The sequence below is a fragment of the Salvia splendens genome, chromosome 5 (assembly GCF_004379255.2).
Source record: "Salvia splendens isolate huo1 chromosome 5, SspV2, whole genome shotgun sequence".
Classification (NCBI taxonomy): domain Eukaryota; kingdom Viridiplantae; phylum Streptophyta; class Magnoliopsida; order Lamiales; family Lamiaceae; genus Salvia; species Salvia splendens.
In genome coordinates, this window is record NC_056036.1 from 14,405,497 (window position 1) to 14,528,655 (window position 123,159).

Genomic DNA, 123,159 nt, shown 5'->3' on the forward strand with positions numbered 1-123,159 from the left:
GAGGAGGAGAAGTATATGAATTATTTTTATGAAATAGAAAAAAAAAAGAAAATTAAGTTTGTTTCTATAAAATGGAAGAAGCAATGAATAAACTTGCTTAAATTCATATAATAGACCATATTTAGTATTGTACGTTAACACACCACCAAATTTGCAAGTTTTCTTGGTTAGAGAAAATGACATTAATTTTGTAAACATTTTATTATATATCAAGAGACGACAACATAATAAACTATACGATTTTAGGTGTTAGAAGTTGAGTTGTTGCAACGGACAACATGATGCTAAATTTTGCGACAATGCAATTTAGTTTACTTCTTTCTTTTTCCTATTTTTGTTATTTGGGGTGTGCTAATAAGAGAAACAAAGTTGAAGGCATAATTATATGTAAATGACAGATTGCATAAACTTATTGACTAATGAGGACCATTCAGTATTGTTCAGTTTGGTGGGCCGTCGTTTACCAATTCACATGTGAGGTTGGTGGCAGGCATTATCAATTTATTATTACCTCTCATTTCTCACCATTTTCATATTAATTTTTTCTTCAATTCCTCCATCTAAAATCTTCTATTACAAATCATCTTCTCTTTTAAAATCTTTTGAATATTAAAAGTGTCTATTTTATGATTATAAAAATAAAAAGTGAGTATTTAAAAGTAGATTATCAATTTTTCATCCCCTTCTTTGGCATATGGCGAATGTTATGATTGGAAAAGCCCCCACCCTTCATTGGACAATTGTCATGGTTATCTTTTATGGTGTCAAATGTTGATATGGTCGTCATAATCACAATTTAAAAAGTGAATACATCATTACATAGTAAAATCTATGTTGTAAAGTTTTTTTGGGTCAGTATAGTGGTGTAAATAGTCCTGTTAAAGATTTTGGATTTGAGTTTTACGAGTATTTTCTTATAATTTTTTAAACTTTTTACGAAGTTCTAGTTTTAAATACTAGCTTTAAAATTTACTTGTAAATTATTGAATTATTGACTTGGTCTGATTTTACAATCAATTAAGATTTTGACAACGACAAGGCTTGATAACTAGTAAATTATGTGGCACAATCGATCACATGGCATTTTAACCAAATTACGTGACATTTGTATTTGCTTTTAAATCCTTTCACTTTCGTCAATCTCTAGTTTTTTTCTATCATCTTTTAAAAATTCACGTGAAAACTGTATAATCATTCATTTGATTTTGCAATCAATCAAGATTTTGACATTGATATAACTTGTGCACTGAATTACATGGCACAATGGACAACAATCAAAACAACGTCACATTAAAGTGAACCAAATGATGTCGCATTACACTGAACGTACTTCATTTGTTGAATTAAGTTAATTCCAAGAAAGAGACAATTGACAAGAGAATTAGCTAGATGGTTTAGAGAATTGATGTAAAAACCGAAAAAACAAAAGAGAAAAGAGAAAATTAGATATGTTTTGGCACGACGTACCAGGTCAGACGGTTGAGAAAGTGAGAAGAGTTTGGCTTTTCGATAGCAATGTCTTGAGGACGTTGATATCTTGAGGATGTCACATACTGAGAATATAACCAAAGAGATGATTCTACTGTTATAATCGTGGAATGAGATATTTATTGTTTATCTTGTTACTTTATTTGGTAGAACATTGTAGTAATGGTTTAATCAAACATCACCAAGTGGGATGATTGTTGAATATAGGAGTGGATTGATTTGGAGCATTCAACGTGCTACACAATTTGCTAGATAATAATGAAATATTTTCTCCATCCAAAGTTACCTACATCATATTTCATCTTGAGCTCTCTTATATTTTCTCCATTCAACGTGCTAATTTTTTTTTGCAAAAACTTTATTTTTCTACTATTGAACTCTCTTATTTTTTCTCATACTTTATTTTTTTCCGGTTAATCTTTTAAGTATCAACATTTAATATATTTACATATGTATTCTACTATTAATGAGGTGAGTTTGAAGAGAGAACTTATTGTAAATGGACTAAAAGTGGATTCATCATCGCACTTCCTAGCCATAGACTTGATACGCTTTTACGATAACATTGACAACACTCACATGCCACATTATACTATGTGCCTACTCATATTTGTATATATGAATCCAATTGATTTGCAGCCAAGAAATGTGCCTACACACTTATATGAAACATATTAGATGCAAGGGGTGAGACTTGAACAAAAGTAGACCCATGTCTTTATTAGCTTAATGAAACTATATGTGACAATAAATAATTATCAACATTAAAATAAAAAAGAGGAGAGAGAATAAAGATCCCTTACTAAGCGATTATATATCCTCTCCATTCCAATTATCTCATCTTCAACCTCACACACACACACACACATCCCACCAAAAAAAATAAAAAAGATAAAAAATCCTTCACTGTCAAGAATCATTTTCCATTTTTGTCCCATCGTTGTGATTTTGGTAAGTGAGGGAAATGGTGAGCAAGAAGCCAAGGGTGGTTATAATCGGCGCCGGAATGGCCGGACTCACCGCCGCCAACAAGCTTCACACATCTGCCGCCGCCTCCCTCGAGCTGGCGGTGGTGGAGGGCGGCACCCGGATCGGCGGCCGCATCAGCACTTCCGAATTCTCGGGCGACCGAATTGAGCAGGGCGCCACGTGGATCCACGGGATTGAAGGCAGCCCCGTTTACAAAATCGCCAGCGATACAAACTTGCTCGCCTCCGACCAGCCGTGGGAGTGCATGGACGGCACACTCGAAGATCCCGTCACGGCGGCGGAGGGCGGCCACGCTCTCTCCCCCGCCTTCGTCGACCCGATTTCGCGCCTCTTCAACAATCTCATGGACTTCATCCAGGGCAAGATAGCCAAAACCCCCGAGCATTGCGTCGTTAGCGGCGGAGAAATCAGCGTCGGCTCGTTCCTCCGCCGCGGCCTCGCCGTGTATCTGGACAAGGAGAAGAAGGGTGCATCGGTGGGGAGCTGGAGCAAGCGATCGCTGCAAGAGGCCGTTTTCGCGATGCACGAGAGCATACAGAGGACTTACACCTCCGCCGACGATCTCTGCAGCCTCGACTACAATGCCGAGAAGGATTACATCCTCTTCCCCGGCGAGGAGATCACCATCGCCGGGGGCTACTCCGGCGTCATCGACCACCTCGCCTCCGTCCTCCCCGCCGGCGTCATCCAATTAGGCAGGAAGGTCGAAAGGATCGAGTGGGCCCCGGCCGGCGTCCGTGGCGACGGCCGCCCCGTCACTCTGCATTTCAGCGATGGGACGACCTTGTCGACGGATCACGTCATCGTGACCGTGTCCCTTGGAGTGCTCAAGTCTGGGATGAGCAGCGGGGGATCGAGCCTGTTCGATCCCCCGCTGCCCAATTGCAAGGCGGGGGCCATTTCGAGGCTCGGCTACGGCGTTGTCAACAAGGTGTTTTTGCGACTTAGCCCTGATTACTTCCCTGCCGGCGGCTTCCCCTTCCTACAAATGGTTTTCCATCCTTCGGATTCTGAACTGAGGAATCCGAAGATTCCTCAGTGGATCCGAAGGACGTCGTTTCTATGCCCTATTTATAGCAGCTCGAGAGTCGTCCTGTCCTGGTTAACAGGGCAGGAGGCTCTCGAGCTGGAGAAGCTGAGCGATGACGAGATCATCGGCGGCTTCTCGAGGACGGTGTCGAATTTGTTGCCATCACAGCCATACAATGAGAAATTCGATCAAGTGTTGAGGACGCAATGGGGGAGTAATCCTCTGTTTTTGGGATCATACAGCTATGTGGCAGTTGGATCAAGTATCGATGACATGGACACATTGGCTGAGCCGCTGCCGAAATACGGCGCCGTGGATACAGCTCCGCCGCTGCAAATCCTGTTCGCCGGCGAAGCTACGCATAAGACGCATTACTCGACCACTCACGGAGCCTACTTCAGTGGCCTCAGGGAAGCCAATAGGCTGCTTAAACATTATAATTGTATTATTAATGGTGTATGAAAAGTCAAATATTTTGTTTGTTGCAGTATTAGAAATTTTAGTTACTATTTTGGAAAGTTTTTTTTACTTTTATTGGCTGGGATGTTATTATGCTTACTATTTATTTATTTTCACTACATTCAATTTTTTATTTAAAAAAAAGAGTATATTGTGAATCCCCCCCCTCTCTCTCTGCAAAAGACATAGGGGAGGGGGCAATGAAAGGGAGAGATGGGGGGACATGTTTCCTATGGTGATTGGAAATTAAAGAAGCTTCGTTTTCAGTATATTTGAATTGATTCTTTAATTGAGATTTGAATAGCAAATAGAACAAGCTAGTTCACTTGATACATGAAATTAATGGTGGAATTGGAAAGAGTAAAAAAAACAAGCTTTGGATCTCATTGTTTCAGAGATTCTCTATTTAAGATCTATGTGAGAGGACATGATCCGTGAAATTGGCTACCATTTTTCGTCTACATTCCATCATCCCTCCATTTTTTTTTTATTTTTTGTGGGGTATCATCTCCATTTATATTTCTGACTAATTTTATTATTGTTTTAATAAATACTATTGCATTGGAACATTTGCATAGTGTTACCATGAACTCGAGAGGTGTTTCGTATGAGTAATCATGTATTCATAATGTTAAAATAAAAGTTTAATTATAGGATGGGTAAAATAAATTATGTGAGATATTCATCATTTGAATTCACGTGTAACCCCCCTTTTATGTTGGACTTACATAAAAGTTGATCAAATAAGATTTGTTAGAAGCAATTATGTGGAATCTGGGACATCATTATTTGAGGAGGGGGATACCCTCCTTGGTATATGACGCATGTTATGATTAAATAGCTCATTCCACTATAATGCTTCGTGTGGCTATCATCAATTATTGTCATTGCTCTTATTAATGCATATAATATTTTTTAAAAAATCACTACCTATATATTTAAAAGAGAAGAATTTACATTTTAGACCTCACTTTTTATGACTTAGGTATGCATTATTGGAGGATTGTGCTCTTGAAATCAGAGAATGACTCCTTAGCCTAGTGGTGCGAATTGAAAATAGAAATCTTCCACTTATGCCTTTTAAGCGGATCCTCCACTTTAATTTGTAAGGCAAGGGAATAAAATTTATGGCCACTCTTTTATTATTTTAAAACTAGTAGAATCTCAATGCCACTATAAATTTGAAAAAGGATTGCATTATTCGCTCATATCGTCGTTTAATAAGTATAAATGTAATTCATGTAAATAATTTTTCTTATTACTATTATACCTTTCAATATTGGATTGAAATCAACATAATATTTCAGAATAAGTAAAAGTTATAATAATAAAAAACATTGGATGATTAGATTAAATCATTAATGTATTACTTTTATTAATAAAATATACAAGGACACATTTTTATTCTCAAGTTGGTGTTGTTTGCTTAGAATTAAAAATTGAAAGAAAAATAAAATTATTTCTCATTTGATTCAATCAATGTCATATCGAGCATCACCACAAGATAGTTGTTTAGTATATTGATCAGACAATTTTAAAATAGGGCAAATTGCTGGAAAGGTTATAAACTTTTTCACTTTTTCGGTATTTTTCACGAACTCCAAACGTAGCACAAAATGTCATGAACTTATGCGGACTAGGGAACTTTTCCATCTGACCCGATCCTGGACTTTTCAGGGAATATTTTGCAGAAAATGGAAGTTTTATGAGTTATATAGATGCTTGGAACCTATGGACTTTCTACAAAACAATGAAGGCAATTCAAGGCAACTTTCATCAAAGTAAAAACCTAATGGGTCCACTAAACTAGCAACACTAGACTAGAAAAACAAACCTTAACATTTAATCTTAGCCCGGTCGAGCATTGACTGGCAACCTAAACGCCCGGGGAAACTCCTGGACTAACTCATCCATTGCTCGAAACGCCCGATCGGTGGTTCCTGTGTTGCTAGAACGCCCGGGATAGGAAAATTCTCTGTCTCCCTTGGGACTTCGAGCATGACCTCGGCTTCCGCATTTCCACAACTCGAACTTCTTCCTCTATGCTTATCCGTCGTATGAGTGTTCTCAAAGCCTTGCATCTTCTTGCTCATAGACCTCATTTTTTGCCGATGTAGTTCCTTGATTGGGTTTGGCTCATGATGTAGGTTCGCATCATTTTATGCGAGGTCTTTGGTTCTTTAAAAGCTTTTGGGAATTAGATGTTAAATATTTGAAGGAGACTTTGGTATTAACATCTAATCTACGGATTTTTCAACTTGGAATGGGGTTCTAAATAAATGACCGACTTAGTGACTCTAGACACACTATAAAAGCAAGGTGATAGATTGGATAATAGCTTGTTGTTGTGCATTAGATCCTAGAATTCTGCATTCATTCCCTATAACCTTTCACATCATATTTCTTGTTATTCTTGTTTTATTTCATTTTATTTTGATTTTGTTTTAGTAGTTGAATTAGGAATAAAAATCCAATTTGATTGTCCAGACAGTAATTGAATTTGGTTTGTGATACTTAGGTTGACACTATAGTCTTTGTGGGACATGATACTCTTTTTTGTCATAGTTGCATTAGTCCCGTACACTTGTGAGATAATTTTAGTAGTAAAATAAAAGCGGGTCAAATGACAAAATTACATAACAACAACGCACCACCATTTAAAATGAAATATTTACTCTATTCTTACATTATCATCTATTCTTACATTATCAGTTATTCTATTAAATTTTATGTTACTCGTAATTTGACAGTTTTTTTTTAATGTAACGACTAACTAGAGAATAGAAATTTTCTAGGCTTCAATTAAAGTATCAACTGTTAAGTAGGATTTATTTTATAACAATATCTTCTTATTTCTATAATAAATTTAATCAAAATAGTGAGTTAATGTTCAGTTAATATGAGACATGCTATTTTGTTAGAATTTCGTTTAGGAAAATAAGTTGATTTCTTGATTTTTAATTATTCGAGTCTCCAGTAAAGTGGATGTAATGTTCCAATAAAAGTTGAATGGCTATGACCTCTCTATTATGATGAATGAACATGGCCAAAGTAAGGTCTCGTTTTGGTTGATATATTGGATTTGGTATATAGTAATAGGTTTCTAATAAAAAAATTATAATTCCACTGTTAAATAGTGGAGTTATAACTATGAAAGATCGAAATCCATAATGTTCGTATTTGGAATTAAAATGTGTATATAACTATATATGGCTACAATTTTTCCTTATTTTATTATGGACCAAAATTGCACATAGAAATGAACTAATATAGTAATTGTCAAAATATGAAAATAGGTGTATATATTAAATTACAGTAAAATATTGTACTAAATATATTAAATAAGTCTTATTACAACACGCAGAGCCTCGTGGAATAAATGAATTAAGCAGCCATGATGTCCAAGGCTTTCAATAGTGTATCCTGAAATCTAGCTAAATCAAGTTTGACATCTTGCCGTTGACAAGCTCGAGTTCCTATATTCTCACAATATTGTTTAGGGAATGTGTATATTAGACTGCTGTTGGGAACTTTCCCTAAAAGGGAGCTCTCATTCGGTGTGATTATATACTCCAAATATTTCAACTTCATCTCCTCCGGATTCGCCCCAAACATTCCCCTTGCGATATTTCTCATCCCCAACGGTATAATTTGGATCACAAGTGACCACAAAAATAAATCATTAATGTAAATCTATTTAAATTTAATTACAGATAGACTTACTGGCATTTTCAGGCAGAAAAACCATGTTTGTGAGACCAGCTCCGTGGACTCCCACCAGGACGTCGATGGAGTTGACGATTTTGGCAGCGGACTCGAGATGGTCTCTGATACGATTATTATTATTATTATTATTATTATTATTATTATTATTATTATTATTATTATTATTATTATTATTATTATTATTATTATTTAGTTAGTTAATTATAGATTTGCATATCTTTTTCATATCTTTTGTCATGCTCATTAAGTTAGTATCTCTATTATAAATAAGACTATTGTTAATCTCATTATTCAATCAATGTAATTATAATAATTTTCTTTTATCTTTATCTAGTTTTCCGTTTAGAATTTCTGATTGTTGACAGAGCACGGTTTCTCTGCGACTTTCTTTATCTTTTTCACTTGATAAGGGTTTTCCCTTATCAATTGGTGCTTTCATTGTGTTCTCATCCGCCAAACCCTAGCAGCGGCTGCTGAGTAACTGCCGTCGCCGCTGTCATCATGGGTCTCTCTCCCGCGGAATTCCCTCTGGCCAAATTCCAGTCGGTGTAGGGGGGGTCGGGGTCTGGCCAAGGCGGCGGCTGAGCAATTGAAGCACGTCGCTCCAACGCGTCCATTCGAGCCTCGAGGCGAGCCAACGAAGCTAGTATATGTTCAAAAGCCATCGCCGGCGTATCCAGAGCACTCGGCGATGATGGAAACGGCTCCAGCATGCTCGCGCCGTTGCCGCAAGTCACGACGATCGACTCCGTGCGACTCATCATACGATTCGCCATGAATGATTGAGATCGACAATGAAAGCACTAGTTGTTAAGGATGTACTCCTTAACCTCGCACAAATTCCTCCGTGAGGTCGCGGGAACGTTTGCCCGTCGATCGCATACGACAAGAACTAGGATCAATTCCTCCGTGAAGTCGCGGGAATCTTTGCCCGACGATTCCCGACGATCAACAACGATAAGAACTAGGGTTTTGGATTGTAGAAGATAGGAAAATAGTGTGAATTCTCTTATTTCATTGATTGAATAATATGATAGGTTCCACATATATTTATAATGTGAATTCTCTTATTTCATTGATTGAATAATATGATAGGTTCCACACATATTTATAATATGTGGGATACGATAATATCTCAACAATAAAGTGTATCAAATCTAATAATATCATACGCAACAAATATGGTAAATCAATACTAACTTAACAATAAGATATGGGGAAATTGTCTCGTATAGTCTCCCAAATCCTGTAAGACAGAGTCGAATCCCAGCTCCCGTGCAAGTTCAACCACCTGGAACTCATTGGCCAGCCTACGATATTTTTTTTCTTGAAACGACGAGCAACCGAGGCCGACTATGATCGCCCACTGAGTCTCTCTTCAAGGAGTAGGTGCTGCGTAGAAGCCTTGTGAGGTTTCGAGCGGAGAGCCTCGCAAATGGGGATGGATCGATGGATAGATCGGATGGGTGAGCTTTGAGTCCCACAATCATATTTGTGAAGCAAAGAGTTCGATTCTCTATATCGATATCGACCACTTCGTGTCTGGAGAGACTTTCTAGGGTTTTTCTGTGCTCGGTGGTGAAGTGAGAAGAGTTGTGGTTGATGACGAGGAAGATGACGTCGCGGTTGAAGCGTTGGGAGGTGGCGAAGAGCGGGACCATCACGTCGGTGATGCTGTGGAAGTAGTTATGCGTGTGTCCACCGGTGGAGAAGAGGATGCCCGGGACGTCCAGGGTTTTCGTACAAACCGGGAGTTTTTCGGGGGGTGCTGCCTTTATTTGGACAGAAGAGATGGCTACCATGCCCGGGGGATCGTATTTCCTCGCGTATGGTTTTATTTCGCGGGGAATGTTGTAGTCGATCGGTGATCCTATGAAAATGGTGGCCGGGCTTCCCTGCAGGCGTACGTCGCCCGTGAATTCGTACACCTCGGATCTATAGTTGGAGTAGTTCTTCATTCTGCTATGGCCTTTGTATTCTGTCATGCCCCATCATTTTACGCCCAGAAGGGTCGTGTTAGAATGATAACTAGCAACTTATAATTGTGATAACTCATTGATCAGTATATTAAAAATGATAGTAAATATTGACATTTTTAAATCACTGAATTGATGGGATTATCATAGTTATCAAATTAAAATAATTATCATTTGATAATGCTTGGGAGTAGAATATATAGATTATGTTATGGATACTTACTAATTTGACGACCCAAAAAGCAGAAGGACTTTGAAACCGTGCTATAGTTGAGTGCGATCATCATCATAAATATGAGTAATATATATGCCAATGTTATCTCTCGCCTGTAGCTCATTGCATTTATCTGTTTAGGCCTCATTTTTATCCTATATGTTTGTTAATTATTGTACAAAATTATGAGAGTTTACTAAAAATCAACTTAATGTATACATACCTGTATGTGATCAAGCAAAAGGGTGCATTCCAAACACTTTTTTTATGAAAAACTAAGAGAGTATTAAATATATAACGATGAATATGCTAATTTCCTTCCTCTTATGTGTGTAATAATTTATAATGTACATTTTGATTTAAAATGAAGCTGATACTAGTTTTAATTATCGTCCCAATATAGGAAACTGATTAATTAGATAAAATATAATAGGAGAACCAATGGCAGAAAGATAATTTTGTTGATGCTAGAATCAGATGCCGATAATAATACCATATTATATGATTGCAATGAAGCCGTTTTTTGATCATTTACTCATATTTATTTCGATATATATTTGACACGTTTTATTTTCATTAGCTATAACGTTGATTCTTTCTCGTTTCTTAAATTTTGTACAAGTGATCATTAAAATATTTTTCATGTGATCGCCTATTAAACTAGCTAAATTAGGTGATTTGAGCATATCTTCATACTACTTCATGCATTATTGAAAATAAGATTACGGTAGTGCATAGTTGTCGGACCTAATTTGAACGAAGGATAATTCTATAGGATATTGGCCCCTAAAACCATAAACTTTAGTCAAAATTTGGTATTTTCCACTAACTTCAAAATTAGTCTAATATCATAAACTTTGTATTATTGTATCCATAATCTTAGGCTATGTTTGGGAACATGGAATTGGAAGTATGGATTGGAGCCTTCAATTCTAAATCTAATGCTTAGTACCACAAAAATATTTGGATTTGGAATTGAATTGCAATTCTAAATATTTCAATTCTACAATTTGAATTCTATATCAAAAGTAGAAAATTGAAATTACAAATAGTTATAAAATAACGCATTTTCACTATATATCCAATACACACGCACTACACACATTTCACACACTTCACACACACTACGCACATTCACATATTTCACATGCACTGCACACACTCCACACACACTACACATAATATACACATTTCACACACACTACATGATTGGGTTTGGTGCCCTTGCACAGTGGAAGTCATGCATAAAAAAATAAGTCATACTTGCGGATCTCTTTGACCGATTATGAGATCAATTAACCACATGTTAAACAATCAATTGCATGCTAGAACACACATAAATTCATGCTTAAGGAAATTTAAACCCTAATACATGAATTCCTATGGTTTAGAATTACCGATCTGATTCTCCAAAGAATCGTCGATTGCTTGCGCCTTCTCCATGTGATGTTCTTCGTACTCAACCACGAACCTTCTAATATGTATCCCGAACTCAGATATTTGGGTGGGAAAAGCTTGTCAGAATCAAAAAGGGCTAAATTAGAAATAAGACATAACTTCAGATCTGTGAAGAATTGATTTTCAGTCACTCCCAGAGGGGTGCACGAAAATTTATGATTAATTCACTTTTAATCTCCTTTCTAATCTCCTTTTATATAAAGTTATGATGGGTCAAATTAGGGATCCATGGAGGTTGGACTTGGGCAAACCTGTTAGACTTTTACTAATTAAATTGAGCCTCAATTTAATTCAAATCCAAACAGAATATTAGTATCATCCACTATAGTATAATGATACTAATTGCACGTCCAATCTCAAATTACGAGTATTTCGGGCTTTACCTTTTTAATTTATTATTTCCCGTGTTTAAGATATAAATATCCATTTATTAATTTCAGTCTGCTATTTGACTTTAATTAATTAATACTCCCTCCGTCCCATAAAAATATGGGCAATAGGTATGGCACGAGAATTAAGACAAAATTGTTAAAGTAAGAGAGATGAGGAGAAATGTATGGTAAAGTAAGAGAGAGGAGGAAAATGATAGTTAAAGTAGTGTTAGTGGATAGTGAGACAAACATTATTAAATTAATATAACTTTCCAAAAATGGAATGCACATATTTTTGTGGGACGGACGAAAATGGAAAGTGCACATATTTTTATGAGACTGAGGGAGTATCTTTTTCCAAGAGTTGTCTAGTTCAAAATCTTTATTTATTATTCTGGAATAAATTTCAACCGGCCGGGTTTTTGAATAATAAAACCTTTTTTCGAACACCTCTTGAGGATATTATCAAACTGGACTCACCCAGCACACGATTCATTGCAATAACAATACTAGCACCTGTAGACATTGATCACCATTACCCAAGATATTATGATTCTTGGATTGCGAAAAATCCGCACCATTTGATAAATCAAAGTAGTACATAATCAATATCGCATGCTCAATGTTATGTCAACAATTATTAAGAAATAAAAATCACTAAGACCTCATCTTTCAGTAAATAGCAAGAAAGACTTATCTCAACTGTTAGATCATTCATTGCTATACCACACTAGTGTCAATTATTTCCTAAGGTAAGGAAAAATGTGAACTGACACTGCAACCATTCACGATAGGTAGCCAAAGCCTATCTAGGTTGTGAAATTCTATTTCTCTTCTACAAAGGACCGATCGCGTCACCTTCTGTGAACGTCGTTCACGACCCAGTCTACTATGCAGAAGAATTAGACTTGTTTGCTTCTTATACATTTAAATATTTGAGAAACATCTTATAAATACATAAGCAAACACCAGTACGATAAAATTACTTCTCTCGCCTTGGGTTAGAAGTGGATTATAGAGTTTATTGTATACAAGCAATTCTATCCGTGCAACCTGCTCGAAATATGCTTTTTAGTATACCAATCCTAACATTACACACTACACATATTTAACACACTACACGCATTTCACACACTACACACATTTCACACACTAAACAAATTTCACACGTTTGACACACTACATGCATTTCACACACTTCACACACTACAGATATGCACGCATTTCACACACTACACAAATTTCACACATTTCACTCACTACACACACTACACGCATACTACACACAACACACATTTCACATACTACACACAACACACATTTCACACATACGACACACATTTGATACACATTACACACTTCACACACACTACACACATTTCAAGCGCATCCGATTTTGGACTTTTTTTCAGTTTTTAGATTTTTTTCGATCCGAACTGAACCGCATTGAGAGTCTCATTTACATTATTCTCTTTTTTACTTTGTTTTTTCTCCACTTTAACTATTTATTATCATTTATTCTAAAATATGTGTGAAAAATCAAACGTTTAATATTTAATGGTACATAGGGAGTATTATTTAATTTAATCTAGTACTTAATGACATTTTCCGTACCATAATTAAGCATCTCCTAAATAGAGAGAAATAAAAATCATAGTACTATAATACCCCTAGGTCGAAGATTAAATTATCTATCAATGCTTGGTCGAAACGTGTCCATCCAACTTTATTTGCTTGGATCTGTTATAAGGGCATCAGCAGTGGGGCACCCTATGGCGCGCCACGTCATCAGTTTTATCCTCCTTCCCCCCCACCTGCAGTGGGGCGCCCTAAGGGGCGCCCTATAGCGCGCCACATCATCATTTTATTATTTTGTTTAATTAATTTAAATGTTTTCAAATAACAAGTAACGAGTAAATAAAAAACGTCTAAATAAAAAATAGCGACGCATTAATAAAAAAAAGTTACACCATTCAACTTACAAAAAAAACAACTAAGTCGGTGCAATTCTCAACTTTCGACGCAGCTCATCGATTAACGCCCGGAGATATTCGGCTTCGTCGGGGTCGGTACACTTCTTGAGGGCCTTGTGCGTCTGCAATAACATCATCGACGCTGTTGCCAACGACTCAAACGCGATGGCCGTCTGGGTCGGGAGCGTTTCCGGAAACGGAGATGGGTTTGCAGCGGTCGAGGATGAGGTCGCGGCCGCCTTCCCCTTGGCCTTCGCAGCCTTGACGCTGGGAGGATACCGGTGTGCCGGAACTCCCTTCATCCACGTACGTCCGGTTGAGGTCAACCGGGTGATTGCCGCTGCCGCTGCTCGTGTAATCACCAGCTTCGGTGGTCTTCGTCCTCTTCGGCGTACCAGTGTGCAGAATTCCACCTTGGAACTTCTGCTTGTCCCTCAAGAGCGCCCAGATGGCCTCGTGCTTGAAGTCGCCGTACATCGACCGGTACGACAACAGCGCTTTAGCACGCAAGTCGCTCAAGCTCTCGCCGCTCCCCTGTGCCCGCGTGAACTTCTCGAACTCCGCCGCGTACAAGTTCACTTGCTTCTTCACTTGATCCCAGTGCTTGCGGAGTTGCTCACGTTTGCACTTGTACGCGGTCGGCGGCTTGGCCTCATTGTAGAGGCCGGCGATGCGCTCCCAGTACGAGACCTGCCTCTGGTTGTTCGCGAAAATCGGGTCTTCCGATATATCTACCCAACACCGGGCCAAAATGAGGGTTTCATCGTCGATGTAGTTCGTACGGCCGGGGGCGTACTCATCGCAATTTCCGGGAGGCGGCAACTTCTGCGCCCGCTGCCGGTTCCGCTTCTTTTTGGCTGGGGCAGAAGCGGTCGCGGCGGGTTCGGGATCGGCCGTTGCGGCGTCACGGCGGCAGGGAGCGCTTGGTCGGTTTGGAGACGGTTCCATGTCAGACAACTCGTACGATTCCGTACTGAAATCGGGATCGTACTGGGTGTCAGCGTCGAACGAACGATATTCGCCGGGTTCTGTACCCGTGTCACGACCGCATTTTCTAAGGATAGAAAACACGGTTGATCGCGACTAGGGGAGGATTAAAGAAGCGGGGAAGAAAGGGGAAAATCAACACAACTCAACCACAACCCGAAACAAATGGAAATAGCTCGAAATAAATCAGAGTTTTGAACAAAATAGACTTGAGTCTTTTAAGATGCACAACGGAAGCAAATGAACGCGGTTCCATGTATGAAGACATGAACCTCCGAGAGTCAAAATCTGACTGAAGTAAGTGTCTTGTCTCAATAGCACTTCCTCCACCACTTCGCTGCTCAACCTGCACATTTAGAAATATATGCAGGGCTGAGTACAAAAAGTACTCAGTGAACACATTGCCGAAAATTACACATATACATTTGAAAATATTGTCAAGCCATCATCACAGTAACACTCGGGGGTGTTATTGAAAGTGCCCGAGCTTACTAAAAATATTCACATTGGACTGCAGTCCCTTTTTCCTGTACTTAGCCATATTTGATCACATTGTGCCGTTGAGATGGTGTTCTCACACGGTCACCTTCCCTGCCCATCATGTCAGAGGTTCCCATGTACCGGGAAGGTGGCCACCTTCCACGGTCATCTTCTCTGCCGTTCACGGTCAGAGGTTCCAAGTAGGGACACCACCCTACTAGGACTCAAAATCGAATCGATTCACATATATCATCTTTCATAATTCACTTGGCCTTAGCCAAACAGATAGGCATCATACACAAAACATTTATGGCAAGACAATATCTTTAAAAATCATGAACATGTGTTCGTGTTTTCACAATATACGATTTGTATTTGTCGTATAAGAAAGCTCACCTTGGTCGTTTAGATTCCTTAACTTGAATTTTCCTGACTCCACCCTTAACTCACGGAGATAGCCTTTTGAAAACAAACAACGTACTAATAAGACTCGAGAAATTCACATACTTATAGGAATGCATGCCCCTACTTTATTTCTTTTATCATTTGTCCACCGTTAGAAAAATTTTAGAAACTTGCATATTAATTAAATTGGAAAAATTTAATTAATAGCACTTCTTTATTAAACTTAATTATTTATGTGACTTGAGAATTTCGGCTCCCTCTTTCTTTCCATTTCCTTAGCGGCCGCCCTAGGCGTCGAGGGCGACGCCGGTCGGTCCTTCACATTTCCAACTTCAACATTTTCCGTTCAGAAACTTAGTAATTTATTCAGGGATTAATTTATTAAGCTCCAAGCTCAATTCATTAAATTAATTCCATCCCAACAATTAAAATCTCGGCCCAAACTAATATTTAATTTTCGGCCCAGTTGTTTAATTCATCACAACCCATTCAACAATTATAAGAATGCTTCCTGGCCTAATTAAATTAGAGAGTCTGCCAAATTCCTTAAATAAAAACAGCCCATTATACCAATTAATTATTAGGGCCCAACCTAAAAAAAATTGGCCCAAACCAAACAAAAAGCAACAATTTCCCTTACTCCCTCCATCTCGGTCAACTCCCTCTCTCTCTTTCTCACCATTCTAATTCATTTCTTCTCTTTCTTCGTTTTCCCCCAAATTCACAAAAGAAAGAACAGTCTCTCCCCCCCCCCTCTCCTCTTTCTCTCCCTCGGCTACACTCACGCCGCCACCGCCGTTGCCGTACGCGCGGCGGCTCACCGTCGCTGCCCTTCACCTCTCCCGAGCCGCCGCCGCCGCCGCGGATCCGCCTCCTTCCTCTCCTCCTCCTTCTCCCTTCTCTCCCTCTCTCTCTCTTCCTTTCCAGCCTCACGCCGTCGCGCCGCCATCCCCTCTCCGTCTTTCCAGATTCGCCGCTCGCTCCATCGCGTTGATTGCCGTTCGCCGCTGACGACGCTCGACATCGCCGCTGCTGTCACGACGCTGTCGGTGCAGCCGCCGATTCCCCGAAAGAGTTGCTGCTGCCGGGGGCCGCTGCCGGGAGACGCGACGCTGCTGCTGTCTCGCCGGGAAGACGCGACGCAGCTGCCGGGAGGCGCTGCTGTACCAGCCTGCCGGTCAGCTTCCGATTGACTCCGAGTCCACCCCGAACCGACACCGCGCAGCTCCGAGCAACTCCGAACAGCCCCGAAACGTCCCGAAACTAACCCGTTCTGCCCCGAAAGATAAGTTCCCTTTACCAAGTTCTTTCGCATTTCGAATTAATCGTGGGAGTGTTCAATTGTGTTAATTGCTTGAGTTATGCGATTAGTTTGGATTATGGTATGTTTATGCATAAACTGATGATTGAAACTCGAAATTGGGAAAGGATTTTACCTCGATAATCCGATATCGATTGTGAAATTGTAGGACCAAAAGGAGTAGCCCACTGGATATTGCAGATTCAGTTTCTGTCAAAATTTTACATATTTGATTTCCAAAAGAAGTGCGAAATTGTGCTATTAACGGAGGAGTACGAATTACCTGTAATTCAATTGATTGAGCTCTCGGTTTCTTGAATTTTCTTGCTGCGGAAACCGATCGGAGGAAAGAAATGGATTGAAGATTTAATATTGAGGGAGAGTAGTTAAAGACATGGGAGAGATTTAGCAGAGGAGAATGGGCGGTTTGGATGTGGGAGGAGGAAAATATCTTAGAATTTTTAATTAAAATGATTGACTTGGTGACCAAGTTAGATAAATTTGATTTTTTTTTATAGTAAATAATTGATTATTTATTTATTTACTTGTTTAACTAATTTGGTGTAGGTATAATCGGTTCAAGCTCGTGGCCGTCCGCGTTGAAGTACCCGATTTTCTTTAGAACGAAGGATGTATTAAGTTAAATTTTCGTTGGACTTTTATTGAATGTATCGGACATTAAAATTTTAATTATGGGTCTTGATTCTTTTATTATACATATATATATTTTTTATATACTTGGCTGGCGTTAGAAACAACAACGACACTCTATCGTAGCTCAGATTTAATCGCATACACGTCACTTATATAGATAATCAAGCTAATAATATTGTTTCTAATAATATCGGTTTTAAGGGTCGTTACATTCTACCCCTCTTAAAAGAAGAAATTTAGGAGGTGTTTAGACGAAAAGTTCGGGATATTTCTCCTTCATTTTCTCTTCTAGCTCTCATGTTGCCTCTTCCTGTCCGTGGTTTTTCCACAATACTTTCACTGTAGTAATCGACTTATTCCGAAGCTGCTGCACCTTTCGATCTAGTATTTACACCGGCTTTTCTTCGTTACTCAGGTTAGGCTGTAGAGCGATTTCTTCGTGGCGCATCACTTTTTTTTTTTGGTCGAACACGTACCTTTCAAGTTGGGAGACGCGGAATACGTTGTGTACGTTCCCCAAAGTTGGGTGGTAATGTCAAGCGTTTTGCTACTGGGCCCACTTCCTCCAGAATTTCATAGGGTCCAATAAATCGTGGTTTTAGCTTACCTTTGAGTCCAAATCTGGTTATTCCTTTGGAAGGGGATATTTTCAAAAAGACTTTCTCTCCGATGTTAAATTTCAATTCGGTTCGACGTTCGTTGGCATAGGATTTATTTATTTATTTTTGGCGTTTTCTGCAGTGGTCAATGTCTTGCCTCCCATGAGGGTCTCACGCGAGGAAATATAGAGTTGATCTAACCGTTTTAACTTTGATAGGAACTAAATTTGGGATCCCAAGAGAAATATTCGAATCGTTCTTGCTTTGTGTAGGCTCCAAGGTAACCATGAAAACAAAATAATTATAATTATTTCAATTACGTGAGTGTTTGGTTCACCACAAACTCTCACCAGTAGCTTGCAACAAAGGTTTTCATGAAGTGCAAAGGCTAGGCTAAATTGGGCTCATTATGCTGACTCCAAGAAAAGAAAAGATACAACTTCAAAGGGCTTGAGCTATACCCATAGGACTTGGAAATTTTATTGTGGGAAGAGCTTGTCGGATGGAATAAATTGCAAAAGTGGGGATATGATGAATAGAATGTAGATGTCAATAATAGATGACCAATAATACAATAAAAATGAAAAGTGAAGTAGAAAAGTTTCAAGTATCCCCAAATGATAGCAGGGAGACCTAAGATGGTTTGTTACAAATGGATTTGAAAAGAATAGGATAAACAAACAATTGCAATTTGCTCAACAACACTGTGATAGAAGATCATATCAACGAATTTTTTTTTTTTTTAAGTAGTTCAGGGAAACTGACTAATAAAGAGGGCAACAAGAGGAAACTAGCCAAGAGAGAAGCAATGTGTCAGCTTTAACATGGAGCTTGCGGAAAAGCTCAAATCAAGAGACAATAGTCATATTTGAATTCAGAAGATAAGAATACTCATGTAAAACAAAGAGCTTGTCAATAAGTATGTCTGAAAACACAAAGGGTCAAATATAAAAGGTTTAAGGTCTCACCAGATGGCTGTTCCAATATAGTAAGACTGAAAATGATTGGGCTCAAGTGGATTTGAGAAAAAGAAGAATAGCAATGAACTACCATTTTGGGTCAACAACATCGTGATACTATATCACGTTAACGAATTCACAAAGTTTACAACCAAATCACGGAAATTAACTAGTAGAGAAGACAATCAAAGCAAACTAGTTCAGGGAGAGAGCAAATTGATTTAGACCCGGAGTTGCTGAAGATCTCAAAGCATGATGGAATAATTGTAGGGGAATTAATAAGAGGGAACTACTCATATAAAATAAAGATCTTTTCAAGAAGCACTTTTGAAAACACAAAAGTCCACTAATGATCTTTGAAGAATATATTATCATTGAAGAGACAATAGTTTAGAGAAACATGTTCATTCTGAAGGCTATAAATAAAGCAGCTCCTAGTATAGGAGTTTGGTGGCAAGAATTCAGAGAGTCAAAGTATTGCTTTTATACAGAACGAGTAAAGAAAGACCGTAGTCACTGGAGGTTATCAGAAAACATGAGGGAGCAAGCTGAAAACTGAAAGTGATTCACAACCTTGACATAGAAGAGGAAAAATAATGGCACATTACCTTGCAAAAGAAGTCATTTAATATCTTAATTCAACAAAAGTATTTTCATCAAGGGGGATGTGAGAAAATGGGATTCAAGGGGACCCAAGTAAGCGCTGCTGATGAATCTTCTTGGTTAACTACAATGGTGATTCTCCCTTGTTTAACTCTTTATAGAGAATGGTAAACGAGTTATGGAAAACTTTGGTTACAAGTTACTTTCACTTTATGATCACGTTAGATGACCATATGTGGCGATTACGACTCTCTGGTACTCTCGGTTCGTCATAACGCTCATCCTCGTAACACGTCGTTTCTGATTACTTATATTGTATAGCTAGGTTCTTTCTTTACATTGTAATCATATTTTCTTGCTATGTATGTGTACATCGCTTAATTGGATCAAAGGTATGATCCTTTGGAGTGATTGGATTGTCAAGAAAGACAAAAGCTAACCTAGATTATTCATGTCATTGGGACGTATAAAATGACATCTAACCCCTACCACCTTTCTAGAACATCGTTTTGTTCTATGTTGGATTGCTTTTCTCGTGACAAAGTTTCTCTCTTATCCCGTCCTTTTCTTTTCGTCGCTCAGGAAAGCGAGAAATGTTCATAATGTACTTCTAAGTTCGAGTTCATATTGTGTTCTAGAAGGAACGCATAACTAAGTATTCTAAGTTCTTGGAAATTTTGATTTCCCCATTCTAGCAACATGATTCAATGACTAGTAAAAAGATGCATCATTTCACAAACTCAAAAAGAGACATCATTTCAACAATTGGTATCAGACTCGTATACTTTATACTTTCATATTTCAGTACCTTTTTCCGTTCAGGAAAGTCACTTCTTTTATTTATACATTCACAGTCATTAGCCAAGAAAAGACATACTAACTCTTTCTTTAAGCATGCTACCAAATCAAGAAACATCAACTCTTTCTTTAAACTTGGTATTTTCATCTGTTCACTCAAATTAACTGCATGAGTTATTTCTCCATTTCAAACTTTCAAACATCTTGACTTTCTTCTAAAAAAGAACAAGTTCCATTTTTTCCTCGTTGAGTGCGATTGGTGGGAGTGCTAAGAGCATTTTCATCGATTAGATAGTCTAGTGGAACAAGGCTAGACCAAAGATTTTCAAAGAAGACTTCTCGGGTTCAGAGCGAGAAAGAATGCTCTGATACCACTCTGTCACGACCGCATTTTCTAAGGATAGAAAACACGGTTGATCGCGACTAGGGGAGGATTAAAGAAGCAGGGAAGAAAGGGGAAAATCAACACAACTCAACCACAACCCGAAACAAATGGAAATAGCTCGAAATAAATCAGAGTTTTGAACAAAATAGACTTGAGTCTTTTAAGATGCACAACGGAAGCAAATGAACGCGGTTCCATGTATGAAGACATGAACCTCCGAGAGTCAAAATCTGACTGAAGTAAGTGTCTTGTCTCAATAGCACTTCCTCCACCACTTCGCTGCTCAACCTGCACATTTAGAAATATATGCAGGGCTGAGTACAAAAAGTACTCAGTGAACACATTGCCGAAAATTACACATATACATTTGAAAATATTGTCAAGCCATCATCACAGTAACACTCGGGGGTGTTATTGAAAGTGCCCGAGCTTACTAAAAATATTCACATTGGACTGCAGTCCCTTTTTCCTGTACTTAGCCATATCTGATCACATTGTGCCGTTGAGATGGTGTTCTCACACGGTCACCTTCCCTGCCCATCATGTCAGAGGTTCCCATGTACCGGGAAGGTGGCCACCTTCCACGGTCATCTTCTCTGCTGTTCACGGTCAGAGGTTCCAAGTAGGGACACCACCCTACTAGGACTCAAAATCGAATCGATTCACATATATCATCTTTCATAATTCACTTGGCCTTAGCCAAACAGATAGGCATCATACACAAAACATTTATGGCAAGACAATATCTTTAAAAATCATGAACATGTGTTCGTGTTTTCACAATATACGATTTGTATTTGTCGTATAAGAAAGCTCACCTTGGTCGTTTAGATTCCTTAACTTGAATTTTCCTGACTCCACCCTTAACTCACGGAGATAGCCTTTTGAAAACAAACAACGTACTAATAAGACTCGAGAAATTCACATACTTATAGGAATGCATGCCCCTACTTTATTTCTTTTATCATTTGTCCACCGTTAGAAAAATTTTAGAAACTTGCATATTAATTAAATTGGAAAAATTTAATTAATAGCACTTCTTTATTAAACTTAATTATTTATGTGACTTGAGAATTTCGGCTCCCTCTTTCTTTCCATTTCCTTAGCGGCCGCCCTAGGCGTCGAGGGCGACGCCGGTCGGTCCTTCACATTTCCAACTTCAACATTTTCCGTTCAGAAACTTAGTAATTTATTCAGGGATTAATTTATTAAGCTCCAAGCTCAATTCTTTAAATTAATTCCATCCCAACAATTAAAATCTCGGCCCAAACTAATATTTAATTTTCGGCCCAGTTGTTTAATTCATCACAACCCATTCAACAATTATAAGAATACTTCCTGGCCTAATTAAATTAGAGAGTCTGCCCAATTCCTTAAATAAAAACAGCCCATTATACCAATTAATTATTAGGGCCCAACCTAAAAAAAATTGGCCCAAACCAAACAAAAAGCAACAATTTCCCTTACTCCCTCCATCTCGGTCAACTCCCTCTCTCTCTTTCTCACCATTCTAATTCATTTCTTCTCTTTCTTCGTTTTCCCCCAAATTCACAAAAGAAAGAACAGTCTCTCCCCCCCCCTCTCCTCTTTCTCTCCCTCGGCTACACTCACGCCGCCACCGCCGCTGCCGTACGCGCGGCGGCTCGCCGTCGCTGCCCTTCACCTCTCCCGAGCCGCCGCCGCCGCCGCGGATCCGCCTCCTTCCTCTCCTCCTCCTTCTCCCTTCTCTCCCTCTCTCTCTCTTCCTTTCCAGCCTCACGCCGTCGCGCCGCCATCCCCTCTCCGTCTTTCCAGATTCGCCGCTCGCTCCATCGCGTTGATTGCCGTTCGCCGCTGACGACGCTCGACATCGCCGCTGCTGTCACGACGCTGTCGGTGCAGCCGCCGATTCCCCGAAAGAGTTGCTGCTGCCGGGAGGCGCTGCTGTCCCAGCCTGCCGGTCAGCTTCCGATTGACTCCGAGTTCACCCCGAACCGACACCGCGCAGCTCCGAGCAACTCCGAACAGACCCGAAACGTCCCGAAACTAACCCGTTCTGCCCCGAAAGATAAGTTCCCTTTACCAAGTTCTTTCGCATTTCGAATTAATCGTGGGAGTGTTCAATTGTGTTAATTGCTTGAGTTATGCGATTAGTTTGGATTATGGTATGTTTATGCATAAACTGATGATTGAAACTCGAAATTGGGAAAGGATTTTACCTCGATAATCCGATATCGATTGTGAAATTGTAGGACCAAAAGGAGTAGCCCACTGGATTTTGCAGATTCAGTTTCTGTCAAAATTTTACATATTTGATTTCCAAAAGAAGTGCGAAATTGTGCTATTAACGGAGGAGTACGAATTACCTGTAATTCAATTGATTGAGCTCTCGGTTTCTTGAATTTTCTTGCTGCGGAAACCGATCGGAGGAAAGAAATGGATTGAAGATTTAATATTGAGGGAGAGTAGTTAAAGACATGGGAGAGATTTAGCAGAGGAGAATGGGCGGTTTGGATGTGGGAGGAGGAAAATATCTTAGAATTTTTAATTAAAATGATTGACTTGGTGACCAAGTTAGATAAATTTGATTTTTTTTATAGTAAATAATTGATTATTTATTTATTTACTTGTTTAACTAATTTGGTGTAGGTATAATCGGTTCAAGCTCGTGGCCGTCCGCGTTGAAGTACCCGATTTTCTTTAGAACGAAGGATGTATTAAGTTAAATTTTCGTTGGACTTTTATTGAATGTATCGGACATTAAAATTTTAATTATGGGTCTTGATTCTTTTATTATACATATATATATTTTTTATATACTTGGCTGGCGTTAGAAACAACAACGACACTCTATCGTAGCTCAGATTTAATCGCATACACGTCACTTATATAGATAATCAAGCTAATAATATTGTTTCTAATAATATCGGTTTTAAGGGTCGTTACAACCCGGCCAACGCGCCTCTCCGCTAAACATAGGACTATTGGGACTTGAATCCATTTCGTAGTAATTATGTAAATGTAATAAGTTTTGAAAGTGAAATCGTGAAATGAAATTACAAATGAACTCTATTTATAAAAAAACGAAACTGCGTGCCATCTTCCGCGTCGATCGTCCGCGTAGCCCACAGTGGGCCGCACGATGGCCTATCGTCCGCGGCCATCGTCCTCGTAGGCCGCAATGGGGCGGACGATGGCGCGGACGATGGACATCGTCCGCGCTATACTCTGCGCCCTTAGTATAGGGCGCGACGATCGTCCGCGGCCTATGTCACGCACCCGCAATGGGCGGACGATGGCGGGCGCGGACGATGCGCGCCATCGGGCGTGCCATCGTCCGCCCCATTGCGGATGGCCTAAATACAATTTTGTACTTTGAATCTTATTTCAGTAATCGAAATGTCGAATCACATTTACCGCTTATTCTTTTATGGCTTGTCTTTAAACGACCAATTAGTTATTAAATAAATATAGTTTGGCCCATGTTGTGATTTGCGAAATCTAAATTGGCTTCACCTCCATCATATGCAATGAAAACTACTTTAATTTGCCCAAAATATAAACATAATAAACTGATTAAAAAGGATAGGTAGCTTTATTGGTACCAAATACAACAACGACATCTCTATCGTTATTAGCGAATTGCGTTGTAGTACTAATTCATAAAAGTATGTTATCATGTACGCATCAATCCTTACTTTAAAAAGTACTTAAATAAAGTATGAAAAGAATAATAAAGAGAACATCTTTTACACAAAATAAATAAACATATATGGGAGGATTTGACGGGTGTCTAATAATAGGATCTATGGTTTTCACTTCAAGGGATTTAAGCTTCATTAGCTAATGGATGGTTTTCACTTCAAGGGATTTAAGCTTCATTAGCTAATGGGTAATGACAACTCATGTATTTGTTTTGTTTTGTTTTTTGGTAAAAGGAAAAAATGTTCAAACCATCAAAGAAGGCAAGCCGTGGGACACAATCCTCTACCACAAGAACAAGTTTAATCTAATAAGCTAACAACAAGAAAAAAGTATGACCATAAATAGGGACGCTAGGGCTCTAAGTAACAAAAACAAACATCAACCCAGAGCTAAGATCTACCTGCCACTGCAATCATACATACATACCTTATCGCGTGTTCCATGCACCCTCCAGGTCCTAATATCTTCCAAGTTATCCATCAAGAGACATGCTGCGTAAGGGAATTTTGGGTGCCATCCTTTAAACTGTATTCTCATTCTCCATAAGAGAGTCGTCTCTTCTTGAACTCTCAGTTGGGTTTGAAGTTTTGAAAAACCATTTAAATTCTAATATGCCAAATCAACCGTGCAGTGACATGAAACATAGATATCCACATATGCTTGAACATAGCACCGAACCATGACAGCAAGCATGCCTTTGATTCTTTAGGTAGGCATAGGGAAATACTTCAAAACATTAAATTTCAAGTACTTACCTTTTTTGTTTCAACTTTCAAGCACCTATGCTTGATGCCCGAGTGGGATATGTTATGTTACAGTAAATTATTTAGTTGTGTTAATAAGTTGACACCAATCAGTATTTGGTATTCTATATGTCTCATAATATTAGGCACACTTGAAAAATGGCACGAAATTTTAGAAGTTATTATTTTGTATGCTAAGTGGAAAAAGAAAATAATATATTTATATTAATGTAAAGGAGTGTTTTTTTCATAAAAAGAAATATGATATCTTTTGTAGGACAACCTAAAAAGGAAAGTATAACATCTATTATAAGACAGAACAGAGGAAGTACTATTCACATAAATAAAATAGGCATTTCACGTCCATATTCAATATGTTAGATTATATTCAAATTACAAAAATCCTCTAGTAATCTTAAACAAAATGGAGGGATGAAAAGTTTAAGGGCATAAAGGGCATTTAAGTTAGTTGTTTTGATTGGATTTGAAATATAAATTAATTAATCCATCTAGATAATATAACTTGCATACCAGTAGCAAAGTAGAGCTTGCCACAAAATCAAATGAACAAATGGCCATAGAAATATTTTACCCACATAAGGCCAGAATCCCAGATAATAACACAAATCCACTAATCCACTTCACTTATAAATATTCAACAGAATGATGTCTCAAAAGTAGATTAATTCAATTAAACCCTACTTAACATCCACAGTAGCACCTAAACCAACCAACATTTAGGGTGAGATTTGTTCCTACGCCCATCCAATCAAGTTCTGCAAAATACAACACAACATTCATGAAAAAAACTACATCATCATAACCTGAACCACGACTACATCAAGAAGTCTTGGAGCACTCTATCACATGGTCTTTGAATTTCTGAAGCTCGGTCAGAACTTCATCTTTGGGACGGTACAGAAGATCAGTCATACGCCACATCTGTAAAACGTTATATAATGCAGGACAGGTCAGATCATAAGCCTAGTGATAGCATGTACTTGTTGCAATTTTTTAAAAGAATTTTGAGCTTAAAATTTAAAGAATTTTGGAGTAATCTAGATGCAATCTACACTATCAGTGTTTTGGTGTAGGAATTTGGAAGAAGTGGAACCTCAAGGCATGGAACCATGAGGTTGCAAATCTCGAGGAATTGAGCTGAATTGACTAAGCGATGACAAACTGCCCTGTGAGAACGTCTAGCCATGTTCGTAACCGACTGTGATCAGCCAAGGGGTAAAATGGCCATTCTGCAGAAATTATCTTGCTCGCTAATCTGCTGACAGCCTCCACATTTAAGGAAGGGGTGATGGGAGAGGCCTAGAACTAATTTCCAACTCTATAAAAGGAAAAAAAAAACATCATTCACAACTCTAACACTATCACCTCATGTCATTCAATCTCTGCACTCTCCGTTCTCATTCCACCTTAAAGAAACAAAGAAGTCATGTTTCACAACAAGGAAGCTCCACAAGTGTAACGGGAATTCACTCCTGCATTTTTCTCTTCTGTTTCTTCCTAACAATCCTAATTAGAATTTAGCTTAATTGATTTATATTTCAGTTGATACTATTCGAAGAGAAACACTTGTGATTTTCGCCCCAAGCTCGCCAGTGAATATGGCTATCCCCAGCCATCTCAAGGCGATTCAGCTGGCACCCCGCGACTCAGGCGCTTTTTAGCAACACTGGTGGGAAAGCAATATTTCTTTGGTAGTTGAGATTTATTAACAACAAATTTTAACTACCGCCTAGCAAGACAGTTAGAAGATATGGTAACTGTGAAACAGTATGATACCTGCAGAGTACCACCCCCACCGGAGAATTCCCCATCATCAGATACGCTAACAATCGTCCATGGATCATGAGCATTCCAGTGGAAGTCAACAACCTTATCCCTGTATGCCAACAACAATTCATTTTTTCTTTCATATAAGATTTTATCCATCAAACACAGTTGATGTTTCTAGTGGTCAATTACTAGTCATATTTAAGTTATTGAGGGGAAACTTCATTAACATTGAGAAACTAATTTTAAGACTAATACATGATTATTTTCCTATCCTGCATAGAATAGCCACCAAATAGGAGAAAACAGATACTTGTCTAGAGTTAGGAAGAGGATTAACAAAAGTGCACGCATGCGAATGTGTTGATAATCGTGCTCACAATATATCAATCATATATAAGAGACAGTATCACAAAAGAAATAGAAATGCATACTAGGTTTGGGTATCAATTCATTATCATAACATAAGGGCATTTACCTGTGCCCAGCATGTTGGAAAAACAACCCTGCTGGAGTACCAGGGGTTTTCGACCCTGTGTCCTTCTTCTGACCAACCTGCACAATAGTGTATAGCATATTAATAACCAAAGAGCAAAGTAAAAACAACAAGCATTCTTATGATTTGAAATAAGAATAAAGTTATCTCCATGTTTTTACTTCAATGAAACAGTCCACATGTTATAGCATTATATTTTTATAATTATTATTTATATTGAAAATATCACCTAAAAAACCTACCTTCTCATAGTCCCAGATATTTAGCAAGCCATCTTCTGCCGAGCTCCCAAATACAGAGCATTTGTCAGGTGACCACTGGGATTTGCAAATATTTAGTTATATTAGGAGATGGAAGCATACCAAGATTCATCATCATATGGTACAATTATACAAAAATTTATTACCTGGACACAAAGAACAGCTGCTTTGTGACCTGCAAATTTATGAACAGGAGATCCTATTCCATTGGCTGTTATATTACGGCGGTCAAACATGCAAACTGTATTATCAGCAGACCTGAAATACATAGTGGAACCAGTAGAATCATGATGAGTTCAGTTAGCAGAAGAATGAAGCATAGAACTCAGCAACCAACATAAGCTTATTCAAAATGCTTACATACCCAGTTAGAATATAATTCTCATCGTGAGAGTTCCAATCTACGCAATGAAGATCAGCATTGTGTGCCTTCTCGACCTATAATTTGAGCAACATCTCAGGGTACAGAAGAAGACAATGAACTAATAGAATTATCTTTACTTGGAGACAACTACCAAAGAAAAGAAAACTTCAATAGAAACACAAAAGTCTAATCTCCGGATTCTTTCACCACTTATCTTCTAGAACTCATAAGTGATAAGTTTAACTGGGTTTTACTTAATAATAATCCAACTCAAACTATTTCTTCCTGAGTTCCACCAAAAGCATGATCACCCACCCTTAAATTTCACCATGACACAACCTGACCCAATTTTAAGTTCATAGACTTTGGAAGGTTGGGGGGCAGTCATGATTGTGCTAGAGTTTCAGCATCTCTGGTCAATATTATGGTTAGGTGCAGCATTGGGAGATTGCATGAGCCAAAAGTTCCAAATGTAAATGGTTATTCATGTGAGAATAATGTTGTAGAGACTATACAGTGTAGAAGCAGCGGACCATATTATTAAATAGGAAAGAGAATTGAAAGGATAAATTTTTGTAAAGTATGGGTTTCTGAGAAGCATATATGTGATTGAAATGTATGGAACATCAATTTTCTACAAGCATTTCAAAGTACGTTTAATGTTCATTGATCGCACAATTTATCGCATTTCTAACAAGTCCTTTCAAATCCCACCGAGAAAAGTAAACAGACATAAAAGTTCACACAGTAAAATTAGACTTGTGTGGCATATGACCCAAATAAAGTCACCATTCTGTTATAAGTTATTGAAAGAAGACATATATCAAGGTCCAGCTTGATAGCTATTTCAAGATTATACTAGTAGCACCAGCAATGCGCAATGCTGCTTGGATTAGAGGAACTAGGTGTGGTATAAAACTCACACAACAAACATAAAATGAAGGAAATGTTAACAGAACACTGCATAAACAAGCAACTCAAATGAACATCCAATCTAAAATAGGGAAACAAGTAAGTGGATTGCATTCAATGGTTCAATCTTTTCTTTTTTTATTTTTTGGAGGTATTGCGTTCTGTCAGAAGGAAATGTTAGCAGAACACTGCATAAACAAGCAATTCAAATGAACATCCAATCTAAAATAGGGAAACAAGCAAGTGGATTGCATTCAATGGTTCAATCTTTTCTTTTTTTTTTATTTTTTGGAGGTATTGCGTTCTTTCAGAAGGAAATGTTAGCAGAACACTGCATAAACAAGCAATTCAAATGAACATCCAATCTAAAATAGGGAAACAAGCAAGTGGATTGCATTCAATGGTTCACTCTTTTCTTTTCTTTTTCTTTTTTGGAAGATTGCGTTCTTTCGGAATACACAGCATATGCTGAAAAACTGCAAAAAGTCAAAAGAAAATGACAAATGCTGAAAGTTCATGAAATATCCACTCAGATCATCCTAATTAAAAATGTTTACAAATCATCTAGAGTCTAGAAAACTGGTTTTGATGGAAAGCAGGTCTAACCAGTTACACTCAAGACAATCTACACCACTTAAATTTGATCTACTTCAGATCAATCAAATCTCTTTATGGGTTATGTGTTGAAAGACTAATTATGCAATCAAGACACTGACTCGCGAGATCTAACTAAATGCTGCCCAAAAAATATTACTTATGCAAAAGAAAACACAAGTACGCAGATAAAAGGAAATTGAGAAAATGACCACCCAACCTTAACGACCGGATCGCTTCCAATCCTTGCGTCCCAAAGTATCAAACAAGAATCATCTCCAACACTACAAAATTGCTGAGAGCTACAAAATGCAATATGAATATACCACATCAGCAATGAGAAATCAGATAAAATTACTGTTGTTGTACAATATGGAGAAGCAGTAACACAATTGGAACATATGCAATTGAGGGAAAGGAATCTCAAATTAATTATTAAAACATATGCACAAAATAGAAAGATGAGATATAATTATATGAATAAATTTGTTAAGGAAAGAGAAACATAAATACTTGTATACATACAATATCCATCATATCCTTCAAGATCAAGAAGTATTACCTTGATGGACAAAACTGGACATCCTCAACTGTATCAGTGTGTCCTTGGAAGATTCCACGTGGGCCAACTGTAGAATTATCAGCAGCCTTTACAATTGAACTAGCAGATTCAGCAGACTGAGTTCCATCGCTGGCAAGTGTCGAAACATGATCCTGGATACTCCACAGCACAACAGATTTATCCTTCCCTGTAAGAGAACTCATAATTATAGTCTCTACAAAGAAGATCCCAGGAAATATGTGAAACACTTTGTACCTCCAGAGAGCACAAAGGGTTCGGCTGGGCACATTGCAAGAGCAAATTCTGCATTGTCTTGGTGTCCAGATAAGACCTGATAATAAAGTTAAATTTTCAATGACCTCAAAATCATGAAATGTAGAGAATATAAAAAGATACTCGTAAAGAGATAATAGTTTCCCATAGTAATTAAAACAAAATATATAGAAATTCTCTGTTCTAGCATGGAAAAGCAACATGGTTCCAATTATTAACAGAGAATCTAGCATCACATTACAAAACCAAGAGTAACTATTTCACCGGGAAACATCATAAAGCACAAGTTAATCAAGAAAGAAATGATGACAGTAAATTAAGAGAAAACTAGTAAAAGAATTATTAAGCACCAGATCTGGACGAGAATCTGCAGCCCCAAGAACAGCATGCCGATTAGGTTGCGCCTCAACATCCCAAATGAGAACCTAATAAAAAAAATTCAAGTGGTAAATAAATTTCTATGTAATATGCATCCAAAGAGAGGCTAAACCTTAAATGACACTTACTTCAGGACAATCAGTGTGTGTAGCTATTATATTTTTGTTCTGGGGCAGCTCCCTGATTCTGTTCACCTACAAAATTTGCAACAAAATGAGTACAAGTGCTATAGCAAGCAGCAAAGCAATGAATGAAGCCAACAAAAATACGAGCATTAACAACAATGTTGTATGCAAATAACTAAAGCAATGAAAATAGATGAGGATAATCACAATTAACAAAAGACGGTGATGAAATTTATTCTAAAAGACATACTGTACCAAAATACTGAAGTTGCAGCTAAGAAAAAAATTGGAATAAAACGCATATACTAACTCTAGTGACCAGTATATATAATTGAAAAAACACCAAATACAGTCTGCAATTCTTTGTATGCATCTTTTATCAAGTTCCTTTGAGAATAAGAAAATTTCTTATAGCTATATGAAATCAAATACCCTCTATGTCCAAAATTAATCAATGTGTATTCATTTTTTTGGTCGTCCCAAGTTAAAAGAGTCATTTCATTTTTTTAGCAAAAATCAACTCTTTTAATCCCTCTCTCCCTCTATTTTGTCTACTAAAAAAATTATTCTCTTGTTACTTATCCACTTTCTGAAAACATGCGCCAAAAAGAAAAAGGGAAACTTTTAATGTTCACATATTAATTGTAAGAAAAAGTTAGCTTTAGCGACAAAGGGGAATGGAAAAGTAAAAATGAGCAAGTATGTCAGTATTTTGAGCTTAAGTCATACCTCTCCTGGATGTAATATAGTTTTGTACTTCTTTACATATGGCGAGCGTGCATCTTCATTGAACTAGTAACCAGAGAATACAAGAAACAAGATCAATAGAAAAAGTTAAGTGCAATCCATAATTATTTGAGATTCAGAAAGTGTGTGGAGCATATATATACATTGGCTATATGACTTTCTGCAGCAACACGTGGCCTGACAACCTCACAATTTGCTATGATCAAGGTGTTCGGCTGTGTATGGTCGGTCTGTTTAACAACATGAAGGACATGCATTAGATCCAGTACACTGAATATGATAGAAACTACTATTGAGGAAAAACATTGAAGGGTTATTGCAGTTATATTAAACAACAGAGGACACAAAAAATATTTCAAGAAGGTAATACCAAACCCCCAAACACACTGAAACAATATGCTAAGGGTTGGGGCAGAGGCCTAGATACAAATACAGAGAGCAACAGAAGAAAGTTCAATACTAAAGATTCAGAAGCATGAAATACAGATATAAAAATATGATATAGACATAATGTTAAACCAAGTTTTTAAAAATCACAAGTGACGCACAAGATGCAAGAGGTCTCATATTCCGGAGGCACAAGGCACAAAGAAATGAGTGCTTGAGTGACACTAAGCATGAAATTTTATAAAAACATTACTTGTAAATTTGTTGTTGTAGTTTTACAATAAAAAAACAGGATAATGCAATAATATATTTAAAGCGTTATAACGTCTATATTCACTGATTTTCCATTTCATTGCAATTGCGTCAAACTTAAAAGAGAAACATTTGATAAGAAACTACTGGAGAAAAAAAGCAAGCAATAACCACCAGGAAGAAAGATATACTGAAAGAATAATCTGTAACATGGAGAAGACAATAAAGGGTGAGGGAGAGAAAAAACATAGGCTCAGCTCAAGCAACACACTTAGGTCTTCCTGTGCTGCCTGTACACTTTTGACCTCATTAATAGAATTGACTACAGCTGAATATATCCAGTAAGTAATAGCAAAAATGTGTAATATAGAAAGTTCACCTGTTCAGACAGGTAAAGGCGTTGTTTGGTCTTGTAAGTTCCTCGCTCAAGAACAGGACCCCAGCTGCAAACATGAAAGTTCATATTTTTATGATAATAATAAAGAAAAAAGAGTAAATGCTTTAATCAGAGATCGACCATGATTACATAAAACTCCTTTGGAAAACTGTAAGCATTAACACTAGAACATAAAATAAAAGGGATTTGAAGTAAGACTGACAGAACCCAGAAACATGAGAAAGGAAATAAAAACAAGCTCACCAAAAATCTTTAACCATTGTTTGACATATCCACTCAGAGAAAACACAAGCCACCAAAAGTTGAATTATTTAAGCGTCAGCTCCAGTAAAACCAAAAGTCTCGGAACAAAACCCTAAAGACAAAAAAGGGGGAGAAAATGGGAATGTTTGAGGCGTACCGGCAGGAGAGAGAGGGCCAGACAAGATTGTGAGAGGCGAGCCAGTCATAAAGCACGGGGACGAGCTGCTTCCAGTGGGCGTAACCCTCGTCAACGGCGGTGTTCCTCTTGTCACCGGCAGAGCCTCTCATTCGAGAGGGAGTAGTGCCGGCGGAGGCGGTGTCTTTGTCCTTCTCGGCCTTGGCCTTGGTGGATCCCTTCGGCCTGCCGCGCTTCCTGGGCTCGGTGGGAGGCGGAGTGCTTTCCATTTTTAGTTCTGAGCTTTGTGTGTGTTTGGTGTTTGGGTTTCCCCCCTTATTTGATTTTTGGAGTTGGTCACCGCTATTTAAAGCATCTTCTTCAATGCCCAATCCCACTACTTTGTTTTTACCGTTGCCGAGCTCGGGCTCTCGTATCCTTAATAATTTATCATCATTTAATCCAGCATGCTACTAAAAATGATAAAAGTGATTATAATAAATTTCTAAGAAATAGGTTAAAATGAAAAGATACGACAAATTTTTAGGAATGGGAGGACTAAATTACTTAATCAACATTGCTTATTTTCTTTTTTCGTAGATATTTAAATAGGAGTATCTCAATTTAACTCGCATGAGAATAAGCTAAAAATAAGAATTTTATGAAAAGATGCGTGTTTGAACATACCCTTGAAATCATTGGGTCCACATGATTCACTGTTCATGGTATATGTCTTCTCGTTCACTTTGCGCTTAGAGCATCAGCAGTGGCGCGGAATTCCCAAAAACACCTTCTGTCACGTCATACGGACTTCCCACTGCACAGTGGCGGACATCTCGAAAGACTTCCCACAATTAAAAAAACCACAAATTCACAAATTAAACAATTTCCAAAATTAAACAATTTACGGAATTAAAATTTCGACACAAATAGGAAAAAATAATTCATTAAATAAAAAAAAAGTACATTTCACCAAATTTAAAAAAAAACATCTCAATAATTAAAAACTATATCAACGACGACCCATCCGCTGCCATATATATAGAAATTTAAAAAAAAATAATGCAATAAACGGGAATTCCGCTCGGACGTCCGTGGGAGTCAACACAATGGCGGCCGTCCGCACGCCCGTCGCGACGGAATTCCGCTTGACGTCGCGGAACTGCGGTGTCCTCGGCGGAATTCCGTATCCGTGCATACGGACGTCCGCCGCGAAATTCCGGCACACCGGTCGAAATTTCGCTGGGACGGGCGCTATTGCTGATGCTCTTAGCTCTCTTCTGTCTAATCGGACGACTCCACACAAACATTCACTCGCATATGTTACTTTAGTTGTCAACTCAGTCACACTTGTTGCGGCGATTTTTTAAAATTTGATTTGATTAAAAAAAATTCTTGAAAGTTCAGCCATACAAAAATAAATCAAAGTCGAGCATAAAAGCTTAAACAAAATCAAATGTTCATGATAAATAACCAAAGTAAAGTTTATAGACTGAAAAACGTTGAAGTTCGGATTATATCCAAAATAAATCAAGTAAGAAGCTACAAACTTACAAATCTTAAGAGTTTAGGTTATAAACTATAACTATCCCTTTACGCATGAGTTCAGATCAAATGTGATTACAAAGCTCACAATCCATGTTCTTAACATTAACTTATAAAGTTGTTTAATGAAATAGATGACTAAAAGATAGGGATTAAATACATTATGATGCTAGTTAGGTTGATATTCTTGGAGACCCTAGGAAAGATTTCTGAATGAGAGAATGTTCAAGCAACAAAGAAGGTGAGGCATGATCCACATGAATTTTACATGTTTCTAAGATTTAGACTTGGCATGATTTGATTGTTATTGCTTGATTTTAGATTATCATAATCTATATTCCTATAAATTGGTTTTTTGACCATTAGGTCGAGTTTGTATAGAAAAATGGATTTAAAATAGGTCAAGAGTGCAAGGTGCAAAAGTTGGAGCTGGAGCGGCAGGCATGGCAACCCAACTGGGTTGCACACAGAAAATGTTTCTTCAATTATCAAAAGTGGCCTATGATTACAGGTTATTCCACATAAGCGGTGCGACTAACAAGTTATAAGAAAAAGTGGTGGTTTCATATCCCAATTAATTTGGTATTTTGAGGGGGAATGAAAGTTAATCCCTTAAAAATATGAAACTCATTGTGTGATTCCTCATCAAAAAAGAGAATTCATGTTTCAAGAACACACAACACTTCAACGCATGACTGTGAACCAAATGATCTACGTTTTAATACCATCTGAATTGAGTACCATAAATGATAAACGATCGCTAGACATCAAAACTTGAAGCCAAGCTCAGCTTAGGTTCATAATGTCAGAAAATGTCATAAGCATGTGAAACCTCATGCATTGTCCTAATTTTTATGTTGAAGACTCAAACATAGACACCAGAAGAGAGCAGCAAGAACAGAGATCCAAAACCCTGAAAAATTACACAGAAGTGTTACCAACACCAATCACAGAGATTAAGTAAAAGCAAAATCTTTACAAAAATTATGTTAACATACCAGGAAAACTGATGCAAACACACCAGTAGTCAATTCCTTTGCAAGATTGCGATTTTTCCTAGAGGAAGTAGCTTCATAACTGCAAGATAAAAGGAACAAATAAGTACCATATGCTGCTCAGAAATGAAAGGGCACCAAGAAATGGTTTTGGGTGGTTTTTTGTTGTTAAGATTTAATGAAGAGGAAACAATTTACAGTAACAAGTAAAAGATAGAAATCTTTTAGTGCAGCACCACTAAGCCTGGTCAAAATGCAGATTGTAATCACACACTGTCTCATTTGTCATCAAAACTACTCCTATGAAGTTATACTTTGTGATATCATTTCAATTTGGCTGAACATTTCCTGAGCTTTAGTATCCATCCCCCCATGCAACATGAAACCATTTCACCAAAATAAGAAGATGAAGTCAAACAACTGGACACTTGCAAATGACCGAAGCATCAGAAGGAAGCATTTGAATGGCACCATGCTTGGAAAATTAGTTATGGACGCAATTCCACATGGTAGAAATTGAAATACCAATTTTCTTCATCCGCACACAAAATATTGCTAAATCAGAGGAAAGGCTGGGAATGAAAACAAACTGCGTTGGGGGATGGAAGTTAATACTTGCCAAATGTCAGTCACAATTTAAGGAAGAACAACAAAATGGGAGTTTCAAGAAAGCACATCTTCAAAATTCTATTATTGCAGGAAGTTCTCCTTATTCTCTTTATAGTACCTATATTTTGTGGTTTTTAATTATACTCTTTCTATAGGTGCTAAATTATTGAAGAAACATTAAACCACCGACACATAAGGCTCATGAAGCTGGATAATCTGGAAAATGATTGTGTATATCACCACGCAGAAAGAAGGCTTTTTTTCAAAGCCATTGCAAATTCAATGCACTCTTACTGTCTTACATACTCGATGCTTCTCAGGGTAAATGAGTGATATCAAAACAATAGATCTCAACTTTATTGCGTTCATTTGCTGTAATGCTAATGCTTACTCAACCTTTTTGCAATCGAAGCTAAGTACAATGATGCACAAAAAAATACAAGTGTCCAGAGAATAGGGGACACTATATACTGTCAAACCCATTCAATGTGATAAAACTGGAGACAGAGGCAACATAACACATACCTAAACAGTTTACTAGTTATAAAATATTTAGCTGATTAAACAGGACCAAAATTCACTAATGAGCGACGAAGCAATCATCAAAGTACAATTTTGAATGAAAAATAAACACACACACCATAAACCTCTGATCCAGAACCTTACACCATTGAAATTCTCTCACGAACACATTACTAGATTTAGCATTTCAAAAATTCAGAAAAAATTCTCAAATATCCAAAGGTACAGGACACAAATACTTCGCATTTCAGCAAGATCGAGCTCGTATCAAATAAGTCAGGTGAGGAAAACCAATCTCGAAAAAAGATGGTAAAATTAGCACATACAAAAAATTCGGAACCAATTCCGATGATAGCGGTTATAAATGATCAAATATAAACCCCCAAAAAATCTTGAAATCAGTTCTTACATGAAGAAAAAGGCGGTGATGGCAAGGCCGAAGGCGAGCAGAATTACGGCGAGAGTGGGGTACCACGCATCTGGAACTGGGCTTGAGATCGGTTTCCCTGACGGCGCCTTATAAACAAATTGAAATGAATAAATTAATTGAGCGAAAAGGCGATCCCAGAACAATTAGATCTCGATACGATCAGAAAAAAAAGGAAAAAAGGATAACGTCAGGAGGAATGTGATTTGTCGATACCATTTTCTTGAGTAAGTCGGAATTTGGAGAGCAGATCTTCAGCTTCTTCTGCTTGCTCTAGGTTTACTGAGTATAGAGGACGACCTTTTGATCGTTTTGAAACGAAGAAACGTTCTACACCCAACTAACGTTTTCTCGGTAACGATAATTCTAAAATGATCTCTATTCATTTTAATTACATGCACATTTTTTTCTTACCTAATGATATTTAAAACTAAAACTATTTACAAATGGCATTTATAGTCTACTATTCAGTGATTCAAAAATAATCATTTTGTTAACACAATAGATTATTGATGCATCTTAATAAAAAATAGGCCAAATTATTGGAAAAATCACAAAGTTATGGTCAAATTCAGGTCAATTTGGCAAGTTTCAGAAATAACCCATTATATCAATGTCTTGTTGTATGAAGCAATGCAATTTTATCACCGGACAATCTGTCACAAACTATTTGTGAACTGTGTAGATTTATCACAACACCAAAAAAAGGAAACCAAAGCAGTATATAGACAAGAAGACAGTTCCACAACTATAAAAATGGCTCATTGCATAGATATTAGTGCTGATAAATCGGTCGGTTCGGTTAGAACCGAACCGAAAACTCGGTTAACCGAGCCCAAACCTAACCGAAATTGAAGCACCGGAACCGAAACCGAATTGGCCTCGGTTCGGTTCGGTTCCTAACCGAATAGGGTCGGTTCGGTTCCGGTTAACCAATCGGAACCGAATTAAAAAAAATTTATGTGGTTGACAAGTATTGATCCTTGGATGTTGCACACGAAGATTTCCCATCTTGGCCACCACTTGGTTCTTAGCTGCGCGAGGAGCTGATGAAGACGATGATGGTACTGGAGGGATTGAACTGACGGAGCTGATGGTGGAGGCATGGAAGTGGCTGATGGGGTTTCCTTTTTAAACTTGATAACCTTATCCTTGATGGAGCTCATCTCGAGGCAATGCAACATTAGTAGACTTTTGGTAGAAGATGAAGCAATAATTCGATCAGCAAGCGACTTCAATCATGTCTTCAGCTTCGTTGGAATAATTCTCAACAAAATCGACTAGAAAATAAACTGTTTCCCGAAGAGGTTGAAAGTGGTAGTTGTCGAAACAATTGGAAATGAGAGGATGAGAATGGATCTGTTCCATAGTATTCAGCAACGACACGAGAACCGATATCGGTTAACCGATCGGTTCTCGGTTAGAACCGAGAACCGATCAACACATGCAGAACCGAGAACCGAAATAACCGAAAACCGAATTGGGCGGTTCTCGGTTAACCGAGAACCGAGAATATCGGTTCGGTCATCGGTTAACCGACTAACCGATGACCGAATTATCAGCCCTAATAGATATACAACAAAGATATGGGATGAGTAGTTTACAATATGTTAACTTGACTTGATCTGTGTGCAAGGGAGCTACTCAACCTAAAACTGGTTCCTTGAAGAACATGATCGACGGCCGGTTTCAGCAATCATGAACATGTCAGAATTGATGAGAGTAAGTCTTTTTTGGTCATGGGATGCAGATCAAAAGGGGATGTATAGAATGTGGATCTGCTCATCAGTGAATCGTTGAATCAAATCTGGGCTCGTAGAAGCAGACCTGGCTGTTGAAGGATTGAAGATCACATCCAGCAATCCAAGACCACACCTTCTTATCCACGTCGTATAGAAGACCTTTCCCTTGGTTCCACGATGTAAAGCATATCAAGTTATCCTGTCCGAAGCATTCAAATCTCTCCGCTGAGAGTCTCAAAAGAGCCCGAAAGAACCTTGGCGGCATCCTACTGACCTCAACCCATACAAATTTTGTATGATCGAGCTCCCAAATCCTCATACTCTGTAGAGTACTGTACAACCCGATTCTTCCAACTAGAAACAGGCGTTTCTGAGTCCCAGCCACCAAATATCCATCCAACAAAGACCGGGGAAACTTTGCAGGTATGTGCTCCCAGTGCCCCGTATCAAGCCTGTACATCATTAGACCGAGTGGTGAAAGAGTCTCCAGATACAACCTTGAGTCGCAGAAAGCCATCTTCGAGGAGCATAGGTTTACAGCAGGCATGGTTTGGTGAAGCGACCATTTGTCTACCTTTGAGTCGTATACTTCAGTGGGCAATGACTTGTCCCCATAAATATCACTAGTGGCTATGACTTTAAACAATCGATTCTTCCTATCAACAACCATAATTAACTGTCTCTGCTGATTATAATGTAAACCTGGCAAAGTCCTCCAAGTTTGAGTTAATGGATTGCAAACTAACGTCTTGAAAGTCGTACCATCCAATCCCGAGAAACACACCAAACCCCCAGAAGAACCAACCAACCAGAACGCCCATGGTGGTAGAAAATTAAATGGAATCCTGAACCACTGCTTCAACGGCAAGCTAAACACGGAGCACTGAGGAGTCTGTGGATTCCTCCAATAAGTCAGAAGGCAAGGCCCGTGAGATGGCACCTGTGAGTGAAACATCAGAAAGCTATTATCCTGCAAAATCGAGTTCCATCTTTTGCAAACAGAACGGAGCCTAAATATCATAAAGGGCGGAATTCTAGCCAAAATCTCATTCAACAAATCCTCTGGCAGCATAGCCCATATGTTATCCTCCATGTGAACATCTGGCTGAGCAGATTTACAAAACGTTGTCACAGTTTCTTCATCCAAACCCCGGGGTTTCGTCTTAACGACTTTCTGCCTAGAAGGGCTTGTATTCCTTGACCCCAATCGGCCAAGAGGACTAGTATTCCTAGCTCCAGTTGCCCCGTAGCTAACCTGCCGAAGAAAGCGCTCATCCTCACCAAACGAACCACTTCTCACCAATCTGCAAGTCAACATTCTGGACCCGGGTTCAGATGCCTCCCCCAATTCAATCATTGCATAAACATTCAAACATTACTCCTCCAACTGAACCCAACGCCCAAAATCTTGTTCCAAGAGCTTGGAACCCTAACTAGCTCCCATTCAGCTGAGATAATTAAACATTACCAAGTTATTCAAACATGAAAAAACCCAAGAATTTCATAATAATCACAATGACCTCTCAACAAACATATCCAATAACCGGTATCAAACAAAAAGGCAATCAGCATAGAAAGCTAAAGTTGCTGAAGAAGTAGGCAATCCGATGAATATGCCCCATTAACCTAACGATGTGAAAATCCCTAACACAAATTGGGATATGCGGAGAATATAAACAGCCCAAGTAATCAAAGGTAATGCTTAATCAATCAATCAGATCCAAGCCCAAGTCGTTGAAGTGGAAAATCAAATCAGCTGAGCAGAATGACTGAATCTTCTAAAGCGAAATGGAAAATGAAATCAGTTTAGCAGGTGGATTGAATTTCGACGCAATCCGAACCGAGAAACCCTTCCTAGAAACTAGAAATGGAAATGCCAATGCGTCGAGGATGAAGAATTACCTGTTGCGGTAGTTGAAAACTCTGATTCCGACAGAAGGTTAGCAGATTTCTTCCCAAATTGTAAAATTCGAAATTTCCCATTAGTATTATTTTATAAACAAGTCCCACCGCTTTCTGTCTGACTTGTCTCTTGTTTTAATGCACAAAACTTGGTTTTTAAATTTTCAGGAAAATATCTTGAATAAAAAAATTGTTTATCCCTCCTAATGTTTAATTATCTATAATTAAATTAAATTCGATAATCTTGCTTAACAAACACAATATAAAACCAATACTCAAACAATTTTATTTTTATTTTTTCTTTGTTGTTTAATCTTACTAAAAGAACCATTATAGACTTACGCTAGCTTTATAATCAATTTTTTATTATATCTAAATGGTGTAAGCAATATATGAAAATTACAATATTTTATATTCGTAGCTAATAATAAGAAGAAAAATACGCGCACTTCAAATAAGCTACACTCAATTACAAAGTATATAAGATTTGGTATATGATTTTAAGAAAAAAAAGAAGAATGAATTCGATTATGATTAATACAATATCATAATCTACAAAATAAATTTAAATGATTTAGCATATGATTTGAAGAAAAAAAAGGAAGAATTCGATTATGATTAATATAATACTCTCAGGATTGGTAGTATGTGTGTTGATATAAAAATTCAGATATTTTTTGAATACATTAATTGGACTAAAAAGAGTCCACCTACCAAATAAAATTTTCTCGTCGAATATTCTCTGACAATCGATCGGTGCATTTCCATGAGTTGATCGGTAAATTTAGGAAGATATGGATAAATAAAAATAAATAGTCATGGATTTTACATAGGCTAAGGGGGCGTTCGGTTTGGAAGATTGTATCTGGAATTAAATTTATAGTGTGTTTGATTCACGAGATTCAACCTCATAACTCAATCATATATGCATAATCATAGGATAATTGGTCATAACTAACCACTTATGACTAAAATAATCTAACGACTCAATCCTAGATTGTATCTCGATATTATTTTATCTTAAAAATCGAACACTTGTAAAGTAACGCACACATTGAATTGTGGCCTAAATAGGCTCAACTAGTAAACGTGATGCGACCAACTATTGATCAGGTACATATTTTTATTAATTATTTTGATAGAAGTAACTCAACATGAATAAAAAGTGTTTTTTTTTTAATTCTGGTGATAAAAAAAATGCCTCAATCTCAAACGTTAGGTACTCGATGGTCGAAGGTCTATTTATTTGATTAGATCTAACCAGTCGCATATTAAATATTTAATAAATATATGTTGTCATAGATTTATTTATAAACAGCGGGCCAATCAGATAAAAAAATAATTTATTTTTAATTCAAAAACAAAAATACATCACATTATTTAATTTTCTTTATTTACGACTTCTCTTACACCACTAGACAAAATCTCATCCCCAAAAAAATGTCTCGCTCGTGATGGAGTATAACGATTATCTACATTTTGGGATGTAAAAGTTTTGGTTCTTCCCTCTAGAATTTTATTTTCCAACATTTCCTTCAATTTAATTCTTATATAATCGGCAACTTTATACTCTCTCCGTCTCTGAAAGTTTGTCACACTTTTTTCCTGTACTAGTTTTGTAAAAATAATAATCTCTTCATCCGTCATTAGGAGTCTCATTTCTTGGCGACACGGGTTTTAAGAAATGTTAATATCACTTGTATATATTAGTTTTAAATGAAATGTAAGTGGAATGAGTTAGTGGAAGATGAGACCCTATTACCATTTATAGTAAAAGTGAACCAGGACTCCTATTCGCGGACAGACTAAAATGAAAAAACAGGACTCCTATTTACGGACGGAGGGAGTAATAAATAGTTAGAGTGGAAAGAGCGTAAAACAAGAAAGAGAATAATTTAGTTAAGACTTTTCACAACATTATTCTCTCTTATTTTACCCCTCCATTTTAACTATTTATTATTATTTTTATAAAACAAGTGCAGAAAAGAAGTGCGACAAACTTTGAGGGACAGAGGTAGTAATATAATAATCCCTCCGTTCCAAGGAAAATGACCCCTGGGATTTTATGTAATTTTATTTTATATGTTAAGTGGAGAGAGTAGAGGAAGAGAGAGAGAATAAAATAGAGATAAAAAGTGTTTTCAATTTTAGTAATGAGTCATATTGGTTAGGAGTCTTGGGACAAACTAAAAAATAAAGGGGGTAATTTTCAATGGGCGGATGGAGTATTTGCTGAATATTTGTTGTCTCTTTAACTTGGTATTAGGAGTTAGGACCTAACATAGATAAAAAAAATTCTAGGGCGAAAATTGTCGAGGGGATGGTTTTGTTAAATGGTATAGACAACATATTTAGAGAAGAAAGCAATGGGAGAAGATTATTGTATTTTGATTGAATGATGAAATGGTACTCAACACCCATATATTTATAGGGATGTTGGTGACTTTTGAGATCCTACAATAAATATATATTCATGGAACTACACTACTATTGGAACAATGCATGCACATCTTCAATGCTTCTTGGAACTCTATTCTTCTTTAATGCTTATTGATACTTCCCCTTTTCTCAACACTCCCCCTCAAATTGAGTGGTGGGATCTCCAAAACTCAATTTGGAAAGCACATCTTCAAAGCTCCTTGAGTTGACTGCTTTAGTTAGGATGTCGGCAAGTTGATCCTCAGAGCGAACAAAAGGGAGTTCGACAATCCCATTCTCAATGTTTTCTTTGATGAAGTGTCTGTCAACCTCCACATGCTTCGTTCGATCATGTTGTACTGGATTTTGTGAGATGCTTATAGCGGCTTTGTTATCACAATACAACTGGCACTTGCTTGGAGGGAGATTAATCTCTTTCATCAATCTCCTTAACCATAAAATCTCGGTCAACCCACTTTTAATCCCACGAAATTCTGCTTCGGCACTCGAAAGAGCCACCACCTTCTGCTTCTTACTTCTCCATGTTACCAAATTACCTCCAACAAAGGTAAAGTAGCCTGCTGTAGACTTCCTATCGTTTGGGTTCCCTGCCCAGTCAGCATCTGTATAACCATGAATCTCAAGATGCCCATTTTTAGCGAACAACACTCCATGCCCTGGAGTTCCCTTCAAATACCGACAAATCCTAAGTGCTGCCTCCATGTGATCTGTCTGCGGCTTATGCATGAACTGACTTACGACCCCAACTGCATAGGCAATATCTGGCCTAGTGTGCGAGAGATATATGAGTTTTTCGACTAGTCGCTGATATCGACTACGGTCAGCCAACTTGGCTCCTTCTCTGATTTGTAATCCGTGATTAACCGCCAGAGGAGTGTCTGCTGGTTTACATTCCAGTAGGCCAGTCTCTGCTAGGATGTCCAAGATATACTTCCTTTGTCGCAGAAAAATTCCTTTGGTTGACCTTAGCACTTCAATCCCAAGAAAGTACTTGAGATTCCCCAAGTCCTTCATCTCAAATTCCTGAAAAAGATTTTTCTTTAATTCCTCAATCTCTTCTAGGTCGTCACCTGTAATAATCATGTCATCAACATATATGATTAAACATGTGATCTTGTCACCCTGCTTCTTAAAAAATAGCGTATGGTCTGAATTGCTATGTGTATATCCATAGCTAATCATTGCCCAGCAAACTTCCCAAACCATACTCTTGGAGATTGCTTCAATCCATACAAGGTCTTCCTCAATCGGCACCCTTCACCTGCTTTAAAATCTGTTACAAAACCTGGGGGTGCCTCCATGTAAACTTCTTCTTCCTTCTTCAACTCTCCATGTAGGAAGGCATTCGTCACATCAAACTGGTGTAATGGCCAGTCCCTATTAGCAGCAATGGATAACAACACCCGAATTGTGTTCATCTTAGCTACTGGAGAGAAGGTCTCAGAATAGTCAACTCCATATGTCTGAGTATAGCCTTTTGCGACAAGTCGTGCCTTGTACCTTTCTATCGAGCCATCAGGTCTTCTTTTGATAGTGAAGACCCATCGACAACCCACTGGTCGTTTCCCTTCTGGTAGAGCACATTTCTCCCATGTGTGGTTTCGAATCAGTGCATCAATCTCTTTCTTCATTGCTTCCCTCCAATGCTTGAATTTCATAGCTTCTTCCCATGTCTGTGGTATTTCTTCTTCCTCATATAGTGCATTCTCGAAAGCCCTAGCCATCTCTGATAAATGGCCTTTGGCTAGGTTCACAACAGAGTACCGCTTTTTTCTTGTCAATCCTCTCTGGCGTATACCTTTTGGGTGGAACTCCTCTGTTTGACCTTGGTGGAAGTATGTACCTCCCAGTGTCAGGGTCAACTCCTTCGACCTCGACTTCCTCAATTTCCCTTTCTTCGGTCTCAATTGAATTTTCTTCTGCACTTACAGTGTTAGCTAAACAATTATCTGTATCCACAGGATTACTTACATTGGATAACCTTAACGGAGAAATATTTGAGGCGATGCCACTTTCTACGATGGACTCTACCACATCAGAGACTTGCTCAGCGGAATTGCTTACTGTTTTCTCTGATAGATCCGCATCAGGATTGCTTGGCGTTGGCAGTGGCATTGAGATCCAACTTAGCGGGTCCGTATCATTGTTATCCCTAACATTACTCTCCCCCTGACCGCTAAGATGGGTAAAGAAGTACTCAGTTTCAAGAAAGTTGCAGTTCATTGTAACAAACATCCGGTTGGACTTTGGATCGAAACACCTATACCCCTTTTGATTTACCCCATATCCTACAAAAACGCATTTGATAGCGCAAGGGGATAGTTTAGTTCTTTCATGTTTAGGAATGTGGACAAAAACGGAGCATCCGAAGACGCGAGGTTCAAGAGTCAAGGGCGGAGGAATTTTTGTGAAGGTGGACAAGACTTGTAGAGGAGTTTTGTGTTTGAGAATACTTGTGGGCAATCGGTTTAAGAGATAGGCTGAGGTGGCAATGGCTTCTGGCCAGAAGTGTTTCGGGGCTTTTGACTCTATAAGCATAGAACGAGTCATTTCGAGGAGAGATCGATTTTTCCTTTCAGCCACACCGTTTTGTTCGGGAGTATGAGCACATGTGGTTTGGTGTATAAGACCTTTGTTTTGGAAGAGTTGTTTCATGGTAGAATTAACGAACTCCCCCCCCATTATCTGACCGAAGGACCTGAATGGTTTTGTGAAACTGAGTTTGGATAAGGTTATAGAAATGGGTAAAGTGTGACAAAACTTCAGATTTTTGTTTCATGAAATATATCCAGGTCATGCGAGTGCAATCATCCACAAAAACTAAGAAATATCGAAAACCTTGCCCCCCAATAACTGGTGCGGGCCCCCAAACATCAGAGTGTACTAAGACAAATGGGGTTTCAACACGAGTATTACTTAATGGGTAAGAGTTCCGATGACTTTTGGATAAAAGACAAGTTTCACAGTACATGTCATGCTTAGGAATAATACTAGGAATTAACAATTTTAAGTAACCGATAGATGGATGACCCAAGCGCCGATGCCAAAGCCAAGCTTTCCGGTCAGCTGATCCGTGAGTTAACATGGCAGTCCCTTTTTGAGCTATCTCATCCACATAGTAAAGCCCATCACGTTCAGTGCCGGGTCCAATTATCTCTCCGGTTCGGATATCCTGCAACAGACAAAATTGTGGCTGCATTAGTAACGTACAATTCAATTCCTTTGTGACATGACTAATGGATAATAACTTATGAGACATCGAAGGAATATATAGACAATTTGATAACTGCAAAGTTGGGGAAATGTTAACGGTTCCAGCCCCCTCAACCACCGTAAATTCCCCATTGGCAGTTTGGATATGAGATTTTAGAGGTTTCTGAAGGTTGGTAAGGTCTGAGGCATCATATGTTATGGTATCGGTTGCCCCACAGTCAAAAATCCATTTATCATTTTTCTCATGGCCATTAGATACTGCACACACAACTCCAAGCTTCTCGAGAGGCTGAAATCGATTTTGGCAAGTGGTTTGGGAAATTATGGAATTTTCAGGAGATTTGGGGGCTAATTGTGACTGAGAATTTTGGTGGGGTAAAACCTGCAATTTCCCAAAGATTTGGGGGCTTCCAATAAAAGAGCCCCCTAACCCTAATCTACCTGAATCAGGCGCCGCCTCTCCCCTCATCAATTCTTCACTCCAATCGTGAATTACACTCCCACTTCCGCTGGCAACGAAGTTTGCTGCCCCGGTTGTGTTCGCCGGCTGAGCAGCTTCATTTCTGGTCCTTCCTCCTGGCTGGACAGCACCGGCGGTTTGCACGACCCCCTGCACGGCGTTGCCTCCGTCGCCTCCAACTGCTGCGGCGGCGTGCCCGCCACGGTTCCAGGGTGTTTGCGGTTGCGGGCGGCTTGCCGTGCTTCTCTTCCCACCAATCTGGATATCCAACTAGTTCAAAGCATGAATCTTTTGTGTGTCTTTTCCGTTTGCAGTAGGAACACACCAATTTTGACTTGTCTTCTTCATCACTTCGCCGATTTCTATCATTGCCACTGCCGCGACCACCACTATTGCTGCCGCGACCACCACCGTTGCTGCCGCGACCGCCACCCCGAGAGCCGCCGGTAGGGTTCTGCCACCCTCGGATGGCGAGGCCAGTTCCAATTCCATCCATGGCAGCTGCTCCGCCGGTGTTTGCCTGTTGTAGCACTCGGAGTCGTGTCTCCTCCTGCTGAATCAGGTTGTACGCATAGTCGACGGAGGGAAGCGGGTCCATTTTCAGTATCTCCCTCTTAGTTGTTTCATATTTGCTATCAATTGCATAGAGAAACTGACATACTCTCTGATCTTGTATGAATTTGTTATGAATCTCCATATCCTCTGGACATTTCATTGGGTTCGTCTGTTTTTGGTCGATTGAAATCCAGATCTCTCCCAACCGGCTCCATATTTCTTCTAATGAACTGCTTCCTTGTCTCAGTGTGGTTGCTTTGAACTGAAGATCATACACCTGGATTTTATCTCTTCCGCTCCCATATGTGACGGCCAACGCATCCCATATATGCTTTGCCGTCGGATGTTGTGAAACTCGACTGACCAGTCGAGGCTCAATGTTTTGTACTAACCAAGTGATCACACAGTGATCGGCTTGTTCCCATTGTATGAAGGCTGGATCGGTTCGCGGTGGGGAATGAGGCACTCCGGTGACGTGAGATACCATTCCCCGACCGCTTATTGCCGTCTTCATCAATACGGACCAAAGGGCGTAATTTTCTCCATTCAACTTATTCCCACCAATGTGGAGGGGCTGCGTGTCAATTCTGAATGGCATGACAGCTGTTTCTGGTGGATTTGGTTGGTTCATCGCAAAACTATTGCGCATAAAGTTGGCAAATTGCCGGGCAAATTCATCTGCCATAGATGAATCTGAGGTTTCGGTTACTATATAGTTGTCATTTGACATTTTGGCTTATGGTTATAGGTACAGCGGAAAAAGGAAAAACAAAAAAACGGGAAGGGGCCGAGAAAGGTATCAAGGACGATGATGATACCTTATCTGAGTCCAAACCCGCTCTGATACCATGTTAAATGGTATAGACAACATATTTAGAGAAGAAAGCAATGGGAGAAGATTATTGTATTTTGATTGAATGATGAAATGGTACTCAACACCCATATATTTATAGGGATGTTGGTGACTTTTGAGATCCTACAATAAATATATATTCATGGAACTACACTACTATTGGAACAATGCATGCACATCTTCAATGCTTCTTGGAACTCTATTCTTCTTTAATGCTTATTGATACTTCCCCTTTTCTCAACAGGTTTAGGGATATAGTATAATTGTATTTACCTGCTATAAAAGTTAATCTAGAGTCCATTATATGTTTGTAAGGAGTAGGGACAATATGTTAAATGAGTAGAGTCTCAGCGACATGTGTTCAGCTTATTCTAGGTAGTATTCTTCTTGCTTTTATTTTATTTTATTAAATTTTTTTAGACTATCTTTTTTTTAAAGTTACTTTTAGGAGTTTTTCATCCAAACCACTTCCTTGAGAGTTTGACCCCCTAATTACTAGTAGTATTTTTGATGTTGCTCTCTTGTAGTTTAGGAGTAGTTTTAGATATTTATTGCTTGTTTGTGGTAATTTGTGTAGCATATATATATTCTAAAAATCAGAATGGTCCTCGACAAACATGTGAGAAGAGGGACTCGGGTCAAACTCATATTGGAACAGATTAATCCATATGCAATTTTTTTGACTTTTTATTTTATAAAATTTTGAAATTTATCTAAATTTAATGTAAATTACTCCCTCTGTCCCACAATAATTGTCACTCTTTTCCATTTCGGTCTGTCCCATAATAATTATCACACTTCATTTTTACCATAAATGGTAAGTAGGTCCCACGCTCCACTAACTCACTTCACTCACATTTTATTATAAAATCAATATAAAAAAGTGAGTCTCACATTTCACTAACTTTTCCAACCAACTTTTCTTTACATTTCTTAAAATATATGCTCACAAAGTGACAATTATTATGGGACGGAGGGAGTCTCGCATAGAAACTCCTATCTGTATTCGCCCCTGATTTGGTCTTGAGGTATTTGATTCATTTGGGTTTACTTAGCCAACGCAAACCTGGTCCAATTTAGTTCACAACCAACGTCATATTGCATGAGAAAACCCAAAATTTGCTTATAATAGTCGCACTCCATGTTCGTCGTTAAGAGTTCTATTTGAATTTGACACGAGTTTTAAGAAAAATGAAGAAAAGTGGTTAAAAAGATAGTTGAATATGAGACTCATTTTTATATGGAGTACTAGTTTGCGTAGAAAGTGAGTGAAATGAGTTGGTGGAAAGTGGGTGTACCTACCATTTATAGTAAAAGTAAATTGGGACTTCTAATGACGGATGGATTAAAATGGTAAACCGGGACTCCCTCCGTTCTCCATTATGCGTCCCAGTTTCTATTTTGGTTTGTCTCTTATTAATTGTTCCACTTTACTTTTATTGTTTTTGACAATGAACTCCACATTCTACTAACTCATTTCCCTCTCACATTATTATATTATAAAACTAATAGTATATAAAAGTAAGATTCACCTGCCACTAACTTTTTCAACTCATTTTCCTTAACATTTCTTAAAATCGGTGTCACGTGAAAAATCATTTTGTATTAATTAATTTGAACATGGTCCTTTAACCATTTCTTATAAATTGTAGTTTTCGTGATTCTTGTGATGTCAACACGGTATAGTAAAAATGTCAACTAACTCAATGACTTGAATATGTCAACCAAATATTATTGACATTGTACTTGCATTAGATTGACATTATATGTAGTAATATTAACTTGATTGTCGAAAATATTGAAAATTCAAATAAAATTATCAAATTTTATCATCCGAACATATATTAGGATCTCGTTAGAAATCTTATGAAATTACCTTTTATTTAATACCCTCTGTGTCGCCAAAGAATATGCACTTTGGGTTTGGCACAGATTTTAATGTAAAATTGGTAAAGTAAGAGAGAGGTAGAAAGAAAAAGTAATTAAAGTATTGTTAGTGGAGAATGAGTCCAACCTCATTAAAGATAAAAAAACTTTTCAAAATTAAAAAGTGCATATTTTTATTGGACGGACTAAAAAGGAAAAAGTGTCTATTCTTGTGGGACGGAGGAGTAGTAGTATATGTTTTGTGGAAAAATAGTTTAAAATCTAGATTGACATTATTTACACGCGAAGTTCAAAGTTTTGAGATAACTTTTAAAAGTTATTATAACTAACGAAATTCAGTTTCCATTAATACCCTTTATTGACATTATTTACACACGAAGTTGACATCAATATATCTTGATTGACATTGTTAGAACAACTAGTCGATATTGCGTAGAAATTGATTTTGGTTGTTTGTTTTCAGATCAAATGGACTAAATTCGATACTCCCTTCATCCCATAAAAATAAAAACTTTTGGGACCACGTGAGTTTGATACACAATTGATAAAGTAAGAAAATGATATAAAGAAAAAGTAATTGGAGTATTGTTAGTGGAGAATGAGATCCACCTCATTTGAGAGAAATGAGTTATCAAAATAGAAGTATGCTATTTTTATAAGGCAGACAAAAATGAAAAGAATTTATACTTTTATACTCCCTCCGTCCCCGATTAATTGCCACTCTTTTCCATTTCAGTCCGTCCCGCAATAATTGTCACACTTCATTTTTACCATAAATGGTAAGTAGGTCTCACATTCCACTAACTCACTTCACTCACATTTTAATATAAAACCAATATAAAAAAGTGGGTCTAACATTCCAAAAACTTTTTCAACCAACTTTTATTTACATTTCTTAAAACTCGTGCTCGGTCAAAAAGTGACAATTAATCGGGGACGGGGGAGTATTAGATAGTAAGTAGCATTACTTAGTAATTATCAATTTAAAATGTAATTAGCCGTCTAATAGAATCTAATAATACCTTATTATTGTACTACTACTATCTCATCTCATGTCTCCTCTCCCCACCTCACCTCATTTACAAATTTTTCACCCAGATTCCATTTTTCACTCGCAACGACCTCTACCAAACAAAATAAAATCATATAAGTACCATTTACTACAACATACTATGTCCAGCATTTATTAAGATTCGCATCACACTGACACTCAACCTGACAAAATAAAAGTCATTTCTCCATTCACAAAACATTACACTTGCACATTTATAAAACACACATGCATATAAGACACTGCACTTATTCGTGATGGATATATTGTCAACAAATGTCGGTGGACATTTTTATTTCACCAAACAAAATGTTTTCTTTTCATTATTCTAATATCGACACAAATAAAATCTAAGATAACAGATCTATGAAAACTCATCATACTCCCCCTAAAGAAAACTGCTCCTGATTGATCTCTAGTAATTAAAATCGATAGTACAACATTTTATGTACAAAAATGCACCATGAACATCACTAATCACAGCTTCAATCATGCTTGCAGAAGCCGGCTGCTCCGATCTTCGATAACTGCGATCTTCCCCCAGCGTTGCATTCGATGTATCGCCTGATATCAATCGGAAAACACAAGTAGCTGAGTACAAAGGTGACAAGAGTACAAGACTCTTTATTGAGATCCATGCCACAATTTGAACATCACCCCATGCTCGCTCACGCTGCCCCGAGACAACTGCCTCATCGTCTTCCACAGTGGCTTCATCTTGCTTGTTCGTAAAGGTCCCGAGCTTGAGTGCCTCCTGAACGACTCAGAGTCTCCTCTCCCGGGCATGGCAGAGGAACTCAGTAGCTCAGACATCGAGAGATCTCTCTCAAGGTCGAGCAGATAATCATAATCTGAGACGGTGGAGTGAGGTGAAAGTAAAGGAGCCGGCAGCATGTTCGAATTGGTACTGTTTCTAGCTTCCATTAGCATGGACAAGTCCTCCTGGCTGGAGGTTCTAGAAGGCATCTCTTTCATACTGTCACACTCGCTGCATATGAGTTTCAGAGCCTGCACGACTTCGCCCATGAAAGGCCGGTGTGACACCTCCGGTTCCACGCACATCGAAGCAATTGCAGCTACTTTTGCAATACTGTCGAAAGGAACATCAGGAGCCATGGATTGGTCAATCATCGACTCCAAACCTTCTCTACTTGTTAGCAGTGGCCGTGCCCAAGCGACTAAGTTCTCCTGACCGGGTTGCTGAGACATGTCCACAGGCTTCTTTCCGGTTAGGAGTTCTAGCAGGACTACACCATAGCTGTAGACGTCGCTCTTCACCAGCAGATGTCCCGTCATAGCATACTCTGGAGCCACATACCTTGCACGATACGAGGAAATGAAAATCATTTTAAGCTCATGATTCATCAACCCTCCACCAGGATTTGTTAATTAGAGTTAATTAATTACAACGGATGCATCGGCATGTGCCTCTTAAGCTTATGATGAAATCAAATGTGTTATCTAAAAGAAATGAGAGTGGCATACCCAAAAGTCCCCATGACACGTGTAGAAATGTGTTTGTTGTCCTCGTCCAACGCAGCACGTGCTAAACCGAAATCGGATACCTTTGGTGTGAAATCATCTTCCAACAAGATGTTGCTGGCCTTGAAATCCCTGTGAATGACACGAGGGCTCGAATCTTCGTGCAAATAAGCTAGAGCTCGGGCAGCTCCAAGGGCGATTTTTAGCCGAGCACCCCAGTCAAGTGGAGATCTTTCTTTGTCAATGCCTAAGAGAAAAGTATCATCTTTAGAAATCACATAAGAAACGAGGCACTCAATGGTGCATCCGCCCTAATTAGGAATTGGTACCCAATTGAGGTGGACACACTGTACATCTGGAGGCACACAAGTTTTTGTCAAATAACAGAATAAGTAATTGATTGAATAGATGATTCATACCATGTAAATGAGATTCCACACTGCCATTTGGTACTAACTCGTAAACTAAACAGCGGGTGCGATCCTCGACACATATGCCAATCAGCTTGACCAAGTTCCTATGATGAAGCCGGCTCAGCATCTCGACTTCAGCCAAGAATTCACGGCCGCTATGTTGATCATATCTTTTGAGTACTTTAATTGCAACTTTTGCACCATCCTCAAACACACCACTGTATACACGTCCGAAGCCACCTTCACCTAGTACATTTGCCTCGTTGAAGAAATCGGTTGCCTTGTCTATTTCACTAGAACTGTAAGTTTTCGCAGATCCAGTATAAGCTGCCATGCTTGAACCCAGCGAGAACGAAGGAGAACTCAGCGCACTTCCAGTTCTAGACACTGCGATACCTACATCATAGTTTATACTTTTCTTGTCAGTGAAAGTTTCACATTCCAGAAAAAATTGACTTGTAGCACCTAGCAAGACTTAAAGGAATTCAATACCCGATGACTTTGCGAGGGAACGGATGGTTGTTGGTGGAGTGGGGTCCAGTCGAAAAGCAGACTGTCGATCTCTGAAGAGAAAAACCCATGCAGCAGCACACACTAAGACTAAAGCTACAAAGCAAGATAAAATTATTATTGCAAGTATGCTTCTGTTGAGCCCACGCTTATGCTGATTTCGACTAACATCAACTCCAAGAGGCTGTATAGTCCTTCCATTATTGCCCTGACCGGGGTAAGGTTTACTCGGTATGATGTTAATGGAGGAAGGAGGCAGAGGTGGAGAAGGTGGGAGTCCTATCAATTCAATATGCAAACTTGAGTACATAGGCCAAGCTATAATAAAAGGAGATAATTGCTAATCAGAACCCAAATTTTGGGCATTGTAACAAGTTCGATCCAAATTTGAACTGTTGCAATTAAAACCTAACTTTACAATTTGTGGCAAATAAGACTCCCTCTGAAATTTCCAGTAACTGATTATCGACGTGGCACGATTTATTAAATGCCCGTAATACACAACGTCATTTTTCACCAACTGGACACTATAATACACATGTAAATGAGTAGTGCCACATCAGTTATAATCAGTAACCTGAATATTTAGGAGAGGTCTAATCTTCAATAAATTGTAAAGCAGGCTAGTAGGGTTTAATTGCAACAGTTTGAAGCTTAGGCCGATTTTGAAATAATGACCAAAATTTGTGATTTAATTAACAATCATCTCTAATTTTAAAGTATGCTTTAACTACAGAAGGTTGGCTTAGTTACCTGGGTATCTAACATATAGTACATCGTATTCACCAAAAATCGATGTTTTTATGACAACTTGTTTGTGCCAAAATCTTCCAAATGTGATATCTGCTGTGGTATCATCAAATTTTTCTCCAAGTGGTAACAAATCAATAAGGACAACGGTTTTTTCTGTATCGTCTCCAGCTGCATTTGCTCCCATGATGCGAACTTGGCTTTTCCCCATGAAAACACCGGCTGCAACTTCAGCTGCTAATTCCGAGACTAAAGGAAAGAAGGTATACAATGCTATCGACAGACGGAGCCCCACTTGTATTGGCAACACACAGACACATGGAGCTTCGGGAGGTCCATAAGTTAATGGCTCGGTGCATGTTAGGGGCGCACAATCTATACAATTACCAAGTAAAATTGAGTTTAAGAAACCACATAATAAACGATGTAGTAAGGCAAAAGGTACATTTACCTGTATTAGGAGGTGGAGGAGGTAGCGCTCGCATAGGAGGCAGCAGAGGCAGATTTGGGCTTTGCCGTGATGAAGCAGAGGGGGGCATACTAGGCTGAAGAGAGGGAACTACGAACCAGAGAATATAAGGTTTTTGGTATAAGATGTCGAATGAAAGTATAGCATTTGAAGTTGGGAATTACTTACTTTTAGGCCGGTTAGATGGAGATGCTGGAGACCGAGCTGGAATAGGAGAATGACTACTATTTACTTCAGGATGGGGGGATGAAGGCACCAAAGAGCCTGTGAAGTTGATCGATGAATTAGTAGACATTTGAACCAAAAACTAAGAGACATAATAGCAAGCTAGAGATACGAGTGATACAGAGACACACTCATGAAATTGCTCTGAATTGTATCCTGGTTTAGCTTTTTCTTCCAAATAACAAAGTAACTAAAGGAATGAATATTTCTAGCAAAGAATCATGTCAAGATTAAATAAATGAACTTTCAAGAGAGATAACCTGGAGATAGAGGAGGCATGGCATTTGGAGGTGGAGCACGGGAAGTATTTAAAGCGTTCGAATGATGTGGCCTTGGGGAATGAGACTTGGAAAACTGAAGCGGAGGCGAAGCACTACTAGATCGTCCTTGAGTGTTTCTTGCAGTAGGAGCTGAACCACAAGAAGCGCCATACTATTACTCATGCCTCCTTTTCTTTATATGGAAATTAGAAGGAAACTAGCACAAAATTGACAACTACCTTCTGCCGGGGAGCGACTTAATGGTGCATGAATAGGGGCGATTTTATCTCTGGGTGCTACAACTGGCCTAGAGGCTGATTTCTTGCTCATCATTGGAGGAGGAGCTAAGAATAAAATGGATGAACCAACATAAATTTTGGCATGTACTCATGAGACTCATTATCCAAAAACATATACTCAATGATAATATTAATAACATCCATACACAATGAAGATCTATCGTCATATTCTATCCAGGGACTATCATTATACCTGGGGGGCTAGATGGGGATTTGCGTACAACTGTTTTGGTAGGTGGAGAATTTTGTGGAGAGACATATGGCACGGTACAGAAGAAGTCAGCTCATGATCTGATATTATATTCAAACCAGAAAAGCAAACGAATGGAAAACCTGGGGGAAGGGAAGGTGGTTCATTTGGCAAAACTGAGTGTGAGGATGGTGGGGATTCCGGCATTCCCCTAGGAGCTGGCACGTTTGAAACTGCATTCAAATTATTTTATTCTAGAGATATACATCACATAAAGGGGAAGAGTCCAGCAAGACCATCCAAAAGTTCTGAGCTGTCAAGTACCTGGAGCAATTGCAGACGGAGGATTATCACTAACAGGTGCTAGAGATTTGTCAGAAGTCGGAGGTGCAGATTTTGAAACTGATGGATGAGGTTGCTTGTCTGGTGGTGAACTGCTTGAAGGTGAAATCACGGGTGCTGCATAAAGCAATTATAAATTAATCCGAACCATTTATGTGCCAACAGGGTGACATTATAAAAAGGAGCTACCAGAACTACCTGGAGTGTGCACTATAAGTGGAGGGTGTTCCGCGTGTTGAGGGGAAGGCGGAATAGGTGTTATGAATGGGACGGGGTGTGGACTCGAAGATGGTGGTGGAACAAAAGGAGCTGGAGTTGATTTTGAAGGAGGAATAGGTGGTGTGAATGGGACATGGTTTGGACTCGAAGATGGTGGTGGAATGAAAGGACTTGGAGTTGGTTTTGAAGGAGGGCTTGCAGAAGGGGGAAAAGGTGGTGAGCGTGGGATAGTGTCCGGGCTCGAAGATGGTGGTGGAACGGAATGATTTGGGACTGGCAACGAAGGAGGAATAGGCGGTGCGAGTGGGGCCAGGTCTGGACTCGATGATGGTGGTGGAACGAAAGGATTTGGAGTTGGTTTTGAAGGAGTGTCTGCAGGAGGAATGGGTGGTGTGAGTGGGATAGGGTCAGGAGACAACGCCGGTGGTGGAACGAAAGGATTTGGAGTAGGGGGGTTCTCGGAAGGAGGAATAGGTGGCGTGGATAGGACAGGGTCAGGAGACAACGTCGGTGGTGGAACCAAAGGATTTGGAGTGGGGGGGTTCACGGAAGGAGGAATAGGTGGCGTGGATAGGGCAGGGTCCAGAGTAGCAGCTGGTGGGGGAACAAAAGGAATCGGAATTGGAGTTGGTGTTGAAGGACTGGGCAATGTGGTTTGAGGTGACGGTGCAGACTGGAAAGAAGGCACAGCAAATGGAGGTTGCAAACCTATCCCTGAAATTATCATCATTAAGAGATTAGATAAACATAAGAATATAAGAATTATGCTCAGCCGGATTTGGATTGATCACAGAAGACTACCCAATCGGTTGAGCTACCCGAGTTGCTGCTTTGCTTATTAAAACATTCACATTTTATACACAAAGCCTAGTTTTCCTTGTTCAACACGAGGAACTGCAATCTATATTTCAAATCCAATACAATGATACATGTTTTACATTTAAACATGATATTTTCCAGCCTAGGAATTGGAGTTGGTTGTCAGAAAACCAAAAAGAAACCAATTTCCTCAAATAATTTTGCATGCAGTGCAGATTGATTCAAGAAATCCACTAAATTCATGATTCACACATGATAAAATTTGAGAAAGAACCTCATTGAGAAATATGAATCAGCTTTACATGACCAGAACTACCAAAACATTAATTCAGAATAAGAATTGACAGCATTCCTCATTAAATGAACATAAATATCATACACAGAAAACAACAGTAAAAAGTAGAGGAAATTACCAGCAGATCCTTGAATCACCAACAAACAAGCAAGGGCCCAAACTTGAAGCAACATACCCAAATCTCGCAGCATCACCAACTCCATGTCCACCCCATACACACACACACACACAAACAATTGTACTATACAACAACTCCAATCAAAATCCTCAGCTCAAAGATGAGTTTGATACATAGATTGCAGAGTGAGAGAGAGAGGAGAGAGAGAGAGATCCCAAACTCCCTCTCTAATCGCCCAAACACAAATTCAAGAGAAATGGGTGGCATGAGACGTGAAGCAATAAACACGAAAAGGGGGTTAGGCTAAAGCTGGAGACCCACAAGCAGGAAGAGTGAGAGGCAAGCAAGAAACAAGAGAGAAGAAGAAGCATTGGTTTCTTCAAAAGCCCAAAAACTGTCCTTGAAAAGAAGCATGTGCAAAGCAGGAAAAAACTCAATCTTTTTCTTGTGAATAAAGTTAAAGGGGATTGAGAGAAGGGGAGAGGAATCCAAAAAAACAGCTAGTGTGAAAAATTGGAGGTGTAAGGGAAGAGATTGGCATGTTCTCGCTGCAACAAACAGCCGTTTCTAACAACATGTGAGTAATTAAGTATTGGCTTGTTGTGTGTATTGAAAGCTAAGCACCCAACTTCTTGTGCCCAATTTAAATCTAAAACCAAAAACAATCAGACAACTCTAACTCTAACTACTACTTTTTCTCTACCTTTACTAATTAATGAATACTGTCCATAGTTGAGGATTTCACGAGTTTTGGTGAAAATTAGCTTGCAATTAATTAAAACGGGACAAATTTAACAATACAAATTATCGAAAATTGTTAATTTGAACAAATGTTCTACCTTTGAAAAGCAATGTTGCTACTTGCTACGCACTTAAAATTGCACCCCATTGGAAACGTGACATGTACTCTTTGTACTTTTTAATAGCACAAGAAAAAGCGTAGCACTAAAATACATACTCTCAATAACATGACCGTCCAAGTCACATCTTCATATTTTATTTACAATAAAATATCTTATGAACAAAACATTTTTATATAATGTTTTACACACTTTAAAATAATAAGTATTAAATAAAAATTGGAATTATCATAATGTAATTGTTACACGATCTCACTTGGATAAGTATGTTAGAGTGGCCAAGTATACCCTATACGCACATGTCTCTTCAATCATAAAAATGAGTTATTTCAACATATTTATCAGTTTTTAAGTTGACAAGCGATTAATCAACAATATCATCATCATGATCGTATAGGGCTCATTTATTATAAAGATGGCACAATGTAAATTTTTTTACTACTCCATAATCGTTAAGTTGAGTTATTTATGTAAAAATGAAAAAAAAAATCAGAGTTAGTGGAGTATATATTTTCCTTTACAATTCCAGAATGAAAAAGTGGTTTGATTAGTGGTTTTCGATGTAAATGGTAAAATGGCAATTATGGCATTGATGGCTCTTGTTTAAATAATTGAAGTAAATTAAATACTGGTGTTGACGCATAATGGTACTTAATTAATAAAGGAGTACTACTTACTTGACCAGAGAAGTTCTCCTTATTTCTCTCTCTTGAGCACTGGAGTGTGACAACCCACCAAATTTCTACTTTAAATTAGTATTGAATAACATCAAATATTGGAGCTACATATTGGGTTTGGGCCCCTACCCTCCAAGCGTTACTATTTGTAGTAATTCTTTTTAGAAGTTCACAAATCATCGGAGTATATTAATACGGAGTAATATCAGTCATAGATGCGCAGAATTCAATTTTATAGTCCCAAGTGATTCAAAGGAGTTAGAGCTCCGGTCATTTTCAATTGAAAAATGAATTCAATAAATTTGCATTTTAAATATATTTTCATTTTAATTGAATACCATAAATAAAATTTATATTATTATTAGATATATGAGAAATCTTTGAGTTTGTGTTTAAATACGAGTTGAAAGATTGAATATCACAACAAATATAGTTAAAAATTTAATTGTATGATTTAATTTATTCTTTTTAAAAATTACAATTTAAATGATAAATTTTCCTTTATTTAACCACCAATGTATTACTAATTTTGCAATCTTATGAATGATTTAATAAAAATAATCATTAATTGCAATTTGGGTATAATTATACTGATTTAATCAATGCAATCTATATACCATATATTAGATTAGGGTGTGATTTCAATCTAACCCCGTCCTATTCAACGTAGATTTATTCTCAAAATTTTAGATATGCCAAATTATGTATATGGCCACCCAATGTTTTCTTGCTCGAAAAAATCTTCTTCCCTAAATTATTGTGATTTTGCATTCTTTCCTTTATCATTTTTCGCGGGAAGAAAAAAATTGGTACTCTTTTTATGTGGCTTGAAACACATCAGGCTTAATCCAATTCACAGAAAAAATGTAACAAATGTCAGTCCTTTGCTCACCAGATCTCTCATTCGTGTCTTCCAGTATGAAAATACGATGTGCTAACATTGCATCAACTTATTATGTAATAGTAATAAACCTTCAAAATTCAAATTAATATATTTGGAAATAAAGAACCTTGAACCAACGCATAGTCCATTGTTGTCGGCCTGTTTCTCTCCTATGCATGTGCACAAAGATTCTCTCTTTAGGAATAGCAATTACAGCACTAAAATAACTAGAATGACCACATAAAAACAAATTTATAGGGTGGGAGCCATTTGATTTACCAAGAAATTTAAGTATGTCAAACAAAAACAAAGCATATAGTTCAAAAAAATGTAGAGATTAATCGTGATGATAAAAGAAATTCAAGGCTGGCATTTGCTGTTCCATTCCCTATCATTCTTGAAATAAAGTTTGTGAATAGGAACAACAGCTTCAAGCCGAAGTGTTCTGGTAAACGCCTACCTAAAAGTCTACAAAAACGAAAAGAAGAAAAATAGTTTCGAATACATACAAGTTTGAGATCAATGATTTTGAGGGGTGTTCCACATATCTATTTTGGACGTAGGACCACCGACCACCGACCACCGAATTGAGTATGGAACACACACTTGCTTGTAGAAACACTCAGCATTGGATAGCCAAGCGATTTCGATTTGTAAGGCATTTTGTATGTGATAAACTGTTGCATTCCTGCAATCTATGTTCATCAAATTCATATGCACTTGTTGGTCAAGCTACAGTCTTACAAGTAAAACAAGAAGAAGAAGAGAAATCAAAGTTCTGGTATACCTTAACTTGTGTGAATCAGGTGTTTGGATCATACTCCTTAAATTGTCTCTTAAACTTCTCTGCCATTTCAGCTTCCTCATCTTTACTAAGCTGGCAATTCCTCCAGTCAGCCTTGTCAGCCATATTCAACAATCCAGCAAGAACCTATACAAGACAGGCCACATTGCTAACCAACTTCGACTAATAGAGTTGACATGAAGAATTTAAAACTAATAACAATTGGTGAAAAGAAAGCACTAAAGACCTAGTTTTTTTATATTTAAAGTCAAGTAGTGTATAATGTATTGACTAGGAGTACTATCTATAGAATGCTGATTAGTCCAGGAAATCAACCTGTCAATCGCACCCTAAACCAAAAAGAACAAGACTTATTTCAACATAACTATTTGATTCAATCATACATAAGGTGTAACAAATTATGGATTCAAAATAGATTCTTGAACTTTATGATGACTTGGCATTTGAAGAGAGTGGTTTCGGAGTCCCAATATAGGTATCTTAACATGCATCAGCATGTATATTAGATGGTGCATCTATAGTTCTATATAGCACAACATAGTCATAGGTTAGGTTCTTGGTTAAGTTTTTTACACGTTAGTGTAATTTGAAGAATGATTGTTTACCCATATATGTTCCATGTTAGCGGTCTATTTCAGTTTCATGTTTTACCTCACGCCCAAATTGAAAAGGGAAGTTTTCATTCTCCTCAACAGCATGTGACAAAATTGTTCCTCCAGGAACTTCCACATAAAATAAACTCTGATTTCTATTTAGATGCATTCCCAGAGATTTCCGCGCTTCCATATAGTTGTCATCTGAAATCATCAGACAATCATAAGAGAAAAATAACACTTTAAGCTATGTCAAAGAGGCAACGAAAATTGATTAAAAAGTAAACCAGCTGAGCACCCTTATTAAGGCCAGGCACACAGCTGATGCCAAACATCTATTAAATTTACGGAGATCGAAAGCCAACATTGGACAAGTCTAAATTGGTAGAAACTGAAATGGTATCCACTAAAAAATAGGTTTGCAATGAGTAGAGATTCATATGTCAAAGAGGTGCGATTCCAGAAAATTGTACTACTAAAGCAAAGGACTTGGCGTGTTGGCACTTGGCAGTTACTCCCTCCGTCCGCTATTAGGAGTCTCATTTCTTGGTGGCATGGGTTTTAAGAAATGTTAAGAAAAGTGGGTGGAAAAATGTTAGTGGAATAGGGGTCCCATATTAGTTTTAAATGAAATGTGAGTGGAATGAGTTAATGGATGGCGGGACCCTATTACCATTTATGGTAAAAGTGAACCGGGACTCCTATTCGTGGACGGAATAAAATAGAAAAACGGGACTCCTATTCGCGGATGGAGGGAGTACATGAAATGGAACATTTCTAGCCACCAAGTAAAGATGTATTTATAAAAGGCTATCAACTTACTTACTTACAAAATGGAGCCACATCATAAGCAGAGGGAAATCATTACAAACGCAATGGCATGATGACTAAAAGATCATTTACCCTGTATTACGCATAAATTACATCTACTTGTTTTAGGATTTTCATAATGTTACTTTCTCACGTGGTAGCATATAATAGTACATAAGCTTAATATCCAGACACCAAAGATCATTTATATATAACTGATGATCTTCTTGAATAAAATATTATGGAATAGTTGAATTTAATAATGATTCAAATTATCGAAAAATGAAATCACATGGCAACTGAGATGCCTCTTTCTTTTATACTAGTAATTTAATTGAAAATATGATTGAGCTGATGTGGATTTAGGGTTTAGGGTTTATAGTTTGTCAAATAAATAGGTCCACAAAATAAATTTTCCACGTCATATTTAAAAATTTGGGTTAAAGATACATATGGAGTTCAACGTGTGTTTTCTAGTACCCGAAAATGACCCTGATGACATTTTCCTTAAATGTTCATAGAGGTCAGGTCTTAAGATGTAAATAATTCAAGGTCTGGACATTTTTGTTGAAGGTTGCAAATACTAGCTATTTAAGAGCAATGGAATGATACTTACTTTTAAGGGTTGCAAATGTAAAGCCCAACTTCTTGGCTGCTAAATTGAAAATTTGTTCAACAGAAGATGCTTTCGATGTTGGAATTGGAACAACCTGCAAAAGAGATAAAGGTTAATAAAACATTCACAATCATAAAGATAGAGAAAAATAGAAAATAGACAAAAGAAAACAAAGGAATTCTGATTGTTGCACATCCATCAAACACTTGTCAGCTGTAGGTGGAACGATGATGATTACATGCAAACTTGAAAATGGAATGCAATAAAACAAGGGAACCAGAAAAGGAAATTTCTAACAGAAAGAAAGCAGTGTCTATCATCATATGAACAAAAAGCCAATGTAAGATAGCATGCCCGTAAAGCATGCTTGCACATAAACAGAGTAAAAATTTTCGGACCTGAAGATTAGCATGAGTTCCACGCTTAGAAACCCATTCAAAGAAAACAACTTCCTTTCCTTGTCTCTTGAAGCAAGCTTGGAGGCTGCCCCGAAGCTTAGATAAGTCTTTTTCACATTCTGGAGGTAGAGATAGGGTGTTTGGCAAATGCTCAATGGGTATTATCAGCACATGATCTTGCACTAGTGGTCCTTTAGCTAGTGCACAATAGCAGTGTTCTCCTATGCTAGTGATTAGATGTGACTCCAAATTGGGGCTTGACAAACAAAACCAGCATTCCTTGGACCTGAAACTCAAATTTCATATATAATTCAGCATATAAACAATGTTCTTAAACTTATGCAGTCAGATGAATTTTAGATCTAACGCCACAACAAACATTAAATGGTACACCAAAACAGGGATTTATCTTGCACCTGTTCAAGCTACCAGTTCCTGAACCAGATTGCTTGCCAGACAATGCTTTGCCTTCTTCCTTTAATTCATGCTTATATGTACAATCTGGACCTCTTTCACACTTTCCTTTATTTAAAAATTCAAAGCAAACACCCCTAAGAGATTGTTCCCGTGCATCTTCATCATGCCTGAAATGGCACTTATCGCCTCTTTGGCAAGACCCCGAGGATACAAATTTAAAGCATAACCTATCACCAGCACCATCTCCATGCTTTTGCCTTTTAGAGACATCATACCGCCAATACTGGGAATCAGAAACACTTTCCCCAGATCTTTTTGTGGCTCCGTTGCCAGATCCAATTTCTTTTTCTAATGAATATGGAGACAAAGTAGTATTTGGTGGTTTAGTGCAAAGCTCAGAAGCAGACATTTTGGAAGCTGGAGTAGGTGAAAGCGCATGGATGAACTTCTGCAGAAAAAAAAGTATAACAAATGAGCTATGGCATAGAAAAGAGGATCGCGGAGAAACAGAAGTTTACTTCAGTGACCAAAATAACATTTTCTTCAACTCCGATGTCCAGAAATTACATGGCATACAAAACCAACTCAACACGAGTACACTTTATAGAAGAAAAATTTAAACCTGTTTATCTTTATTCCCAACTGGACCAAGGGCTATAAAACGAGTCACATGAACAGCACCAATGTTAGCATAAGGTTCACGATCATAGTAGACACCAGCACTTCCTGCAATATGGTAGCTATGACAGAAGGAACCTCATTAGGAGCAAATCTATCAATGAACTACTGAGAATTGTTGAAAAAAGAGATGCAGTCATAAGAAAGCAATGCTTATCACTTAGTAGGAAAGGCATTTAACTGTATTTCCATATCATGTAAGAGCCTTTTGAGATATTGCAGCTACAATGAAATAGCCTTCAATATAGAGTCTTTACCAATAAGCATCAATTATAATACTTCCGATACTCTTAAAATTGAGAAAATAGTGGAATACATGTAGCATTATGTCTTGTTCATTTTTCAGTCTTAATTAAGAAATTTTTGAATAGGTTCACTTTTGACTCTTGATATTCTTGATCATTTCAGAGTATACCAATGAAGACCAACTGCACTCTTATCTTTTATAGAGCCTATGAAATCACTCAAATTTTGATTACTATCAATTTCCAAGTGCATCTCCATATACCTAGGGCCGGTTTTGCCTGGACGTGAGGAATAAGGCTCGATATGTTTCACTATGATATCTTTTACCATACAAGGCATCAATATTATGTTTGCTTAGAGAAATCAGAAATCCTTACCGAGGTTTAATTTCAGCTACCAATTCTGAGATGTTTGAATCGCCAACAGATAGATCCATCCCAGAAGGAATACCAGATGAAGCAGCTCCATTTGTGACCCCAATTGGCCATTCATTAGTAAAATCCAGTAAAGGAAATGAACAAAAGGTAAATTGTAAAAACACCAGGATAGATGGAGTCAGAAGGAGGACAAGAAATATTAAGGCATTACTCACGGCCTATATTAAACTGATAAAACTGAAAAGGATATGTCAAAAATACATCAACAATTCCTGGCTCCTCAATTAATGCCCTTAATGAATCGATGTCGTCTTGGCTGTATGTTCCAAATTGTTGACTGTTTGCAGATTGCCTACCAGATAAGTATGCCACAGATAAACCTAAAGAAGAGTAGTTCATCAGCAGTTCCACACTTAAATACATGTAAACAGATATGCAGAATATCAGCTAAGTTTAAAATCCCACAAACTAAATGCTTGAACCGTTAAAAAACTTTTAAAAAAATCAAGTGGTCACATATGCTATAGGTACATAAATATCAAGAACCCATAAAATTAGAAGGGATATTGGTCTTAAAAACCATGAACTTTGAGTGGATTCTAGTATTTCCTATGAACTTTCAAATTGTTCTAAAAAATCACCATCTTTTAAAACAGTGTCAGTTCCCCACGACGATACTTAATCCTATGTGGCGATACGCTGCCAACGTGGTGTATATGGCGTGGATTTGAAGTCTAAATACTGCGACCAATAAATTCTCAACCATCTTCCTCAAATATCTCCGGCCCCACCGGAACTCTGAATTGTCGACATAGTTGGTGTTAAGGGCTTTTCCCCCTAACAAGATTTCGACGTCGACGAGAGATCGACGGCGAGGAATTACACTGGACGTCTCGAGCTTTCCCCGAGATCAGCTCCAACTAGGGTTTATGCGAGAAAGATAAAGAAGACGTAAATAAGGGAAATCTGATTTTTCATTCCTTTCAATTCATAAAAATACTCCCTTTTATATTCTAAGGACCGTAGATAATTCGACTCTCTTTTGCGATCCGGGAAAGAATCACCAAGAAAACTCGGAAAGGAGCTTATTGGGATCGACTCAAAAATAATAAAAAGAATCCATAATGTAAATAAAACAACCAAAAATAAATACTAAAATACTTAATACTAATCTATCCTAACTAAAGAAGTATGCCGCGTCCTCCTCACCGAGACACAAAGTCTCCATATCGCACAATCGGCTTCGGCTGTCTCCTGGGCCGTTCACTGAGCCTAGGCGCCTCCGAGGGTCGTGCCTCTTCCTCTGCTGTCGCGAAGTCTGCGGCAGCCTCTGTCACGCGAGGCTCCTCTGCTGTCGGTTCTGCGGTCGGGGCTGAGGTTGTCTCCGTATCAGTTGGCCATAAAATATTCTCGGTACCTGCATGCGCTCCAGGAGGTCTGCTTCTCTCCCACTCTGAGACAAATTCCCACAAACCTCCCTCACATAATCACTCAGTAACTCTAAAGGCTTTTACCTATCTACATTCTTCGACCATCAACAATTGCTAAACCACTAACATCAGATAGGGAAACTGCATCCTCTCTCCTACATGCAACATTGCATACTCCCACCAGATCCACGCCCTCACACTGTCCCCGTGCATACATCTTCTTGTAAATGAAGTTCTGTAATAATTGTTCCTCAATTTGTGGAAATCAAAGGAACACCAAAATGAGCAACCGCGCACGCGATTGTCTGCAATTTTCATTGAATCGCCGAAATGAGGGAGGAGCTCTATGAAGTGCAATAGCCTCTTAAGAAATATCAGTTCTTGCAACCAATTTTAGAGGAAAACAAGAATCTACGAATTGATGCATCTAACAATCGGCGGCAATCAAAATTTAGATTTGGAAAAAAAGCGAGGAGAGGTGAGGCGGTGCAGTAGCTTGAGCGGCAGTGCAGACTGGAGAGGGAGAGTCCAGCTGGGGAGACTGGAGAGAGTCCTTGTGCAGTTGGGAGAGGTGAAAAAACTTTAGAATTATTTCAAGAAAATGAATCAATTTCACAATTGGGATTCATATTGAGTTAAATGACCCGTGAAACATCATTCAGGCTTACAATCGGTCATTGCTACATAGATATCACGGCATGCTACGCAAGATGCGTTTTTCCCTAAGAATTTCTATTTGGGCGGGTTGGGAGAACTGTACACTTTTAGAAGATATTAATTTTTAGACCACTCATGAGAAATACCAAAATCCGCCCAAAGTTCATGGTTTTTAAGACCAATATCCCAAATCAGAACATTGGGGACCTACAGATAAGTTGCTTAAGCCTTTTTCTTGAAAATGTCTATTCTAAGAGCTTTAAAAAACTCAACCTCAGTAAACTGACAAGATTTCAAGAGTATTATTTTGTCTTGTTCTGAAATAACCTATGAAGCAGTTATATAAGTCAGACAAGCGACCTTCACTAGTTAGACTGTGATGTTAGATATCTAAATTCGGTAAAAAAATGACAATAAAGAGCTTGAAAATGATTTTCTCTCAGAACTTCCTTTTGCAACTACTGTGACACTCCTCAAGGAGAAAAGTTAAAACTGGATTCATACCATAAGCTCGTCGATTTCGTGTTGTCCTTGAATCCAATAGATACATTGTTCATACCCTTTATAATCCAAGTTCATTAGTATTTGTCAACTATACTGAAGGCGTGATCTAACTACGGGTAAAATAAGAAAGATGCACTGTTCTGATGTCCGAACCAACTAACATCACCACAACTACTCTCTCTCTCAAGCATTCAGTGATCAGTGGACGACTACATAAATATTCATTCAAGAGAAAAAATATATATAACGCTGAAAACTCGAAGTCTCAAACAACAAATAAACAGGAAAACATATCACGGTTATCAAAGTGAAATTCACACAATTCCACCCAATATGAAAAGGCAAAATTTATGGAGTTATTAAACAAGTACCGTCGAGAAGAAACTTCCCGCTGCCTCTCAACCAGTACAAATTCTCGCAGACTTTTAACCCATCCATCTTAAACCCTAGATTAGCGGAATCCTTGGCCGCAGCTCCCAGAGTTTTGGGGGCGGCAATGCCGTAATCGCCGATGAAGTAAGTGGGAATAGGGATTTTGGAGCGGCCTTCGACGTAGTCATTAAACTCCTCCAGCTGCTCCGGCGCGTCGGGGAAGAACTGGCCAACACACAGAAGCGCGTCGAACGGCCCAGCTGATTTGTTCACCTGAAAATTTGCAGAAAACAGAAGCGTAAATCGTGTGATCGAGTTGGCGGAAGTGAGGATCAGAGTAGGAGAGCGCAAAGTTTACGGAGGAAACGCGTTTGAAGAGCTGGGCGAGGCGGCCGCGGGCATCGCCGCAGAGAAGAATGCGGGGAGCTGCTGCTGCCATGAGAGGGAGGCTGAGGCTGTTGAGCTCAATTGATTTCACATTTTGAATTTTCACAATCCCTTCCCAATTTATCAATCAAATAAAAAATTAAAATTTAATTAGGTAGGGATTGCAGATAAAGTTACAGAAACACCCTCAAAATTTGGGATATTTCTTTTTTTTTCTAGACTAAAACTTAGATTCCGTAAGTGTACTGGAGTTTTTTTTAATTCCGGGTTTGGGAGAGACGCATGACCCTCATGCGTCTCCTTTTAATGAGACGCATCACGGACATGCGTCTTTCATAAAGACGCATGAGGGACATGCGTTTTTCTATTTTTCCGAAAAAATTTTAACGACGCATAACCATCATGCGTCTTAGGGAGAGACGCATCACCCTCATGCATCACTCATTTTTTTTTACAAAATCATTTTTGGTTGTTTCTCTTTTATAGAGACATCCTTGAATGTTTTATGTTCCACTTTCGATGTGGGACAAACTCATTCTTGGTTGCTTCTCTTTTATAGAGACATCATTGAATATTTTATATTTCACTTTCAATGTGGGACGAACTCATTCTTGGAGGTCTCTATAAAACATAAAACAACCACCTGAACATTTAGCAAACATCTTTTCCTTCTTTTTCTTTCATTTTCTGTTAGAATAAAATTGATAGTTAGGTTAATTGTATTCCTAAATACGATACTAACCGGCAACACTTTTCTAGGTAAATTGACTTTTCAAAAATAAATAAAATGAAAATATACAACGAGCATATAAACTCATTATAAGTTTTAGTGATGATGGTTTAATCATGAAACCAACTGTATAAACAAGTTATCAAAAACGACTTATGAGCCATTACTCTTTTATTCAATTGGTTGTTGTGATGGGTTTTATATCATGTAATTTAATATTGAAACAATATATTTTGTAGTTGTTTCATGTTTATTATGTTTTAATATTGATTTTTCTTTATTATATAGTGCTATATTTTTTGTTTATAATTTTCATATAATGATATTATTTTAATTTCATTTAATTAGTTTATAACTTTAAATCAATGTTTCAAAATATCTTAGTCCGTGCATCGCACGGGTGGTGTGATACTAGTTTTTATAATAAAAGGTGAGTGAAAAAATTTAGTGGAATGTGATGACTACCTACCATTTTGAGTAAGAGTAAACCGCGATTTTTAGTCGTTGACAAATTAAAATAGTAATCTAGCACTGCTAATGACGGGCGGAGGATGTATTTATTAGTGATTGTGGCCTTGAAATGAATAGCTCAGATGAAGTTAGGAAAGAAGATTGATGCTGGATACATCAGTTGGAGGCTTCATCAACGTCTTATAGTAATTAACTTGTAAGGCTAGCTCCAACCATTACATCAAACTCAAATTCATCTTTGTGTGGAACATAAAACATTTAAGGATGTCTCTATAAAAAAGAAGCAACCAAGAATGAGTTTGTCCCACATTTTTTAGTGGAACAAAAAACATTAAAGGACGTCTCTATAAAAAAGAAACAACAAAGAATGAGTTTTGTCCCACATCGAAAGTGGAACATAAAACATTCAAGGATGTCTCTATAAAAGAGAAGCAACCAAGAATGAGTTTGTCCCACATCGAAAGTGGAACATAAAACATTCAAGGATGTCTCTATAAAAGAGAAGCAACCAAGAATGAGTTTTGTCCCATATCGAAAGTGGAACATAAAACATTCAAGGATGTCTCTATAAAAGAGAAACAACCAAGAATGAGTTTTGTCCCACATTGAAGGTGAAACATAAAACATTCAAGGATGTATCTATAAAAGAGAAACAACCAAAAATGATTTTGTATTTGTAAAAAAAATGAGCGATGCATGAGGAAGATGCGTCTCTCCCTAAGATGCATGATGGTTGTGCGTCGTTAAAATTTTTTTCGGAAAAATAGAAAGATGCATGTCCCTCATGCGTCTTTATGAAAGACGCATGTCCGTGATGCGTCTCATTAAAAGGAGGGTCATGCGTCCCTCCCAAACCCAAAATAAAAAAAAACTCCAGTACACTTACGGAATTTAAGTTTTAGTCTAGAACAAAAAAAAAGAAATATCCGAAAGGAATTTATTCCAAAGCTATGGAAGCGCTCCTTTATTTTTCGCCAAACCTCCTACTACATATAAGAATTGCAATCTCAAGAGTGATTTTACCGCCCCCACGCACACAGTAAAAGCATAATCGAGCAGTAATGGCGGAGAAGCCCCAACCAGTTCAGGTGCTCTACTGCGGCGTATGCGGGTTGCCCGCTGAGTTCTGCGAATTCGGACCCGATTTCGAAAAATGCAAGCCATGGTTGATCCAGAACGCGCCCCAACTCTATCCGGATCTCGTCAAAGGTCTCCGCCCTAATCCTATTTCGTATTTAGTAATCCTAGTTTTAGGGATGTGCTTCTTCAAATATCGCGGCTTTATTATGCATTTTTCTTCTGTTAATTTTTCCCCCCAATTTTTAGATGCTGATGCGAAGGACGGATTATCTGATCAGCTTCAGTCGACTTCAATTTCCGATGGTACAATATACTTATCTCTTTTGGGGCGTTTTATCAATTTCCTTCAAGTTAGCTGTATTTGCTGTCTTTATTGATAAAAATTAAATTCTGCACTATATTGTACTATGTTAAAATTCTTGCCTTGGTTGCAGCAGGTTCTTCAAAACCTAAGGAAGAAGTCAAACGTCTCCCTGGTGGGAAGATTAAAAAGAAGGTATGCCTTTTAGTAGTAATATTCATCCTTCTCATACCTCGAAAAATGTCATTGGTTTGCAAAAGCCAGCTCCTTTTGAAATCCATACAATTAAAAATATTTTTCCACTTCTGAAAGCTAGAAGTAAAGACCTTGAAAAATGTCATTGAATTGGAACTCACATCAATATAACAGGTTCATAAATGATCCATCGAAAGTAGCATCTTACGCATCCATGGAACAATAATTGCATGCCTGTTGGTGTATGCTTAAGATTTTGCATTTTGTATCTAGTGAATGCTAGTGCTAGATACAATAAAAATACAGGTTAAAATTGTAAACTTTGTTTTCCTCGGATTCTTATACATATTTTGACCGATGAATATGTTTCATTATCATAAAGTTGTTTCTAGTAGCTTTTACTTGTATTGTGTTGGTAAATTAGGATTTGGAGCATCACGTAGCCACTGAATGAGTGAAATAACTGATTTGTTTTTCACAGGAGAAACAAGAAGTTATTATTGAAAAGATGACTCGTAACAAGCGGAAGTGTATAACTACAGTAAAAGGCCTAGAGCTTTTTGGTAAGGACATGTTCCTTGTATTTATATGTTTCATGCTATCATGCTTCTATCATATCTCTCTCATCTTTTTGAATTTTTACTCACTTCTGTGATGCCACTTTTCAGGTGTTAAACTAAATGATGCATCAAAGAAGCTTGGCAAAAAATTTGCTACTGGAGCTTCTGTAGTTAAGGTTGGTTGTTTTGTTTTGGAATTGAAATCTTTTTGACACTGAGCAACTGTGAAATAATTTGCTCCGTTTCATTCCGTATTTCCCACCAGGGCCCTACTGAAAAGGAGCAAATTGACGTTCAAGGAGATATAGCCTACGACATAGTGGAATTCATAACAGACACCTGGCCGGATGTAATCTCATTTCTTCTTGATCATAATTTGTGTGCTCTAAGATTATCTTTTAATAGTTTTGTCTGCCTTTATGTTGCATATCTAGGGTACATAATCAATGATTTGAAAAATATGGCTCTGTCTTATGTTTGTCCACTTCAGCCAAATTTGCTAAAACTGTAGAACGTCACATATGTTTCTTGAGGTATATGAATTTTATAAGAGCTTTATCAGTATAAGAACCGAAAGATAGGTTCACTATAGGTTCAGAACCTGAAGGATTATTCTATCATTTTAGTTTAGGAGTTAGGACTCAAAAATCTAAACTCGTCAATTTAAGGCTGTTGGAAATATTGTAGCCTTTACACGGGAAAACTCTTGCTATTACAAAAGAACAAAACTGGAAGGTAAATATAATAATAAAAATTACAACGAAAGTAAAGAGATGCAAACTATAGTATTCTTCAAGTCGAGTCGAGGTGACCCTCTCTCCGCAAGACGAAATACGCCCCGGCTAGTGCTCACGGATTGGCGTAATGTCCCTAAAGATGAAACGACTTTCCTCCTATCGAGTTGAAGCACCTCAAACTCGTAGGCACCGGCGAACTTGAATTGAAGGCGAGAACCGAGCTATGCAATGCGAACTAGAATGCTTAAACTAGAGAAAGTAGATAGTGTAAGTTGTGGTGTGTTCTCAACTCTCAAGACTCAACCTATTTATAGGATGGGGGAGGCCACCTCAAAGGTCTTGGCATTAAGGGACACCATAAACCAAAATGAGGTGAAAGGCCAAAGGACTTGGAAATTAAAGGCTAAAAGCCATTCCATTTCACACGTTTCCAACAATCCCCCACATTGGTTAGAGCGTTGCAAGCTCAAACCAACACCATTGACTCTTTTGCTCAGTTCTCAGGAAACGATACTGTATTTGGAGAGGTAACTTGTGGTTTTGAACCTTCCATAGTCAACAATATCGGACATACCGGCGGACTAGTGGACGCGATGCCTTGAACTATTCCTCCTTGGTGTATGCCTAGTCAATAGCATCAACACAATATTGTCTCAACTCCATCAGTTCTCACGTTTGTGTCCGTTTCGGCCGTGGAACACCTCTTTGGAATTCATAAGTGACTCACACACACGAAGCGGCCTCACTTCTCACTTACATAGGTGATTCTTTCATGAGTATCCTGCCATACTGCATCTCCTTGAGATTTCAAGAATCATTAAAAGTCAAAAGACTTAACCTCTTACCACGTGCAGGTTACAACACTTAATGCTTTCTAAAGAATGGACGAAGATTAAAATCTTCTGAGTGTTACAGCTAGATTTGTATAGCTTCGTTTTCCCATTGAACCAATCCCATGAGATCTCCAATCGTATGGTTGGGTTACCACTATACTCATCTTTTAAAATGTGGTTTTCAGTTCCATTCCTTTTAGCAATTTATGCATTTGATCACGGTTTAAACCTTTTGTTAACGGATACGCTAAGTTATCCACTGACCTTACATAGTCAACTGTGATAACACCACTTGTGATCAATTGTCTGACGGTATTATGTCGCCGACGAATATGTCGAGACTTACCATTGTATAAGCCACTATGTGCTCTCCCTATAGCTGCTTGGCTATTACAGTATATCACTACTGTCGGCACTGGCTTCTTCCAACATGGAATACATTCTAGGAAATTTCTGAGCCACTCGGCTTCTTCCCCTGCTTTATCCAATGCAATAAACTCAGATTCCATGGTGGAACGAGCAATACACGTCTGTTTCGTTGATTTCCACGAAACAGCACCACCCCCCACAATGAATACATAACCACTCGTCGAGAACGAGTCTTTTGAATCAGAGATCCAATTTGCATCACAATACCCTTCAAGTACTTGGGGATATCTTGTGTACTGCAGCTCAAAGTTAAGAGTATACTTCAAGTATCTCAAAACTCTACACGGAGCTTTCCAATGTTCCTTACTTGGGTTGCTTGTAAATCGGCTCAACTTGTTTACAGGACAAGCAAGATCAGGTCGAGTACAGTTTGTGATAAACATCAAACTTCCTATGACCTTTGCATACTCTTCTTGAGCAACAGAATCACCCATATTCTTCCTCAGATGGACATTGAGCTCCAAAGGAGTCTTTGCTGGCTTACAATCAAACGAGTTGAATTTCTTAAGCATTTTCTCAACATAATGAGATTGCGTTAAGGCAATTCCCTCATTAGTCCTCAATATTTTGATTCCAAGAATCACATCAGCTAGACCCATATCTTTCATATCGAAATTTCTTTTCAACATGTTTTTTGTCTCGTTAATAATGGCACTATTGCTGCCCATTATCAACATATCATCAACATACAGACACACAATAACAAAACCGTTATCTGTGTTCTTAATGTAAACACACTTATCGCACTCATTGATAATGAATCCATTTGCCAACATCACGTTGTCAAATTTCAAATGCCATTGTAATGGTGCTTGCTTCAACCCATATAATGACTTTACCAGTTTGCATACTTTACGCTCTTGCCCAGGCACAACAAACCCTTCGGGTTGTTCCATATATATTTCGTCTTGCGAAATGTTGGAAATATTGTAGCCTTTACACGGGAAAACTCTTGCTATTACAAAAGAACAAAACTGGAAGGTAAATATAATAATAAAAATTACAACGAAAGTAAAGAGATGCAAACTATAGTATTCTTCAAGTCGAGTCGAGGTGACCCTCTCTCCGCAAGACGAAATACGCCCCGGCTAGTGCTCACGGATTGGCGTAATGTCCCCAAAGATGAAACGGCTTTCCTCCTATCGAGTTGAAGCACCTCAAACTCGTAGGCACCGGCAAACTTGAATTGAAGGCGAGAACCGAGCTATGCAATGCGAACTAGAATGCTTAAACTAGAGAAAGTAGATAGTGTAAGTTGTGGTGTGTTCTCAACTCTCAAGACTCCACCTATTTATAGGATGATGGAGGCCACCTCAAAGGTCTTGGCATTAAGGGACACCATAAACCAAAATGAGGTGAAATGCCAAAGGACTTGGAAATGAAAGGCTAAAAGCCATTCCATTTCACACGTTTCCAACAAAGGCTTATCTTTTTAATGGTATATTAAGAGACCATGGATTCAACTTAGCACTCAAAGTCCTAAAATTATCAATTGATGTTTTCAAAGATCATCCGAATGAAGGCAATGCCTCTGTCTAATAGCCACTTCATGTAGACACAACATATATTTAGTGCTTGTTTGGTAGCCTAGATAAGACCAAGATATATGAGTTATATTTGGATTATTTGGCTGATTGGTAGATAAAATAAGGCCATGTTAGGCCATCAATGCCCATCTCGGCCTGATGAGGCACGAAGTGAATTAGTTCAAAGAGGTGGATTATTTAACAACCCAAAAGAGCGAGATAGCATATCCTTATCTTAATTCCCATCTCAATTAATTATCTTGTGCTAATTTAACATGTCTACCAAACATGCACATAGCAAGTAAGTTAAAAAAACTCAAAATACACAATTATTTTGTTTAAACAAATAAAATAATCTCAACGCACAATCTAAATCCATTACCTGTGTCCATCGGTTTTTTGTGTTATATGAATTTAAGTTGTTTTTTCAGTGGAAAGAAATTTCTAATTGCTGCGAATTGGTTGACATGTCCTCCTGGAGTCATATGCTTGTTGTGCGGCATATGTTTTGTTATTATTTACTTCATTGGCTGCTTGAACCTTGGCGGTTGGTTTCAGATTGTGCACTTGTTGCTTTGATACTGATTATGTTGAGAATATAATCTCTCTTTAAATTGGTCATGGTGATTGTATAGTTGGTTATTAGCAAAGATCCTTCGTCCTTATGAGTAGCAGCAAGGATGATTGTCTATATATGATCCCACATCCCTTATTTTTGAATTTTAAAAACGAGTCACATGAACAATTGCCTCTTCCTAATTTTTGGTGGTGCATATCTTTAAATTTAAAAGGCCTCTTTCTTATTATTGGGGAATTTTAGGTCCCAGAGACTGCAATTTTCTTTATTGAGGATGGGAAAAAGGTTCCTGCTGCGTAGATGTGGAATGGCTAAAGGAAGTAGATGAATGGCTTCTCTTCAAAAGTATTGAAGAGATGTGGCAAACTGTAATCCTGGCACTGTGTATTAGTGAAATAAGTGGAGTAGTTGGTTTTGTAGTTGAGGATTTGCATTGGACAAGTTTTCTTGCTTTGTATAGACTATAGAGGTAGAAGAAACTTTGAACCTATGCGTTTTTTTTATACTTATTAACTTACGGATAATATATGTCCGATCGTACTTGATTATTTAAGATAGCTCTCATCTTTTGTTAGCAATTTATTACGAATAGTTGTGATGATGAAATGAAATAAATTACGGAATCCAAGTTCCCTTCATACCTTATCTTTTACTATATGCAGTAGCCATGGAGTTTCTGGAACTGTAAGTATTTTACTCCCTCCGTTCCGGATAATTCGTCTCACTTTGACCGGACATGAGTTTTAAGAAATGTAATGAAAAGTTAGTTGAAAAAGTTAGTGGAATATGGGTCATACTTTTATATATTAGTTTTATAATAAAATGTGAGGAGGAATGAGTTAGTGAAAATATGAGGTCCACTACAAAAAATGATAAAAAGTGAAATGTGACAAATTATGTGTGACGGATCGAAATGGAAAAATTAAACAAATTATCTGGGACGGTGGGAGTATTAATTACTACTATTTCTCATCATTATTCAATTTTCGAGCTTATTATAGTCATTAGTCATACTTTATTGCAAAAAGTGAAAAAATAATAAGTAGGTATATTTATTTGTACAGGTACAGCAATGAGCTGAAAAGATAAACAAAAGATACGTTGTTGTAATGATGATGAATTGAATTGACATCCTTCAAATTTCCAAGCAAAAAGTGTTAAAAGGGTAACAGTATCCCCATCCGTGCCCTTGCCAACGAGCATGGATGTGGGTCCGAACCCACTTTTACTCCATATCCTTAGGCAAGAGCACAACACCCACATTCGTGCTCTTCCGCAAGGACAAGCTCAAGGGTCCCACTATTCTATTATTCAATTTAAATAAAAACATTTCCACAATATTAAAATGCATTAAAATTCTCGTAATACTATTAAAAATTATAAAAAAATAAAAATTACATAATTAAAATCCTAAAAATTATAAATTACATAATTAAACTCCTAAAAAATAAAAATTACATAAATAAACTCCTAAAAAATAAAAATTACATAATTAAAGGCTAAAAATACCCCGTGAAAGACTATTCATCCTGCTCTACCCCCAATGTTCTTTGGAGACCCCGTATCATTGCCACATGCGATCGAAGTTGCTCGGGGTCATAGTTGACCTATAGGCCAAATTGAGTTGGGCCAAAACCCCCCACAACGAGTTGGTGGGGGGTTGAGGTGGCACAAAGGGAGCGGGATCGGGGGCGGATGGCGGATGGAGTCGCGGCGCGACAGCGGTTGGCCATCGACTTCTTCCTTCCTTGCGGCCGGCGTTGGGAACTACTCGAGCCGGCGTCGGGCTACACAAGTTAGCTCCGGCGAGCTGGGTGGACACCTCATCGGAGCCGGCGTCGGATAGAGATACCGACCTCGACCGTTTGCTGGAGGAGTTAGAGGTGGATAATACGCCTCCTCTATACTTCGGATGCACACGCACCTCCTGCCAAACATTGAGATACTTGAACGGTTTGTAGTGTTGGGATTGGTAGGTCGCCAACGCGGCACTGATGATGTCGACCTTGCTTCTGCCGCTCCCCGCCGACCGCTCTTCCTGGAGGTAATACCCCTGGAACTTTTGAATTTCTTCGTTGGCTCTGTATATGGCATTGCACACCATACTCTAATTGCTCTCGATTGTTCCAGCCGGCCGGTTTTGATTGTACCGGAGATAGACAAAAACACTTTGAATAATTGATCCATCTCCCCCGTAGTGTACGAGGTGTGGACACCACGAGTAGGAAGATGAGGAATTTGAGAGCTATCGCTCCCTTCCGCTCTAGGTACGGGTGGTTCGGGTGCCCACCCGTATTGCCCATCAGGGGCATCTTGGTCGTCCATCGGGTAAGGCCGATAGTCACCCGGAGCTTGCGAACTTTGGGTTTGAGGAGGGGCCGAAAATTCCGTTTCCGGACTAGGAAATGGTTGCGAGCCGAACCATTCGTGGTTCCAACCGCGGGAGTCGCAGGTGTGATTGACGGAGCCAGACATTTTTTTGTTGAAAGAGTGAAAGAAAGATTGAGAATTGTAAGAATGGAAATGAGAGAATTTAGATGAGAATTGTGTAGTGTGGTGTGAATTTTTTTGTGTGGAAGTGGGGGTATTTATAGATGAAAATGTGAATTTTTGGGGAAAAAATTGAAAAATAAATTAAAAGTGGGTAGGAAACGGATATAATTTTTTGGGAAGTGGGAATTTTTTGTTTTTTATTTTTAATCGGATTTTTTAATTAAAATCCGATTTTTTTTAAAAAAAGGAAATTCCAACGACATTGTCGTTGGCCAATCAGGCGTTGACACGTGTGCTGCTCGTTGGCACGGACGTGCTCGATGCATCGAGCAGCGCCGCGTTAGCGGCGAGCAGCGGTGCGCCGCGCTGCTGGCATGGACGGACAGACGGCGTGGTGTCACCTCTGCGGATGCTCTAAAAAGAAATTATCTTTTATTGAGAAACGTATCTGTGGGAAATTTCCAAGATCTTTTTAATTAGTAGGATGATTTATTTTTTGATGTCGCCCAGATTTTCTTGGTACAATGTGGAATGAAGATTAATACGCACTTTTCGCCTTTTTTCTTACGCAGTTCGGTACAAATTACTAGTAAATCTAGTCAACCAAATACATTAAAATCATTTGACCTATGAAGAAAAAAGTTACTCCATTTTATATACTATCTCCCTTTTAAGTTATTTGAAATATTTCTCTTCGATGCAAAATTTAAGAAAGTTGCATTTAGTATGTTAAATATTAATAAAGTAGACAATCGATTAAAGTAAGAGAAAAAAGAGAGAGTAAAGTAAGAAAGAGGAAAAATATCGAAATACCAACTTTAACATACTGAAAATATCAAATTTTTTGTATACCGTGATTTTCGGTACAATATGAAACCTAACCCAAAGATGTTGTTAAGGTGGCTAATGATCAAGATGATCATTTCGGTACACTGCAAATGATCAAGATGAAACGGAAAATTAATAACAAAGAAAATAAGTGATAAATATATATAATGTTGTAAAGCCATACCCATTTCCAGAGAAATCAAAGCGAAAAGCACTGATTCCTTCTTTTTGTAAAGCTCCAGCAAGATTAACCATGATTTTGTACTCCTGCAGAAGGAAGCATGACATAGACCACACTGAGGTTTCTAATACACAAATTTGGTATGAAAAATCCAAAAACAGGATGGGGTTATATTTCATGCGAGCATTATAAGAAGTCGCTATTCGTGCCTTGAAAAATAGCTGAAAGAGGTGGTCTACCTTTGTGGACCGGAAACCATGGCACAGAACTACAAGCTGTGGTGAACCCGTGTCAATGTCATGCAATGTACCAACAAGATTTTTGGCATGCTTGTTTGGTATCGTTACTCTCTGCTGCATATCTGCTGACAGATTGCAATTTACAGATGGACCTTTTGTCGAGCAAGCTAATTGAATATAATCAAGATAGGATTATCAAAGAATCATCAAAAGCAACTTTTCCACAAGTAGATCAAAATTTAACGAGATTCGAAAAAGAGGCTCCAAAAAAGAATTTAATTGAAATTATTAAAGAACTAAAGTTTTCACTGAACAAGCTAGATATGGATTTTAAAAAACATTAAAATCATAACACAAAAATGTTTCAAATCTCTTCTTGTCTCGCATCGACAAAATGGTGATCTCAACTCATTTATAAATGAGTGGATAACCCGTCAATAACTTTCCACTTACAAGGCATTTTAAGGGGATGAGTGACTCATTTCTAACACGATTGATATGGATTAGCCAACAGAGAATAGTGAGTATTGCATTACTTTATAAACATATTCTATAATTCGAGTATTTGATGATCAAACAAGTTCAAAATTAATCTATCCATCCAGGGCATGAAAAGGGAAAGCATCCAATAAAAGGGATGGTGAGATCAACTGTTGCTTAATTTTTAGACATGTCAAGGGCTTAATAAGAAAGAAGCATAGATAAGATAAGTAGTCCATCAAGAAAATCCTCATATCTTACTCGTTCAAATTCAACAGCCATCAATCAACCAAACAAATAAGGAGTAAATATTTCTTACCAGAGGATTGAGATGCGACGAAATTCTATTGGAATTTTGGAGCTGCTGCAACCAAAGACTTGTCAGTTGCGAATCCAACCAAGTGGGCAAGTGAGCTCTCAACCGCAGCAGAGGTTGACGCGCAACAATATGAAGCGTTTCATTGCCAATTCTCCTTCAATTTCATTTTTATTGTATAAAAAATACTGCTGGTCAACTATTTACCATCTTTCTTACTTTAGTTTTATTATTGTGTGTATGAATTCCCTTTCGTCACCTTTTTACTATTATTATTGTACTTCTTCTATCTAACATAGTTGGAACATTTAAAAAATTGATATATTAAAAGTTAAAGGAGAGGCCATAAAGTAAAAAGAGGAAATAAATTGTAAGCAATGAAAAAGAAGTAAAATATGAGAGAAATAAAACTTTTGAAAAAAAAGAATAATATACAGAACAGTTTTCTCCATATTATTCTCTCTCTTATTTTACCATTTCTCCATTTTAACTATGTATTACTCTCTCGGTCTATAAAAAATAAACAAGTTTTGCTATTTTGGTCCATCCACAAAAAATAGACTAAGTTCAAAAATGAAAGTTTTCAGCCAATACTAACCCTACATATCATTCTAAATGTGGACCCCACAATCCACTAACACTCATTTCACTACCTTCCCTCTCTCTCTAACTTTTCCTATCTTTCTCTTACTTTACCAATTATACATTAAAACCCGTGTAATTCACAATCTTGTCTATTTTTCGTGGACAGAGAGAGTATCATTTTTATAAAACGAGTGTAGAAAAGTCAATGAGACTGCTAAAGTGAGACAGAGCCATGGAGGGAGTATGAGGTAAACATCATTCTCCACTTGTAGTACTTCAATTATCTTTTCTTTCTATTTATCTCTTATTTTATTAATTTTGCATTAAAACACCTTTCATCTCCAAAATACTTATTTTTATTAGATGGAGGGAGTGGCAATCTCTCCCTGTTCAATACTAACAAAAAGTCATACTCCCTCCGTCCCATAAAAATAGGATGGATTTCATTTTTCGTCTGTCCCATAGAAATAGTCCGTATACATTTATATAAACATTTTCTTCTTCTCTTTTACTTTATCATTTATTGACCTCACCATTCACTACATTATATCAATTATTTTTCTCATTCTTTTTACTTACCAATAATTAAGCATTAAAACTCGTGTCATCCCCAATTAGTCAATTTATATGGGTAAGGGAGTATTAAATAGTACTCTCTCCGTCATGATCCAATTTAATTTTTTTGTCCCAACCAAGAATCTTCACTTATTTAGAAAATAATTAAAATATTTAATTATTTCTCTCTCTTTTACTTTATTATTATTCTTTCCTAACACTCAACAATTTTTTCTCTTTTATTATTATTCTTTCTTACTTTAAAACACTAAGCAATTTTTTTCTTTTTTTTTTATTAATTTTTTATTGAAAATATTCAACAACTTTTTCTCTGTCCTTAAACTCTTCAAAAGAATATCATATAAAATCTCATACAGCTCCGAGAAGAGATCATCTTTCTTGGGACAGAGGGAATATGACAAATCGTCTCATTCATAAATCATTATAATACGCATATAACATTTTAAATACAACTCATTATTAAGCGAAAATTAATTAAGAATTCTTAATAAACAACTTGAACTATAATTTCAAAATAAAGATTTTTATACTAGATAGAAATTACAAAAGTTAATTAATATTGGAGCAATTTGGTATTGAAAAATAAACATGATAAGAACACCTGTTTTAGATTATTTTTGGTCATATAAATCCTAAATAGACAAGTTATAATTTGATAACTTGTAGTATTAAATTAATTATTTACAATTAAATTACTTGTAGATTGTTGCTTTTCGAAGAAAACATTGATTTGTAATTATGTTGGATTCTGGAAAGAAGTATTTAAATGGCTAACACTTCACAATATACTAGAAACTCTATGCAATGGAAGATGGGCATGCATGTCATCTAAATCTATGTGATCCATTATTTTGGTAAGTCATCAAATTAATACGTAATCACTAAATCACAACACACTGACAAATATATAGTACAATCAAGGACTCCCATCTTTCAAAATATTGGACTTTTGACAATCCATAATTCCATATACATACTTTTCCCTCTTGCTATACTTTTCAGTTTTCATCTCCTACCTTCTTTCCTATTTCATTCAATGGCCAACACTAGTTAATTGTACAAGTATACTTTTCAAATCTTGCAGAGCCTATATATACACATAAAATGATGCGATTTGAATACACAAACTATTGATAGGAAGAGAAGGGTTTGTGAAGAAGCTTCATTAATGGAATCCATCTTTCTCCTTGGTGAAGATCAGCGCGCCGCCTTTCTCCGCCTTACAATGCAGTCCTTTCCATCTACTACTTACATTTGCCTCTGGTCTTATTCACCCCTCCCATCCAGGTCTCATATATCTTCATCTTCATAGTCATCCTTCATATATATGTGTTGATTTTGTATATAATTGACAAAATTATATGGATATGCATGCAGTTGTTTACTATTTCTGGATGGATTTTATGATGAAGAGAAAATTGGGAACCTTGCTGCTACAAGGCTTTTCAATGCATATTGCGGATCAGTTAAGTACGTCGATAACAAGTATATTTGCAAGTAAATTATTAAAGTTATAGTAGAAATATATCCCTTTCTTTGATTATTATTTTGCATACATGTTAATTTATCAGGTGGTTGCCCGGATTAACTTCCATGAACAATGTCCCTTACATGGAGGTGGACGTTGATTACCTCCTAACCACGATGCCAATTACAAGCGAAAACGCAGCGGCAGCGCAGATGCAATTCTACCAGGTATATATACATATAGTACTACGAGTCTCATTATTCACAAATCCAGTCTTAAAGACCGAACTAGAGACCAAATTAGGACCCTCCATTTTCTTAATCTTGTGGTTAGGATTAATTTATAATTAATTTAATATTTTATTCAATATATTTTTTTAAGTTTTTTAATTTTATTATTATTATTATTATTATTATTTATTTTTATTCAATAAAAACTTGCTGGAGTAAATAATGAACTATATTCACTAAATAATGAACTAAATGAACGTATGTTATGAAGTAATTTTTCGCATTCATTACATACCGAATTTACTTCAACTGAAAGATAATTATGTGATTATGTCATAACACATTATGAAGTAATAAACTAATAGAATAAAGTAATAGCATGACTGAATGAAATAATAAGTTCATTACTACTGCTTGACGTTTAACACAGTTAACATTGTATTTCAATAAAATGTCATATTTACTTCATTACTAATGTTCATTTGGTTCATTATTTATTGAATATAGTTCATTACTACCGCTTAACGTTTAACACTAAAATTTGTTGTATCATTAATGTATTTCAATAACATGTCAAAATTACTTCATAACATACGTTCATTTAGTTCATTATTTAGTGAATATAGTTCATTATTTACTCCGGCAAGTTTTTATTTAATAAACAAAAATTTTAAAAAAAATTTAAAAATTTAAAAAAAAAAGTTTTTATTGAATAAAATATTAAATTAATTGTAAATTAATCCTAACCACAAGATTAAGAAAATGGAGGGCCCTAATTTGGTCATCTAGTTCAGTCTTTAAGAAGGGTTCGGCATTGATCACAACTCTAGTACTACATTACTAATTGTACTTGTTTTAAAAAATATTCCTACTAGGATTTTTATCTGTTTTTTGGTACTGCTTATAATCGTGTACATATTATGTTTTATTTGTGTTGTTGATCAAACAGGTAGCTGGGATTAAGGTTAGCTTTCAGGCTTTACCAATGCCATTATATTTGATTGTATATTTATTTGAGTCGTTTTTCTTCAAATCATGTTTATTAAATCACTCAACCTAATCTAACCAATTAACAACGTTAATTAATTTTTATTTCAGTTGCTGAGTGCTAATTAGTGCTAAAAACATATGGTTTGTGAGCTTTTCTATTAAGAACCTGGACTTTATTTTTCATATAAGAAGTTAGACTTCAATTTTATTAGTAGAATATACCAAATCAGACTTGCAATTTTATTAGTAGAATATACCAAATCGTCATTCTCTTCTCCATTTTCACTTTGACAATTATTTAGTCCACGTCGATCATGTGTAAATTATGTTAGATCACAATAGTTCAGATAAGTACAATTTTTTTCATTTTCCACTATCATATTGCTTGCATAATCATATTGCGCATGATTATGCAAGCAATGAAGTTTATTTTTCTCATAATATTATTATCCCAAATAAGACATGGACATTTGATAAAAGCAAATTAGCTTACAATACACCAAAAGCTCGTTCAACATCTTTATGGACTAACTCTTGATGTTGAGTAAACAACTTGTGCTACAGAAATAAGAAATTGTAGAGTAGAAGAAGTAAATATATATGGAGAAAAAAGAGATTTTTTGTTTGTAATACTATATCAAATTTGGTCTCTATCAAAGGAGGATAAAAAAAATAGTATGAATTTTGATCCTCCCATCTTCTACAAAAAATAATTACTCCTTATGTCCCTATGTAGCTGAGTCGTATTCCTTTTTGGGTTGTCCCACTGTAGCTAAGTCATTTCCTTTTTGGCAAAACGTACTTTGCTCTCTCTCCATCTCTCTACATTTTTCTTTTTTACTTTATTCTCCTTTTACTTAACTCATTTAAAATAATTTTTCTTAAATCCCGTGTCGAAAAGAAATGCATCTACTACAGAGGGACGGAGGGAGTACTTCTTTTTATTTTGATTTGTCCCAAAAATTAGTCTCATCAAAAAATAAAAACTTTTTTCTCAAATGATTATCCTTATATTCCTACTTGTTTCAATTTATACTTAAAATTTATCTACTTTTTTCTTTTTCTCTCTTGACTTTATCTTTTTTCTCTCTTTCTCTCTCCTATTTTGCTACTTTTCTCCTTTTCTCTTTTACTGTGCTAATTTCTCATTAAACACGGGCATATGTTGAATTATTACAGACCGTCGTGTTTATGGGCTGCGCCGCCGGAGAGGTTGAACTAGGCTTCTCAACTAAGCCTCCGGTAATGTGATGTACAAGTACTACTACTTTTTTTTAGTTACCCTTAATTCCTCTCTCTTAGTCAACAATTATGATCCCATTTTTAAGGTGAATCTGCAATCGGAGATTCAAAGCCGGTTTTATCTCTATTTCCCGGAGCAAATAGCTTCTTCATCAACATCAGTAGACATTCCATTTATTAGCACTCATCACTCCTTAATCCAAACAGAAGAGCAACAAGTGATGACTACTCCTCCCTCCGCCTTTACAACATATCAACCTGAACCTCTTATAGTTGCTTCAACTCATCGCAACTCCAACAGCCTATTCACCAGATCTCTTTCCTTCTTCAGAAACCTAAATACCAGGAACAGCCTTCAGATGCACCATGTAATCGTAGAAAGAAGACGACGACAGAAGCAAAGCCAGAGCTTCCAAATTCTAAGACATTTAGTCCCTCAAGTTTCTAAGGTATCCAATCTTTGACCTAATTTTTTTCTTCTTCATTTTTAAATTGTGGATCCAACTTTTTTTTCCAACTATAGAAGGACAATGCGTCGCTTCTTGGCGAAACAGCTGAGTATTTAAGGTCGTTGAGATCACAATTAGGAGAGCTCGAAACGAGAAATGCTGTATTGGAAATGCAACTCTCCACAGCTCCAAGAGAAGAATTAGGGTCAAGTAGTCAAAGGGTGAGTGTGGAGATGATGGCTCCATCATCAACATCACAAGAGCGATTATTGGATTTGAGAATTAGTTTGAGATCAAGAGAATGCAGCTTGTCAGATTTGGTTGCTCGGGTTTTGGGATTATTGAAACAGCAGGAAAGAAATGTGAGCTTATTATCTCTACAATCCGATACCAGGTTTGTTGAATCACTTCCAGTTCATGGCCTAATCCTTAGATGCAAGGTTGAGGTAATGTATTTCCCATTTCTATAATTTTTTAACAGGATACTATTCAATTAAATCACGAAGTTTGGTCAAATATATATCTGCTAGATTGCTACACGCTTGTGATTTAAATTTGGATTATGTGTAGGGAGATGAATTTGACGAATCTGGTTTACAAGAAGCAGTGAGAAGAGTTGTTGATGACACCCATTCACACATCTGCAATTCCAACCACATCGGTGCATTCATGGATTTTTAGGGCAGCAAAGCCTAATATTCTCTCATGATCCACTATGTATAGTTAGTTGTTGATACGAGCAACACACCACCTACACCGGAGCTACACTCTGATGATGACGACAGAGGCAGAGCCTGATCAGGATGAAGAAGAAAAAACAGATAGAGAAGGGAATGAAAGACAAGGAAGTAAAAGTGCACGGAAGATCAAAGGCGGATGGACGTCCCAAACGGCAATCGAAGAAGCCGGTGAAATATGGGGATTTTGTCTCTCGCTGATTTCTCAAGTTTAAAGTTATTTTTTATATTTTATTATTTATCTTTGCTGAACTATTTTATTAAACTATTTTGGGTCGAGCATATAATTATAAGCTCCGTTTCGGGTTTTCTTGTTGGTTCTTTCCCGAAATGATCGAGTCGAACCAAACCTAGGGTCCTTAGATAATATAAATAGGGATTCTGTGAATTGAGATCAATATCAATAAATCAGAATTTACTTAATTTCTCTCGTTGTTTACTTTCCCGCAAACTCTTTCTCTCCGCCAAACCCTCGTTGGCGGCGATAACTTGGTTGCTCGACAGAGAATTCCTCCGCGAACGGACCATTTTCTCCCGGCGAATCTCGCCAGATACATCTGATACAAGTTAGTACATCGTATCGGTTGTCCTTATTAATTAAAGTAAAAATGATATTCCTTTTATTCTCTCATTGTTTAATTGTTTCATTTTAGACTGCAAATCATTTTCACCCAATAAATCTCCCGATGGCACGATGTCATTTCATGAAATTAAGTAAGTCATTCCTAAAGCCTAAAACAACAATGTTTCCATATTCCTTTAATTTTTTTATAGTTATAAAAATTTGTACCGAGTCAGAGTGAAAAAATTATTTATGGACAGTAGTAGTATGTTAAAAAGCATTTGAGAAAGAAACGCACTTTGTGTTGGAATCTTTTTATTTTAATCATGTTAGTATGTTAATAAATAGCCACATAGGGTAGTGATCTATGGAAAATACCCCTTAACCATATAACTAGAGAACAAATCATAGCCATAAGATCAAAAAAATCAAATGCTAGTATTAATTTTCGAATTTAAGGAGATATTAGTTCCCTCAATCACAAATTTACTCAACAATAACAAGGCGGGGGTATAATTGTCATTGCAGCCAATTTACGTCATTGAAGGAGAAGTAGAATAAGAGCAGCTCATGGTGTTCAACATGGCGAACAGAAGTCCTCAGCCCTACCAACCTAGAATCAACAATTGTTCTTCCTCTTCTTCCTATTCGTCACACTCCGATTCCACCCAATCCAAAATTCCAAAAGCTTCTAATCAAATCTACTCCAACAAGACCTCCAGCTCTAGTTCAAAAACTGGTGAATTCAGCTACAGGATTGAAAATAGTTATTATGACGACGACCGCGCTTGCCTGAAATGTAGTACGCAAAGGACGGTGACGTTGAGCGAGATCACGCGGGAGAAGGTGCAGTGCGCGGCAGGGGAAGGAGACGGCGGCACAGCCCAGTCATGGAGGGCGGCGGCGGCGGAGGGGCCGAGGAGGGATGATTTGAGCTTCAGGAGTATGTGGAGGTCTGATTGTTGTGCATTTGTGAAAATCGATGAGAAAATGATAAAGATTATGAAAACCAGGAACATTTTTCATGTTCTAGCGTGGTAGAGATATTTGGATGGATACGAAATGAAATGCAATTGGGAGTAATAATTTATACTCTATTCTTGTTTATAGATTTTCCTATAATGAATGATGATGGAAATGGAATTGTGGCATTTTGGTTCAGAGGTGGCCGCATTTGGAACTGTTTACTGAGATTCTTCTTCTAAACATGTCTAAAGAGTGATGTGTATTGTGAACAAGAGTGAAGTAAAATCAGAGTAAGAGTGATGTGTTTTGTGAACAAGATTGGTGTGTTTTGTGAACAATAGTGAAGTAAAATCAGAGAGTGAAATAAAATCAGAGTAAGAGTGATGTATTTTGTGAACAAGAGTGAAGTAAAATCAGATAGTGAAGTAAAATCAGAGTAAGAGTGATGTGTTTTGTGAACAAGAGTGAAGTAAAATCAGAGTAAGAGTGATGTGGTTTGTGAACAAGAGTGAAGCAAAATCAGAGTAAGAGTGATGTGTTTTGTTAACAAGAGTGAAGTAAAATCAGAGTAAGAGTGATGTGTTTTGTGAACAAGAGTGAAGTAAAATCAGAATAAGAGTGATGTGTTTTGTGAACAAGAGTGAAGTAAAATCAGAATAAGAGTGATGTGTTTTGTGAACAAGAGTGAAGTAAAATCATAATAAGAGTGATGTGTTTGTGAACAAGAGTGAAGTAAAATCAGAATAAGAGTGATGTGTTTTGTGAACAAGAGTGAGGTAAAATCAGAGTAACAGTGATGTGTTTTGTGAACAAGAGTAAAGTAAAATCAGAATAAGAGTGATGTGTTTTGTGAACAAGAGTGAAGTAAAATCAGAATAAGAGTGATGTGTTTTGTGAACAAGAGTGAAGTAAAATCAAAATAAGAGTGATGTGTTTTATTGACTCGAATATTTTTTTATTCAACATCCAGACCTCGTTTAACTTTAATAATATATGCTCTTTACTGATTTCATTACTTGGTCAGTAATTAAATTATCTATTGTGTTTTTACAAAACTCAAAGAGATAAACATTAAAGCTTAAACATAAGAATTACTCCTATCTACACAAAATCAACGATAACCAATAATGTTTGAGGCTAAGCGTGGAGACAATATACACTCAAATTTTAAAATTAGATCAAGCTTGTAATTATCATTTAAGATTATAATAAGTGATCGTCCTATATAATTCAAATTGAAATTTATGATTATTGTTTGTGTGTAAACTGTATAATCCATCTATCACGATTTGTGCTAATTAAAACCCAAATGCAACAATCCCCTACTATGTCGAATCCCAGGGTAAGACGAGGAGGTTGCATCCCCATCGATCAAGCTCATTCCCTCGAGCGCCTACCACTTGTTGAGCACCTGAGGCAAGGTCATGTCGTAATCAATACCATACATGTCTTCGGGATCAGCAGGCTCGGATGGCTTCCACAGCTCCGCCAGAGAGGAAAGCACATTCCGCCGCCAACGACGTCTCTGCCGCCCCCACCGCAGCCGCGGTCGCCGCCGCATTTGTATAGGAAGCGGAGGGGGAGGGACGGAGCCAATGTTCAGATGCTCGAGAAGGAGATTGCCATTTTAGACGTGAGGGAAAGAACAAACCGTGTAATTTGATCCCAGATTTAAATTTCATAATGTAATTTACGAAAATACCCTTTGCCTATTTTATATTATTAAAATAAATCATATTTGTTCCATTAAGATGTGTGGTTGAGATTTGTTCTCTAGTTATACACTTAAGATTAGTTATATCTTGATCACTACCCTAGCCACATATATTTAAGTTTAGATTTCAAACTTCAGTAGGCGAACTACACTATTAGGGGTGGCAAAATGGGTAGCGGGTAATGGGTTATTCCCATTTCGACCCGACTCGTGCTTTTTTTACAATCAAAACGTCACCCACAAGTGTATGGAATAAGTAGCACGTGGCAAGCTAAAATTATCGATCCTCGAAGACTAAAAGCCAGTTTGAGTATTACGTGCAACTCTGAACACTATCTAGACTAATAAAGGGAGTTTTTGGTTTTCTTAAACTAAGAGTAAACAATCAAGTAAAGACAATTAACTAAGTAAAGCAAGTAAAATATGGTTTTCCGACAAATTGGGAAAGGATAGGGAAAATTATTTGTTAGAATGGATCAAGGATGTCATCTAAGGGTCATGCTCATCTATTGGGCCTCAAGTGTGGTTAGGAAAGTCGGAATGGTTGGTTAGACCCTCTCTCGAGAGCATCTAACTCGTTGGTCGGCCTCTAATGTCTGAGTCTCCTCCCTACAAGTCAAGGCAGACTCCTAAGACCTACAGACTCAAGCCCTCTCTCTAGCACAAGCATCTCTCGATCACATAGGTTGCTCGGAGTTGTTGATTACACATCTATCCTAATCATACATTTCTCAATGACAACAATCAGGCAAAAAAGGATGTATCTAATTGGTAGCCAAGCAATTAGATAGTAAAAGCTCAAGACTCAACAAAACTAACAAAATGAGATAGATAATCATTCAACCATAGATTCAATCCATACAATCCATTCAAACTTTACCAAATCCCTACTAGAAACTTAGCTACTCATGATGCAAGCTAAAACAAAAGAAAATACAAATGAAACAAAGGAAAACATAATGGAAATGGAAACTTGAACTCCCTATAGGTGGAATTGAAGTTGAGGAGTCTTCTTCTTCAATCTCTTGAAGATGGAAGATCCTTGCCTTCAAATCCTCTTCAATCTCTTGCTTGATTTGGTAGTATGCGAGTTAGGGTTCGAAAATGAGTGAGAACCCTTTTATACCTGGAGTGAAAATCAGGGACAAATGAGTAACAGCTGAAAACACCCGACCGGGTGATCTGCATGTGGCAGAACACCCAACCGGGTTTTTTGTCTTAATCCCGTAAGTTGCTCGAAACACCCGACCGGGTGTTTTGGCAAATGAAAAACGCCCGGTCGGGTGACCTTACTGGAATTCTCCTCAAAATCTGCCTCGGCTTGTTCAGTAAGTTTTTGGTCCGTTTCAACCTGTTTTCATCACAAAACTATGACAAACTCACTAACTCACTTGATTAGTGTATATGTGGTGAAAAACCTATATTAAACAACATAAATCATCAAAAGCACTATCTAATCACCCACGAAACAATCCTAAACTATGTGTTTGTCACCAATACCCGTCGGGTTTTGGGTACCCGCTACCGACGATAACGGGAAACGGGGTGGGATCGGGTAGTGTGTTTTAGAGTTTTGCGGGTAACGGGTATACCCGCTACCCACGCGGGTATACCCGTTAGTCCCGATAATACCCGATATTATTAGTAGTAGCTATATACAATCTTTTAATACTTTATAGAACCCTAAACCCTTCTTCAAAATTGTGAGGCTTTTTCAAGAGAGAGACAGAAGGACTATGGGTGTGGTGTCCTTGATCCTTCTTAAGGCGTTTATGGCAATGAGAAGCCATCCAAATGATGCCTAACAGACCCTTCTTCGACAGCAGCAACGGAGAGTAAAACATTTCTCGATTCTCTCTCTCAGCTCAACTCTCAAGTCGTGTTAATGGTGCTCCCCGACGCCCCCGCCACTCAACACCTCATGCCTCGCACCCCACTGCCGCCTCAATCCGATGGCTGCCCCGAATGACCCGGGGGATTTTGCCGCGGCAGGAGAGCTCGGAGTCGACGAACCTGTCAGCGGCATACAATCCACTGATAGTACAGAGAGAGAGAGAGGGGGCATAGGTCGAATGTTTTTTTATTCCAAATGGGCCAATAATGGCAGCTTCTTCAATCAGTAAGAGGGCGTTCTTGTGAGAGACATAGCGCAGGTCGGGAGTTTCACGAGGTTGGCTGCTCGGGATTCTCTGCCGCTCACGGCAGCGCTGAGGCGAGCAGCGGCCGTGGCTAGACTGAGGCAAACAACAGCTCCATTGCAAAGGAGTAATGCCTACCTGGACCTGCCTTCCTTGCAAGGCGGCAAGGAATCGAGAGAGAAGAGAGACGAGTCGGTGCCTAGGCAAACGATGGCGGCGGGTGGAATAGCCGTGTTGGAGCCAGCAGCCGTGAATCGCCGAGTAGGAAGACGGTGGTGGTGTCACGAAGACTAGCGATGGTAACAAAAAGGTTGGTGATACCCAGTACGTGGGAAGAAGAAGAAGAAGATGTCACAGCCGATGCGCCGGTTATACGGTCGGTGACTGCTTTAATTGAGATCTGAAATCGCTCTACCTAGAGAGAGAAAGTGTGGACAAGTTGCTCTGCACAAAATGACATCTAAAAGTGTCCACTATAGGCGAACAGCCCCAATAGCCCCGCCCCCTTTTTTTGCCACAGTCCCAGTTTATTTGTCCGCGCCCACAAAAAAAATTGTCCGCAGCTATAAGGTGGACACTTCCAATATCCCCAAAATTTTTAGCCACTTATCATTTTATTTTATTTTCTTCTATATTAAATCAATTAAAATTATCAGAACGTAAATAATTAGAAAACGAGGTAATTGAGACTGAATATTCGTTGTATTGGAAACGGTAAAATTTTACAATGAATATTTAAAAACAATACAAATAAAAAAACCGCCACCGTTTACTCAGTGGCGGAATCGGATTCCTCCTCCTCTTCTCCGCCGCCTCCCCCGCTGCCGCCGGCCGCCCCAGTACAATCCTCATCAGACAAGCTTAGCCGGCGCTGGATCTCCCCTATGAGTCTCCACCGTGCATTTTTAGAGAGTGAAAGATTAGAGAGTGAATGAATGGAGATTCTTTGAAAAGGGTGTAAAATGGGTGGTGGTGGAGTGGTATTTATAGTAGAATTTTTGAAAATAATAATAATAATAATAATAAAATTAATGGGGGCGATTGGCGCGTCCTTGCACATAACTCGCCGGAGTGCCGTCCACCCCAACAAAAATCATCCGCCCCGGGGCGAACGCTCCCTCCACTATAGGCCGGCGGGGCGGTATCGGAATGGGGGCATCCGGCGTGCCGTCCCTATAGTGGACACCCTAAAGCAGGTGTGGGGGGAAATGAAATTTTCAGGGGACAAAATTGTAATCTCATCAACAAATCTAGAAGAACTGTAGCGGACCATAAATGCTATATCAAGTTGGGAGCAATAATTATAACATGCCAAAGTCAAAGGCAACAATGCGGGCAGGTGGAATATCGAGGGCCATGCAGAATTTTGTATGGAACACCTAACCAACATAATTTCCATGTTTTCTCCCCAATTATGGACATTTAGCAAACACCGAACAGGCCATAAGGGCATCCACAATGGGGCTCCCTAAGGCGCGCCCTATGGCGCGCCACGTCATCAGTTTTTATCCTCCTACCCCCATCTGCAATGGGGCGCCCTAAGGCGCACCTATGCATTTTCTTTTATTTGAATATTTAAATAACTAAAAAATTTTGGAAAAAACTTCATTTCATATATAATAATTAATACATTACAATACAATTAAAAAAAATACGCAAACTCAGCGACGGCGGTTACAGGCACACACTTCTTCAATCATGTCGTTAATGAGTTGAGCATGGTCTTGTTGGTTGCGCATTGAGGCATGTCTAGATAGAACCTCATTGAAGCCCGGCGGTAATCCTCTAGATGGGGGCTCGGTCGCCATGCTGGACGAGCTAGATGCACCGTCATCATCGTTCCACTCGGTGATGCTCCCACCTTCATGCTCGACTATCATGTTGTGCATGATTATGCATGCATACATGACATCGGCGATGACTTCCTTGAACCAGAGACGAGTCGGACCTTTCACGATTGCCCACCATGATCGGAGTACACCAAATGCCCGCTCGACATCCTTCCGCGCCGACTCCTGCTTTTGCGCAAATAAAACCCTCTTCTCACCCATTGGGCAGCTGATCGTCTTCAGAAAAACAGGCCACCGTGGGTATATGTCATCGACCAAGTAGTACCCCATGTGGTATCGGCGTCTGTTGGCAGTGAACTCGATGGTCGGGCCATTGCCGTTGCATTGCTCGGCAAAGAGGGTGGATGAGTTGAGGACGCTGATGTCGTTGTTGGACCCGGCTACGTCGAAGTACGCATGCCAGATCCAGAGCCGATGGTCAGCAACAGCTTCGAGGATCAAAGTCGGGTGGCTGCCCTTGTATCCACTAGTGAATTGGCCTCTCCACGCCGTCGGACAATTCTTCCACTTCCAGTGCATACAGTCGATGCTCCCTAGCATCCCAGGAAAGTCGTGCGCCGTCTCGTGCATCTTCATCAGGCCTATGCAATCAGTGGCAGTCGGCTTGCGCAAATATGTGTCGTTGTAGGCCTCCACAACTCCCCTACAAAATCTCTTCAGGCACTCCCGGCTTGTTGTATCCCCGACGTGGAGGTACTCATCGAAAATGTCCGTCGTGGCGTCGTAGGACAACTGACGGAGTGCAGCCGTGCACTTTTGCAACGTTGTAAGGCCGGGTCTGCCGATGCCGTCTTCCCGATACGTGAAGTATTCATCACGTGACGAAAACGTCCGGACAATGCTGAGAAATAGGTAACGCGACATTCTAAACCGGCGGCGGAAAACAGTCAGTCCCCACCATGGTTGATCGGCAAAATAGTCTTCAACCAGACGTTGGTGAGTTGCCGCGTGGTCGCGTCGGACAGACGTCCGACGTCGGATAGGCCTGTGGATCTGCTCCGCCGCCGCCTCCTCGCGTTGCATTTCGACTAAGCATTCCGCCATGGCTTCTTCAACGGCTGCATCTAAGGCTTCCGAGGTCTCTGAGGTCGAACTACCCGACTCCGAGGAGCTAGAACTCGTGGTGTCTTTGTCGTGGTTCATTTTGGTATGTGAGAGAGGTAGAAATGTGAGAGATGAGCGAAATGCGAGAGACGAGATGTTCGTATGAACAAGTGAATGAGAAACGAGGTTTAAATAGACAAAAAAAAATAAAAAAACATGTGCCATCGTCCGCCGATCCCACAATGGGGCGCCCGATGGCGCAGACGATAGGCCATCATCCGCCGAGCCCACAATGGGGCGGATGATGGCGCGGACGATAGGCCATCGTCCGCGCTTCTTCCGCGGACAATGCATCGGGCGTGGACGTAGGGCGCGGACGATGGCGGGCACCCACAATGGAGGCATCATCCGCGCCCGAGGACGATGGCCGCCATCGGGCGCCCCATTGTGGGTGCCCTAAGAATAAGAGTGAGTAAAAAGAAAAACTTTTGGTTAGAGACATTAAGTTTGTTATCTTTTGGTCTAAATAATATGTTTTAGTCCAAAATTAATTATTCTCGTTAAATTTAACGGTCAAATATGCCAAATTAGTAATATAATTATGAATCTAATTAGCCAGATTAATTTAACTAATGTAAACGACGAAAAAAATTTTAGAGTAAAGGTAAAAGAACAAATTTAGACTTTAGCCTATTTTATATCTAAAAATATTCAAAATGAGAAGAATACATTGAAACGTCTCACTCTCACCGCTGAAACTTTACCAAATTATATTTCTATAATTAAGGAAATTTCATTAATGGTGATTAATTAAATTTTTAACTGTCATTTGCAATTCTCGAACCACACCATTGAAATTCCCACTCGATCCCCAGCGCCTCTACTTCTTTGTAAACCAATAGATACTGATACGCCAATGCGATTTTGAATTACGATTTCTCTTGATTTTGATATTAAGTTTAAATCTTGCTGAACTGAGAGATGTTTGATCAGGAATGGACGCGCATCCCCATCGCCTCCGACAAGGATACAACCCATCGTTACGGCCCTCACTCCTTTAAATTGCTCAGGTTTGCTCTGTTCAACTGCAGTTTCATACGCAACTTGCTTCCTTTCTGATCTCTCCTACATTTTCACACATTACCTATACCGAGACCTGGCCAAGTTCTAGGCATCGTGGGTCGAAATGGCATTGGAAAATCCACTGCTATCAAACCTTTATCTGGGAGGATCAAACCTAACTTGGGACGCTTTGATGTAACTTTCTTCACCTATTCATTCACCTTCCCTTCCTTCTTTTTATAAAAAAATTTCCCTCTTTTTTGTAGGATCCTCCTGGATGGCAAGAAATTATAAATTTCTTTCAAGAGTCTGAGCTGCACAATTACTTCAACAGTTTTGTTAAAGATAAATTGAAGGTGTTAGTTAGCTCATGTTGTGCTCTCATAGTTTTGCCTTGTTAATTCTCATTTTTTCTCAGGCATCCCACCAAGCCCCAGCACATCAATCGCATCCCTAAACTTCTTCAAGGCAATCGCAAGCCTAACGTTATTCAACTTCACCGCAACGTTGGCCAATTTCCTACTCAGGTAGATGAGAGAAATATGAAACAGGAACTTGCTGCTGACCTTGAGTTGATTCATGTTATGGACCGAAATGTGGGAGATTTATCGGGTGGAGAGCTTCAGAAGTTTGCAATAGCTATTGCTGCTCTGCGTAATGCAGATATCTATTTGTTTGATGAGCCATCGAGTTATCTTGATGTTAAGCAAAGATTGAAAGCTGCCCGAGTCATCCGATCCTTGCTTCAACCTAATATGTCGGTGATCGGTGTTCATTTTTTTCTGTTAACTATCCATGTATGAAAATTTTACCTGTCATCTTTGTTTTCAGCTATGTGATTGTGGTAGAGCATGATCTTAGTGTGCTTGATTATTTGTCGGACTTCATATGCTGCCTTTATGGGAGACCTGGTAAATATGGGGCAGTTACTCTTCCATTCTCTGTCAGACAAGGAATTAATATTTTCCTTGCTGGATTTGTGCCAACTGAAAATATTACATTTAGAGATGAATCTCTAACATTTGATGTAAGTCCTATTTTATTGGTCCTAACATGTAGTATTTGGGCAACTGAGATGTCGATTACCGTATAATCTACTTCTCTCAGGTTGCTGAAACTCCACAAGAAAGTGCCGAGGAAAGTGAAACATGTGCAAGACATAAGTATCCAAGCATGGCTAAGACTAATGGAAACTTCAGGCTCAAGGTTGAAGAGGGTGAATTCACTGATTCTCAAATTATTGTGCTGCTCGGAGAAAATGGGAAGGGAAAGTCTAACTTCCTACAGATGCTGGTACATTGTTGCGTCGTTTGTTTACTTTTAGTGAACATGTTAATTTTGTTTATTTATGCTGAAAATGTAGTCCTTTCAAATGTTAGGCTGGCTTTATGAAGCCTGATTCAGTAGAAGGGCTCTGATTTGGAAATTCCAGACTTCAAATTCTCTTACAAGCCACCAAAAATGCATACTAAATTTGAGTGTAACGTGAGAAGTATGGTCAATTCTTTCTTTTTTTGGTAAAACATGTTAATTGAATTCCATTTTAATGAAGAAGATTAGATTTATTCTGAATGGGGGAGTGACGCACAAGGGTTATGCGTCGTTATTAATGAAACGCACAACCATTATGCGTCTTTGGTTAATGACGCAAAAGGGTTATGCGTCTTACTCTAATGACGCATAACCCTTGTGCGTCACACTGGTTAGTATTCCCGTCTATCACGCGGGTGACCCGGGTTTGATCCCCGGCAATGGCGCATTTTTTTAAGTGATTAGTATTTGATAAAAATGAGTTATTCTAAACATTTGTTTTTGGCAAATACATATTACTCTTATTGTCTATGTTTATCACCCTCGATTACTTTAAAATCAACACAAACTTTAAAAAATTAAATTCGATAAAAAATTAAATGCATCAATCCATATTATAAATATAATTAAAAATTATCTTTAGCCCTATCAAATTAATGCCCACAATATAAAAGTAGGAGAGTTCCTATTATTTTTTTTAAAAAAATCCACTCTTTTTATTTGAATTGAACCTTTCATATATGTATAATTGCATGCATAGTTCAATGATAATTGATAATCAATTTGACAAATATTTATATGAACGCATATTGTTTGCACAACGACGAGTATATCTATCATTTTTTTTTGTTGAAAAGGTTTGGTTTTTGTAAATCATTTGGCAGACCAATCGTATTTCTTGTCACAATTTATAAAATGTAAAAGTAAAATAAAAATATTAAATATATGAACTTTCAAATTACCAATCATGAAGTGTGCATCGCATGCTTGTCGTAATTTATCGGATGTTTATTTTAATATGAAAGCCACCTATATATAAACACCCTTTTAATAGGAACAGTATAATTCCATAATTTTTATTAACACAAATTTATAAATAAAATATTTAGATTCATATTTGGCTACTTCCCGTTTTGAATCTTTTTATAGAAAAAGAGTAAGTAAAATATAGTAAAGCAATTCATGATTGGTATGAACTTTGATTAGCACGATGCTCGAGTTATGGAATACGACGTGTTGTAGAAAAATATAAATTAATAATCACGTAATTAATTAATAATTACAAGTATACATACCACCAATAGAAGTTTCTAACTTAGTGACAAATTTCTTTACTTTGTCGATGATATTCTATAGTCTCATCCCTCAATAATTCACCTCTCTCTCTCTTTGCCTCTCTCACGTAATTTCACGATTGTGTGTGTAGACTTAGACTCAAGTTATAATCCAAAAAATACGTACAAAATTTACTAAGTCAAAATCTTAGCCTAGCAAGACAAGTTAGTATATTGATTTGAGCAAGAAAAGTTATAGTATATATATATATATATATATATATAGGGGAGCGTTATTCTCCTTTTCACATCTTAGATCCTTTTTCCTTCTTAATATTACGCGTTAGATCTAAGGCATCAACGGATCAGATTGATTCTATAAAACTGGTTCCGTGTTGCATTATAGAAGGTGGTTGTATGCATTACAGGGTTATTATTGACATTTGACGGAAAAGTAACTGCCACATTTTGGTATCTGCGAATAATGCACCACATGGTCACGAGTAATGCATATAATTGACTATATAATGCACAATATGTGAACTGCAATGCATACGAATAAGATGTACCATGTTATGATGTTTGGACACACGTTTCTTGTTTCCCCTAAGGGTTTAATAAGCTTAGGGGCTAGGGTATAGTACGTAGACACGTATGTAATCTTCACATGGTAACGAGTAATGAATATAATTGACTATATAATGCACAATTTGTAAACTGCAATGCATACGAACAAGATGTGCTGTGTTATGATGTTTGACACACGTTTCTTGTTTCCCCTAAGGGTTTAATAAGCTTAGGGGCTAGGGTATAGTACGTACGCATTAATAACAAATTATAAAACGATACGAATAATTCACCAAATTGTCACGAGTAATGGATGTTATTAACTATATAATGCACAATATGTGAACTGCAATGCATACGAATAAGATGTACCATGTTATGATGTTTGACACACGTTTCTTGTTTCCCCTAAGGGTTTAATAAGCTTAGGGGCTAGGGTATAGTACGTATACATTACTAACAAATTGTTGTTATTGGAATATACGTATGTGCATTATTTGGTTTAGGTAGTGCATTATGTAGCTGTTAATTGTCATTATCTCAGTATATTATGCATTATTAGAGGTATTGTGTATATGGGTTAATCAACGGATTGAAGATTACATACGTGCATTTAGTAATGTCTACGTACTATACCCTAGCCCCTAAGCTTATTAAACCCTTAGGGGAAACAAGAAACGTGTGTCAAACATCATAACATGGTACATCTTATTCGTATGCATTGCAGTTCACATATTGTGCATTATATAGTTAATAACATCCATTACTCGTGACAATTTGGTGAATTATTCGTATCATTTTATAATTTGTTATTAATGCGTACGTACTATACCCTAGCCCCTAAGCTTATTAAACCCTTAGGGGAAACAAGAAACGTGTGTCAAACATCATAACACAGCACATCTTGTTCGTATGCATTGCAGTTCACAAATTGTGCATTATATAGTCAATTATATCCATTACTCGTTACCATGTGAAGATTACATACGTGTCTACGTACTATACCCTAGCCCCTAAGCTTATTAAACCCTTAGGGGAAACAAGAAACGTGTGTCCAAACATCATAACATGGTACATCTTATTCGTATGCATTGCAGTTCACATATTGTGCATTATATAGTCAATTATATGCATTACTCGTGACCATGTGGTGCATTATTCGTAGCGGTTTCCAGCCATTATTAGATTACTATTGTACCCTCATAATGCACAAAATAGGACAAATAATGCAACACGGGATTAATTACCCAATGTTGATCTTGACTGTCCATTTCTCTAATATAATGGCTGATATTAAGAAGGAAAAAAGAGGAAATATAGGAAAAGGAAATGAATACATCCCTATATATATATATATATATATATATATATATATATAGGGTTTTGATCTATGCAAAACTAGATTTAAATACAGAAACGCAGAACAATATCATAATTAGGTCACTTTTAGGTCATAATTAGGTAATTTTTAGGTCATGCTAACAAAGCATGACCTAAAACGATCTTAGCATGACATTAAACCCAAATATTATAATATGACCTAAAATTGCTTAATTATGACCTTCCGTGTTTTTGGTTAATTATTGACCATTAGATCATCTAATCCTAGGGCCAAGATTTGGTCTGCATTTCTGGATTTAAACACATACTTATTTTGATCATCTCCCTATATATATATATATATATATATATATATATGATTGTATTCAAATCCTTTTCACCTTATATATCCTTTCTCCTTTTTAATCTCATCCATGTATTTCAATGCATCTAATGGCTTAAATTTTAAACTGAAATTATCAAAAAAATTTAATTTTCAACGCTTGGGGGTGAAATAGGGATTAACCAAATTTGTTAGTTATGGAATTGTCCATGAATTACTCCTTTTAGGCTGTATGCAGTTTCAACAAATGATTTCTTCCCAATTTCTCGTCGATTTCTTTCTCCAGCACGCCGCTTTTAATTTTGATAATTTCAGTTCGAGAAATTGGCAGTTCACGATTATAGATCGTAGATTGTGCACGCCGGTGCTTTGTGAATCAAACGCAGACAATTGTAGATTGTGCACGATTGGTCGATAATCAATGGAAGAAGGTTATTCACCCGCTTCTCGCTCATGTTTAGTGGTTTCGACGATTTCATTTTGTAATTGAATATCAGTCGTAATACATAATCAGTGTAGAGCTTCGAGATCGTTTTTCATGTTGGTGTGCGTCTGTTCTCAGTCGCATTACATAATCTGTGTAGATCAGCAAAATAATGCATTAAACATAGGCATATAATGCACAGATTATAATGAAGAGATTAAACCAAGTAATGCACATCAACATATTCCATGTACTCTTCAACAATAAAAACCACCAGTTACATGATGCATACACCAGGATATGCTTATGCATATAAATATTCATATAATGTGCGGGACCATTACAATAATGAACACACGAATATTGCATTAATGTTTACAACAATGACCACCAAAATACAAATAATGACTACATAAGTTAAAATAATGCACACATTTATGTTCTAAGTCTAAATAACGTTGTCCAAATACACGAGCTGCAGTAATTCATCTGGGATTGCACATTCATAGTGCGTAGGTTTTTTTTTACTGATTTACATAATGTACATATTATATAGTATAATGCGCAGTTTAGTTTCTGTAATGCATTATTTGTGATATGTAATGAACATTTATACTGACCAAGTTGTTCCGTGTTTCGATGTTTGGTTCACGTTTCTTGTTTTCCCTAAGGGTTTAACAAGCCTAGGGGCTAGGGTGTAGTATGTTCTAAGTCAAACAAACGTTGTCCAAATACACAAGCTACAGTAATTCATCTGGGGTTGCACATGCATAGCGAGTAGGCATTTTTAAAAACAGATATACATAATGTACATATTGTGCAGTATAATGCGTAGTTTTAGTTTCTGTAATGCATTATTTGTGATATGTAATGAACATTTATCCTGCTCCGTTTAATTTAAGTTGTGTCGTGTTTCGATGTTTGGTTCACGTTTCTTGTTTTCCCTAAGGGTTTAATAAGTCTAGGGGTTAGGGTATAGTACGTACACATTAATAACAACTGATACGAATAATGCCCCGAATAGTAACGAATAATGGATAGTATTGACTATATAATGCATCATATGTGAACTGCAATGTATACGAGTAACATGTGTCGTGTTTCGATGATTGATACACGTTTCTTGTTTCCCCTAAGGGTTTAATAAGCCTAGGGGCTAGGGTATAGTACGTACTCATTAATAACAATGTTCAAACCGATACGAATAATGCACTGAATGTTAACGAATAATGGATAGTATTGACTATATAATGCACCATATGTGAACTGCAATGTATACGATTAACATGTGTCGTGTTTCGGTGATTGATACACGTTTCTTGTTTCTCCTAAGGGTTTAATAAGCCTAGGGGTTAGGGTATAGTACGTACTCATTAATAACAATGTTCAAACCGATACGAATAATGCACCGAATGGTAACGAATAATGGATATTATTTACTATATAATGCACCATATGTGAACTGCAATGTATACGAATAAGATGTGTCATGTTTCGATGTTTGGCACACGTTTCTTGTTTCCCCTAAGGGTTTAATAAGCATAGGGGCTAGGGTATAGTACGTACTCATTAATACCAACGTTTAAAAATAGCGCGTGTTGAAGTTATACATAATTAACGTATTATGAAATGTACATATTATAAATAGTAAAGTAATTCTTAGGTGCATAATTAACTCGGTGAAGTACCCATTAGCCTATTGATAGTTCGTATTCTCTACAACATTCAAAATAATGACAAGTTTTTGCTACATAATGCAACGTTTTACTCAAATAATGCATATATCTGTCTACCGATGAATTTATATCCACTTTTAATATACCATGCATCCCTGAACATAGATAATGTACTAGTTTGTTTGACTGATGCTCAAAGTGGTAGTTAACTAATTTGAGCTGAACTAGTTATTGCTTCTGACAGTCGTTTGCGGAATTTCTGGGCGATTCCCACAAGCAGGATATCATCGACTGCGTCTCCGATGTCAATCCTTAACTGCTTCGTCCCTGTCCAACAATAGTAAAATGCATCATGAAACATGCAATATAATGCATAGAAAATAGATATATACTGTACAGATACTTCAAAGTAATGAACATCAAACTTGCATTCACTACTTTACCAATGTCCAACAGCAGTCGTACTGCATTCATATAGTTACGTAATGCAGTCGTATATGCATATAATGCAGAGATTATAACAAGTAATGCACATATACATATTTCATTTACTCTTTGACAATATAAAACAACAGCAAATATAATGCATGCATATAGGCCAATAATGCAATCAAATAGGCAAATAATGCAAAGATTATATCAGGTAATGAACAAACAAATATTCCATATACTCTTTGACTAATATAACACAACATTGACATGATGCAAGATACATGATATATAATGAATAAAAAAAGACACATAATGCACAGACTCATTCAATTAATGAGCATAAAACTATTGCATTCACTATTTCACCAATGACCAACGACAGTTGATTGAAGGTTGTAGCACTGAATATAATGGCATTCATATAGGTACATAATGCAGTCGAATATGCATATAATGCAGAAATTATAACAAGTAATGCACATACACATATTCCATTTACTCTTTGACACTATAAAACAGCAGTAAACACAATGCATGCATATAGGCAAATAATGCAATCATATAGGAAAATAATGCATAGATTATATCAGGTAATGAACAAACAGTAGTAAACATAATGCATTCTGCGCTATGAACAAATAATCTACAAACTCGACTAAATCTGTAAAGAATTAAATTTAAAATATGTCAAGCACAGAAACAGAGCAACGGCCGAACAGAATCTCACCCTCTTTCTGGGATTGTTGGGGATTTGAAGGTCTTCCTCTTTTAGTCATTACATAATCTGCGCTTAACAGCAAACAATGAAAAACCTACAAAATTTTGGCAACAAATACTCGCGGTTTAATTGAAATCGTTTGAATCGTGAACGCTTGTTAAAAAACGTAAAATAAACGACCAAACCCTACCTGCTGTTGTAGTGCAGTGAAATCTTGTTCAAACCGGGAAGGGATATTGGAAAGCAAGGGAACCAGCGGTGAATCTCCGAGAAATCGTCGCGATTTTGACTGGGCGGCAGCTAGGGTTTTTGCTAAATTTGGAAAATGAGAAGACGCTTATTGAGAGAGAATCGGGAGCGAGATTGTGAGTAAATGCGTGTGATGATGGAAAGTAGTGGAAGATCCCGCTTAATTTTCGCCAAATACGTTTTCAGCGGTTTTGATTACACAAAATGACTAAATCACCCCCATGATGCACCAAATTGGTCAAATAATGAAGCGCGGGATGATAAATATGCTATTAATCTAGAACGTCCATCCTCCAGATCCAACGACCGAGATTGCGAAGAAACTTAAATTTAAGGGGAGAAAATGAGTTTAACACTACCCTATATATATATATATATATATATATATATATATATATATATATATATATATATTGATTTGATGATTGCAAAAAGTAATATGTATTTGCCAAAAAATGTATTTGCCAAAAACAAATGTTTCAAATAACTCATTTTTATCAAATACTAATCGCTTAAAAAATGAACTGTTGCCGGGGATCGAACCCGGGTCACCCGCGTGATAGGTAGGAATACTAACCAGTGTGACGCACAAGGGTTATGCGTCATTAGGGTAAGACGCATAACCCTTGTGCGTCACTCCCCCATTCGGAATAAATCTAATCTTCTTCATTAAAATAGAATTCAATTAACATGCTTTAACAAAAAAAGAAAGAACTCGAAGTATGTTGCATACAAATATTCGTGATTCATACATGGATCCTCAGTTTGTATCCGATATTGATTGAAAAATTGATGGATAAAAAGATGGTGAATCTTTCTTGTGGGGAATTACAGAGGGTTGGCCTCACTCTTTGTCTTGGAAAGGTGAGGTCCCTAGTGAATAATCTGTGTGTTTTTTTGGTTGTCATTTTACGCTTATTCTCTTTTGGCATGGCTGCAGCCAGCTGATTTATACTTGATAGACTCGCCAAGTGCGTTTCTTGACTCAGAGCAGCGTATTGTTGCTTCAAAAAAGTCATAAAGAGATTCATACGCCAAGCGAAGAAGGCTGCATTTGTTGTGGAGCATGATTTCATCATGGCAACATACCTTGCTGATAGGGTGATTGTGTACGAGGGAGAGCCATCGATTGATTGTGTTGCCACTTCACCTCAATCACTTTTGACTGGAATGAACCTCTTCTTATCTGTAAGCCATATCACATCCATTTTTACTAAAGTTCTTCCATACTGGTATGGTTAACCAGTAACCCATTTTTCCGATATGTAGCACTTGGATATCACATGCACAAGGGACCCCACAAATTTCCGGCCTAGGATCAACAAACATGAGTCGACTGAGGATCTGGAGCAGAAGTCCGCTGGATATCACTATTATATGGATGACTAACTTGCGGCAATATACTCCCTCTTGGCTCTATACAGTTCCGTCTTCTTCATGGACCGTGTTCATATTCACATCCACATCCACTACATCGTCAACAACATCGCCATATCTTCATAAACGTACAACTTCTCCCACTCGTCTGAGGAAGAACCATTTGTTGGAGGAGGGTGCGGAGTGCGTGGACTGGAGGAGGATGACGTGGACCAGTTCATCCGAGTGGAGTGGAGTGGAGTGGAATGGTGAGGCAGAGTCAGAGTAGAGGGGTTAGGGTTTAGAATGATCGATGTGTTGGCGGTCCTTTTATCTATAAACGTTTATTGCATGCCAAGTCATTTTACAGTTTCAATACTTATAGATGGCGTTCGGTTGCCATGACTAATATCATGAGACTATCCATCTAGGATTAAGTTGTGGGATTATTTTAGTTGGAGGGGGAGACTATGACTAATTATCATGATACTATCCATCTAGGATTAAGTTGAAGGGTTCAATCTTATGAACCAAACATGATACATATGAGATTTAATCTTGCCAACCGAACACCCCCATAAAACATTGAGGTTCGGACCTCAAGGATGAGATTAAAAATATCGAGGTCATTTTTGGATACCAATTGAGTCATTTTAGTACTCCTATATTTTTTGCCGATGGAAAATAATAAACTCGGGTTACGCTCGTGACATTATTTACAAGTTGAAAGTGGGAAAAACTTTAACTTTTTTGTTTTATGATGTTAGGGGCCATTATAAACTAAAAATGACCTCCATATTACAAACTAATCCAACTGAAGATGACCGATGTATTTAGTTATTTAATACTATATAGGATTTGGTTAGTTTTTTAACACATACTTACTACTCTACATATGCATATTGCTTTTCCAGTGTACATGACTTGTTATCTTGCTTTTCTTGAATTTAAAATTAAATGGCAGCTAATCTTGCTTTCCAGGAGCTACGGTCACATCAAAAGCCAAATACTAAGTTAGTTGGCAAAAACATTCCCAACATTTGTTTCGTAAGTGATTATAACCACCGTTTAACAAGACGAGCACAATAATTCGGTGTCCCATTAGTCCACACAGTATTAATGTGTTATTGTACACAATGTAAACAGTTACAAAGTATTTATAGGATATGGACATTCTTCTATACTCACTACGCTCTTATCTAAATCTTATCATGTAAATTAATCAGGGTTTCAAAAAATATGATGCACAATCGGGGGAAGAACAAGAATACTTTTTAAAAACGGTATGTATAAGTTTTAGCTTTTGGACGGGAGCGTACCATTTGGTCCCATAATTACAGCCGATGGGGAAGACGAAGACGAGGATATGTTCATTGTCCGGTTGAACTCTTCTTTGTCTTCTGAATATGCCTTGCTTAAAACCTCTTCGATTTCCATACGGCGTTTCTTCTTCAAAGGACAATGATCAGGGACACCATTCCCCAACCTCGCTATCTCAGGGTAATCATCTCTGTCCATGATCTTGTTTAGGACAGCTGAACAACGGGGGAAGAATCGTTTCCCGAGTTCCACTGCATACATACAGAATGAGAAAATACACAAGTTTTCTAGTCAATACATAAAATTCGGTGTATCCTAGCTCGAAATGCAAACAGTAACACATTTGCTGTTTATTCTATCAATTCATAAAGTCTTCAAACTACCTATACTTGAAGAAACTTTGCTCACGACTTATTTATATGCCAAATGTAATTGTATGCTAAAGATTGTTGCAGTACAGATATAGGTCTCTGCATTATAAATTCTAAATTTGAATTGTTTTCCAGTTAACATGATTAGTCAACATAAAGTCTTCCAAAATAAGTAAGCAGCAATATACCAGTTTTGGACAGGGCTCTCAGCCTATCCAAATGTTCCTCTTTGATCTTAAAAGGTGCTTCATTCAAGTCAACCTCCGTCCTTGGAGAACCAGCAAAATTCGTTTTTATTCCATATAAATGGAATTCAGATGTTTCATCAACTTGAGCAATATCCATGGCAACTTTAGCTTACATGGGAAAAAGGAGGCTGGCCAATGCAACTGAAAGATCAATCATCAGTTTTAACTACCACCATCATAGTCGACTAGCTAATGAGATGCACAAACTATAAGCATGCAATGTACAAGTTCGAATTTATGAGACTTCTGGAAAACACAAAGCATCTCTTTGACTAATGACAACACAAACTCTATCAGCCAATATTGTCTGCATACCAAGATATAAGCAATAGTCTCTTTGTTCTTAAAATAATGCAATGCAGGTACTAACCATGTAAATTTAGATTTCAATGGTTATTAATCTTGTTTTACATTGGGGAGAAAATAAGTGGATGCTACTTACTTATATTACATTCAGAATGCAGTATTATAACACATCATGGTTCGAAATGTGCTTTCACGTATACTCAGATACTAGGTTAGAAATGTAAGCAATTACAGTGCAGTCAAAAGCAATATTCCCTGTATTATTCTTCATTACAGAATATTTTCACATGTTTACTTGAATTAAGTTAAATAAAGAATCAGTTGGTTTGATTAACTAGTTTAATGAAACACCATATACCAATTTAGTTAGAAAGAGAAAATTCACACATAATCTTCAGGCAACTATGCATTACAATTATAAATATACAATTCCAATTTAACTCCATGTACAGTAGATGGATGCTGAAAGAGTCCCCTTTATATGGGAAGGAAAATGATCCTCCCTATACTTACAAGTTTACTTCCCTACTGTCATTAAAAACAGGACTGGCAAACTCAGTCTGTTCATGTATCAAAATTCTTATTAGTATTTTTATCTATTATTCTATTTTGTTTATCTTATCTGTTTACCTGTCTTCCTCTTCCCCATCTTTCTATTTCTTCCCTTCACTTTCTTATCACCTTCTACTTCTCCAAACCCTACCAGCACAAATCAACCCCCAAACAAAAGTAGGAACTCTAACTCAAAAGGTTGTCTCCGAACTAATAGAGTTACCTCTGTTTTCAAGATACAGTAACTTGTTGCGTAAATCATCGCCAGCCATAGCAAGAGACATTGAAGCTTCTCCCAGTAATGAATCTCGTCTCTCAGCTTGCTCCAAGATCTCTATGCACAACCGATCCTTTGGAGTAGCTTTTCCCTCTTCCGTAGTTACATAATAATCAATAGCCTTTGTAAGCCTCTTAGAGATCTGAAGGGCTTTTCTGCCATCTGAAGTGAGATCAGATGGTCTAGCACCCTTAGTCAACAGAGATACAATTATTTTTGGGTCTTTTCTCATTGCAGCAACATGAAGCACGGTGTATCCCCTCGGATTTCGGAGATTTATGTCAGAAATTGCTAGGTCAAGTAGCTCTGCAGTGGTTTTTGAGTCGCAGTAAGCAACTGCATAATGCAACGCAAATGCATCATCTAGATCAGTGTGCTCTTCTTTAAGTAGCATCCGGACTAACTCAACATCATCAGAATCTAAAGCTCGGTGTATTCGCTTAACATGTTTATCTGGGACAATGTTGCTTACACGTGACTGTAATCCAAGTTCTGTCCGAGAGTCATTAATTCGTTTCACAAGGTGCGGAGGTAATGTTTTATCAAGAGTTATGATATCAAGATCTGACATGACAATAATCTCAATGGACCTCCTAAGCAAACTTTCGCACAATGGACCACACACATTTGCAACTGATAAAACCATCGATACATCATCTGCTGTAGCCTTGTCAATAATATCCATCAGGTTACTCTGTAAGGAAGTTTAAGATGAAATAGATATGATACCAATAGAGGAAAAAGAAAACAAGAAAACTCTGGTTTCTGAAATGATATTCTAGATATTCATCCAGCATTGAACTTTAGAATAGCTAGCCTTGCTTTCTTGTTGCCTATGTAACAATGCCTGAACAAGTTTAGGATAATGTAAAATTGCTTTTTGCCTTCAATTTTTTTAATACTTTATCAGACACTACTGGTTTAAACTAGAAGCTGTTATGCGTGCTCAAACTGAGATTGCTCAAGTACAGCTCAAAAAATATATAGGAGCTCATACATTGTCACCTTATATGATAACTTCCTGAATTCAAAATACTCCCTCATCTCACCGCCAAATGAAAAGGTTTGATTTGCAAAAATAAACAATGAATGGAGTACATAGATACATGCTCAAGATGGAAATGGAGCTGCTTACTGCTACGAGAGAGCATTGATTACATCAATATTCAGTCAATCAACAAGAGGAACACAAGAACAACCTGCAGCTGGAGGAGTATAAACCACTTCTAATTTTAAACAAAATGAAAAAACTTGTACGAGGCTCATTAATGCTAACTTGATTTGGTCCATTATATCTAGACAAAACTGTTCTTATCCAGTACATAACATCCTGATAGATCAATTGCAAGTTTTATGCAACACAAACAATTTAACAATGAATTAAAAATTTACAAAAATAAAAAAGATAAAATACTTATTCTCAAAAATTTAGTACCTGACATCTGGTAACCAATTCATTGATCTGGAAGACAAATGAGGCATACATAACTTCCACCATGAAAGCAACCGCAGGCCTACACGCCAAATGCGAGCACTCATCGTCAACACAAACACAAACATCCTTGGGCGAAACCCTAACTTTTCCACTATAGATGTAAGCAAGGACCGTCACCAGCGCCTCGTAGCCAACATCGCAATCCTCCAACACATCCTTCATCTCCAATTTCGCATCTCTTTCCAGATTCACAAACAAATTCTTAAAAAAAGAGCTCCTCACCGACAATAAGCACCGGTGGATGGGAATCTCCCTACCGGAGGCGGAAACTAGCCGCGCGTCGGCAAAGAAATCGAAGTCAGGCGCCGACGCGTCGAATATCATCGATTCGAGCGTGTCGGATAGGAGCTTGAGCGCGGCGACGTCCGGCGGAAATTGGTAGAGCGGAGGCGATGCATTGGCGACGCCGGCGCAGCACATGCTGATGCTTCCCCTGCTGAAGTCATTGGAGTCGGAGAAAACGGTTCGGCCGTCCATCTTGACCGAGTCGCTGCACAACAAAACATGTATATCCGCAAAATTGCGGCGCTGATCTTCAGGGATAATTTCGCCGGGAACTCAATATTGAGCAACCGATTGTACCAATTGGATTGCACGCAAATGTATAATAAAACCTTCGATCCTGAGACGGGGGTTTTGGGTAGAGAGAGAAAACGTTTGGTCAGAAGAGAGAGAGTGCCATGACCATAATTTCTGAAGGTGACGTGACAATATTTTGCAATGAAATGTGGTAAGAGCATCGTGCGGAAGTCCCTTCAATCATCCCGCGGACATCTCAAAAACACCTCCTAACACGTCATAAGGACTTCCCATCGCACTGCCATGTCATAAGGACATCCCACTGCACAGTGGCGGACATCCCAAAGACATCCCGACGAATTTCCCACAATAATAAAAATTCACAAATTCACCAAATTAAACAATTTACGAAATTAAACAATTTACGGAATTAAAATTTCTGACACAAATACGGAGAAATTGCAACCACTTTATTTTAAAAAAACATACATAGTAAAAAAAACATACATAATTATTTTAAAAAAATTACATAGTTAAAAAAAATCGTTGTCTCACTCCTCGGATTCCCCGCCGCCAGTACCCTCGTCGTCCCCGCCGGTAGTCCCCTCATCCCCACTCTCCGCCATGTCTCCCAACCCCAAATCGCGCCGCATACTGTTAATGATATCATTCAGCGACGACATGTAATGGCGATCGGTAGATATCCGTCATTCAACCATTGCACGTAACAGGGTTTCATGTTGCGCGACGCAGGCGAGTGAGGGGAGCTCAGGATCGTTTTGGGTAGGAGCTGTAGATTGGGCCTCGGCGAACCCGCTGGCGCTTCCACTCGCCATCCGCGCCGCGGACTTTTGCCCCACCGGGCGACGGCGGCGGGCCGACGATGAAGGTGTCGGGAACTCTGCCTCGGTGGGGGGGAGTTCGTGGGAACCAGCACTGCTACTGTACTCCCCGGAGGCGCTGATCTTCGTCCGCTTCGGCCAGCCAGATTCAACACCCGCAGTAAACTTGGCCGAAGACTGCACCACAAGATACACCTCCCAATATTTGAATTCTTCGAAGCCCGCCGCAGCGTCTATGAGCTGATGGTGAGACAGAAGCTTCACATCCTCGGCAGACATGCCGCTGGTTGCCAAGCGGAGGTTGTTTGTGTAAATGCCGGCGAATCGGCTAAGCTGCCTCTTCAGCCACTCCCACTGTTTCAGGCATTGCTCTCCGTTGTGAGGCTTCCCCCCTGGTGGTTTGAATTGGAGGTAGCTTTGGCTTATGCACCACCACATCCTGTCGATATGCTGGACAACCCCGATATATGGATCATCCACTATACTGATCAACGCCTTCGCAAGCGCGATGCACTCCTCTATGCTCCAGACGGTCCTCTTTTCCCGTTGGATCCCTCCCCTACCTCAGCGGCCACCGCCTCACCGTCGTACCCCGCCGCAGGCGAGGTAGTGCCCCGTCCCCTGCCCCTTCCTCTCCATGTCCTCCCCCTTCCTCCTCCATGTCGACGTTGGTGCGTCTGCGGGAGAATCCCGGATCGAAACTCTGGCGGCTCCGGTGGCTATGACTTGAACACGTTTGGCGACTAGGGGGCATGTACAATGTCTTGGGTGCTTCCGGTTCCGGTTCGTCGACGCCGGGCACCCAAGGCTCGTCGACGCCGGCGGCGTACCAAACACCATATTTTGATGTGGATGCATACTCTCGTCCCTCCGCCCCGAGGTATGGGCAATCGCAGGGATTATCCCAAATTAGGGAGAATTTTCCGGATGAACCCACTCCGGAAGGAGCACGAGGCGGTGGAAGCTCCGGGGATCGCGCATTCGACGCCGAGGAGGAGGATGTAGGCCGTCATCCATACAGCCGCAAGGATACGATGACTCTGTTCAACGCTTGGGTCAGCGTCTCGTACGATCCCATCGTCGGGAATCAACAAACCCGCAAGTGTTTTTGGAAAAAGGTCACCGACGCCTACAACGAGAATAAGCCAAAGGGTACCCGCTGCCATACCTTGAAGATGCTCCGCAGTCATTTTGACCGAGTCGACAGATATGTCAAAAATATTTGTGAGATCTACAAGAATGAAGCGGCGAATTACCAAAGCGGAGCCAATGGAGCCGACATTCTAAGAGCGGCTTTGCGAGTCTTTAAAGACGACAACAATAAACAATTCAAACATGTCGATGTTTGGGAGTCGGTCAAAGACGTTGAAAAGTGGGCTGGCGGTGTCCAGTCCAGCACGAGCTCGAAACGCACGAAGCACACAGCGAGTGGCCAATACTCGTCTAGTGAGGGTGGGTCAGGCAACGCCTCACAAGAGGTTGAGGGCACAGCCACCGATGCAGGGGGCTCCTCCCGTTCACGCCGTCGGCCGCAAGGGACCAAGGCGGCGAAGGTGGCTAGAGGGAGGAGGGGCCGAGGCGAATCAAGCCAGGCGGGCTCGGGCTCGGGCTCGGGCTCGAACACCCTAATGTCCATGTACTTGGTCGCCACGATGGCTGACACTTCCCGCATGACGCCTCCCCAATATCAAGCTCATCTTGCCGGAATTGAGTATATGGCAAGACAAATTGGTATTCCGCCTCCAAGTAGCTTGAGTGCACCGCCACCGCCTTCGGGAGATGATTCGCCGGCGGAGTAGTTTTTATAATTTATATAAAATTGTATTTTATATTATGTATTTTAATATTTTTTAGGATTTTAATTATATTTTTTTTTATTTTTTTAGGATTTTAAATTGTAATTTTATTTTATTTAATGAAGTTTGTTTTTATTAATTGAATTTGTTGGAAATAAAAATAAAAAATAAAATTGAATGAATAGTTAAGAGATGAGATAGTTAAGAGATTGAGGGATGCATGTGTTGTCTCTTAGTTAAGAGATGGGGTGAAAAGTACACTAGGGCTCATGAATAGTGAAGAGATGAGACGGTTAAGAGACAGAGATACGGATGGCCTAATTAAGCTTACGGCGTTAAGAGATTACATCAGTTTTGCTGACTTTTCAGGTGACCTGCATTTATAAATATGAATAAAAAACTCATTAAACTTTAAAAATAGTATGGAATATGGATAGTCCCTAAATTTAGGGATAATTTTGAGTATGGTATTTTTTTATTGAAAATGTCCTTGAGACATGAAGGATATTTTTAGATTTTTATAAAATTTGAATTATTTGAGTATTTGCATAATATTTTCTTTATCTCTCTCTAATATAGATATACTCCATCCGTCTCATGCTACTCGCACTTTTCACTTTGACATCATAAATTTGAACATGAGTAATTAGTGTAGTTAAATTAAAATTTTAAGTGCAATAAGGCAACACTTGATAAAGAAAATACGAACTAATTCTAATATCTTAATTAAATACCATAAATTTTATCTAAAATAGATATAGTGCAAATAGTTTGGGACAGTCCGAAAATGAAATGTGCAAGTAGCATGGGACGAAGGGAGTACTAATATTTATCTATAATTTGAGTACTTGAAATGATATTTTTCGCTTCACTTTTTTTCGATTAATTTATGTCAAATCTCCTTTCTCTCTTTTTCATTTAAAATTCTAGTAAGTAAAACATTAAAATGAAATTAGCTAAATTTAACTTTGATTGCGGTTCAGTTATTTATTTAATATTAAAAATTAAAAATTTAATTATTTCAATGATTTGTTACTAAGTGAGATAGTTAAAAATAAAGTATATACTAGACTTTAATTTTTAAAAAATAAAATATATAAATAATAAAAGAATGTAAAATAAAAGTGAAAGAGAGAACGAGGATTTTTTTCAATTAAATTTATAATTAATATATTTAAGAATTTTATAGTATTTTTAATTTAATTTTTTACTTTTTAAAATTTTAAGAGAAATTCAGGGAAAGCGAATTTGACATTGATTGAAAAAGTGAAGTGAAAAGTATCATTTTATGTATCCAAACTATAGGAAAAAAAATATCATACCAAATACTAAAGAGAAAGATAAAGATTAGAGAGAATATCATAGCCAGTATCCAGGCACCGCAATTTTATGAAAGTCCAAAAATATTATCCATGTCTTTGGAAGCATTTTCAATAGAAAAATAGATCAAATAGTAAAAAAAGGGATAACTGCCTTAAAAGTAACCAACTTTGCCCGAATTCCGATTTTTCCCACGACCTATAAAATTGGCGTATAAAGTCACCAACTTTGCATTTAGTCGCCAATTTCCCATGATGGTTTTTCCGGCCAACGAGTGAGCTGACGTCTCGTTTTTAATTGACATGGCGCTGACATGGTCAATAATTATTGACTGTGCAACGAAAATTACACAATAAAATTACAAAATAAAATTAAATTTTATACTAAAAAATTCACCCCCAAATTAACCTAACCTAACTTCACCCCCAAATTCACAAAATCTTCTCTGAGGAAATATTGTCTGAGGAAATCGACCAGCGACGACGAGGCAAAATCTTCTCTGAAGAAATCGACCAGCGAGGACAGGGCAAGTTGTGCGTGGGTCCCCGCTTTGGTTGACGAGCAAGACCACGATGAGTCCATAGGCTTACCTGCAACAGCGACGAGTTGTGCGTAATGTTTCTTCAATCCTCCCCAAGAGAAGCAGCCGCTCTGGCTGCTCGAGGTCCATTGCGAACCTCAAAGACGTGATCCATGACAGCAAGAGGCATCCAGAGCCGCCTACCCCCGCTTGCAGCCCTCGCTCCATCAGCAGCAGCGAGTTCCTCAACCCGATAACCCACCATGTCGTCTTCTCCACTTCCAAACACGACCTTAAATTCTCCAGTTTCTCTCAAGACACCCGTAAAAATAGAATCACATCACAAACACGAAACGATGAAGCTGCTGGCACTGCAGCCTGCCACAAATGCGGCCAACAATTCCTATGTTTGATTTGGGGAATTTAAATTATGCTGACGAAGCTGAATTCCTATGTTTGATTTGGCACCCGACGAAGCTGCTGGCAATGCAGCCTGCCACAAGTGGGAGTCTCTCGAATTTAAATTCTCCGACGATGAGCTGCTTCTCTTTGATTTTGGGAATGCCTATGTTTGATTTGGGGAATTTAAACCTAATTGCAGATTTTAGGATGAAACGACGTCGTTTTAGGTGTTAGAAACGACGTCGTTTCATCCCTTTTCCGATGACATCCACGTCAACTTTCAGGCATGCCACATGAGACACTTACTTACCGGAAAACACATGGTCGGGTCAATTTGGGAGATACCAGCAACCCGGCAAGGTTGGTGACTTTATACGCCAATTTTATAGGTCGTGGGAAAAATCGGAATTAGGGCAAAGTTGGTGACTTTTAAGACAGTTATCCCTAAAAAAATATCATGTTTGAGATTACCCTTAACTTTCAAAATTTCAGGTAACATTTATGCATTTTGTAAAAAAAATCACATAAAATATTTCTGGTATCAAAATATCTGACCACAACACATCTATCAAAAAAAGTGTCACATGTTGTAGTTTCGTACCCTAGGCAAATTTTCAGCATCAAATTAATAATATGAGCTCAAATTAAATTAAATTAAATTAAATTAAATTAAATTAAAATTTAAAGTTATGATGTTCTGGAAATAAGTTGAAATTGAGGCCATAAACTAGTAGAAGTAAAACATTATATGGAGTCCTAGAATCCACCATCCATGCTCTCTCTATCCGTGTGCGAAACACAATTTTTGTGTATGTAAATTTTGTACTATGCATGAGTTGAATAATTAAATCTGAATCACTTCTTCATATGCAAACAGTAGAAGTGTCCAACAATTCCAATACACAATGAGTCCAAAAATTTTGTATGAGTTGAATAATTCAAATTTCAATCGCTTCGTCATATGCAAACAGTAGAAGTGTCCAAAAATTCCAATACACGATGAGTCCAAAAATTTGAATCACTTCTTCATATGCAAACAGTAGAAATATCCAAAAATTTGAATCACTTCTTCATATGGAAACAGTAGAAATGTCCAAAAATTCCAATACACAATGAAAAATTAAATTTCAATTACTTCTTCATATGCATGAGTCCAAAAAATTGTGCATTCGGGTGCGATACACAATTTAAATCAACGTTCTGTGTGTTATTATTTAAATATATAAATAAGTTTGTTAGTGATTTTTAACACAAATATAACTATCATGGAGTATTTTGTTAGAGAAAACTGGAATTACAAGAGATAAATAATACTGGGCGTAATACAACTCAAGAAGTAAGAATTAAAATTGAAAATTACAATGAAATCGAAACTATAAACTGTAAATAAAACTTAGCCGAGTCGAGGAGGCCTCTTTCCTCAAGACGAGATACGCCCCGGTAGTGCTCTCGGTTTGGCGTGTCGTCCCCAAAGATAAAACGGCTACGTCTCTGATGAAGCAGCACCGCAATCAACAGAGCTCCGGCGAACTGGAAGAGGAGAGGGCAAAGCTTCGGGAAGGAAGACAATTCAGAGATAGTATGATGCTTGTGAGTATGTTCGTATCTTGTTCTGTGTACTAATGCAAGGAATGACTAGCCTATTTATAGGCTTGGTCCACTACGGGGGTCAACTCAGCCTTGATGGCTGTCATCATGGCTCATTATGGCGGGCCTGTAACCGCCGGCCGTTACGAGTTTGAAAGCTGGAGTGGTCGACGTTGAATCTAGACGTTGTACACGCCTTAGTTTAACCGTCACATGTGGACTTCGTGAAGCGACTTGATCAAGACACTGATCAAGCCATCGCTCAAGGCGTAGCTTGTCACGCTGATCAGGCTGCTGATCAAGGCGCAGCTTGTCACGCTGATCAGGCTGCTGCCCAAAACTGAGGTGGTCCAAAACATTAAGTTTGGATCCAGAACCAAGCCCAAAGACCAAGACCAAGACCAAGACCAAGTCCAAGGGCACGGGCGCGACGCGGCTCAGCGCGCGTGTGCGCGCGTGTGTCACCCATCTTAGTCCACGATAATTACCAAGTGTAATAAGTCACTTAATAAATACACATTTAAAGATGTGTCTCATCTCCTATGTGGGATAATTAACACTAGTTAATTACTCCCTACACTTTCAACTCATAGCTTTATCAAAAGCTACAATGTGACCAACTTTAATCCACTATTTCTCACTCACCGGGAATCGGATTTGAGAAAGTGAATATACTACGGTTATCTACGCGGAACGTAGATCGACGCTATATCATTAATTTTCCAAAATTAAATGTCTCGTCACATTTATTATTGATCAAACTTCATTGACCGGACATCTTAAATTCAAGATTCTAACAATCCCCCACATGAGTGGAAATAGCCAAATGCATATGCATGCAGACACAAGCTCAACCCTCACGAGTTATATAAGCATAAGGATAGGTAGTTTTTGACTTTGAACCCTCCATAGTTGACACCATCGGATACACAGGAAGCTTAGTAGCGCGATGCCTTGAACTAATTCCCCACGGCGTGCACCGAGACAATGGTGTTAACGCTTAAACACCTCAACCTTATCCATTCTCACGTTTTGTGTCCTTTGCGGCCTTGGACACCACTTTGGATTCATAAGTATGTTATTTGAAGCGGCCTCACTTCACGCTTATATAGGTGATTCCTAATCGAGTATCTTGCCCTACTCGGTCTCCTTGAGAACTCAATCTCCTCGAGATCTTTAGGAGTCATTAAAAGTCATAGACTTAGCCTCACCACTAGGCAAGTTTTCCAACACTCTATTGCTCTCTAGGTAATAGATATGGTTGAGTGTTTCTCATGAACTCTCATAGCTTAGTTGTCCCTTTGAACCAAGTTCTTGGGATCTCCAGTCATCATGGTTGGGTTACCACTATGACAATTCTTTAGTTTGTGGATTTCAAACTCATTCCCTCTAGCAACTTATTCATTTGATCACGATTTAACCCTTTGGTTAGCAGATCCGCTAGATTATCTATTGACTTCACATAGTCAATTGTAATAACCCTTGTTGTGATCAAATGTCTCACGGTGTTATGTCGTCGACGTATATGTCGAGACTTGCCGTTATAGAAGTCATTGTTTTCCCTTCCAATAGCCGCTTGGCTATCACAGTGGATCAGCACTGGTGGCACTGGCTTAGACTGTAATAATGGAGTGCTCATTTCAGTTGGAAGAAGAAGGCAGAGTTCGGTAAGCTCGGCTTACCGAGCTGGAACTAGCCTGGAACTAGCCGAGAAGAAGAAGGCAGAAGAAGGAAGCTCGGCTTTGAGCTGGAACTAGCCGAGAAGGAAGAGTTCGGTTGTGAGCCGAGAAGGAAGAGTTCGGTTGTGAGCCGAGAAGGAGGAGTTCGGTCTTGAGCCGAGGAAGGAGTTCGGTCTTAAGCCGAGGAAGTAGTTCGGTCTTGAACCGAGAAGGAAGAAGCAACCTAGCCGAACTAGCCGTTGAAGCAGCAGTTAGTTAGCTGAGATGTAGCGGTTATTCTTCTTGCTTTCTTGATTCTTCTTGTAGTTAGTTAGTAGCAGTTGCTACTTGATTGTAGAGCTTTAAATAGCTCACCGTGTATGTAGTTTAGAGTAGAGTTTAATCAATAAAGAGTTTTCCAGTTTTCTCTCCAAGATTATCATCTTCAATACTCAAAGTGTGAGTGTGTGTGTTTTCTGCATTGTGTGATCTCATACAACAGTGAGTGTGTGTGTGATCTTATTGAGTGTGTGAAAGCCTTGTGTGCGTAAATCCCAACAAGTGGCGCCGTCTGTGGGAAGGGATATTGAAGCTGATTTGCAGAGGATCAAACGGTTTCAGAGATGGCAGCAAGGCTTGATGCAGAAAAGTTCACAGGCAAGAATGATTATGGCCTGTGGAAGATGAAGATGAAGGCGGTTTTAATTCAACAAGGCTTGGCGGCAGTTCTTGCAAAACCAGAGGAGAAAGGAAAGGCTCCAGTGCTTGATGAAAAAGCTCAGGCAAAGATGGAGGAGATGCAGCTCAAGGCACATTCTGCAGTGATTCTGTGCCTTGGAGATAAGGTCTTGAGGGAAGTTCAAGAAGCCAAGACTGCGGTGGAGATCTTGGACAAGTTAGATGAAGTTTACTTGGCCAAATCCTTGGCTAACCGGCTGTATCTCAAGAAGAGGCTGTATGCCTATAGTTTTTCTGGAGATAGGTCCATCATTGAGCAGCTAGAGGAGTTCAACAAGATCATTGATGACCTGGGATCTGTTGATGTCAAGATCTCAGATGAGGATAAGGCCATTCTCACATTGAATGCCTTGCCTAGCTCGTATGACCAGCTAAGTGATGCAATTATCTATGGAAGAGATAAACCTATCACCTATGCAGAAGTCTATTCAGCCTTGATGGCCAAAGAACTCCAGAAGACAGCCAACAGAGGCTCTGCAAGCTCCAATGTTCAAGCTGCAGAGGCCTTGAATGTGAAGAAGTTCAAGAAGCAGAACTTCAAGAAGAAGTTTGAGGGCCCTAAAACCTCAAGTTCTGATGCTCAGAAGGAAACCAGAGCTTGCTATTGGTGCAAGAAACCTGGACATTTGAAGAAAGATTGTCATGCATGGAAGAGAAAGATGGCCTCTGAGGGACACAATCAATCTGATTGTGTGGAGAGTGCTGATCCCCCGGCTCAACTCATGAATATCAGTGATAGTGGGGTCAGTCATAGGTGGATAATGGACTCGGGGTGCAGCTTCCATATGTGCCCCAATAGAAGCTGGTTTCATGATCTTCAAGAAGCATCGGGTACGGTTGTTCTTGGTAATAATCACATTTGTCAGATCAAAGGAATAGGGAAGGTAAAGCTAAGCCTACAAGATGGCTCTATAAAGATCCTAACTGGGGTGAGGTATATTCCAGAAGTAAAGAGGAACCTCATCTCATTGGGAATGCTGGAGCAGAAAGGGTTCACCATATTGATGAGTCAAGGAAAATTGTTTGTGAAATCTGGAGATGCAGTGATGATGGAGGCTGACATAGAGCATATTCTCTATTATCTGAAGGCTAAGGCTGTTGATGGAGAAAGCAATGCAGTGTCAGATGATTCCATAATGCTATGGCACAAGAGATTGGGCCACCCAGCTGAAGGAAGCTTGAAAGAACTCATCAAGAAGGGTCTGATCTCTGGAGATTTCAACAAGATGGACCCCTGTGAGCAGTGTATACTTGGAAAGGCTAAGAAGGCACCCTATCCTACAGGTATTCACTCTTCTACAGCCCCTTTAGACTACATACATAGTGATCTTTGGGGGCCTTCACCGGTGTGTTCAATTGGTGGAGGAAAGTATTATCTAGCTATCATTGATGACTATACAAGGAAGTTGTGGGTATATATTCTTAAAGAAAAATCTGAAACACTCACAAAGTTCAAGATATGGTGTAAGGAGGTTGAGCTAGAGAAGGGTAGAAGTGTTAAATGCTTAAGGACAGACAATGGCCTAGAGTTCTTGTCTGCTGAGTTTGATCTGTTTTGTAAAGAGAAGGGTATGAAGAGGCACCGGACTGTTCCTGGTAATCCTCAGCAAAATGGTGTTGTGGAGAGGATGAATAGGACAATCCTAGAGAGGGTGAGGTGCCTACTTCTTGGGTCTGGTTTGAGCAGCAGATTCTGGGGTGAGGCTGTGTATACAGCAGCCTATCTCATCAATAAATGCCCATCTACTGCCCTGAAATCTGAAACTCCTGATTACATGTGGTATGGAGCTCATAGTGACTACTCAAAATACAAGGTGTTTGGGTGTGCAGCCTATGCTCATGCTAGGCAAAGTAAGCTTGAAGCTAGGGCTCTGAAATGTATCTTGCTGGGGTATCAGAGGGGTGTTAAGGGGTATAGGCTCTGGTGTATTGAGCCCGGTAAGCAGAAGGTCTTGGTGAGTAGGGATGTGGTGTTCTTGGAGGATCAGATGCCATACCTGAAAGATAAGCTGGACTCCAGTGAAGATGAGGGTGATTTCTTCAAGGTGGAGCCTGTGGGGGTTGGCCTAGGAGCAGGTGGAGTTATTGACTCCTGGAGTGAGTCTGATTCAGATAAAGAAGAGGCTCCAACTCAGGGCAACCAGGCTGGTGAGTCTATATCAGACTCTATCAGAGACTATCAGCTTGCAAGGGACAGAGTTAGAAGAGAAACAAGGCCACCAACAAAGTTCTCTGATGTTGTGTATTATGCGCTGTGTGCAGCTGAAAGTATTGATGGTGCAGATCCACTCACATATAAAGAAGCTATGCAGAGCAAAGATAGAGAAAGATGGATTGAAGCCATGAATGAGGAAATAGAGTCTTTACTCAAGAACAAAACATGGGTTTTGGTGGACAAATCCAAGCTGAATACAGATGGAAAGGAGAGGAAGCTGATCAGTTGCAAGTGGTTGTTTAAAAAGAAGGTAGAGACCACTGATAAAGACAGAATCAGGTTCAAGGCAAGGCTGGTGGCTAGAGGCTTTACACAGCAGGAGGGAATCGATTTCAATGAAGTGTTTGCACCTGTTGTGAAGCACACTTCGATTAGGATTCTATTGGCTGTGGTGAATCAGCTTGACTGGGAGCTACAACAGCTTGATGTGAAGACAGCCTTCCTAAATGGAGATCTAGAGGAAACTATCTTCATGGAACAGCCAGAGGGCTATGTGAAGATTGGAGAAGAAGGCAAGGTGTGCCTGTTACAGAAAAGTCTTTATGGACTTAAGCAAAGTCCTAGACAGTGGAATAAGAAGTTTGATGCACAGATGAAGAAGATTGGCTTCTCCAAGTCAGAATATGATGATTGCATCTACATCAAGAAGGCAGGCAGGACTCCCATTGCCTACCTATTACTCTATGTGGATGATATGCTACTTGCAGGGCCTTCTATGACAGAAATTCAGAAAGTTAAACAAGATCTGAAGTCAAGCTTTGAAATGAAGGATCTAGGAGAGTCAAGGAAGATCCTAGGCATACATATTCAGAGAGATAGAGGCTGCAAGAAGCTGTGGATGCTGCAAACTGACTATATTGAGAAAGTTTTGCAGAGATTCAAAATGGAAAATGCAAAAGCTGCATCAACTCCTCTGTCCCAGAGTTTTAAGCTATCAAAGGAACAAGCCCCTAAAACTAAGCAAGAGGCTGATGAGATGAAGGCTATCCCTTATGCTAGTGTTGTTGGGAGTATCATGTACACTATGATTTGTACAAGACCAGATCTTGCTCATGCTATCTCAGTGACTAGCAGATACATGGCAGACCCGGGGAAGGAGCATTGGAATGCTCTTAAGTGGATATTGAGGTACATGAAGTCAACTAAGGACTGGGGGATTGTGTTCAATGGCTGGGAAGGTGAATCTGAGGAGGTTGTGCAGGGCTATTGTGATGCAGACTATGCTGCAAACCTGGACAACAGAAAGTCCCAAACAGGT

The 123,159-nt window shown here is 38.4% G+C and overlaps 10 protein-coding genes, 2 long non-coding RNA genes and 1 pseudogene across 18 annotated transcripts; 4 read left to right on the forward strand and 9 right to left on the reverse strand.

Annotated features, from left to right (window-relative positions):
• The first annotated feature begins 2,266 nt into the window (after nucleotides 1–2,266).
• On the forward strand, nucleotides 2,267–4,042 carry LOC121805270 (probable polyamine oxidase 5). The gene has a single exon (XM_042205070.1). It carries the CDS (start codon nucleotides 2,453–2,455, stop codon nucleotides 3,968–3,970), a length of 1,518 nt encoding a protein of 505 aa, XP_042061004.1. The 5' UTR covers nucleotides 2,267–2,452; the 3' UTR covers nucleotides 3,971–4,042.
• Nucleotides 4,043–8,745: 4,703 nt separating this feature from the next.
• LOC121804759 (alpha-1,3-arabinosyltransferase XAT3-like) lies at nucleotides 8,746–11,333 on the reverse strand. Its single transcript, XM_042204411.1, has 2 exons — nucleotides 11,281–11,333; nucleotides 8,746–9,671 (listed from the first exon to the last, which is right to left on the reverse strand). Exons 1-2 carry the CDS (start codon nucleotides 11,324–11,326, stop codon nucleotides 9,004–9,006), a joined length of 714 nt encoding a protein of 237 aa, XP_042060345.1. The 5' UTR covers nucleotides 11,327–11,333; the 3' UTR covers nucleotides 8,746–9,003.
• A 10,345-nt stretch (nucleotides 11,334–21,678) lies between these two features.
• On the reverse strand, nucleotides 21,679–23,780 carry LOC121804760. The gene is made up of 3 exons (XR_006051206.1): nucleotides 23,201–23,780; nucleotides 23,054–23,127; nucleotides 21,679–21,736 (listed from the first exon to the last, which is right to left on the reverse strand). It is a non-coding gene; the product is annotated as an uncharacterized LOC121804760 (long non-coding RNA).
• Nucleotides 23,781–25,897: 2,117 nt separating this feature from the next.
• On the reverse strand, nucleotides 25,898–33,545 carry LOC121805054 (WD-40 repeat-containing protein MSI4-like). The gene is made up of 15 exons (XM_042204802.1): nucleotides 33,218–33,545; nucleotides 32,800–32,863; nucleotides 31,925–32,011; nucleotides 31,764–31,826; nucleotides 31,038–31,103; nucleotides 30,882–30,956; nucleotides 30,514–30,589; nucleotides 30,259–30,445; nucleotides 29,917–29,998; nucleotides 28,191–28,264; nucleotides 27,973–28,084; nucleotides 27,809–27,883; nucleotides 27,549–27,625; nucleotides 27,080–27,179; nucleotides 25,898–26,224 (listed from the first exon to the last, which is right to left on the reverse strand). The coding sequence occupies exons 1-15, from the start codon at nucleotides 33,463–33,465 to the stop codon at nucleotides 26,123–26,125; spliced, it is 1,488 nt and encodes a 495-aa protein (XP_042060736.1). The 5' UTR covers nucleotides 33,466–33,545; the 3' UTR covers nucleotides 25,898–26,122.
• Nucleotides 33,546–35,339: 1,794 nt separating this feature from the next.
• LOC121804762 (transmembrane protein 258-like) lies at nucleotides 35,340–37,645 on the reverse strand. Its single transcript, XM_042204413.1, has 4 exons — nucleotides 37,490–37,645; nucleotides 37,256–37,362; nucleotides 35,719–35,797; nucleotides 35,340–35,633 (listed from the first exon to the last, which is right to left on the reverse strand). Exons 1-4 carry the CDS (start codon nucleotides 37,490–37,492, stop codon nucleotides 35,586–35,588), a joined length of 237 nt encoding a protein of 78 aa, XP_042060347.1. The 5' UTR covers nucleotides 37,493–37,645; the 3' UTR covers nucleotides 35,340–35,585.
• A 331-nt stretch (nucleotides 37,646–37,976) lies between these two features.
• LOC121804761 (F-box/kelch-repeat protein At5g15710-like) lies at nucleotides 37,977–41,034 on the reverse strand. The gene is made up of 2 exons (XM_042204412.1): nucleotides 40,918–41,034; nucleotides 37,977–40,463 (listed from the first exon to the last, which is right to left on the reverse strand). The coding sequence occupies exon 2, from the start codon at nucleotides 40,370–40,372 to the stop codon at nucleotides 39,059–39,061; it is 1,314 nt and encodes a 437-aa protein (XP_042060346.1). The 5' UTR covers nucleotides 40,373–40,463; nucleotides 40,918–41,034; the 3' UTR covers nucleotides 37,977–39,058.
• A 10,605-nt stretch (nucleotides 41,035–51,639) lies between these two features.
• LOC121804764 (receptor-like serine/threonine-protein kinase ALE2) lies at nucleotides 51,640–58,487 on the reverse strand. Of its 3 annotated transcripts, none has more exons than XM_042204415.1 (14): nucleotides 57,767–58,487; nucleotides 56,514–57,248; nucleotides 56,298–56,432; nucleotides 56,117–56,206; nucleotides 55,977–56,006; nucleotides 55,724–55,828; nucleotides 55,485–55,634; nucleotides 55,168–55,263; nucleotides 54,982–55,089; nucleotides 54,534–54,905; nucleotides 53,763–54,059; nucleotides 53,277–53,657; nucleotides 52,861–53,104; nucleotides 51,640–52,693 (listed from the first exon to the last, which is right to left on the reverse strand). In XM_042204415.1, the coding sequence occupies exons 1-14, from the start codon at nucleotides 57,849–57,851 to the stop codon at nucleotides 52,000–52,002; spliced, it is 3,522 nt and encodes a 1,173-aa protein (XP_042060349.1). In that variant the 5' UTR covers nucleotides 57,852–58,487; the 3' UTR covers nucleotides 51,640–51,999. The 3 variants fall into 3 exon arrangements, with proteins under 3 accessions (XP_042060349.1, XP_042060350.1, XP_042060348.1); XM_042204416.1 differs by having other exon boundaries at nucleotides 53,277–53,666; nucleotides 56,117–56,191; nucleotides 57,767–58,479; XM_042204414.1 differs by having other exon boundaries at nucleotides 53,277–53,666; nucleotides 57,767–58,476.
• Nucleotides 58,488–60,502: 2,015 nt separating this feature from the next.
• LOC121802162 (zinc finger CCCH domain-containing protein 64-like) lies at nucleotides 60,503–68,575 on the reverse strand. Of its 2 annotated transcripts, none has more exons than XM_042201747.1 (11): nucleotides 68,448–68,575; nucleotides 68,089–68,362; nucleotides 65,377–65,506; nucleotides 65,127–65,243; nucleotides 64,448–64,565; nucleotides 63,825–64,273; nucleotides 63,409–63,694; nucleotides 63,011–63,104; nucleotides 61,643–61,788; nucleotides 60,974–61,117; nucleotides 60,503–60,881 (listed from the first exon to the last, which is right to left on the reverse strand). In XM_042201747.1, the coding sequence occupies exons 1-10, from the start codon at nucleotides 68,526–68,528 to the stop codon at nucleotides 60,989–60,991; spliced, it is 1,824 nt and encodes a 607-aa protein (XP_042057681.1). In that variant the 5' UTR covers nucleotides 68,529–68,575; the 3' UTR covers nucleotides 60,503–60,881; nucleotides 60,974–60,988. The 2 variants fall into 2 exon arrangements, with proteins under 2 accessions (XP_042057681.1, XP_042057682.1); XM_042201748.1 differs by having other exon boundaries at nucleotides 60,503–60,874; nucleotides 68,448–68,557.
• Nucleotides 68,576–70,645: 2,070 nt separating this feature from the next.
• On the forward strand, nucleotides 70,646–76,500 carry LOC121803288 (translation machinery-associated protein 22-like). Of its 2 annotated transcripts, none has more exons than XM_042202967.1 (7): nucleotides 70,646–70,886; nucleotides 71,004–71,060; nucleotides 71,195–71,253; nucleotides 71,735–71,816; nucleotides 71,922–71,989; nucleotides 72,079–72,162; nucleotides 76,159–76,500. In XM_042202967.1, exons 1-7 carry the CDS (start codon nucleotides 70,739–70,741, stop codon nucleotides 76,213–76,215), a joined length of 555 nt encoding a protein of 184 aa, XP_042058901.1. In that variant the 5' UTR covers nucleotides 70,646–70,738; the 3' UTR covers nucleotides 76,216–76,500. The 2 variants fall into 2 exon arrangements, with proteins under 2 accessions (XP_042058901.1, XP_042058902.1); XM_042202968.1 differs by having other exon boundaries at nucleotides 70,648–70,886; nucleotides 71,192–71,253.
• Nucleotides 76,501–79,259: 2,759 nt separating this feature from the next.
• Nucleotides 79,260–80,626, reverse strand: LOC121803505. The gene is made up of 4 exons (XR_006051034.1): nucleotides 80,456–80,626; nucleotides 79,657–79,781; nucleotides 79,421–79,503; nucleotides 79,260–79,340 (listed from the first exon to the last, which is right to left on the reverse strand). It is a non-coding gene; the product is annotated as an uncharacterized LOC121803505 (long non-coding RNA).
• Nucleotides 80,627–82,781: 2,155 nt separating this feature from the next.
• Nucleotides 82,782–87,135, forward strand: LOC121803866 (putative transcription factor bHLH041). Its single transcript, XM_042203449.1, has 7 exons — nucleotides 82,782–82,900; nucleotides 82,991–83,098; nucleotides 83,185–83,308; nucleotides 85,481–85,543; nucleotides 85,630–85,992; nucleotides 86,067–86,438; nucleotides 86,563–87,135. The coding sequence occupies exons 1-7, from the start codon at nucleotides 82,782–82,784 to the stop codon at nucleotides 86,671–86,673; spliced, it is 1,260 nt and encodes a 419-aa protein (XP_042059383.1). The 3' UTR covers nucleotides 86,674–87,135.
• Nucleotides 87,136–95,855: 8,720 nt separating this feature from the next.
• LOC121805206 (ABC transporter E family member 2-like) lies at nucleotides 95,856–97,581 on the forward strand. 3 transcript variants are annotated; one of them, XM_042204995.1, is made up of 5 exons: nucleotides 95,856–96,073; nucleotides 96,484–96,822; nucleotides 96,897–97,092; nucleotides 97,173–97,358; nucleotides 97,445–97,581. In XM_042204995.1, exons 1-5 carry the CDS (start codon nucleotides 95,985–95,987, stop codon nucleotides 97,481–97,483), a joined length of 849 nt encoding a protein of 282 aa, XP_042060929.1. In that variant the 5' UTR covers nucleotides 95,856–95,984; the 3' UTR covers nucleotides 97,484–97,581. The 3 variants fall into 3 exon arrangements, with proteins under 3 accessions (XP_042060929.1, XP_042060928.1, XP_042060930.1); XM_042204996.1 differs by adding an exon at nucleotides 96,332–96,421 and having other exon boundaries at nucleotides 95,946–96,260; nucleotides 97,173–97,550; XM_042204994.1 differs by having other exon boundaries at nucleotides 97,173–97,550.
• A 9,243-nt stretch (nucleotides 97,582–106,824) lies between these two features.
• LOC121805205 lies at nucleotides 106,825–111,008 on the reverse strand (annotated as a pseudogene).
• Nucleotides 111,009–123,159: the final 12,151 nt, after the last annotated feature.

What these genes read in the sequence shown, in the direction of transcription:
- LOC121805054 (XM_042204802.1), bottom strand. Translation starts at nt 33,465, where the DNA reads ATGGAAAGCACTCCGCCTCCCACCGAGCCCAGGAAGCGCGGCAGGCCG. An exon ending in CTATATTACATCCAGGAGAG is followed by an intron (nt 31,104 to 31,763) that starts GTATGACTTAAG and finishes CAAATTTTGTAG; the next exon opens with GTGAACAGAATCAGGGAGCT. An exon ending in ATATCTGGGACTATGAGAAG is followed by an intron (nt 27,626 to 27,808) that starts GTAGGTTTTTTA and finishes ACTATTGTGCAG; the next exon opens with GTTGGTCAGAAGAAGGACAC.
- LOC121802162 (XM_042201747.1), bottom strand. Translation starts at nt 68,528, where the DNA reads ATGGCAGCAGCAGCTCCCCGCATTCTTCTCTGCGGCGATGCCCGCGGC. An exon ending in ATTGTTGATGTATTTTTGAC is followed by an intron (nt 65,244 to 65,376) that starts ATATCCTTTTCA and finishes ACTGGATTTTAC; the next exon opens with TAATGAATGGCCAATTGGGG. An exon ending in GGAACTGGTAGCTTGAACAG is followed by an intron (nt 63,695 to 63,824) that starts GTGCAAGATAAA and finishes TTTGAGTTTCAG; the next exon opens with GTCCAAGGAATGCTGGTTTT.
- LOC121803288 (XM_042202968.1), top strand. Translation starts at nt 70,739, where the DNA reads ATGGCGGAGAAGCCCCAACCAGTTCAGGTGCTCTACTGCGGCGTATGC. An exon ending in CTATCCGGATCTCGTCAAAG is followed by an intron (nt 70,887 to 71,003) that starts GTCTCCGCCCTA and finishes CCCAATTTTTAG; the next exon opens with ATGCTGATGCGAAGGACGGA. An exon ending in GTCGACTTCAATTTCCGATG is followed by an intron (nt 71,061 to 71,191) that starts GTACAATATACT and finishes CCTTGGTTGCAG; the next exon opens with CAGGTTCTTCAAAACCTAAG.
- LOC121805206 (XM_042204994.1), top strand. Translation starts at nt 95,985, where the DNA reads ATGTTTGATCAGGAATGGACGCGCATCCCCATCGCCTCCGACAAGGAT. An exon ending in CACTCCTTTAAATTGCTCAG is followed by an intron (nt 96,074 to 96,483) that starts GTTTGCTCTGTT and finishes ATTTTTTCTCAG; the next exon opens with GCATCCCACCAAGCCCCAGC. An exon ending in TCCTTGCTTCAACCTAATAT is followed by an intron (nt 96,823 to 96,896) that starts GTCGGTGATCGG and finishes CTTTGTTTTCAG; the next exon opens with CTATGTGATTGTGGTAGAGC.
- LOC121804764 (XM_042204414.1), bottom strand. Translation starts at nt 57,851, where the DNA reads ATGGAGTTGGTGATGCTGCGAGATTTGGGTATGTTGCTTCAAGTTTGG. An exon ending in TCCATCTAACCGGCCTAAAA is followed by an intron (nt 55,090 to 55,167) that starts GTAAGTAATTCC and finishes TCTGGTTCGTAG; the next exon opens with TTCCCTCTCTTCAGCCTAGT. An exon ending in ACTATATGTTAGATACCCAG is followed by an intron (nt 54,060 to 54,533) that starts GTAACTAAGCCA and finishes TTGAATTGATAG; the next exon opens with GACTCCCACCTTCTCCACCT.
- LOC121804762 (XM_042204413.1), bottom strand. An exon ending in ATCACCGCCTTTTTCTTCAT is followed by an intron (nt 35,798 to 37,255) that starts GTAAGAACTGAT and finishes TTTATCTTGCAG; the next exon opens with TTATGAAGCTACTTCCTCTA. An exon ending in TGTTTGCATCAGTTTTCCTG is followed by an intron (nt 35,634 to 35,718) that starts GTATGTTAACAT and finishes GTAATTTTTCAG; the next exon opens with GGTTTTGGATCTCTGTTCTT.
- LOC121803866 (XM_042203449.1), top strand. Translation starts at nt 82,782, where the DNA reads ATGGAATCCATCTTTCTCCTTGGTGAAGATCAGCGCGCCGCCTTTCTC. An exon ending in GTTAAGTACGTCGATAACAA is followed by an intron (nt 83,099 to 83,184) that starts GTATATTTGCAA and finishes TTAATTTATCAG; the next exon opens with GTGGTTGCCCGGATTAACTT. An exon ending in GCTTCTCAACTAAGCCTCCG is followed by an intron (nt 85,544 to 85,629) that starts GTAATGTGATGT and finishes CCCATTTTTAAG; the next exon opens with GTGAATCTGCAATCGGAGAT.
- LOC121805270 (XM_042205070.1), top strand. Translation starts at nt 2,453, where the DNA reads ATGGTGAGCAAGAAGCCAAGGGTGGTTATAATCGGCGCCGGAATGGCC.
- LOC121804761 (XM_042204412.1), bottom strand. Translation starts at nt 40,372, where the DNA reads ATGATTGAATTGGGGGAGGCATCTGAACCCGGGTCCAGAATGTTGACT.
- LOC121804759 (XM_042204411.1), bottom strand. Translation starts at nt 11,326, where the DNA reads ATGGAGAAGGCGCAAGCAATCGACGATTCTTTGGAGAATCAGATCG. An exon ending in TTCTTTGGAGAATCAGATCG is followed by an intron (nt 9,672 to 11,280) that starts GTAATTCTAAAC and finishes GGGGCATGACAG; the next exon opens with AATACAAAGGCCATAGCAGA.